Source organism: Pediculus humanus, genomic scaffold (genome assembly GCF_000006295.1).
Source record: "Pediculus humanus corporis 1103172107416 genomic scaffold, whole genome shotgun sequence".
Lineage (NCBI taxonomy): Eukaryota > Metazoa > Arthropoda > Insecta > Psocodea > Pediculidae > Pediculus > Pediculus humanus.
This window is the reverse complement of record NW_002987040.1, coordinates 12,406-123,560: the sequence shown is the minus strand read 5'-3', so window position 1 is coordinate 123,560 and position 111,155 is coordinate 12,406. Positions and strand designations below refer to the sequence as shown.

The following is a 111,155-nucleotide window of genomic DNA, read 5'->3' as shown; positions in this document are numbered from 1 at the left end:
CTTTTCAATTGATTTTTATTAATATCATCATCATCATCATCATCATCATCATCATCATCATCATCATCATCATCACGAGTATATTTTTATTAATGTTTGTTTGTTTGTTTGTTTGTCTTGTTACAGGAGCTCAATGCAGTCCGGAAGAATTCAGGTGTAGAAGTGGTAAATGCATTGAACATTTCAGAAGGTGCGATCATTACAGAGACTGTCCAGACGGTGAAGACGAATACGATTGCAGTAAGTTTCCGTCCGCCATTTTCTTTTTTTTCTTTTTTTTTTTATCGTAAAAACAAAAACAATCGTCGGGTTGGAAAAGTCGTTGTTTGTTCATATTTTTTGTGATTGTTATTGCAGTCTTTTTTTGAAGGTTCCCGAGCTCAAGATTTTTTTTTTTTTTTCGTCAAAATTTCTTTGTTTGTTTGTTTGTTTTAAAAATTTGTTCGTTTGTTTAAAAAAAAAAAAATTTTTTTAGCGTGTAGACCGGATGAATTTACTTGCGGAGACGGAAGTTGCATCGATATAAATAATAAATGCGACGGAAAACCCGATTGTTATGATTATTCGGATGAAAATGATTGTCATCAATCCCCGACGCCGTCGTCACCCGATTCAGGTAGTGTAATCGTTTTATGAGAGGAGGAGGAGGAGAAGGAGGAAAGGGACCTCGCGGGTTTGCGCGTGAAGATTATGATTGTTTGGGGAGTTTGATGATAAAAAAAATTACTAACGAAAAAAAAATGATTTTCTTTTCTTTTTATTGGAAAAAATTGTGGCGTGAACGTATGGGATCGTATACAGGTTGCAGACCTGATGAATTCACTTGCGAATACGGAGGGTGCATCGATCAAAGACTTCTTTGTGACGGTCAGGGAGATTGTCCGAATGATGATTCCGATGAGTGGAGTTGTCCACCATCGGAACCCACGGAATCAACAAGTACGTGTTGTGTCGATGGCATGATTAAGGGGTTGATGATATGAACGCATGTTGTGTTAAAACTAAAAAAAGGGGGGGAAGGAGGAGACGTGTGACGCCTCCATCGCGGCTGATGTTGATGATGCTGCTGTTGATGATGATGATACTCCTGCTGCTGCTGCGGCTGTCGAGATTTTGCTTTTTAATTGGGGGAAAATTTTCTGTTTTTTTTTTTTTTTAAATGAAATTTTCCGGCATGTTTTGTTTTGTTTTGTTTTGTTTTGTTTTCTCCCCCCCCCTTCTTCTTTCGGTTTCTCATCATTCGTAATAACGAAATTCATACCAAAGCATGAGTATGCTCTTGTTTTGTCTTTTATCATTAACAACCGGGAAGACAGAGTGGGAGGGAGGGGAGGGGAGAGTTTGATTTTTATTTTTCACGCGGGATTTTTTTTTTTTTTCTTCTTTAAATTAACAAATGTAATTTTTATATAACATTCATTATCATTATCATTTTTCTATTCTATTAATCACGTGACATTTTGTGTTTGTTTTTTTTTTTTTTTTTCCATAAAAACAGCATGTCGTCCGGATGAATTTACTTGTGATTATGGCGGTTGCATTGATCACCGTGAAAGATGTGATGGGAAAGTTGATTGTCCAAATGATGATTCGGACGAAAGAAATTGCGTCGGTAAGAATCGTGTGATAACATGGTGGCTTTTAATAACATCAAAATGCTGTTGCCGCTGTTGCTGCTGTTGCTATTCGAGTGAAAAATTGATTTTTTTTTCCTTTCATTCATTCATTTCGCCCCCCTCTTGCAAATTAATAAAATCATTATTATTATCGCGAATGCATTTAAATGTTAGAAACTAATATCGATAACAAAGTGTAAACAAACTATGTGTTGTAAACTTTCATTTTTTTTTTTTTTATCCGTTGTTTGTTTTGTTTGTTTGTTTGCGACAATAACTCTTTCGTGATTAATTAATTAACTTATGGGAGTGTGTGTGCGTGTGTGCGCGTGCGTTTTGTTTGTATAGATAAGCTTTATTACGTTAAAAATAATTCACGATGGATGATGATGATGATGACACGCGAAAATTTGAGTTTTTTTTATTAAATGATGATTGATAAATAACGCACGCGTTTTGTTTGTATTACGCCGCGTATTAACAATCGTAGTCCATCGATTCTTATTGGTTTGTTGGAAAAATTCCACGACGACGACAGGATTTGCGTGATAAAAAAAAAATAAGATGCGTAGATTAAAATCGTCTGCTGCTTTATTTATTTATATACGTAATAAAAACAACAACAACATAACTTCTTGATTTTCTTCTTCTTTTTTTTTTTTTACGCAAAGGCGCTTTTTTTGTCGTGTCACTAGGGTTTTTTTTATATACTTATGTGAAAACACGTTAAAATTATTTTTTTCACGTAGCGGTTACATGTGCTCGAGACGAATTCAAATGCCACGACGAATCGAGATGCGTTCCATCTTCGAGAGTATGCGACGGAGTACACGATTGTTCTGATAGATCGGACGAAGAAAATTGTCAACAACCGCCTCCTCAACCTCCCGTATTGCCATCTTGTTCGGGAGATCAATTCTCGTGCGGTGACGGAATGTGTTTGGAAAGAGATCAAAGATGTAACGGATATCCGGAATGTAGAGACGGAAGTGACGAAAGGGATTGTCCTCCGCCGCCACCACCTCGTACGTATGCACACACACATATATATATGTATAGTTTGTTAGGTTTCCACGCGTGAATGTACGCATATTATTTGTGTAAGACAACAACTTCGAGAACACAAGCTTACAACAAATTTTTATTAAATGTGCTTTTACACGTGTAAAAAAAAAAAATGGCCGTTAAAATTTTTCAGCGAGTTGTGGTTCTCATCAATTTCAATGCAGCAACGGTATGTGTATCGATTTATCGAGGAAATGCGATGGAGTACCCGATTGCAGTGATAGAAGCGACGAAGTTTCTTGTGGTAAGTGAATGCACACACACATACACACACACGTGCGCACACACGTGCGCACACACGTACGCACATACAAACACACACGCGCGCGAACGCACGTATATATATATACACGGTGGGAAAATTCTCTTTTTTTTTTTTCCTCAACTGGTTTTCCCGATTTCCTCTCCTCTCCTTCCGGTCCTCTTTACTTCCTTTTTCACGCGTTCGTGCGTTGACGCGTATCCCACGCACTCTATCCCTGATTTTTTATTTATTTTTTTTATTTTTTTTGAATGTGATTTTTTTTCAAATCGGCTTCGCATGTCACAAAAAAAAATGTGTATTCACATTTTTATTTTTTATTTTTTTTCATTTTTATTTTTTTCATTTTTTTGTTTTTTTTTTTTTTTTTCATTTTTTTGGTTTATTTTTTTCACTTTTTTTCACTTTTTTTTTTTTTATAATTATTTTTATTAAACACGCAACAAACAAACAACCAAACAAACAATCAATTGTACACCCAGACAATAAGAGAAGGGAAAAAAAAAGACTTCCGGTAGAAAAAATATGGCGACGGTGCAAGAAGGGATTTTTTTTTTTTGTATTTTTGTATTTTTTCTCTGCCTCTTCCCCTCTCCCCTTTTTCTAATTTTTCGGGGTCTTCGGTCGGTTTTTTTGGTTATACTCGCGCACGTATTTTTTTTATTTTTTAATTTTTCGATGGTTGGCAATGTGAATGCAGGTTTTCTACGGACACGTTTTGGTTTTTCTTCGAGTCGTTGGTATTTAAAAAAAAAAATTTTTTTCTCGTCGAATGGTTTCTTTTTTTTTTCTATTATTATTATTATTATTATTATCATTATCATTTTTTTCTTATTTTTTTTATTTTTAATTTTTTTTTCTTTTTTTGGCTGCGGGAAATTTTTATTTTTTTTTATTTTTCTTCCTCCACGTTCAATCATCACTTTTTGATTTTTTATTATTTCTCAACTTCCCCCCTCTCCCCCGCCCGTCTTACTATTATTACTACGGTGTCAATTTTTATTTTATTTATTATTATTATTATTATTACTATTTATTTATTATTTATTATTTTTATTTATTTTTTTTTTATATATTTTTTTTCTCTGGTATTGCTAAAAATTTGACTTACCGGCTAAATCTTGAACTGTGAAGGTGCAGGGGTTCGACTGTGTCCTACTAACTACTGGACATGCAAACATCCGTTTGATTGTATGCCGATATCGTCTAGATGTAACGGATATTTGGATTGCCTGGACGGAAGCGATGAGAGAGGATGTCCAGGTAAACAAACAAAACAAACAAACAAAAAAAAAAAGTTTTAAAGAAATACAATGCGTGCGAAAAATGAAGAAGAAGAAGAACAAGAGTTTAAACGAAAAACAAACGTTCGACAAACGAACAAACAAACAAACAAAAAGATAATAATAATAATAACGTTAAACGACGACGTGGAATCCGTAAAGACAGAAGAAGAAAGAAAAAAAAAATTTTCTTTTTTTTTTTTTTACTCCCCCCACGCTCCCACGCTCCCCACACCCCCCGTCGTTTGTAAGTTGTTTATCGAAACAAACAAACAATAAGAGAAAAGATAGAAAATGCGACACGCGATGACGGAATTATTTACCCGAGAGAGTAGTAATTTGATTTTGTCAGTAGTAGTGGTTTTGCTATATAATGCCTGGTGTTGTTGTAGTACTATTAGTAGTTGTAGTAGTAGAATTAGTAGTATTAGTAGTGCCATCCATTACAAGCCTGTATTGCCTTTAAGCATGCTTTTATTCAAGGTTTTAATATGATTAGTAGTTGTGTGCGGTTGTGTTTGTTTCCGATGCGCGACGATTCATTCATTTCTTATTAATGAGGAAAATCTTTTGCTGCCATTTGTAGTTGACTGGCTAAATCCTGGTTTTAATGGTTGTTAACAGCATATTGACAGCGATATACGCGCCCCCTTCCCCTCCCCTCCCGTAGTAGTAGTAATTTTTTTTGGTTGTTGTAGCAGTTGTAGTTTTAATATATATATATATATTATTTGCTTACCTGCTTATTATTATTATTATTATTATTATTATTATTATTATTATTATTAAAAATTTGGTGGATTGTAGTTATTCCTTTGTTTTGTTTTTTTTTTTGACATGGAAAGGCATCTTCGTTCCCCCTTCGTACCCGGAAATATTGTCCCTTTGTTGCCTCTCCCACCACCCAACCCCCCAAATATAAACAAATTGTGACGTCATTGAATTTTTTTTTTTGTTAATTCGAATGACGAGGGAGATGAAGAAGAAGATGAAGGGAATGATGATTTTTATTATGAGATTTAAATATTACGAGGTTACAAAACATTTTTTCCTCTCTCTCACACTCTCTCTCTCTCTGTCTCTTTTTTTTTATTTTACCCCCCACTTCCCCCCAGTCTCTCCCCTTTGTCGTTTGTTTTTGCGCACACGTATCACATACACACGACGTAATCGAAAAACAAAAATTATTTTGAATTTCTTTTACCTCTCTCTCTCTCTTTCTCTCTCTTTTTCTCTTCTCTTCTTTTCTTTTTTTTTTTGGGCTGCTTTTTGTTTACCGTTAAAAAGAAGGAGAAATGTCAGAGTGCAAGGATCACGACTTCAAGTGCCACGACGGATATTGCGTACCTTTGAAATTTCGTTGTGACGGGAAAACGCAATGCGATGATGCTTCCGATGAAATTAACTGTCCTGTTGTTGGTAACGCTTTCTTTTTTTTTTTTTAAATAAAAAAAAAATTTTTTTTTTTTTTTTTGGCTTTTAACTTTTTTATTATTATTTTTTTTTGTCTTATCGATAAGAAACAAACAGTTGTTTGGGTGTAACATTTGTTGTAAATAGTTTTTATGTCATTCACAGCTTTCGCTTATTATTATTATTCTTTTTATTATTATTATAAACATCATCATCATCGTTATTATTATTATAAACATCATCATCATCATCATCTATATTATTATTATTATCATCATCATCATCATTACGCTCATCTTATCGTTATCATTATTATTATTTTATTTTGCAGGTTTAATTTATGTTCACGAAAAAACAAAAAAAAAAAAAAATTTACGTCGGGTACGATGGACGGTTTCCGCCCCTTCCCGCCTCTCTCCTGTATTTTTAATTTAAAATTTAAAAACGCGCGTAATTTATACGTAGTTCTAGAAATCGGAAAGGGGAAAACCCGCCATTTTAAATTTATCGCGTTTTACCGCGTTTTGTGAATAAAAGTTTTTTTTTTTTAAAATTTTTTTCGCGCGTTTTTTAAAACTTTTACGAATTTTATTATTATCATCAAAACGCGCGTATTTTTAATTTTCATTACAAAACGATTCGTACCCGACGTAAATTTAAAAAAAAAAAAAAAAAAAAAAACCTTAATAGCTTTTGTGACTAATTTTTTTATTTAAACAAAAAAAAAAAAAAAGTAAAAACGCTTCTTTCATTTTTAATAATTCGCGCGTAATTTAAAATTTAAATTTAAATTTAATATATATATAAATAATAATTATAAATAAATAAATAAGTAAAAAAAAAGAAGCTTTTGTAGTCCGCCATTTTTAACCGGCTAACTTTTAAATAGATAAATAAATAAATGTGCGCCATAATTATTATTATTATTACCTGCATTTATTATTATTATCTCGATTTTAAAAAAAACGTCTCGGGTATATTATCATTATTATCATCGGCTTGATTTTGATAGGGGATTCCCAGACCATCAGGTTTTTTTTTTTTTTTTTTTTTTAATAGTAAAATCAAGCCGAAGTTGTAAAAGCTGTTAATTAGGTTTTTATTATCCAAATTAATTAATTTTTTCTTATAGAAAATGGATGATTGCGTTGTTTAACGTCGTAAGTTTAAATTATTATCACAAAAAAAAAAAAAATTTTTTTTATTAGTTTTAAGTATAATATTATAGAGAAAATCGGTTTGCCTGATGCCACGTGCTCGAGGTGGCGGACACGTGGTCGGTGAAATTTTTTAAAAACATCCGAGCATGGGGTTATCAGGGGAGCCGAATGGTGATAAAAAAAAATCACGATCGGTCACGTGTGTGTGGGGGGGTGTGTTGGTCGATGACAGCGCCGCACATCGTCACAAATGTGAAAAATTATATGCTATGACGTCACGCGGAGCATATCGACCACCACCACCACCATCATCGCGATCGTGGTATTTTAATTTCATATTGCTTCGTTGGCACGTTGGTACTTTTGACGAGGATGGTGACGGGAAAAAGATTAAAAAAAAATGTTTTATAAGACACACACGTCTCTTAACCGTCAACGATCGCCATCCGAATCAAACGCACACACACACGCGCACGCGAGCACTTTGCGCGCGTTTATCATATTAAACACGTACATATTATATAAGAAGGCTTGTTTAGCTTTATGTATAGTAACGCTTTTGGGTTTTTACCTTTTTGCTTTTGGTCAGACACGACAACGAGACCGCCTTGCAGCAATTCAGAATTTACATGTCAAGATGGAGCTTGCATACCTTCGACCTATGTTTGCGATTCGGTACCCGATTGTTCAGATAGATCCGATGAAATTAACTGTCCCGGTAAGTATACAATAAAAAAATCCTTTCAATCAAGTGTGTTAGTCTATTATTATTAATCCTTCTTCTTCTTCCGGTTTTAATCATCCGACCTGCATCTCCTCTCCCCCCTCGACTGACCTTATTAATAATAATAATAACCTCACCGTTTTCATTTCTTTTCTTTTTATACGCATCGCGTAATCGTGTTATAATTAAAAAAAAAAAACCGTTTACGGTGCATGACGATTGTTTAATTTTTGAAAGGTACGTTACGCTTATTTTAAAAAAAAACCGCCATATTGAAAAAATTGGTAAGTAGGATAAGGCGATGTGAATACAAAAAAAAAAACTTTTACGAAAAGACTAAAATTTCGATTCGAACGCGAATCGATTGATCGATCGATCGATCGATCGATAATCATAACAAATAAATTATTTTTTTTTTTAATAAATGCATGTTAGTGCTTTGAATCACGTGCACGTGCGTGTTTTGTGATCTTACGCACACGTGTAATAATTAATCTTTAAAAGTTTTTTTCTCTCTCTCTATCTCTCTATTTCCGGTTTTTCTCCCCCTTCTTCCTCCTCGGAAACATTTCCGTTTTTAATTTTTTTTTTGTTTTTTTTTTTTTTTTTTGCTTTTCGCAGGTCTTTGCGCCGATGAAGATTTCAAATGCGAAGATGGTTCGTGCGTGGCTTCGTCAAAAAGATGTGACGGTCACCAAGATTGTCGCGACGGAAGTGACGAAGTACACTGCGGTAAGTTTTCTTTTATTTCTTTTCTTTTTTTTCCTTTTGATTTTTTTTTTTTGGTTATGCGTTAAAATAATAATGATAATAACTCATAGAATGGATTTGAAGTGTGATATGTATACAAATAATAAAAAAAAAAAAATTTTCGACTCATCCAAAATCAATAAAAAAAAAAAAATTAATGATAATAATAATGATTTTTTTTGTTTTTGTTTTTTTTTATTATTTGCTGTCGCTGTTGTTGTTTTTACCGCCGATGATGCTGCTGTTGTTTTGTTGTTTTTTTGCGCGCGATAACTTTTTTCAATCGCTTTTTTTTTTTTTTTGTTTTTGTTTTTGTTTGTTTTCGTCTACTACGAACAAACGATCATCAAATCAGAGAGCAAAACAAGATGCGGAACAAAACAGTGGCAATGTCGATCAGGATTTTGTATCAGTCTCAAAAGTAAATGCGATCAACGAATCGATTGTCCCGATGGTAGCGACGAAAAAAATTGCACCGATTATAACGAATCAAGTACGAGATATAGAGAAACCGGATATCCGGTTTTAAAATTATTTATTTATTACAGATATGTTAACAACAAAAACATTTTTTTTTTTCCCCTCATGGTTCGCATCACGGATGGAAATTCATTATTATTATCAATACCATCGACATAATATTAATAATAATAATAATAATCATCATCATAATCATCATTCTTATGATCATTACGGAATGAAAGAATCGACCGACATTTTTTTTTTGACGAAAGGTGGCATTGTCTTCGAGCTTTACATCCTTTCGAGCTTTTCCAGAAAAAAAAATTTTTTTTTTCTACGAAAATTGACGAAAGATGGGATTGTCGTCGAGGTTTAAATCCTTTCGAGGTTTCGGAAAATTTTTTAATTAGTTTATACTAATCGACGAAAGATGGCATTGTGTCGAACTTTTAGAAAAACGTTTTCCTTATTCTTTTGGATTTAAAACTCGATTCAAAGATTTTCTTTTTCGTCAAAAAAAAAAAAAAAAATTTTTTTTTTTTTATTTTGCTTGACTAATTTAATATTTACATTGCAGAAACGGTGACAAAATCACGTGGGAAATCACGTGACATTTTCCCTCGTCAATCAAGACTCATTTTCATTTTAATTATATAATTTTTTTTTTTTTGCTTTAGTTCAAACAGAAAGAAAAATCATCACCATCATCATCATCATCATCATCATTTCAATAATAATATTAATTATTATTAACGGCGGAGAGGAGTCGAAATGATGGATGATGGATTTTATTAATTAACAATAATAATAATAATAAAATAAAATTGTACATAGAGTATACATATATATGAATGAAATTATTGCCGAGTAGATAGTAGATTTTTTTTTTTTTTTTTTTTTTTTTTTTGATTTTGGTTGAAGTAGTTATTCGGGGATTCCGGTCGGGATATTTTTTTGCATTTTTGATACCATCGTGTGTGTGTGTGTGTGTGTGCGTATGCCAAAAATTCCGAAACGTAAAAGAAAATTGGAAAAGAGTCACACACATTCACACACACACATACATTTAAAAAGCATACAAAATACGCCCCCCCGCCCCCACCCCACACACATTTTTTAGTAAAAAAACGTTTAATCTTTATCCACAACAAACACATTTCACACTCGTAATAGTAGAAACTAACTTTTTATTTATAAAAAAAAAAAAACACAAACCAATATTTTATCCGGAATGATGAGAAAATGATTTATTATGATGACGTCATCATCATCATCATCATCATCCGGAGGATTAAGATGAAAAACCCTATTATTAAGGGAAAAACGCTTTGATTGATTTTTCAGGCTGCAAAGCTGATCAATTCCAATGTAATAACGGTTTTTGCATACCGAATTATTATCTTTGTGACGATTATTCGGATTGCACTGATGGTTCGGACGAAGCTAACTGTAAGTCACTATCCTCACACACACACACACAAACACACCAACAAACACAAACAAACACCAACAAACACACCAACACAAACATCGCGCTAGCTCCTTGGTTTTTTTTATGTAAAAAGAGAAAGAAATTTCTCTCTCTCTCTCTCTTTTTATTTTCTTTTAGTCTTGTGCATAAACTTTCTTAAATTATTTTCACGTCACGCTCATTCATAATTAAAATGGTGGTGATGGATACGATAATAATAATAATAATAAAACACGTTAATCATAACTAACAAGATAAACCAGAAAAAACGGTTAAATTTCCGTTTCCGGTTATTATTATTACTTTTTTTTTTTTTTTTTAAATAGGATTTGGTTACGTGCGAATCATGCGTATGTACCCCCCTTACGCCCTGCTCCCCACTATCATCTATTCTAAATCGCTTTTGAGCTTTCTTACAGGTTATTATTAATATTGGATATGGTTCGAAATTGGGAATTGCACGAGCTTTTCTTTTTTTTTTTTTTTTTGCTTTTTTTTTTTTTTTTTGTTCGGTTGCATTCTTTTGGTCAGAAGTGTGTGAGTTTGTAATAATCATTTAAATATCATTTAAATTTCAGCGCGATTAAAACCACGACAAAAAAAGAAAAAACATTTCTTGCTGTGGAAATCATGAAACATTTTATGTTTTTCCCCCTTCTCCCCTTTCCCCCATTCTCCTTTTCAACAAATCATTATACGCAAATGTTATTAACAAATGCTAAAAATATAAAGCAAACGTTTCCCTTTTTTTTTTTTTCTCTTTTCTTTTCTTTCGTGAAAGAAGAAGAATTATGAAATGGTAAAGAAAAGAAAAGAAAAGAAAAATGGCGTCCTCCGTTTAATGCATTTTAACGAGCTTCGGGCTTTTTCATTTCTTTAAAATTTTTTTTTTTTTTTAAATCTAGACTCTATGCCTCGTCGCTTGTTAATTAAACTTTCTTTTTTTTTTTTTTTTTTATTCGGGTTTTTTTAAAAATTCTTTGACGGTTTTTAGGTGCCGGTGGTGGACCCGGAGGAGCCGGTGGACCCGGTGGAGCTGGCGGACCCGGTGGAGTCGGTTGTTCGGAACACGAATTCACTTGCGGTGATGGTATGTGCGTGCCATCATCTGCTAAATGTAACAGAGTGCACGATTGCAACGACGGATCCGACGAAGCCGATTGTTTCCCACCCGATTTGAGGCCATGCAGTCACAACGAATTCACTTGCGATGACGGTCAGTGCGTGGAAAGGAATAGAAAATGCGATGGAGCTTACGATTGCAGAGACGGTTCGGACGAAAAGAAATGCAGTGAGTATATGAATACACATAATACACATAACACAAACCGGAATGATTGCAAAAGGCTTTTAATGTTTACAAACAATCAATCAATCAATCACAGAATGCGATTTTTAAAAAACACTTTTAATTTTTTTTTTTTTTTGTTTGTTCCAAACAAAACAATTCCAAACCACAAACGGATTTTTATTTAGGTTATTGTTTGCCTAACGAATGGTTTTGTGACACTCAGGGTTGCATCAGCCTTAATCGCAGGTGTGACAACATATACGATTGTAGGGATTTCTCAGACGAACAAAATTGTATCGGTTAGATTTTAACACACAAACATACGTTTTACAAATTAGTTTTTTATTATTTCCCCCCCCCCTCTCCCTCACTCTCCCGCCAACTCGGAATGTTCTAGAATAATTAATTGATATGACCGAGTAGTAGTACTTTTGAAATTTTGCATGTTTCTTCTTCTTCTTCTCCTCCTCCATTTTATTTATTTATTTTTTCTTTCTGGAATTTCCCCTTACCCCTCTCTCCCCCCCCCGGGAAATTGCATGAAATTTCTTATATATATATATATTTTTTTTTTTTACTTAAAATTCGATATCAATTATTATGAAAATTCAATAAGATTTCCCCCCTTTCCCCTCCCTTCCTTCCCTTCAGTATCATTTGTTTCGTGATCGATGACGTCATGTAAAAATTTTCCACAGGTTGCGAACCGCACGAATTTAAATGTAACACGGGTGATTGCGTTTCCGGTTCTTCACGTTGCAACGGAGTACGAGATTGTTTGGACGGTTCAGACGAAGAAAATTGTTATCCAGGACCCGTGACGTGTAATTTTGGACAATTCGCATGTCATTCCGGTGATCAATGCATACCGCAAAGTTCGAGGTGTGACGGTCACTACCAGTGTCGCGATTATTCGGACGAACTCAATTGCGGTGAGTTTTTCTTTTTTTAAATTCATCATCATCATTATTATTATTATTATCAATTTCTGTGGAAATTTGTGTCGTATGAATATATAATGGGTAAAAAATTTATTTAAAAAAAAAAAAAAAAAAAATTGTATTAGGTGAAGGACCTTGTAAACCTGACGAATTCCGGTGCGAAAATGGACCGTGCATACCTTTATCTCTCAGGTGTAACGGTCAAAATGATTGTCCGTACGACATATCCGATGAATTAGATTGTCCTCGTAAGTTGTGTTAAATGGTATAGAAACAAACAAACAAACAAACAAACGTAACAAACAGTTAACAAAATTTTGATTTTTTTTTTTTTTGCTCGATTTATAAAACCGTTTTCGTCGACAACCGCACGATAAAAAACAGTGACGGTTGTTGTTTGTTGTTGTGGTTGTCGTCTGTTACCGTGTACCTGTTTTATATATATAACAAGACTCATTTTACTCATCCGAAAAACAAAAAAAAAAAAAAACGGTAAAAAATATAAAATTCATTCACTCATTCATTAACGATATTTAATTGATAACGGAAAAAATTTTCTTCTTCAAACTTTTTTTTTTTTTTTAAAAAAACGAAACTTAACAAAAGTTTAATATAGCAACGATTATTTTTCTAAAAAAAAAATTTTAAAAAATTTTCATCAAAAAAATGGAATATAAAAAAAATATATCGTTGATTGGTTTTTTAATGTTTTTTTAATTCAACTTATAATAATTTTATTTTTTTCCATGTGGTTTTTTCTTTTTTTTTTGTAATTAATTTTAACTTTTTTAATTAATTAATTAATTAAACAATTTTAGTTTGAATGAATTTTTTAACATGACGTCATACTCATCAATTATTCTAATAATATTATTATTATTATTTAGGTCCTCCGCCGAGAGAAGAACTTAAATTGGTCACATATCCGAACAGTCAAATAATAAGAGAAGGTAAGTTCGTTTAAAGTTTTTTTTAATTGATAAGAGGGGGCCGAGGGGAGGGGGAGGGTGAGGGGGCTCATCACAAAAAATTATTTATATTGTTTTCTTTCTATTTTTTATCACCGCTTTCAAAAGTGTTGAAGAGTAAGTAATGAATGGCGGAAAATGAAATTTAAAAAAAAAAAAAAAACAAATTCGATTTGAAAGAACACGAAAATAAAACGGTTTTTTTTTTTTGGTAAAAAGGTCGCGAAGTTGTCTTCCAATGCAGAGACGAAGGACCCATACGTGCCAAAGTCAAATGGATGAGAGAAGGAGGACCACTACCACCGGGTTCGATAGATTTCAACGGTCGTTTGGAAATACCAAACATACAAAGAACTCAAGCCGGTGTGTACACGTGCGAAGCACCGGATTATCCCCCATCACATCCCGGACAAAAAGTCAACGTCGTACTTAAAGTCGAAGCATGTAAGTGGTAGTAGATGAAAATAATAATTTCTTTCTATTGACACGATGTCGATTTTATATCGTTTGATAAAAATACTTTAATTACACGCAGCCGGTAATAATTCATTGGCAAAATTATTACTCGCACAAATCGGTGCGGGACGTATAGCCAAAATCGAATATTATAATCCAGGCAAGTGATAAAAACTAAAAAAAAAAAATTTTTTTCTAAAACCGGAAATCGAATAATAATAATAATAATTTTTTATGTTCGTTTTTAATTAAACGCGGACGACGTGTACGGTAAGATGGTTTTTTTCTAATTAACCGCCTTTAACGGGTAATAAATTTTTTTTTTTTTTAGAAGAGTAATAATTATTACTTTTTGTAATTTAGATAATGAACCTTCGACTCGTCAACCAGCTTGTAAAAATCATCAGGCAACTTGTTCCAACGGGGAATGCATAAACAAAGCACAAGTTTGCGATGGAAGACACGATTGCACGGATGGTTCGGACGAACTTCGATGCAGTGAGTTTTTTTTTTTTTTTTTTTTTATTAAAAGTTAATGATGAGGAGTTTTGCGCGGGGGGGGGGAGGAGGAGGATTAATTATCGCGTCACGTTTCGTTTGGTATTAGGTCTTCACGGATGCGAACCCAACGAATTCAGGTGTAACAATAAGAAGTGCGTGTCGAAAGCGTGGAGGTGCGATTTCGATGACGATTGCGGTGATGGTTCCGATGAAGAAAATTGTCACGTCGTGTCACCCGGAGGAGTTTGTCAACCCAACGAATACGCATGTCGCTCCGGTACTCAATGCATTCCAAAATCGTACGAATGTGACGGAGAATTCGATTGTCAAGATGGAAGCGATGAAAGTCAATGTTGTGAGTTTTCACACGCGATTTTTTGGGTTCGTTTGATTGGTTGGGGAACGGGTTGAACCATTATTATTATTATTCGTTTCAGCAAAACCGAAGGTTATCATTCCACCACCGGCAGAAGTGAAATTAGATTGCGGAGTCGGTATGACATTTACTATCAATTGCACGGCCATAGGTGGTCCCGTACCGGAAATTTCGTGGAGGCGAAACTGGGGTCACGTTCCGAGCAAATGTACTCAAACTTCAAAAGATGGTTTTGGTATCCTTACTTGCGTCGATATCAGAGTAAGTTTTTTGTTCTTTTCACTTTGGAAGTCGAACACGTGACGAAGAATTTACCACGGTAATTTTTTTTTTTTTTTTTTTTTTAATCGACAGGAAGAAGATCAAGGAGCTTACAGTTGCGAAGCCCTCAACACCCGTGGAGCCGATCTTGCCGTACCGGATACGAATTTAATGTGTACCGAAAAATCATCTCCCACGGTTTGCCCGTTGGGAACGTTCAATTCGGCCGCACAAAGAACCGAAGAATGTCTCAATTGTTTCGGTTTCGGTAGAGCATTATCGTGCAAGAGTGCCGAATTGTACATTTACGAAATTCCAGCTCCATTAACGCAATATAAATTGATCGGTGTGAAAACATCTCCAGATGGTTCGGTCGAAATAAGGCCTCACATAACATTTAGATCCATGGCACCGAGCATAAGACCGGTGACTAACGGTTTCCAAGTGAGTTTGCAATTTTAAAATTTTTAGAGATTTCGTTATGGCGGAAGAGAGAAAAAAAAAAAAATTTTTTTTCTTCTCTCTTTTAGTTATTCTCGAGAGCAACACCCGATGAATCCGAATTTGGAGAACACGTCATACCATATTTCGTAATGCCGGATGCCTTCAGAGGAAATCAATTAAAATCTTACGGTGGTCATTTTAAATACACGCTCATGTTTGACGGTAATGGTAGACCCATCATCGCACCTGACGTCATCATAACGGTATTTATTTGGTGTACGTTTTGAATTTTTCCAGAAAATTCTTTGGATAAAACTTAAATCGTTTTTTTGACAGGGTCGAAACGGCGAAGTTATGGTATATCATCCTCCCAGTCCTCATCATCCTGGTCATTCCAATGCCAAAGATGTTTCTATTCGATTCTGGCCGGGATCTTGGAAAAAGCAAACATCCAGAGGTGAATTGATAGCCATAAGAGAAGACATAATGAACATATTGGCCGACATCGATAGCATCCTCATACGGTGAGTGCCCCTGCCTTTGTACGAGAAGACAGTTACATTTTTGTAGAAAAATCTCACACACAAATTTTTCACCTCGTTTTTAGAGCTCAATACTTAGATGGGGATGTTTTGGATACGACAGTTTCAAATGTACGACTGGAATCTGCTGGACCGAGAGATTCCGGACTTGGAAAATCTAATTTTGTTGAAAAATGTCACTGTCCAGTCGGTTACGTCGGATTTTCTTGCGAGGTAGTTATTAAAAATTGTTTTTTTTTTGTCAAATGTAAAATGGATAGTTGTTAATGACGATAAAATTATTAGGACTGCGCACCTGGATACGAAAGAAGACCCGGTTCAGATAGATGGCGAGGAGAATGCGTTAGAGAAGTGATAACATGTCCTGCTGGAATGTACGGTGATCCTAGTAGAAACATTCCATGTCAAATATGTCCTTGCCCGTTGACGAATCCATCGAACCAGTAAGTTTGAAAATATGATAGCTACTACCACTAGGGTCGGTATCTCTCTCATTTAATTAAAATTTTTTTATATTTGTTATTCAGGTTCGGTCGCACCTGTCATTTAGATGCTGACGGTCAAGTCACGTGCGATTGTCCTCCTGGTTACGTTGGTAGAAGATGCGAAAGATGCGATGCTGGTTTTGCTGGTAATCCGAACATTCCCGGAGACTCTTGCAAGAGTGATATATGCGATCCGAGCGGAAGTCTTTCTCCATCTCCAAATCCTAGTACTGGACTTTGCGAATGCAAGGTACGTTGTTACCGGAAACGGTTACGCAAATAATTTTATTTATTATTATTATTATTATTACTATTTTATTTTTTTTTTACACGCTGCTTAAAAAATTGTTTTTGGTGAGTTTGCTTTTGGGGGGTAACGTCACGAAATTTTTTAGATTTTAAATAGTAAAAAAAATTTTTTTTTTTTTGTATTTTAGGATTTCGCGACCGGACCTACTTGTAATCAATGCAAGGCAAACACATTCTTTTTGAATTCTAAAAACGTACTCGGTTGCATTAGTTGTTTCTGTTCTGGAGTGACCGGTCAATGTGACAGTTCGAGATGGTACAGGCAACAAGTGATGGCTTCGTTTGCAAGAGATACTCAAGGTTTCAAACTTCAAGAATACTCTACGGGAGCTTTTCTCGATTCCGGCATTCATTTCGATGCCACGGAAAAAGAATTAGTTTATCAAGATTTTAACAGGCGTCCACCGGAAGTAAGACACGACAACATACTCTCGAGGATTCGTCATTTATGTTCATTCATTCACATTCTAAATTTTCTATTTTTTTTTCTGAAAGGTTTATTACTGGGTCCTACCACCGGCGTTTTTGGGTAACAAAGTGACATCTTACGGCGGATACCTTAACTACACAGTTAGATTTACAACGGTCGAAGGTGGCGCACTCTCGAAAAATAACGCGCCAGATGTAGAATTGATAAGTGTAAGTTTTTATTTGATTTTTTTTTTTTTTTTTTTTGTATATTTGAGAGAGTTGTTGATCGGAAAATCAGTACTTTATATAAAAAATGATTGATTGATTGTATTCATCCTGTAGGATAACGACATCAGACTCCTTTATTTCAATCCAAACGATCGATTGGTCGTTAACGAACCTCAAACCGTTGCTGTACCATTGATGGAACAATACTGGCAAAGACACGATGGCAAACCGGCAAACAGAGAACATTTGATAATGGCTTTGGCCGATTTGAAAAACATTCTTATAAAAGCAACTTATACAACCATAACGAAACAAGCATCCTTGGTCAGAGTCAGTTTGGATATCGCCGAAGAAAGGAATACAGGTATGTAGAGGTCTTTGAGTTTTGGATTTCTGTGGTAGGAACACTTATTAATGTTTTCCCTCTCTCTCTCTCTCTCTCTCTCTCTCTCTCTCTCTCTCTCACAAAAGGACAAGAAAGAGCGTTTGAAGTCGAACATTGTCAATGTCCAGTCGGTTACCGTGGTTTATCTTGCGAAGATTGTGACATAGGTTACACGAGAACCGAAGAAGGATTGTATTTGGGAACCTGCGAACCTTGTTCTTGCAACGGACACAGTAACGAATGCGATCCCGAAACCGGAACTTGCACCGTAAGAAAATTTAAAATGACGATAAAAAAGAAAAATTTTCACGATCGATTCATTGAAATCTTTTTCTTTTTTCCAAATAGAATTGCAGGCACGGTACGACCGGTGAAAATTGTGACGAATGTCAACCGGGATACGCAGGAGATCCCCTGTCAAGCGAAGGTTGTTATTTGGCTGGTGAAAGCATTTCTTGCAATTGCGATTCAAGAGGAAGTTTCAGAACTGATTGTCCAGGAGGACAATGCGTGTGCAAAGTAATGTTTATCGTTTTTCTAGTAAATTGACGTCATCATAGGATTTTTTTTCAGGTTTTTTTAATAAAAATTTTCAGGCAAACGTCGAAGGTTTCAAATGCGATCAATGTAAATTCGGTTCGTTTGGTTTATCCGAAGAAAATCCCGAAGGTTGTCACAAATGTTTTTGCTCGGGTGTTACCGAAGATTGTCAGTCTTCTAATCTTTACGTCACTCAAATCCCCATGCAGGTATTAGAAGGTATCGACAATCATTTCACTTTGTCCGACAGGTAAGAATTTCGTAAGAATTCACTCCGACTTTTTTCTTATTGATACCGATTATTATTATTATTATTATTATTATTAATGTTTTCAGTTCTCGCCGAAACGTGATAAAATCAGGTTTTAGTTTGAACAGTGCAGAAAACGAAATCGGATTTCAATTTCCACCGGGAAGAACTCAACATTTGTTCTGGACTCTTCCACCGGTCTTTACCGGAAACAAGGTTCGAGTAACGGTTTTTTTAAAATGTTTTTTAAAGGATTTTTTTGTAATTTTATTTCTTTTACTTAAAAAGGTTGCTTCTTACGGAGGACATCTTACTTTGACTCAAAGATTTGAAACGACTTACGCATCAAGGCCCAGCACGGACAAAGACGTTATTTTAATCGGTAACGGTGTTACATTGTTCTGGAACAATCCGGAACAACTTTCGTCCAATGCAACTCAGGTAGGGAGACTGGATGATTCGATCATTACCGCTGATGGTGATTTGTTTGTTTTCTACAAAGTCAATTTAAAAAATTTTACAGGTCATTTCGATTCCGCTGAGGGAAAGAGATTGGAAAAGACAAGAGAATTTCGGTTTCAGACCAGCATCCAGATCGGATTTGATGTCCGTTTTATCTAATCTCGAAGCCATTTTGGTTTTGGCAACCCCCTACAATCAACTTCATTCGACTTATTTGAGTGACATAGCCATGGATACGGCCGTGTCACATTTCAGCGGTGACGATAGAAAATCAACGGACGTCGAAATATGCAGGTGTCCACCCGGTTACGAAGGAATGTCTTGCGAGGTATCAAACGCTCGATAGTTTCGAAAATTAGTAGAAAAAAAAAATTTTAAAAAGTTTCACGCTCAAATTTTTTTTTTTTTTTTTCAAAGGTTTGCCAACCTGGATACTACCGAGACGTGTACGATAGATCATCGCCAACGGCTTTTGGAATGTGTAAGAAATGCCCGTGTCACAACCACGAAGAAAGTTGCGTTTTGGAGGGAGACGGAAGAGTTTTATGCAGTTGCAAACAAGGTTACACCGGAAGATACTGCGAGATGGCAGGTACAGCAAACGAAAAAATTTTTTCTTTTTTTTTTCTTTTTCGAACCTTGATTCGATCTTTGTGCATTCGGAAAATTCTCTTCGTTCACAATGTTAATCCACAAACAAATAAAAAAAGAGAGGAAACGGACGGTGCCTTATCATCATAATCATCGATTTACACACACACACACACGCGCGAATATATAAACACAAGCACACAAACAAACAAACGTATAGAAGAAGAAGTAGAAGAAGAAGACAATTTTTTTTGCGTTTGTTTTCTAGTCTTCCATAACGTACCTAGTTAAGGGAAAAAATTTAACAATGTAAATTTTTTTTTTTTTTTATCACACACGATCAGGTATGCTAAAAATAATGATCACGCCTACTAGAGTTTCAAAAAGACCGGTAGGCTATGAGCAAAGTTTTCTATGCGAATACGAGAGTAGCGAAGAAATGACGATTAAATTCAGCTTACCAAACATCTCTCATCCGGATACTTATTTTAAGAAAGCCAACTACGAAGAAGATCATTTCGAAATGTACGCATACGGGGGTCAAAGAGAAATGATCGTTCGTTTGTTTCCGGAAATTAAACTCGTCGATTGCATCCTTTTTAATCGAGATGGTGTCGAAGTAGGGAAAGTAACTGCGATGATCGCTGGCACAGGTTCGAAAAGACGCAAAAAAATAAAAAAAACCCTTTTCTTTTTGGGACTCTCTTGCTCCCGTTCTAAAAAAATTTTTAAGGGGTCCTCCTCCTCCTCCTACTCCTCTTTTTTTTTCTCATACTCTCTAACGTCACCCGAACACGCGCGACTATGTAATATCATATTGTGTTTTCATCCTGATGTGTGTAACAACCCCCCCCCCCAAAAAAAAAAAAGTATTATTATTATGTTTTATATATATTTTGTGTGTTTTATCTGTTGCGTAGGCGTACAAACCGGTGATGAGGGATTATTTTCGTTAATCTAAAACCACGATCGTTTTCGTAACTACGATTATTAACTACCTGAGCCACGACGCGTTAATTTTACTTCTTAAAGCACTTGAAAGGTTACGCGAGCACACGTTAGAATTTCATGTAGATGTGTATCACCCGAGCCCAAACATGCACACACATACTCACGTGACCGTCACGTGTTCGTGTCACAAAACGTGTAAATAGTGTTTCGTATATAAGTTCGTTATAAATATCGAGAAATTACCCGACCAAACTTTTTTTTTTTTTTTTTTATATATATACTTGTGTCTATTTATTTTATCTATAGATGATTTAAAAAAAAAAATGTGTTGTCAATACTCTTTCTGCTGCTTGGTATTCTGCCATTTCACTTTCTGGGATAATAATAATAATAATAATAATAATAATAATATTTATAAAACTTTTCTTCTGTACACTTTTAAATGACAGAGAGAATTTGGAAAAGCTTTTGATGGATGTCACACAACATTCGCACAATTTAAATGTGTTTAAATAATAACGATGACTGTTGTAAAAGACAAAAGAAAAGAAAAAAGAGTTTTAATAATTTTTTTTTTTTTTTTTGAATTATTTCGACAGGAACTCCGGAACGTCCAACGGAACCGTCCAAGCCTTTACAACCTGTCACACCATCGTTGAACGTTACAATTGCCGAACCTGCCATACAAGTTATTGAAGTTGGTGGCACTGCGAGATTTAGATGCGTTGGAGAATCATCCGAACCTGGAGTGAGTAGAAAATTTTTTTACGAAATTTTTTGTTAGTGTTTGACAAACGAATAATATAAACAAATTTGAAAAAAAATTTTCCAGCGTCCAGTCAACATTCGTTGGTATAAAGAAGATGGAGATTTGCCATACGGTAGATACATAGAAGATAGAGATGGTTTGTTGGTGATACACACGGCGGAAGTTTCAGATTCCGGTACCTACATATGTGACGCATCGGATGGATACACGACGGAAACGAGTCGTGCCACTTTAGTTGTTGGAGGTAAAAAAAAAAAAAAAAATTTCAAATGTTGTCGCTCTGAAATCTAACGATTGAAAATTTGCTTTTCTTTCTTTATTGTAATTTAATTTAGTTTGTTTCTTCTTTTATTTATTTATGCTTACGTAAGATATACCGGAAAATGTCGTTCTCGCACCGGGTACGGTCCTGAAAAACAAAAAGCTTTGCCAACATTTTTTTTTTTTGTTTGTATTGTTGGCAATATTTAAATCGATAAAATATCATTTTAAGGTTCTCCTCATTCGAGACCTCAAGTTACCATACATCCGAGAGTGACGGAAGTGAGAGAAGGCGAACCCGTTGAAATAAAATGTACCGCAACCGGAAATCCGGCACCAACGCTAAGATGGAATTCCGCTAGCAGAGAACCCCTCAGCCCCGATGTTACTTTCTACGATGGCGTCGTTTACATTCCAAGAGTCAGATTGGCAGATGCTGGAAATTATATTTGCACTGCGTCAAACGTTGCCGGACAAGATAGTCAAGAAGCCATGTTGGTCGTTAGAGGAAGAGGTTGGTTTTGGTTTTTATTTGTAGAACGGTTGTTTTCGAAGGGTTAAATTATTGTCATTGCGTTTTAACAGAACCCGGTCCACCGGAAACCAAAGTTAGAGTTAGCATCAGTCCGCAAGAATATAACGGACCCGGAAGGGAAACTGTCAACTTTTACTGTCAAGCACCGAGAGGTTACACTCTTAGATGGACACGAGACGGAAGAGAATTGCCACCGAATTCGTCTGTACGAGAAGGAATATTAACTTTATACGATGTCTCACCTTCCGATTCGGGAGTCTACATGTGCAGTGCATACGATCAATCCGGAAGACAAGCTGGTGAATCGGTTGCACGCATTTCCGTTTACTCCACTGGGTGAGCATCTTCAAATTTTTTTTTTCTTTTTTTTTTCCTTTTTTTTTTTTTGGAAATTTTTAACATATATTTTTTCCCTCCCCCAAAAAAAAAGTGCTCCTCCAATCGTACAAATTGATCCTGAGAGATTAACCGTCGCGCAAGGTACCACGGCAGAATTGCATTGTAACGCAAGAGGAGAACCACAGCCGAAAGTACGATGGACAAGAGTCGGACAAGATTTAGGAGACAATGCTCGAGATTACGGTGGATTGTTGAGAATAGAAAACGCTATGATGAAAGATAGAGGTACTTACTTGTGCATTGCTGATTCACCCACGGGTTCCGCACAGGCTTCTGCATTTGTTGACATCGAAAGAAGAGAACCTCCGGCTGTGGAATTGTATCCTGCCGCCAGTCAAACCGTACACGAAGGTGGAAGTTTGATACTGCAATGTAGGGTCACGCAAGGAGACCCCACACCTCAAATCAGATGGTCTAAATCTGATGGAAGGTCTCTCGGTTCGAATATCGAAGAATTACCAAACGGAGTTTTAAGGTACAATCCATTTTTTTATTTTGTGCTTCACATCCGCCATTTTGATTTTTAACATTTAACTTTCCCCCCCTCTCAGGTTTTCTGATATGAAATTGGAAGATGCAGGACAATTCATTTGCCGTGCTGAAAACAGTGCCGGAAGTGTAGACGCGATTGCCAGTATTGAAGTACAATCGAAACCGGTCATAACAATAACTCCATCCAACGATGTTTCCGTTGTGGAAGGACAAAGAGTTAAATTGGAATGTAGAGCTACTGGGTCTCCGACACCAAGCGTTTCATGGTCTAAGACTAGTTACAGAGAACATCCGTAAGTTTAAAAAAATTTTTTTTTATAATTTAACGAGTTTGTCCGGTTTTAAAAAGTGAATTTTTTGGTCTTAGATTCAGCGTAAGCATAACCGAAGGTCAACCTATGGCAGCCGTACACGAAATAACGAGAGTAAGCAAAGCAGACGAAGGATCTTATTCTTGTATAGCGATCAATTCGGCTGGAACGACGGAAGAAAGGCTCATGCTCAGAGTCGAATTGGACAATAACATCGGACCCACTAGAGGAGATATCGCGTCTGGAGGTGGCGACGCATACGGGGTAATTTGGAACTTTTGCCTTTTTTCTTCGTTCGAGATGAGGAATATTGTACTAAAAAAATTTTATGTGATTAGCAATCGAGACATCCGTACCAACCGGAAGACAGGAGAGGATCGTACCATCCTGATTACCGTAGACCGAATGACAGAAGAGGTTCTTACCGTCCCGATCATGAAAGGCCACAACCCGACGACAGACATAGAGGCTCTCACTATCCCGAACCCTTCAGACCGGACGAAAATAGAGGATCGCATTATCCGGAAGACAGAAGAGGTTCTCACTATCCCGAACATCAAAGGCCACCGTATCAACCGGAAGATTTCAGACGTCCGCGACCTCCTTATTCTCATCCTTCTTCTGACGATGCTTACTCTGTCCCTATCGGCGGAAGAGCGGAAATCAGATGCAGAGCTGAAAGTTCGTAGTTGTTTGTTACTTGAATCCAAAAAATTTCTTTTATTTCTCTTAACTGAACAATCGTTTCTTTCTTTTCCAGATCTAGGACCTGGAGAATTTTTAGATTGGATACGTGCCGGTAACGCTCCTCTACCAGCAGGATCGAGAGTCGAAAACGGAACATTATACATAGAAAACGTACAATCTGACTACGCTGGCGAATATCAATGCATCGGACTTAACAATCTCGGACAAGTACTTTTTACCGCGAAAGCTAATTTGGCCGTTGTAGGTGAGTAACCTCGAAAAGGAGGAAAGGAAAAACAAAAAAGGTACAAAAGAAGTTGAACGAGTAAAAAATTTACTTTCTTTCAGCTCCTCCGAGAATCACTTTGGTACCCATACGACAAGTTGTAAGACTCGGTGACAGTGCTTACACGACATGTTCGGCAACCGGAGACGAACCCATAACCATCGAATGGTCAGCCGTGAATCGTAGACTTCCGGATAGCGCTTACGTCAACGGTGGAGTCCTTAATTTCAGATCGATTTCCGTACAAGATGCTGGAAAATATTTATGCAGGGCCGTAAATTATGCCGGAGAGGCCGAAGCCATAGCCGAAGTAGAAGTTTTAGGTAAGAACCATCGATCCCGTTTTATTATTATTATTATTATTACAAACGAAGACGTAAAAAAAAATTTCTCCAGGAAAAGGAAAAAAAATCGTAATTCCTTTTTTGTTTTTTTTTTCTGTTCAATATAGAACCCGAAGATGACGTTAGGGGTAAGGCAAATTTATAATTTGCTGCATGATTCTTTTACGCTTTTTTTTTCTTCTTCTCCAGGTTTAGGACATGAACGATAAAACTTTTCCAGACTTTTTCTTATTCGATGATAATGATAACAACAACAAACGAAATTTCATTTAATTTATTATCTAACCCTAAGGTCCGATTTAATACGTTCCAGGCACGACTTAAAAAAAAATTTTCCAGTAACACCGTAATTTCACTCCGTAATGTTTAACTTACGAAACTCATTTTAATCGCATGACGTCAGAGAGATTTTTTTTTTTTAAATTTCCCGCCAAAAAGACGACGCTTCCTGTTTTACAAACTCATTTTTTTTTTTTTTTTTTTCAAATAAATTTTTTTACACAGCAGCATCGGAATCGGGTGCCTCGATAATGGCGGCCGAACCGGATGTTACGGCAAGAGTGGGTTCATCGGTAACATTAAATTGTTACGTACATCCTGACGGTTCCGGTCATACTCCTCACGTCGAATGGACCAAAGAAGGAGGATATCCTCTTCCGCAAAATGCTTTCCCAAGAGGAGAAATGCTTCAAATAGTCGACGTGAGTCCCTCGGACGAAGGACGTTACTCCTGCCAGATATCGACTCCTTCGGGAATACAAAGCGATTACGTTTACCTCCGAGTCGACAGTGAGTAAATTTTGATGACGTGTCACTACTTCTTGGAAGATTTTTAAAAAAAAAAAAATTTTTTTTCTCTCTCTCTCTCTCTCTATCTCTTTCTCTTTTTCTCTCTTCAACCCCCCCCCCCACTCTCTTCTGGAAAAGTCTTTTCTTCTTTTTTTTTACGTAAATAAATAAGTGAGGCATTTTATAGGCGCGTTAGATTAGAATTATTATTATCAATTTTTTTTTTTTCGCTCTAATATGGCTTCCCCTAATAATAATAATAATAATAATAATAATAATAATATTAGTGTTAGGTTTATCGTTAAATAATAAAAAAAACACGCGAAAGTGTTCAACTTAATAATAATAATGATAAGAGAGTTTTTTTAATTAATATATATATATTTATGTAGTTTTTAGCAGACGACATTAATATACGCGATTGTTGTTTTTATTTTATCTATTATCACGGTATTTATGTGTATATAGCAGAAGATTTTGTGCGGGAAAACAATAGTAGTTACCCTTATATATATATATTTAAAAACCGGATGTTGTTGTGTTTCACTTCCGGTTTCCACGCGCACATTTCAGGTAAAAAAAACGCTCAGGTAATTAATACGCGACAGGGTATTTTATGTCATTACGTCACACGTTCTCTTTTTTTTTTTTTTTTTTGCTGTCGGTTACAATGACGGTTTTTTTTTGCTGCGGTTAAAAGTGTTCACTATTATTATTATTATTTGATTGTTTGTTAATTATTCGTGTTGGTTTTGTTTACAAAAAAAAAGTGAAAATAAATTTGTACGAACAACAAATTGTAGTGAATCGTTTGTAAAAAAAAAAAAAAACCGTTTCCGGTTTTTCGATTATATTTCTCAAGTGATTTCCGGTTCTTGTTCTGTGACGTCATTATAGTGAATTAAAATTTTTTTTAAAAAAATGTCTCCCGTAAAATTCGCGTTTCCCGTTTGTTGGAAGAGCACACGCACACACTTTCATTTTATCAGGCACGACCTTTTATCAATGACCAAGCACTTCCGGTTATCGTAAGTACCTTAATTGTCGTTTCCCCCCCCCCGCCCCCAAAGCAAAATTGTTTTCACCGTTCGAACGTGACGCGATGAATCGAATTCATTAAGAGTCAAGGGGGGGACTCTCTTTCCCTTGATTACACGTGCGCCCGCGTGCGCACGTACATACCATACCTGTACAAATCTTTTGATTACGTCACGACGTGATACAAACGTGGCATTAGAATTTAAACTTAAAAATTGCTTATTTTAATTAATAATTTAATAATTTTTTTAAAACTTTAAATGCCTCACTTTTAAGTTTTTCTTTTTTTTTTTTTTTTGAAATTTTCTTTCTTTAGACACGAAAACGCTTTTCATATTATTATTATTATTATTATTATTTCATTTTATTTTTTTCTTATTGTTTTTTAAAAGAGAAATTGTATTTTATTTTTTTCTTTGTTGTGTATTATTATTATTATTTTCGTCTGCTGTAAAATTAATAAACAATCGTAATGGAACGAAAAGAAAAAAATTTTTTTTTTTTTTTTTTACTTGTTGACCGTTCGTGGATTCATTTCGAACGAACGGACGAACGGTTATTTTATTATTATTATTATTATCATCATCATTACGATTGGGTACGTAAGGTAAATATTAATTTTACAGGAGACTCGATATTGATTTTATTATCATTATTATTAATTTTTTCTTTTTTTTTTTTTTTGAACGTAAATAATAATAATTATAATTTTATACGAACGTTGTTTTTTTTTTTTTTTACGTTTTTTTTTTTATTTTATTTTTTATTTTATTTTATTTTTTTAAATGTTTTTACAGCAAATTTTTCGCAGCAAATTTAATTTTTGTTGTCGTTGTTGTTGAACGACAGCAAAAAAAATTTTTTAAACTACCCCCCCCCCCTTTTGTTTATTTATAATTTTTTTTTGTATTTTTTGAATTTTTTTGAATTTTTTGATTTTTTTTCGGGCATGAAAAATTTTTTTTGTTTTTTTTAAAAAAAAAAAAAAATAAATTTTTTTTTTGTTTTTTGCTCTCTCTCTCTCTCTCTCTCTCTCTCTCTCTATCTCTCTTTCTCTCTTCTCTCTCTTCTCTTTCTTACTTTCACTTTTTTTTTTTTTTGATTTTTTAATTTTTTTTTTAAAATGCATGCCACTGTAATAATTTTTGGGGCAGTGGTGTAAAAACTAATTTTTTTTAAAGAATTTTTTTTTTATAATTTTTTTTGTGACCGGGAAATTTTTTTTGCGCTTATTAAAATTTTTGCTTTTTGCTACGCGAACGCGAAAGTTTTTTTTTTTTTTTTTTTAAAAAAACAGTTTTTTTTTAAAAACATCTCTCCTCTCTCCTCTCTCTCTCTCTCTCTCTCTCTCTCTCTCTCTCTCTCCTTTCCCGATTCATTTTCCCTTTTTTTTTCTTCCCTCCTCTTTCCGAATCTTTTCCCTCTCGAACCTTCTCCCCCCAAGCTCTTTTCCCCAAGTCCCCCCATCCAAAAAAAAAAAAAAAAAAAAGAAAGAAAGAACTAATTGAATGACTGTGCATGGGCGGTGTTTATATATTAAAGGATCTGGTGAAAGATGTCAACCCTCAAGAGAATTTGAGTGCGTTGAAAGCAGAGAATGTATTCCGGTCCATTCGGTCTGCGACGGAGTAGTGGACTGTAGGGACCAATCTGATGAGAGATATTGTCGTCGCGGACGTGGTTTGTTTTTTTATTTTTTATTTTTATTTTATTTTATTTATTTAATTAAATTTCCTTTTTATTATCAATCAATTAAAACAAACAAGCAAACAAGCGAAACAAACAAAACAAACAAGCTTACATAAATTATGTTAACCATTTTATTCCTTTTTAACAACGCTTATCTTATTGCATTTTCCAATAATTTTTTTTCTCTTATTACCTTTACCCTTCTCTCTCTCTCTCTCTCTCTATCGCTTTCTCTCTCTTTTTCTCTCTCTCTCTCTCTTTCTCTCTTTCTCTCTCTGTCGCTTTCTATCTCTCTATCTCTTTCTCTTTCTCTTTCTCTCTTTCTTTCAATAACGACGTGGTATTTTTAAATTTTTCGATTTTATTTTGCGGTTGTGGTGATGATGATGATGGTGGTGGTGGTGGTGATTGTTTTTATAATGTCTGCCTGTCGGTTATGTTTTTGGAACGTGGAAGAAGAAGAGGATATTTGGAAACGAAAATACCGGAAATGACGTGTGATATCTCTACTATGAGAGAGATACCATGACGAAAAAAAAAATGTTTTTTTTTTTTTTTTTTTTTTTTTAAATGTGTTTTTTGCGAATGTAATAATAATAATATTTAAATAATTTGTCTTCTTACGGGTATCCTTTTTCTTTCACTCTATATACTACGGTTAGTAGTTGTAGTGTTTGTGTTTATGATTAACAAGGATTATCGGATTATCAAACGAGATAATCCGAAGATTATGTATGTATTTTTTTAATACACTTGATCGGTCTTTACACTTTTTTATTTTTGTGTGTTAAAAGGTGGAATGATGGAATTAACCCGGTTAGTGTTTTCATTTTCAAAAAAATGAATGTTTTATTATTATTATTATTATTATTATTACTACAATTATTATCATTATCATTATTGTTTTTTAAAATAAATTTTTAATGCGTTTATATATATATATATATATATATATATAGTTTTTGTTTACGCGATCGCGATCGTGAAATTGAAATTTTTCTTTGTTTGTTAATAATAATAATTTAACGAATTTATGCAGACACCCCAAATGCCTACTTGAAGATCGAACCGAGTTCACCGAATGTTAAAGAAGGTGAAGTTCTGGAATTGAGATGCATAGCAAGCGGTGGAGTACCATCATCGTCGTTGGTATGGACTAAAGTGGATGGAAATTTCGAAAGTAACGTTCAATCTTTCGGAAACGTTTTAAGGTGAGGTTGTTGTGGTTGTTGCTCTCACTGTCGTGATCATTATTATTATTATTGTGTAAATTTTATGATTGTAGAATCGTTGATGCCCGTTTAGAGAACGATGGAGTTTACAGATGCAAAACTCAAAGTCCGCAAAATATACGTCACGAAGATTATGTCGTAACCGTTTTAAATGGTGAGATTATCGTTTGTTTGTTTGTTTGTTTGTTTGTTTTTATAAAGATTTTTTTACGTAATTTTTTTTGGCTCTTGCAGATGTTAACGCACATGATAAACTCGGAGAAATACAAACGTCGCAATATGGTAAAACCGTTGAATTGGAATGTAAAACGGATTTGCCACCCCCGGTATCGTTTTCATGGCAAAAACAAAATGGAGCGTTACCGAAAGATTCGTACATAAAAGAAGTAAAGGATTTTTTGTTTGTTGTTTGATGTTTGTTGTTTGTTGTTGTCCTTTTAACTTTTATTATTAAATTCGTTGTTGTTGTTGTTTGTTCTTTAGCGCTCTTTGGTAATAACAGACGTTAAAGCTCACGATGCCGGAACTTATGTTTGCATGGCTCAAAATGCACAGACAAAAGTTGACATACCGGTAACGTTGATCGTCACGGGTGTTGTACCACATTTCCCACAGGCACCGAGTAGTTACATGGTTTTCCCAACTCTTCCCGATGCATATTTAAATTTCGATATCGAAGTTTCTTTTAAACCGGAAGATAGCAATGGTGAGAAATTATTGCTTTTGTTTAACCGCCGTTTCCGGTTGTTTTGCTCTTAGTGTTAACCTTAACCTTTTCTTCCCTTTTTTCTTAGGTTTGATTTTGTACAATGGACAACAGAAAGGAGGAAGCGGTGATTTCGTATCTTTGGGTCTCAATGACGGTTACGTAGAATTTAAATTTGACGTCGGTTCCGGTACAGCAACAATTAAAAACGACAGACCGGTTTCGTTGGGACGTTGGCACACTGTTAAATTGACAAGATCTAGAAAGGATGGTGAGTAAGATGAAGGGAAAAAGAAAATTGTTTGTTATGGGGGGGAAAAAAAAGGTTGATGAATGTTAAATTGGTTTTGTTGTGTACCTGTCAGGAATCATGTACGTCGATGACGAAGGTCCTTTCACAGGTTCGACAACTGGTACATTCCAAGGATTGGACTTGGTCGAACCATTATACGTCGGAGGAGTATCTAATTTTAATAACATTCACCGATCGGTTGGCTACACGAAAGGTTTAGTCGGTAAGTTCAATGCGGGAAATGTTTTCCGACGATGAAAAGGTTCGAATTTTAAAAATGAAAAAAAAATGTTTTGACAGGTTGCATAAGCAGAATGAAAATAGGAAGTGCAGAACTTGATTTGGTTAAAGATGCAACGTTTTCCGAGGGTATAACAACCTGCGAAACATGCGCCGAACACAAATGTAGAAACGGTGGAGTTTGTCAAGAGGCACCGACGAAAGAAGGATACGCATGTATATGCCCATCGGGATTCAACGGAGATAATTGCGACAAAGTAAAAAAAAAATTTTGTTTGTTTTTATTGTACGTATTTCCGTTTCCGGAAGTTCACGTTTCCACATCGTTAAACGTTTCAGGTTGGAGAAAATTGTTTTTACGGAGCTTGCGGCGAAGGGAAATGCATGGAAAAAGAAAATGGAATTCATTGTAAGTGCCCACTCGGAAAAGAAGGAAAACGTTGCGAAAATGATGTCGAAGTCATCGTACCATCTTTTGCCAACAACGCATACGTCGCGTATCCGACTCCAAAAGCTTTGAGAAAGTAAGTCGGGTTTTTAAATATAAATTTGAAATCGTTATTCGAATGTCAGTAATGCCAACTGTTGTCTTCTTCCTTTTTAAAGGTTTAAGGTTTCGATGAAAGCAAAACCTCAAGATTTAAGAGACGGTTTAATCATGTACTGCGGAAGTGACGAAGAAGGTTTAAGAGATTTTGTTGCTGTTGCAATGAAAGATGGAGGAGTTGAATTTTCATACAAAAACGAATCAGGTATTGTGTCGTACGAAGGTTGGAACCCGCAGGCACAGGGTATCGTCATTAATTACTTTTTCCTCATTAACAGGTCCCACCAAATTGAGAGTGGATAACTTTTTCGGTGAAAACGAATGGATAACGATAAACGCATTGAGAGATTTCAAAGAGGGTAGATTATCCGTTAAAGCCGGTGAAGATGAAAGAGAAGTGTCTGATACGAGATCGAGGAATCCAATGCTTAATCTTAAAACTTTGCTCTACGTCGGTGGTTACGACGAAGAAAAAATTAACGTTTCCCCATATGTGGGAGTTAAAAACGGTTTTAGCGGTTGCGTTTCGAATGTGAGTTTCGATTGGGTTTTATGTTTGAGGAAAATTCCGAAACGGAAATGAAAAAAATTATTTCTTTCCTATGTAGGTTCAAGTTTCCGGTTTAGATTTAGATTTTAAAAAATCTGCCGTGGATTCTGCAAACGTAGGAAATTGTCCAGGTCCGATACCGGAGGGTTTTCTTAATGGTTTCGGACGAACTCACAGCCACGGTCTGGGACATGGATTTATGAACGGTAATGGACATGGTAACGGTCATGGTAACGGTCATAGTAACGGTCATGGCAACGGACATGGTAACGATCACGGACATGGACACGGACACGGACACGGTCATATGTCCGAAAGTATGAACGGACACGGTAACGGTCACGGAAGCGGTCATCATCAAAGAGTTTCAGTTTGCGGAAGTCACAACCCTTGCATAAATGGCGGAATGTGTTATCCGGAAGTGAGTGAAAAATGATGACAAATTGATCTTTTTACGCTTTCCTCCTTTTTATGTTTCTAATTTACGGAAATGTAATCATCGTTACAGGGCGACAGTTATTCCTGTTCCTGTCCCGAAGGATACACGGGAAGACATTGTGAAACACAAATCGGATTATGTTTCACTTTGAAGCCCTGTAAGAACAACGGACTGTGCACGGGTACGGAAACAACATATCACTGTCAGTGTACCTTTGGATTCACGGGACCCACTTGCGAAGAACGTAAGAAATTTGATTGATTGGAAAATCAAAACCAGAATTCCCCCCCCCCACCTTCCTCCCCTCCCTAAATTCACGATTTCTACCGATTTTTTAGGTCTTGACGTATCGGCTTCCGTCGGTTTTCGCGGTGACGGTTACATAGAATTAAGACAAGATTTGGCGGGAGAAAAATCACAGGAAGCTAATAACATAGTCATTGAATTTTCCACAACGGAAGATGGTCTCCTTTACTGGCACGGACAAGAAGCTCGTCAAAACGGTTACGGACAAGATTATCTGGCCGTAGCAGGTAAAATAATTATCGAACTAAACTAAACGGAAACAAACCGGAAACGGTTCAATTAATCGATGAATTTACTGTCATCAGTTGTCGATGGATATTTGGAAATGAGTTACGAATTGGGTTCCGGTTCCGTACACATAAGAAGCGATAAAAAAGTGACGGACGGTAAAAGACACAGAGCAGTACTTACGAGAAATGCCAAAGAAGGAAGGTTGGAAGTGGACAACAATGGGGAAATTAAATACGTCGAATCGAGCGGACATTTAACGTCATTAAACACAGCCGGAAATATATACATAGGTAAAATCCTTTAAAGTGAAATAAAATAAAATATGGCGGATGACGTCATTATATATGTATTAAATCGTTATTATTATTTATAGGAGGATTACCAAATTTTGAACGTATGACGTCAGGTTTATACACTCGAGGACTCAATGGTTGTATTCATTCATTGAAAATCGGTGGTTCTCCGGTTAATTTCAATAATACAGTATTGTCTTCTAAAAACGTACACGAATGTTCAAAGTAAGTTCAAACTATTATCATACCTAAATATGACCTTTAACCTTTTGATTCGAAAACAAAAAAAACAATTAATATCAAAAATAATAAAATAAAATAATTTGTTTTTTTTTTTTCACGCATGCATTTGCGGATTATTTTAAAAAAAAAGTGAAAGGAATTTGTGGTTGTTGTATAATATGACGTCAAATACAAACAACAACAACAACGAAACAATCGGGAAAACAATAAAAGTTTTACCGACTTTTAACGGTTTTTACGTGACGACAGATGACGTAAACGATCGACACGATTTATTTTACACTACTTCGAATCATTACAGAAATAATTTTCATAACAATAATAATAATAATAATAATGACATATTTAAACACGAAATAATTAGGACGACGACGACGACGACGACGACGCGGACGACGTCGTCGTATCCGTCGTCAAATTTCAAATTTAAAATAATAAGCAAACCCTTCGATAAAAATAAATTATTTGTTAAAACGTCGATAAAAACGAGAAATTCGACGTCGTATAAAAAAAGGCTCATACCTACGTTGATGACGACGTCGATGACGACGCCGACGACGTCATCGACTCTCATCAAATCGGATTCGTGCAAAAGCGGGTTTTTATATATATTTTTTATTTATTTATTTTTTATGTATTCCATTTTGTGAAATATAATTTAAAATTAATCTTAATAATAATAATTATTATTATTATATACATAAATATATATGTATTTACGTTACGGGCGATGATGATACGAAGTGACAAACGTAATGGGGGGAGGGAGGTGAAGTGGGGGGAAGGTGACGCCCGCGTGACACATTTTTACTTGATCGTTTTACGAAAACTTTTACTTAGCTTATGAAATTATTATTATTTTATTAATATTGTACGGATTTCGGTTGTTGTTTGTTAAGGTTCTGATCCTAGCACTTCCGCCTCAACCGGCGGTTGTTAGTTAAATTGTTGATGACGTCACATCCGATTCATCGACGAGATGTATTAGAAATTAAAGCCGAACTTTAATTTCGGGGATTTTCGGGATTTAAAAACCGAACCAGATTTTTCGCACATTGCCTGTAACATATATATATATATATATATATATATATATATATATATATATATAATTACGGGGGACACGCATAAATAAATAAATTGAATTTTTATATTGTAAAATTATTATTATTATTATTATTATTATTAATTAATTTTTATTTATTTATTTATTTGCGATGGAAAAAAAATCGAGGCCGCCATTACATAAAATTTACGGACAAACAGGGTTAATAATTTATTTACGTTAACACGCGTTTACTTTTTTCTCCCCCATCCCATCCCCTCCCCTCCTCCCCCTTCCCCGTCACTTTTTCTCGACTTTGACAATAAACGTTAATTATTATTATCATTATCATTATCATTATTATTTTTTTTACGCAAGCCAATGAGAGTCGTTCGAAACAAGAGTTATTAATGGTAAAAAAAAAAATTATTTATTTATCTATTTATTCGACGATCCGTTGATTTAAATCGTTTATTATTATTATTATTATTATTATTATTATTATTATTATTATTATCATCATCATTTTTTTTTCCGTAGGTTTCCAGATTTGGGAAATGACGAAGATGAAGATGACGACGACGACGACGACGATGAAAGTTACGACGAGTTTGTTAATTAATTAATTTTAAATAGATATTTTAAATTTATACATAAATGCTTATACAAACAAACATACAAACATAAACAAACACAAACACAAACATGCATACAGAAAGTGCGTGCGTGCGTGCGTGCGTGCGGGTGCTCGTAATAAAAAATACGAGCCTTGTAAAAAAAAATCCGCGTGAATTATTATTATTATTATTATTATTATTATTATTATTATTATTATTGCTATTATAACTCCCACTGCGATTTAACAGTCACGTTCGTATCAATGGCGACTACGATGATGATAATGATAATTTGAACACGCAAAAACACGCGCGCACGCATATACATATGTTGTGTATATTATGTTAGTCCTGCCAAATTACTGCCGCATATATATATATATATATATATAAAATATAGTTTATAAAATAACTGCCATATTTAGTCAAATTATTATTATTATTATTATTATTATTATTATTTTTGTTGTTGTAATTAACAAAGTGAGGTAAAACATTTGTTGTAAAAGGTTAAAAATAATTTAGTTTATAGATATTTAATGAGTTTGTTGTTTATTATTATTATTATTATTATTAATTAACTGTAAATTTTCTTACTTTTTTTTACCTTATCAGTAATTCATTTGGCAAAAGGGTTTATTATTATCATTATTATTATTATTAATAACCTTTTAATAATGAAACCTTTTTTTATCTTATTTAAAATATTATTAAATACCAATAATGGATGAATCGTCCAAGATTTTTCATTTTTTTTTATTTTTTTCCTTTTTTTTTTAAAAAAACAAAATGGCGGTCGCCGGAAAAGTAAAATTTTAATTTTAAAAAAAAAATTTTTTTTATATGTATTGTTTAATTATTATTATTATTTGTTTTTTTTTTTTTTGTCAAATAGGATAATTATGTTATTTTGTAAATTTGGGATTTCCGTTTCCTTTTTTCCCCTTCCCACTACTACCACGAATCCGTACGAATCCGATTTCGATTCTCCTTCCTCCCCTTTTTATCTAGCGAACCAATCACCTTCGTTTCCTTCCTCCACTCTTTATTTAACGAACCAATCACCTTCACTTTTCCCCTCCCTTTTTTCTAGCGAACCAATCCGCTTTATTCCCTTTCCTTTCTCCTCCCCTCTTCCGTCTCGTCCGTTTTCTTCCCAATTACGTAACGATTTTTACTTTTTTTTTTTTTATTTTTAACATGTTTTTTTGTTTACAATTATGTGATTATAATTAAGTTAATAATATCTTCATCGTAATCGCCATTATCACCATCACCACCACCACCACCATCATCGTCGTCAAATTTTTTTTTTTTAGTTTTCTCTCCCCTCTCCCCCTCTCGTAATTTTGATTTTTTTTTTTATTTCGAGTGATTCATAGCAAATTAAAAAAAAAAATAAAGAGACGCGAATAGAGAGAGAAAACAATGTTTTTTGCTATCGTTTAACTTTTTGCTCTCGCATTTAATTTACTTTAATAAATAAATAAATAAACAGGTAATGATAATGACAGGTAAAACACAACAACAAGTACAATACAATTTTTTTTTTTTAATTATAACGAACGTTAATAGTCATCGTTATAAATAATAATAATAGAAAATGATTGATTAATTGATTGATTGATTGATTGATTGACTGATGAATCGATCTGTAAAATAACCGCATTGCTGATATAAAAACTCTTCAAATAATAATAATATTAAATTTAATTAACGCATCAAAATAACAACATTCATAATTAATAATAATAATAATAATCAAGACGTTGATGACGTAAATGATATTGATGATGATGTTGATGATGATGATGATGATGATGATAATTATGTAATATTTATTAATTTTAACATTTAAATTGTTAATTAAAAAAAAAAAATGCTTTTTAATTAAAAAAATTTTTGCTTTAATCTTTTTTCATTATTATTATTATTATTATTATTTAATTTTAATAATAAATATAATTATATATATTAAATTGTTATTGGTTTTATTATTATTATTATTATTATTCATTTATACATCAAACGATTATGTGATGACGTAATATAATATCATAAAAAGGAAAATATACAAAAAAATTGAATTATTAACATAATCGATTATTTATTTATTTGTTTTTTTTATCTTTTATCGATTATATATGTATATACAATTAATAATGATGATGATGATGATGATGATGACGACATGGCACGACGAGACATTATTATTATTAGCACATGGATAATAAATCTTTTTTATTTAAATATTTTATCTATCTTTGACTATCATTTACCATCTCTCTCTCTCTCTCTCTCTATCATTTATTATCCTAATTGATTATGATTTATGTCATTTTAATAACTATTTTTCTTTTCACTTTAATAATTATTGACACAATTTAAAAATACATACATATAAACATGCGTGCATAAAAAAAACAATTATTAAAAGGGAAAGGGGGGAAGATTGCGGGCGGGGGGTGTGGAACGGTAAAGGGATAAAAGGGGAAACGAGGGGGGGACATAATAGGGACAAGAAAAATTTTCGAAAAAAAAAAAAAAATTATTATTGGCAAGTATTTTTTTTCTCTCTTACTCCCTCACACACTCTCCCACTCTCTCTTTCTCTCTCACACGCACACACACTCCTTACTTTATTACGTGTAAATTATTTTTAAAAAGTAAATATAAATAAATTTTTTTTTCTTTTTTTTTTTTTTTCAACCGACCGAAAATTTGATCACTCGATAGCGGCGTTGATGATGATGATGATGATAATAATAATAATAATAATAATAATAAATATAACATAAATTCAGTTTTAAAACATTAAAAAAAAAAAAAAAAGAAAAGAAAAAAAATCATCATCACAGTTTTAAGGTACGAATAAAAACACAAAAAAAAAGAAATTTTAAATAATGATGATAATAATAATAATAATAATAATAATAATAATAATAATAATAATAATAAAAGGTTTTTTACAATTACTTTTTTTTATCAATTATAAGAAACAATTTTTTGTAACATCCAGAGAAAAAGAAAAAGAAAAAACAATTTTCCCGCCATTTTTTCCACCTCCTCCTCCTCCTTCTTTGTCTTTCTCTTTTATCTTCCGTCTTTGTCTCCTCTCATTCATTCATTCATTCATTCATTCCTCCATTTTTTAGTTTGTTCTTTTCTCATTTTTAACGAACTTCGAACGCGGAATGTGCGCGGATGATTGATTCATTTTTAGGTTGGTAGATGAGTTTTTCTCTTATTATTTCATCCCCCAGACAAGACTTGTTTGTGCGTTTGTTCGTTTTTCCGATCATCGATTACGCATTGCGTAAGATGACAACAATACGAAGATTTTCCGCGTTTTCTTTTTCGGATACGAGGATTTTTTCCGAGACGGAGTCAGTACGACGGATTATTTTCCAAAAACAACGCGGCCCAAGTTGTCAAATCCGGTTCCGTCGGTTCATCGAAACGATTCGTTTCCGGTTGTTTGTCTTGTTTGTTGCCATTTTCTTCATCATCGTTTTTTCCCGCGTTTTCTCTCGCCCATGGCACGTTGTTCAAAGGATTCGTTAGACAATATTTTGATTTGTAATAGTCATCCGAATTTTCCCTGGTTGTGAATTCCATTCGTATGTTTGGTAAACTTTTACATTTTTTATTATCACATTCATCATTACTATTACTATTATTATTATTATTATTATTATTATCGCGGACATCTACGACGCTATAGAAAAATCTCAATTTTGAAGAACACCTAGTCTTATTATTATTATTATTATTATTTTTACTGGAATGATTAAAAATATTTATTATTACGTTTGACTCGTCATTTTTTTTTCTTTTTTTTTTTTTTTCGGCGAACCATTTTTCCGGGGCTTTGTCGAACGAGGGCTTAGGACGATGGCTTGTTTCAATCAAACCTTTCCCCTCACCTGAAAAACCAAAAAAATTTTCTCGATCCTTACTTCCTCCTCTCTCTCTCTCTCTCCCCTCCTTCTCTTCCCCCTTCCCCCTCCCCCCATGCTCTTACCTTTATTCACTCAGCTGGGTACGAATTGATGATTTTGAATCGGTATCGGTTTTGTTCTTGACGGTTGTCTTTTCTTTCTTCTAAATGGGAAACAACCGGGAGATTCGGGTTCCGGTGGTGCGTCCAATATTAAATCGGGTGTGCGAGTATTGTTCGGTCCGAACTCGTTAAGTTCTTTAAAACATTCCGTTTCGATCATCTGTAAAAGAACATGATACGTCAAAAACCAACAAATCAATCGACGACTCCGCGACGACCGGAACACACAAAATCCAAAACATTTGTCAATTTCCGGTTTACCTCGTTTTGCCAGGGTATCGAAACGCTTCCCGTGTTGAATTTACTATAAAACGTATCGTCTGTCGCATCGAGATTGACTCCTTTGACGGTTGAAAATTGTTCAATGTCTAATACATCTTTGGCGTATACGGCGTGAGGATCTGGAACGAAGGGAGGTTCCCAAACTCCAGCTTCCAGCCTTTTCCATTGCAAACACTTAAACAATTCGTGTTGCTTTATTTCTTTGGCACCGTTTCTCCCACTCGAGCAACCGAGTCGAATTTTTGGATTTTTTTTCAACAATTGTTGACAAAGAGATTTGGCTTCCTCCGTAAATTTATGCGAATACTTTTCTTGGTCTTCTTTCACTCTCCTATCGACTTCCTCTCTTTTGACTTTTTCTTTTCTCGCTCTGGAGGGCAAAAAAAAAAAAAAACAATATAACCCTACATCTCCTTTTTTTTTTTTTTTTCACTTATTCCTCATGCCATCACAACAACAACCGACCTAAAAGGAGCTTGTCCTTCGATCATTTCATAAATTAAACATCCGAAACTAAACCAGTCTGGAGAAAATGTATATTTCTCGTTGTAAATAACTTCGGGTGCCATGTAACCGACGGTACCCACTCTACCTCTCACCATGTCTCCTTCCGGTATTTGTACGGCTAATCCTAAATCTGATATTCTAACGTGACCGTGATCGTCTAATAATATGTTTTCAGGTTTGCAGTCTCTGTAAACGATACCCTGAGCGTGTAAATGTTCGAGTCCGCACAAAACCTGTTTTTTTCACAAAAAAAAAATTATCATTAAAAAACAATGACGTCATTGATATCGGTTGAGATATAAAATATATATATATAGACTATACCTCGGCAGCATAAAATCTTGCACGATACAAATCGAAACCTGGTTCCCCACCCATATTGTATATGTGAAATTTCAAATCTCCACCGTTCATAATTGTTAAAACGAGGCAAAGAGCATCTTTTGTTTCGTATGCATATGCCAGACTAACAACGAAACGTGAATTTATTTTTTGCAATATTTGTTTCTCTATCAATACCATGGCTTCTCCCTTTCTTTTCTTTATCCTTTTCTTTTCCAATTTTTTACAAGCGTACATTTTACCCGTAGCTCGAACCTGTTCAAATAAAATGATTTTAAAATTGTTTTAAAAGAAACCTTTTTTTGTTTAAAAAAAAAAAAAAAAAAAACACATTATACCTTTTTAACTTGTTACGAATGATGGGATTGGTGGTGGTGGTGGTGATGGGAAAATAAAGGAATTCATAGGAAATGAAAAAAAAAAAAAAAAAATTTCGGGATGAAATTCCTGGAAAGAAAAAAAAAGACACACAAGGCAAAATAAAAATAAAAAAATAAAATAAAAAAATCAAGACATTTTTTTAAAAAACTAACGTTTTCGCACCTGACAAGCACAGACTTCTCCGAATCCTCCCTTTCCCAACACTCGATACATCCTAAATGTTTTGTACGTAACCGGCAAGCTAAAAATAATAAATTAAAAATAATTTTAAATAATAAGAATATATGTTTCAATTTGAAAAAATTGCGTTAGATAATTGACTTCTTTTATTTACCTTTCCAGCCATTTCCACTGTAAATATCTGTGGAAATACATTGATTCTAGGAACTCTGAAAATGGCTCATTTGCTAAATAATTTTTAACTATTGATAAACATTCTAAAAACAAATCCCTGTCAGCATTGTTCAATCTTTCTTTACACTTTTGTATCAAATCAATATTGATTATATCGACAGCATTTAAACTGTCTCTGTCTAAATATGTAGAGTATATTTTCTGTGCACTTTCATTACGATTTTCATCCGATTCAATTTCATATCTCTCCTGAAAACAAAACAAAACAAAACAAAAAAAAAAATTATAATTACATAAATAAATCAAACAGGTAGAAAAAATGATAGAAGTAGAAGGTAAAAATATAAATAGAAAAAGAATAATTACCAATAAATCGAGGAAATCATTGTACTGATGATATTTTTTATTATTTTCACTTTCGCAAAATTGACGAAATAACAATCTTCCAATAGGTTGTTGATCGATTATGTACGAGTATTTGACATCAATTTTGTTCTTTAATTCCAAACAGTGAGATATGTGAGGAAACTGTAGAATTTTTCTCCATTTTTTACTTTTCCCTTTATTATTATCTGAACCACCTCAATAAAAAAATTATTAGTTTAATTCGAATAATAATAAAAATATAAAAATTATTTCAAATGTGCGATTGATTATTTTAAAAAAAAAAAAAAAAAAAAATCTTTAAAAGTTTCATCTCAATAAATAAATTTCTAATAAATAAATTATTTATTTATTTTTTTTCTTTAATTATGTAAAGTTTTTGTTAAGTTTTTTAATGTGATTAAATAATGAAAACGATTACAGAAAAAAGCTCTGACAAATATTGTAAAAGTTTTTTTATCTAGTCACCTGATTACTTTGTGACTTTAAAAATTTTATTTGAATAATAATAAAAAAAAAATTATAAGAAAAACAATCAAATTTTTTTTTTTTAAACTAGAAAAATTAAAATGAAAAATTTAATATTTATATAATTTTACTTTGGATTAAGGAACGATTTTTTTTTTTTCTCTCTCTCGTACGAAAAACAACATTGACTGGGTAATGGATCATCTTTTTTTTTTTTTTTTTTTTTTTTCTTTTCAAAAACTTACCTTCTCTTGCCTTTAAATACACTGTATTCGCGACAATATTTTCTAGCTCCATCAATTCCAGCTTGGCGGTTATCCCGGTTTCCGGGTCGAAACCGACCCTTTCCCATTAAAACAAAAACAACAAATAGAAGGGGTGTGGTAAATGCACACACAAATTTTTGAAAATGGCGATATTTTCATGTACACCTTTCAAAATTCATTTTACATTTAAATAAAATAAAAATTAACTCATCCGTTTTACGATTAATTGAAAATATTAATTTTTTTTCTTTTGACCAAATTTTTCACTTATTCACTACGTTTATAAATAAATAAATAAATAAAAACGACTACAACTATATTAATAAAATAAAACTATTAATTAATTTGTTTAGATGATGAGTTGAGTTCCCACATCGATAATTTTATGAGATCTTGATTTCTAAGCAGCTTCTGCTATTAACTACGTGAATCAAATAAAATATTTTTAAAACTTTTATCATTATTATTATAAAATAATTTTAAAATATTATTCGTTATTTAAAAATAAATAATATTTAAATAATAAATTTTTAAAATGTTAACGAATCAAATAAAAATTAAAATTATTTTACACATTTTTTTTTCGCTCAAGTTTTGAAACAAAACAGAAAATGGCGAAAAGTCAGTTGGCATCACTGTCACTCATTTACTCATATACTACAGCTTTATGTAACGAACTTAATTTATATATTATTTTTTAATAAAATTAATTATTTTATATTATTATCAGTATTATTTATTTAAAAACCTTTTAAAATTTTAATTTAATTTACTATCCTTAATTATATAACATCAAATATATAAAATTTATCTTTGAAACACAAAAAAATTATTATAAATCTCATAAAATTTTCATTTCTCATTTCTCAATTCAATTAAACATTATTTGTCATTTCTTTTTAATTTATATCTTTCTAACAAAAAAAAGACATAATAAATTTAATAAAATTTGTAAGCAATACGAAGCCATAAAAACTAACTGAAATCCTTTTTTTTTTTTTTCCAAGAAAAACTTTTTAGTAATTAAAAAAAAAAAAAAGAAGAATATTAATGAAAAAAAATTGTTTGATAATTAACAAAAGAAAAAAATTAATAATGATTGATTTGTTTTAATAGTAATTTAAATTCTTTTTCAAAAAAAAAAAAAAATTTAAATATATCACAAGTAAATTTTTGTGTACTTGACCAAAAAAAAAAAAAAAAAAAAAGAAAAATTTTTTTGTTTGTTACAAAGGACAACAATATAAATCATAATTCATGACAGTTTAATGAAACAGTAGATTATAAACGTTGCCTTCTATGTGTTGTTTAAAAAAATAATAAAATCGCTTTATAAAATAAAATCAAAACTTTAATATTAATATTATGTAATCATCATTTTAAATGGATTAACAAATCATCAAATTCTTATAAACATTTTGATTAACTAAATGTTATGTAAACAATTATTTTACTTTTTTTTCCAATCAATAAATATTATTATTATTATTATTATTAATAATGACAACTTGCCTCTTTTATAAATAAACCAAAAACTATCACCAAAAACAGTCAAATAATATTTAATTGAAAAAAAAACCTTTTTTAATATTAAAATGAAATAAAACTTATATAAATTATTATTATTATTAATAATGACAGAAACAAACAAACAAACAAACAAACAAATTGAAATGTTTTAAGGGTGAGAAAACACTCACACATTTTCATTATTATTATTATTATCATCATAACATAAATTATTTAATTAAATTTCAATTATTATTATTTATTTACATTGATGAGAAAAATTTTACCCGCGTAAATGAAATTTAAAAAAAATTGACGTCATTCGTGACGTCATTTAAATAAATTTTATATATGAAATTAAACTCGCGCCCGCGCCTTTTTTTTTTTTTTTTAATTTTTTATACTGAGCGAATAATTATTAAGATGGGGGGGAAATTTTTTAAAAATGTTTTACGATTTGTTTAAACAATTTTATTTAAAGAGTAAAAAAACAATTTTAGAAAATAATTTATAAAGAAAAAAAAAAAAATGATTCGCCATTATTGACTATTGCAAAAAATGATTTGTGTGTGTGTGTGTGAGAAGATATGCGTGTACTCCACATATCTTTTATCAATTCCCATGTCATTACGATAATATATAACGAATCCATTATCTCTTGGTTAAAATATATATTTTTCTCATGTTATGATAAAACCAAAAAATAATAATAATAGTAATGATAATAATAAATCAATAATTGATTTTTTTTTCTGTAAAGGTTATATGAATTATTCAAAAGAGAAAAAGATTTTTTTTCTCATCTCACACACGAAACCTTCCCCCCTTCGTCTGCCCTCCCAATCCTCTTTTTTTCCCTTCCCCAACCCCCTCTCTTCACATTGAAAAAAAAAAAGAAGACAAAAATAAAAAAATTTGGGTTCGTTTTATAAACAATCAAAAAAATTAAAAATGGTGAAACAACTTTTCCTTTTCCTTTTTTTTAAAAAATTATTATTATCATCATCATCGTTTGTATTAATCCCACGATAATTATTGACACTGTGTCGTGGAAAAAAAAAGGGGATAAAAATATTTCGCGTCGAATTTTAAATTTATAACAATTTACAAAAAAAAAAAAAAAAAAAAATTCCTTAATTGGAACTCAACGACGCCCAAAACAAAAAAAAAATTTTAAATAATAATAATTCATAAGACGAGACGTGAGGCCAAAAACGATCAACAAACGACAACCAATGAATGCAACAACAACAAAAACAACAACAACAAAAAACCGACAAAGACAAATAAATAAATAAAGAGAGAGAGAGAGAAAAAAATTTTGAGTATAAAAATCACAAACGGACGACATTTATAATCATTTTATCCGTTCAGTCATGAACGTGGAGATAAGAACGCGTGCAAGGAGTCAAATCGATTGATTTCCGTTCGATTTATTATTATTATCATCATCATCATCGGATCCGTCACAACTATCGTAAAAATAATAATAATCAATAGACATTTTGATTTTTTTGTGTGGGGGAAATCGCGTTGTGAATTTTTTTTTTTTAGGGTTTTTTTTTTTAAAAGGAAAAAATGAATTTGGAAAATTTTTACTTAATTTTTTTTTTATTTATTAACGTTATCGATTTATATGGTGTCGATTCATCGAACGTTACGCAGAACTTTCGAGAAAAAAAAAAAACACTCATTAAAAAATATATGAAAAAATATAGAAAACAAGAAGGAATAATAAGAGTCGTCAATGGAAGAGGACCTTTCGAGGGTAAGTTTTTCTTTTATCATTTCCATCAATACTGATAACAATTATTATTATTATTATATTAATTTTTTCTTGGTTTCGGTCCTGCATTCGGAACACAACAACAACAATAACAAAAAGGCGCCATCAATTAAAAAGCAGACGAATTTTTTTTTTTTTTTCGAAATTAATTTCCAAAAATTATTTTTCTATCATAGAAATATTAATTTTTATTACGTAATGACGTATTCATTATTATTATTATTATTATTAGAAACGAGCGAAAAAAAAAAAATTTCATTTAAAAAAAGGGGGTCAAAGTTCGAACGTATGTTATGAGAGTCACGTATTACAATTAATAAAAAAAAACAAAAAATTTCAATAAATTGATCGATTGATCGATCGATCGATTCGCGCATATCACATATAAAAACATGATAATAATAATAATAAAATTTTTTATTATACCCGACGTGTTATTAAAAATTCAAAAGAATTTTTTTTTATTACCCTTCCCCCTCCCCCTATTACCCCCGACCCCGGGAAAATAACTCGCTCCGAACGAGTGAGAAAAAAATGAAAATTTGTGAAAACGTCCTCGAAAGCGACCTCCCCCTCCCCCCAAAAAAAAAAGAAAATGATGATGAATTCGTACGGTGGAAAACCCTCCCCCTTCCTCCCTTCCTCCCTTTCTCTGTAAAATTTCAAATCAGTGCCGTATCTCAAATAAATTCTAATCAATTTTTATTTTTTTTTTTAAATTAATAATTAATTAAATTAAACAATTAAAAATTTTTGCTGTTTTATTATTTTTTACTCGACCTAACCTTTGACCTTTTCCCAAACGTCAAAAAAAAAAAATTATTTTTTTTTAAATTGGGTTACCTCGCGTTAATTAAAAAAAAAAAAATTAACGTTCGCGCATGAAAATTCCCGTTAATAATAACAATAATAATAATAATAATAATAATAATAATAATAATAAACTTTCGATTCGTTTTTTTTTTTAAGATTAAATAGTATTATTATTATTATTGCCTTACGCATACGAGGAAGTTAAAGAAAAATGTCGAAATCTTAATTAATTAATTATTATTATTATTAATGAGAGTATTAATTAATTAATTAATTAATTAATTTTTTAGGAAACGTCGAAGTTCATCATTTAGGAAAATGGGGAAGCATATGCGACGACGAATGGGACATGTCGGAAGCAAATATCGTCTGCCGTTATTTGGGTTATGAAAAAGCAGTTAAACCGACTCACGATTCCTTTTTTGGTACAGCAAGACGTGAGTGTCCGTCTCCCCTCCCCCCCACGAAATTCTTTATTTTTATTCGTTCTAATGCCACGCGTGGATTTTTTTTAATTCATTAAAATATGAGAAGAAAAATAATTTTTTTTATCATATTATTAATATTATTACCCTTGACCTCATTTGATTGACGACAAACGTCACACACACACACACACACGCACGCACACGTTCTACATTTACTTTAATACGTCAACAAATGTATTACCTTCACCCATTGATACCAACATGACGAAAAATGGAAAAAAAAAAAAAAAATTTTTTTTTTTTTTGGTTTTTCGACAGGAAAATTTTGGATGGATAATTTATATTGCGATGGAAATGAGAAAACTCTCGCCGATTGTAGATTTGACGGTTGGGGTAAAAGCGATTGTACGGAAAATGAAGCTGCCGGAGTCGTTTGCGATTCACCGGAAGTTTACGTAAAAAAACCGGAAACTATAAAACCACCTAAAATAAAAATTAAGGTCTATATTATTATTTGTAAGTTAAATTTAAAAAAAAAAAAAAAAAAAAAAAAATTCAGGTACGCGAACGGACGATTAAAAATGTATTTAAAAATGGCGACGTTTTTTGATTTTTCGTTTTAGGATAAAGCTAAAGAAAATGATAAAATTGAAATAAGACTGAGGGGTGGAAGGATACCGCAAGAAGGAAGAGTCGAAATAAAAATAGGAGATTCAGGTTTGTAGTATAATTTATTACGTGGTTTTAGACAAAAAAAAAAAAAAAAAAAAAGAAAAAACGTTTCGAGAATATAAAAAAAAATTTTTTTTTTTCGTGTCACTTTTGTGCGAAAATTCTTTTCCCCTGCCCCCCTACCCCCCTTCTTTTTCCAACTTACTGGACGTGACGTGTTTTCATTTGATTTATTAAATATTGAAAAAAAAAAAAAACTTTTTTCTTTTAGATTGGGGAGTCATTTGCGGTGACGGTTGGAGTCTTTTAGAAGCCAACGTTATTTGTAAGGAATTAAATTTGGGTTATGCAAACGATGCCGTACAAACGGATTTTTTCGGGGGTGGTAATACATCGATGATATTAAGCGGAGTGCAATGTCGTGGTAACGAAACCGGATTATCCCACTGCTTCCACGACGAATGGGGACAAGTGGAATGCCCTGGGAAAAAAGGACACATTGCTGGAGTCGTTTGCGTACCGAGTAAGTTTTAATTTTTAATTTTTTATTTACAACGAACCTGAAACTTTTCATTTTTGTTTTGTTTTCAAGTGATGGCGGATTTGGTTATCGACTACGAAGAAATAATGAGAACAATACATTTAGAAGATCGACAATTATATTTTTTACAATGTGCAATGGAAGAAAATTGCGTGGCTTCTCAAGCATATCAAATACAAAAAGAAGACACGCACGGATGGCATTTGGAAACGAGAAGACTTCTTAGATTCACTGCGAGAATTCCAAACGTTGGCACTGCCGATTTTAGACCCTTCATACCTAAACATTTATGGGAATGGCATTCCTGTCACATGTGAGTTAAAATAATTTCTCTTCCATTTTCCCAAAACGCTTTTTTTTATGCGTTGTCTGTCTCCTCTCAGGCATTATCACAGCATGGAAGTATTTGCAACATTTGACGTCATGGATAAAAACGGTACGAAAGTTGCTGAAGGACACAAAGCATCTTTTTGTTTGGAAGATAATCAATGCATACCTGGAGTCCAACCGACATACGCATGCGCTAATTACGGCGATCAAGGGATTTCCGTTAATTGTTCCGATATATATCGTTATAACATCGATTGTCAATGGATCGATATAACCGATCTCGATCCTGGAATTTATCATTTTAAGGTTTGATATTCACTAATTTTCCTTATTAAAAAAAAAAAATTTCACGCATTTTACATCGTGACGTCATTTATTTTAAGGTTTCAATTAATCCGGAATTTAAAGTTGCCGAAATATCATTTGAAAACAACGCCGCCCTTTGTACCTTATACTACACGGAATCATATGCTTACGTCAATAATTGTTCGCTGGCCAGACCGTAGAAAAAATGGCGGCGTACACCGCCATTTATGTATTTTCTTCGATTTCATTATTAATTAATAAAATTTCATGTAACGATTAATAATAATAATAATAATAATAATAATAATAATAATAATAATAATAATTTTTCGTTGTTTTTTTTTTTTTTTATAAATAAAACACGGACACGTACGAATGAATTTCCTTTAGGGGTTTTATTAAAAAAAAAAGGGTTCGTATTATTTTTTTCCGTCATTTATTACGTGTAATTCACACGCACATGCCTCCCCCTCCCCTCCCCCAATTACACACACACACATGCACACACACACGTCACCTTTTAATGAATCATCCCCTACCTTATATTTTATAACCCCTCGTAGAAAATTTTTTGTGTGTTTGTGTCCCGTCGCGTTCAGTTGTTTGTCGTCACGAGTTGTTTGTTCTCTGGAAAAACAAAAAAAGGAAAAATGAAAAAATTATTATGGAACATAATTAAAATTAAATTATTATTAAATTTAATAATAATAATAAAGTGCGAAATATTAAAAAAAGAAGAAAATTTTGGAAAATTAATTTATAATAAAAATGGAAACGTGACACTTACGGGTAAGTAGAAGTTTTCCTTGTGACGTCATTTTCGGTTATTAACGATAATTTTTTTATAATCGTATTCCATAAATTGGAAAAACAGGAATTTTCGATAGGTATGCAGGAGAGGATTCGAATGAAATAAAATCGTTAAAATCACTGGAAGAAATGGCGTCGGCCATTTGGATAATCGAAAGATTAAACATGGAAAAATATTTAACGAATTTAACGATCGGTTTGTTATCATTCATTTTCCATTTTTCATTTTCCTGTCGTTTGTTTCGTATTAAAAAAAAAATTTGTTAAAATTATTTTTTAAGGTTTGTCAATTTATGAAATTTCATCAAAAAAAGATGAAAAAGAAAATTTTTTAAAATCCATAGAAGAAAATTTATCTAACGACACGATAAATTTAGGTGAGGAAAACAAAAAAAATTTTTTTTTTTTTTGAATTGAAAAAAATGGAGAAAATTTTTTGTTTAAAATGGATTTTAGGTATATTAACGAGTTCGAATGTTCTGGAAAAAAGAAATATGTCGTCGTCGTATAATTTTACAATTAAAACCATAGAAATACGACATGTTGTTGATGATGACGTATTAATCGATTTAATTTTCGAATTTTTAACGAATTTTCAATCGTTTTCCATACGATCGATTATTTCCGATTCGAATATTATACTCGATAAATTTATAGAAAAATCATCGAACGAAAATGGGGGGAAAATTTGCATACAGGAAAAATATTTTATTGATGAAAAGTAAGTGTCAGCAGAATAAACACGCACACGCAAAAAAAAAAAAAAATTTCGAGTGGAATAAAATAAACTAAAAAAAAAAAAAATTTTAATTTTTTTTTAGTTTTGTCGAGATTTTTAAAAAAAATTTCACGACGGATTTCGATTCTTCTTACACGGAATCACCTGACACGATGATGATGATAATAATAATAATAGCAAAATATTCAAAAATGTCGGATTTGATAAAAATATTAAACGATAATAAAAAAAATGGAGATTTTCTTAACGAAAAATTAATTTTAGTACCAACGGATTTGGATTTTGATCGTCGTCGCGTACTAGGTAAAAAAAAAAATTTAAATAATAATAATAATAATAATAATAATAATAATAATAATAATAATAGTAATAATAATAATAATGATAATAATAATGATAAATTTTACAGATGCGTATGATAAAAACGTCATCGTTTTGTTACCGTCTTACGGAGATGAAAAAATATTAAAAAATTTTTTAAGTGTAGGAGTAGGAGGAGGAGGAGTGGGAGGAGGAAATAATAATAATAATAACGGTCGCAATGATTATTATCAACATTCTGAACCCACGAAAAGTCCAATTTTTATAGGTACCGCATTAAAAATAATCGAAATCATCGATAATTTTAAAAATTTGAACGAACGGGTATGTAACTATAATTCCGATACCTGTTACGAAACGTTAAAAAAAATTAGTTTAACTCGAACGAATGATGACGATGACGTAACAAATATGACGACAAAAGGAAATGACGTAGATGAAATGTTAAAAATATTAAAATTAAAACCGAACCCGAACAACGAAATGTTTTTATACATCGCGTCATACGTTCACGTAAACGAAGATGCCGCCATTTTTCAAATTTATAATTTTAAAATAAAAAAATTTATTCCGCATTTATTAAAAATAAACGATAATTTATTCGTTGAACCTGAAACGTTAAACGCATCCGACGTTATCATTTATCAAAATGATAATAATAATAATGGAGAACGAATCGAAATATACGAAAAACAAAACGTCACGTATAAATCGTTAAATAATTTAACGTACGAAAAAAAAATTTTAAATTTAATCACACCGAATGATAATGATAATGATGATGATAAAAGGAGAGGAAAATTCACGATACCGGAAGTGAAAAAAAAAAATTGCATTCGTAAAAAAAATAAAAACGAAAATGATAATTCGAGTGAAATAATTATATCTGAAAACGTATATAAAATAACAATGATAAATTTAAAATGGAAAAAAATCACGTGGGTCATAGGTAACACGTGTTTAGGAATTTCCGGTTTATTGCTTACGTCATCGATATTAACGTTCGTTACGATTAGAATGTGGAAAGAGGATTTACGGGAAGGAGGTTCGTCGTCGGCGTCTTTTATGATTTTTCTCATGCTTTCCGTCATGTTAACGTTTATATCCTCGTTTCCCTATCACATCGAATCCGAAGTTAAAAATAATGACGTCACACGTTTGATTTCCATCGTTCGAATCGTCGTGCCAACCGTATCGTACGCCATATTGTTTTCATCAACCCTATCCAGGTGTTTGATGTTAGCAACAAGCGAAACTCGAGGCAACGGTTTTGTGAGTCACGTAAACGGTTATTTACAAATAATATTGTTTTTATCACTGTTCGGAATACAGGTATCTACGACCTTGAACTTTATCACAAATCGGAAAGGGATAGTAAACGAACGGGACGAAAACCGTTACGAATTCATAATTCATAATTCTTATAATATGATTTTATTATTATTATTAATATCTACGACGCCGTTCGTGATACGTTTGAAAAGAAATCACAGAGAAGGTTTTTTGCTGTCGTTTACGATTTATTGCGTCAGTTTAGTTTGGATAGCTTGGATAAGTTGTTATTGCATACTGTCGGATGCTTCGTACAGGGATGCTGCAGTTGCTATTGGGATAAATTCGACAGGAATCGTTTATTTGATATTTTTATTCGGTCCGAGAGTTTATTTTATGATGACGTCGTTTTTACGTAGTAATAATAATAATAATAATAGCATCAATATAAATTCATTACCTTGTTTAAATGATAATGTATTATCATCGGGTTTGTCTGAAACTCATTTGAAATCGTTTAGAAATGTTTTTCGTCGTGATAACATATGCGAAACATTAAATATCGGACTTTCGAATCCGAATTTTATAAATAACGACGCCATTTTAACAACACCATAATAATAATAATAAATTATTAATTTTTTTTTTTATTACCTTTTTGACCTTTTTTTTTTGCGAGGAGGTAGGGGAAATTTGTGATGGAAAATAAATAAATATAAATATCCTGTAAAAAAAAAAAAAACACGAGATTTTTTTTTTTTTGGGGTTGGTTGCCTGGTTGGTTGGTTGGTTGGTCAAAATTGATTTCCTAATAATGTTCTGGTTTCAACAGACTGGAAATTTAAAGCAGCATCTGTAAAGAGAAGATTGCATTAAATAAAAAAAAAAAAAAGAAAAATTTTTTTTTTCCTCTCTTTCTCGAGTTGGAAAAAAATGTTTTTAGTACGTAAGTTAAACATAAGTTTCAAGTGTGTTTTTATATAATTTTGTAAATTTAAATCATCTCATGTTTAAATTTAAAAAGACTTTATGTCCTTTTTTTTATATTTAATATAAAATTATTATTATTATTATTATTATTGTCAGTGACGTGTCTTGTGTTTTTGTAACTCCCGTTTTTTTTCCTGTATACTTTCCTGTTTCCTGTTTCCTTTTTTTTACAATTTTTGAAACGTTTGCTGTTGTTTTTAATTTTTTTGTAGAATGATGACGTATACGTCAACTGGACATAACTACAATTTGGTAGTACCAACTCTTAAGGTACCCTTTTCGGTTTTTTAAGGATTTCCTCGCAGGTATTTTAAAAGGTCTCTTGCCTTTTTGTGACAGTTACAGATCCTGTCAGTAACAATTATGGACGCTGCTTCAGTTTTTTTACATTTTCTACACTACATAAATGTATTCCAAATGTAGTCCATTTTTTTTCAGAACTTCCGTTTAATAACCTCCCCCCCTTTTTAAGATCGATGTACTCTTATCTCTTATCATTCGATATTTCAACGTGCAAAACTTTTTTTTTATTTTTAATTCCGTTACATTTCTATTAGCGTTTCTATTGACGTTTCGAATTCGGTTTAAAATTTCCCAACAGCATACATTAGAAAAATTTAATGATTATTTTTTTATAAGTATATTTATCATTATTATTACTATTTGTTTCCACCCCCACCCCTTCCCTCCCGGGTCCCTAACCGCCATTTAAAATAAAAGAGTAAAAATAAATAAATTAAAAAAAAAAAAAAAACGACAGGAAAAAAAAAAGAAAAAAAATTTTCTCTTTTCCTGTAGTAGTAGTAGTAATATATCAAAAAAAGGGATGTTAATCTGTTTTTTTCTAGAAAATGTTTCTTTTCGAATTTATATTAACGGGAAACGAACCGCAAAAAATTTTGTCGTAATTTGTCTCTTTAGTAACCATAGTGATATTCATCCAGAAAGTTAAACCTTGTCAGCAGACAATGATATGTTACACCTCGATATAAACAGTATTAAAAATATGTTCGGTCGTGAAAGTCGGTTTAAAACAACAACAACAACAACAACAGGAAATGATTTTATAAAATAAATAAATAAATAATAATAATAAAATGTTTTGTTTTAACGGTTTTTATAAAAATTTATTTAACGACAGTAGAAAAATAACAATCGGTGTCGTGTATCTTTCACTCCTGTTGGATAATGTACTTTTAACAATGGTTGGTAAGTGCGTGGGAAAAATTTTTTTTGTTAATCGCATAAGAAAAAAAACCGGAAATGAATTCACGAGTTCCTTTTTTTTTTTTTTTTCATCAGTTCCCATAATGCCAGATTTTTTAATAAAAAATTCCATAGATGGTAACAAACCGGAAAACAACCAAGAGTATCGAATGATATCATCATATCAAAATGAAAGTTATGATAACGTGACGTCATCATCATCCTATAAAACAATATTCGATGTCCCGAATATGGAAAATGGAAGGATGAGCATTTTGTTATCATCAAAAGCTTTGGTACAACTTATATTAAATCCTGTTGTTGGTGTTATCACAAACAGGGTCGGATACACGCTTCCGTTGTTTTTGGGAACGTGTACGCTTTTAATTTCGGCAACGGGTAATTTTCCTTTCTTTTACCTCCTTAACATTCTACTTTCGTTAAAATCTTATAATTTTTTTGGTAATTTTTAGTATTCGCCTTCAGCACCGGATACTTTGCTTTATTTTTAGCAAGAAGTTTTCAAGGTGTCGCATCATCATGCATAGGAATAACAGGTAGTAAGAAAATTTTCCGAGAAAAATATTTTTTCAAAAGTCAATAAATTTTATTTTTTTACGTACAGGTATGTGTTTGGTTGCGGAAAAATATCCGGAAGAACCGGAAAGAAGTAAAATGATGGGTTTTGTTTTGGGTAGCGTTGCTGTCGGCGTACTCATAGGATACCCATTCGGTGGTTTCATGTATGATTATTCTGGAAAAACTGGACCTTTTCTCATCATTGTTTTATTTATATGCATCGATGGAGGTATATATCACAAAGACATTTTTCTTTTCGTTAAATTTCTGTCGTTTTTAATTACTGTCGCGATTTGATTTTTTCAGCTTTGCAATTATGTCTGACGGATTTAAAACGATCAAACGACGTGAGTAAAAATTTACAATTTTGTTAAATATAACAAAAAGTAAAAGAATTTTTTTTCCGACAGAAACGATATATAAGTTCCGGTTGGTTACAATTGTTCAGCGACAGGAAAATACTTTTAACGGGTGGTGCTATTGGAATATCAACATCAACAATTGCTATATTAGAACCTTGTTTACCAATATGGCTACTACAAGAAATAAAACCAAAGGTTGTAAAAAATGAGGTTGGCGACATGATGATACGTCATATTTAAATGTTTTGTTTTTTGCTGTCGTAGAAATGGCAACTCGGTACGGCATTCATACCCGATAGTTTAGGTTATTTTATCGGTACAAATTCAATGGCCTTAATAGCTTATCAAAGCAGAAGATCAATGATTGCAATACCATCTATGATATTGGTCGGATTATCTGCATCATTGGTAAATTAAACAAACAAACAGTAAAAATTTTTTTTTTTTTAAATTCATGCTGTCGTTTGTTTATTGATTTACCAGTAGGAAAAGTTTTTATTTGTTTACAAATATGCAGGTGCCAGCAGCAAAAACGATGCTACAATTAGTTATCCCACATTTTTTTCTCGGTTTTGGTATCGGTGCTGTCGATGCTGCTCTCGTACCCCTTTTGGCAGCTTTAGTTGACACAAAATATTCAACTCATTACGGTGCCGTTTATGCAATGCAACAAATATCAGTCAGTCTCGCATATTCTTTAGGTAAACAATAAATAAAAATTTTGTTCCCTTTTTTTTCCCCCCCCCCAAAATGGAAATTCATTCGAAAAAATTTTTTTTTAATCATTCCAGGTCCAGTTTTTGGAAGTGGAATGACTGAAATCGTTGGATTTCCATGGATGATGAGAATTGTTGGCATCATAAACATTCTTTACAGTTTCCTGTTATTTAAATTAGATAAATTTCACAGCGAGGTATAATAAATAAAATACATAACTTCAATAGATCTTATTAATAATAATAATAATAATATGGAAAATTTTTTTTTCTTTTTCTTTTTTTTTGTAGAATTATTTAAACCGGAAACGTGATATCGTTGACTATCATTCAAGCGGTAAAATTAATTACGAAAAATTTTCAGAATCTGATAACACGAGCGAATAAATAAAAACCTGGGAAAATTCATTTCAAACGACAGGAAAATTTTTCTTTTTTTTTTTTTTTTGTATACATGAGTGACTCGGAGCAAATTAATAATATATAATTTAATTTATTATTTATTTATTTATTTTTTTTTTATGAAAAATTTTCCCCGTAGGTATATATTAATAAAAAATTTTGCTGTTGTTGCAAAAAAAAATATTTTTTTTGGCACGATTTACAGGAAAACGCGCGTTTTCCGAAAAAAAAAAGAGAGAGAGAGAATTGAAAGTGTCGTCCCCGTCGTCAATTTTTTTTTTTTTAATTTTTGATTGATTTATATACGACAGGAAAAAAAAGAGAAGAAGAAGAAGAAAATCGTGTGATGTTTTCAACGACAGGAATATTTGTGAGGAGTATACGTGCCAAATGAAAAAGAAAAAAAAAAAAATTTCCCGGATAAAGCAAAAAAAGCAAATTGAGCAAAGCTTTAAATGCGCATGTCTCCTTATATTTATTGTACAGAGAGCAAAAAAAAAAAAAGAAAATCTGGAATAGAATTTTGTAGAAAAGGGAAAGGAGAGGAAGTAGAGTAGAGGAGTGGTAGAGGATAAGATGAAGAGAGGAAAAGAGAATTTTTGGGAAATGCATCCAAGTACCGGGCAGCATCCCAGGAAGATTAGTTCGCTGCTGCTGATCAGCTAAATATCCCCGCGTGAAAAACACAAAAAAAAAAAAAAGAAAATTTCGAATTTTCTATTATTATTATTATATTTTTTTCTTTGTGCGTCGCGGCGTCGTAATGATAATAATAATAAAAAAAAATTTAACGTGCGTGGAGATTTTTTTGTTTTAAGTGATGATATAAAATGTGAAATGAAATTTAAATAGAAAAAAATTTTTTTTTTTAGTTTTTCTTTTTCGATTCTGAACAGAAAAAAAAAAAAATTAGTTCAGTTATTGTGTCCGCGACAGGTACATAATAAAAAGGTATTGTATTCGAAAACCTTTTTTTTTTTTTTACGTATGTTATAAAGTATCCCTGAAAAAATTCCAAGTTGAAAAAATTGTTTACCCTTTTGAAACATACAAATTATTATTTTTATTATTAATTAAATTTGTTTTCTTTTTTAAATGTAATCGATAAAAAGAAATAATAATGATAGCGTTTTGAGAAAAATTTTTTTTTTTATTTGGGGAAACCCCCCCCCAAATGATAATAATAATTACAGAGGAAAAAATTTTTATTACCGTTAATGAAATTAAAAATTACGGGGAGCCAATTGAAATTGATTGTTACAAAGCGCAGCGAATTTATTATTATTATTATTATTATTATTATTATTATTATTAAAATTCAGCCGGTTTTCCAGAGGAGAGGGATGAGAAATGAAAATCCTCTCTCTTCCCCTCCCTCCTCCTACATAATAATTTTCTCTGATTTAACGTTAAAAAAAAAAACCCGTGAAATTTTATTTTAATCCAAAAAAAAAAAAAAAATTCCTGTCAGTTTAATTTAAAAATAATGAGGGTCTTTTGCTCCCCCTTTTGGAAATCAAGTGGGAGGGGAGGGCGATAAAGTTTTTCAAAGGGGGGAGGGGAAAAACGAGGTAAAATAGAAAATAGTTTGGGTTTTTATTTTTATTACGAAGTCAATTGCATTCCGCCCTTTTTTTTTATTTTTTGGAAATTTCGATGGGGGGGCTAATAAAATATTCATACCTATACCTACTTTTATAGAAATGCCCTAAAAAATAAAATTATTTAAAACTAAAATGGGGGAAGGGGGGAACGAATAAAAAAAAAATTCTAATTCATCCATTAAGAAAATTGTTTTTTTTTTTTTTTTTCACTTCACCGTTTTTTCAATTAATGACCTTTTTGTGTGTGTGTGTGCCTTTTTCAAATCTCTCTCTCTCTCTCTATTTCCTTTTTCTTTTTTTTTTTACAACAGTCAATTTAAAAATAAAAGTGAAAAAAAAAAGAGAGAGAGGAACGAAAAAAAGCTTTTTCTTTTTTTATGTTTAATTCATTAAACAATCACCTGCAGTCTTATTTATTTTTATATATATAAAATTTTATTCTCGTTCTAAAAAAGAAAAAAAAAAGTTCCTGTTGTTGTTGCTGTTGTTGTTGCTGTTGTTGCTGCTGCTGCTGCTCTTGTTTCCTTTTTTTTTGTTTTTTAATATTCCTTTTCGATTTACAAAAAAAAAAAAAAAAAAACCCTGAAATAAATATTTTTTTTTTTGTAGCAAATGGAACTTTAATATTTGTGACAAAAAAAAAATTTAATTTATTATTATTATTATTATTATTATTCCCCAAATGAAATTTTAAATAAAATGAATGAATGAATGAATGAATTTGATTTTAATTATATTTATTATAGTCGTCAAAGAAACGACGACGTTTTCCGGCATAAATAAGAAAATTTATTCATCCGATCGTAATGAATAAAAATCATCGTTTTTAGCTCCGCCCCCAAATCCCTCCCCCACTAACTCTCACACCACAAACCTCTTTTTTCTCATTTTGCAACACCTCCGCGAAATGTAAAAAAAATTATAATTTCATTCATTTATTAACGTAATTAATATTTTTCTTAAAAAAAAAAATCTCCACCGTCAAATAAATAAATAAATAAATAAAAATCATTGAAATTGTTGTATCGATTATGTGAATTAATTTTGTGACGTAATATTATTTTACGTCAATGTCATTCGTTAGTCGGTCACCATTTGATGATGACAATGGTGGCGGTGGCAGTGGCGGTGGCGGTCATTTATTTGATTTTCTAATAATCAATCGAAAAACATTTTTTACACGTCATTAAGTAAATAATTTTTCGAATTCGTTCGTTTTAAAAAGGTACGTTTATTTATTATTATTATTACTATTAAATGAGAAAATTTGTAATATGTTTAAGATTTTACGAGTTTTTTTTTTAGTAAAACGATTAAATGATCAATTGATTGTGTGTGTGTGTGTGTGTGTGTGTGTATTACACCGTTGCCGATTTTATTGAATTAAGTGTGACAACAGAAATTTCTAGACGGGGAAAAAAAAAAAAAAATTTTTTTTTTTAAATCGAATTTGTCACGACCTACTAACTTTAACATAAAATTATATTGGATTTTATCCAAAGTACGTACGTTACGATCTAAATGAAAACCTTTTTTTTTTTCTTCTCATTAAATTAATTTTTAAAAAAATTATTTTTAATAGAAAATATTAAATAAATAAATAAATGGCGGAAAACTTCGAGTTAAAAAAAAATTATTATTATTATTTCGTACGCCATATTTTTTTTTCTTTTTACGGTTTGTTTTAAAACGGGATTTCTTTTCAAGAGGTCGGTGAGGAGGTGGGAAAGAAAAACACGAAATAACCAAAAGGGAATTATGAGTGAGTGTGTGGGAAGAAGGGGGGTTGAAATGGGTTAAGGGGGAGTGGAAAAGTCGGTGAAATAAAAATGAAAAACTTAAAAGGTTTTATTTAATAAAAAAAAAAAATTTTCAATTTCCCCCCGACTGACGTTTTATTTTAAACTTAATTCACTTTAAAAAAAAAAAAAAAAAAAAACATGATGAATTGTATATATACGTAGTCGGTTAAAAAAAAAAAGTTTTTATTTTTTTATATATATATATATATAAAAACTCCTCGTGTAATTTTATACTACCTCCCCCTCCCTCCCCGCTACCCTCTGGGAATCCTTTCCGACGTAAAAACCGACGATTTTTACAAAATTAATTTCAACCAAAGTTTTTTTTTTTTTATTTAAAGTTCTTTGCCCTTTAAAAAGTTAAAAATTTTTTTGAAGTAGGGAATGAATGTTTTAGAAAAAAAATATAAAAAAATCAGCAAAAATTTGGTTCAAGTAATTAAATCGATGAAGACATTCCAATAAAAAAAAAAAAAAAAACTCATCATCGACGCCAAAAAGAAAATTTTTTTTATTTTTTTTATTTTTCTTACATGAATCTTATAATATTTAACGACGACATATTTTTTTTCAACAAAATTTTGCTGACTATTAATTTTCTACGGGTTTGAAATTTTTTTTATTACTAAAAAAAAAAAAAAAATGTCAGTAGTGTTGTCTTCCAGTCAGTCATTTTTTTTTTTTTTAGAAAAGAAGAAGCAAATTATGAAATTCCATGACGTAGTTTTTTTTTTTTTAGTGCTGCTTTTACACACACGCACACGCAAAAAAATATGAAATTTTAGACATACAATAAAAACATAACGAATTCACATTGGAAAAACAAAAAATTTTCCTCTCACTCTCTCTCTCTTTCTCTCTCTCTCTCGTGTTTTCAGATTTTTTTTTTTATCATTTGAGTGAGGGTTGACATAAATTTTTCTATATCTTGTCTGGACAACAACGAAAATTCGAATCGACGAAGATGGGGGAGGTGGAGGGTGGAAAAAATAAAAATGGGCGTGGTTTAATAATAATTTCATTATGTTAATCATAAATTTGTTTTTTTTTTTTGCAATTTTTTGATTGGTCGATTTTTTTCCTGATAAAAAATTTTAAAGGAAAAAAATAAAAATTTATCCTTAAATAATATATCTATCGTATATTTTTCTTACAGGAAGTAACGTCTTTATATAATCCGAGTGATTTTAATTTAATAATTACGTGAAAAAAAGTTACGTTTTTTCTTTATAAAAACAAAAACTAAAACCGGAAATAGTTAATGAATAAATAAATAAAAATCGTCACGTGACGTTAAAGTTTCTTTTTTTTTTAAAAACAAAAACAGAATGATCACTGCCTATAAAAAAAAAATAGTTCATAGGAAAGCAAGAAGTAAAAGACCTATAATAAATGTTCTAAATAAAGGAATAAAATAGAATAAATTATTTTAAAAAAACGGACAAACACGCACGCACGCATAAACGCACAAACACGTTTAATAAATATATATACACACGGTTGTGAAAGTTAAGGAAAAAGGAAAAGTAAACAAACAAACAAACAAAATAACGGTAGAAATAGAAAAAAAAAAAATATGAAAAAACGGTTCCGAATGAAAATTTAAAATGGTGAATTATTGTTACAATAGAACAACCGTCATTGATATGAATGATATTAAAGTCAATCTAACCGAAATTTATTTGAATCATCCGGGCGCGTTCGAAGAATGGCTCGTGAGCGATGGTAATGACGACTTGATAAAAAGAATAACTGATATTAAATTAAAACAGAAAAAACAAGAAGGAAATGGAGGAGAAGGAGGTGGATCATCTCCTTCAATCGTCAACGACGACGACGACGACGATGATGATAATGATAATGATACAAAGAAGAATAATGATATTGAAAAAGACATAGGTGACGATGGAAGGACGAGACGGAAAAAAATTGAAAGAAATAATTCTGTGACGTCAGAACTTTTTCAAGTTTGGGTTTCGTCATCATCACCGAAAAAATTAAAATCTCAAAATGGGTAAGATTTATTATTATTATTATCATCACCTCTACTAAATTTACGTTCGTTCTTCATAATAATAATATTTATTTTCGTTGAAATTTATAAATACGAACGCATATCCCCCCGTATTTAATTCGATTATTCGTGTTTGAAATTTTTACAAATCGGTGAGAATAAGTTAATGAAATGACCCAGAAATTTCTAGAACAACAACAACAACAACCACACCCTACCTAAATAACATTTTCGCGTATTTAATAAATCAAAAAAAAAAAATTTAATTGAAAAGTTTTTTTTTTTTTTCATTAAAATTTTCATTTAGTTAATATATATATATTAAATTAAAATCTTTGAATTTTTTCTTTTCATCGTAATAATAATAATTATTATTATCATTATCATTATCATTTCATGCGACAGGTAACTTCCAGAATAATCTTCTACCTGGAATCTCTTTCGTACTACTACCGCCCCCTTTTTTTTTACTTTGAAAATTTCATAAAAATTTTTTTTTTTATTTAGATTTTGTTCGTTAATTGAATTCTTCAGTACTTTTATCTCGATCGGAAACCATTTCCGTTTCCGTTTTTAAAATTTTTAAAAATTTTATTCGTTAAATTTGCACCTTTTTAAAAAAAGTTTTCTTTCTTTTCTACTTTCTTTAACTTTAAAATTTTCAACGTTTTTTAAAAAATTTATTTTCAGAAATTTTTTAGAAGAAAGTCCGCCATATTGACCGGAAATTCTTTTTAACGAACAAAAAATGGGCCCGATAAATTTCTTCCGTTTAGAAAAAAAATGCGATTTAAAAAGAAAATTTAAACATATTTCGACTTCACTCATGTTTTTTTTTTTTTTTTTTTCATTTATTTATAAAAAAAAAAAATTCAACCGGAAATAGTTTCTCTTTTTTGATTTGTACAAACATTTCCTCTCTTGCAATTAACATTTTCCTTTGAGAATTTATTTTATCGATCAGTACCGTCGTCAGAAACAATTTCTCTCTCTTTCTCTTTTAAATTTTCTGCTTTTTTTTTCATCGGCGCGTGATTTAAAATCATTTTAACTTTAAAAAATTTTTTTATGAAACAATAAACTAAAAGATCTGGACCACTCACGCACACCATCTTGAATTTTACGCATCTCCTCTAAATTTTTCATAACCGTTTTTTTCCCTCGCATTGTTTGCACTTTTAAAACGATTATTTATCATCTTAATACCAGATGGAAAACTCTTGTATGAAATTTCCCTCCCCCCTCCCCTCCCCTGACACAATTTTATTAATCATCATCTTTATTATTTTTTTTCTAGAAATTTCCAACGGGAAAATTACGAGTATCGATTCCTCATTAACGATTTTCTAATTCGAGTCTTGTTAAAAATTATTCATAACAAAAAAGTTTTCCCTCTTAAAATCATTTAAATAAATAATTTTTTATGTAAATAAATTTTTTTAAAATTAAAATAAATTAATTAAAAAAAATTCTCATCTCGTATTTATCGCTACGATCGTGATAATAATGATAATGATAATAATGATAGAATTTTTTTTTCCCTTATTATCGTCGATGATAATAATTATAGAGCGGACACTCGAAAAAGAAATCATTCCATCGACGAAGGTGATTTTTTTATGGAATTAATAAGAGACGTGGCAACAGAATTAGATATCGACGTACTGTGTCATAAAATTCTAATAAACGTTTGCTTATTGACATATGCGGATAGAGGAAGTTTATTTTTGGCACGAGGACCCCCGGATAAACGTTATTTGGTCGCTAAATTATTTGACGTAACGGTAGACACAGGTAAATAAAAAAAAAAAAAATTTTCTTTTGAATGTTTCCAACCGTTGAAAATCCCTAATTATTATTATTATCATTATTATTGATTAGATTTTGATGAAGCCATTGAAAAAGTTAAAAATGAAGATTTGAAAATTCCATTCGGAGTCGGAATCGTCGGTTACGTTGCTCAAAGTAAAGAAATAATTAACATAAGCGATGCATATAACGTGAGTAAAAAATTTTTATTTTTCTTCTACCACGATCAATCGTGAAAAAATTCCCTTTTTTTTTCTTTCACTAACCGAATCGAACGATATCGAAACAACCGGAAATAAATGTTGGAGTAGGGAGGAAAAAAGGGAGGGGAAGGGGAAACACAAAAAAAAATTATTATTATTTTTTTTTTGTAAAATTCCATTTCTCTCTCCGTTTTTTTATTTATTTTATCGTGGCATTAGATTTTTTTTTTGTGTCGACATTTTTTTTTATTTTTGTTATATTTATAATTAAGTTATTATTTTAAAAAAAATAAATAAATAAATAAAATAAAAACCGGCCTTATTTAATTATATTTCTAATCGTAATGAATAAAAGAAAAAAAAGGCAAAGTTTTCTTTTTTTTTTTTTTTTTCGTCGAGGGAAATGGGAGAAAAAAAAAAGTTAAGAAAACGTTTTTTTCCCTCATTCCATTAAACTCTCCCCACCCCCTCTTTTTTTCTACCTCACGCTCCGCCCACTTTTTTCTTTTACTCTTCCCCACTTCCTTTACTTCTACCCCGAATCCTTTAAAAGCTCAAAAGCAAAAAGTTTTCGTTTTCGTTTTTTTTTCCCTCCCTCGCTCGCACAAGGGAAATTCGAATGCAGGGAAATTCAGGAGAAAAAAAAGAGGGAAATTTAAAATGTTGCAGGGAAAAAAAGCAGAGAGGAAGAAGAAAGGAGGGAAAGAAAGGGAAACGAAATTTTCTTTTATTTTTTTTTTATTATTATTTATTCCCTTCTTTTTTTTATACTCTCACGCACGTTCGCACGTTTTTTTTTTACGCGCGTTTTTTTTATTTTATTTTTTCTTTTACGACTTTATTTTAAAAATAAGTAAACGCATTTCTTTTTAAAAAATAAAAAATAAAATAAAAAAATAAGAAAAAATGGCGGAAAATTTTTTCTTATTTTTTTATTTTCACTCAATAAATCAATCGATCGATCGTTTTCGAAAAGAATTTTCATTTATTAATTGATTTCAATTAATTTTCTATTAAAATAATTAGAAAAGAAAGGAAAAAAAACAATTAAAACATTTTTAATGAGGGTATATTAATAAAAAAAAAATTAATTTAATTTAATAATGATGATGATGATGATGAGAAAAAAAAAATTAAAACGATTTAAAACGAGAATTTTATCGTAGAAAAAAAAGGAAAAAAGGGAAAAAAGGAAAAAAAAATTTTCTTTTTTGATGAAAAAGAAAAAAGAAAAACTCACTCATGAGAAAAGAAATGAATTGGAATAGAATAATAATAATAATAATATGAGAAAAAAAGGGGCAAAAAGGGTTTTATTAACGATAGAAGAAGAAGGAAAAAAATTTTTTTTTTGTTTTTGTTTGTTGTTGTTTTTTTTTATTTTAGGATCCCAGGTTCAACAGCGAAATAGACATGCGTACCGGATATAAAACAAATTTAATTTTATCAATGCCAATATGTAATTACGAAGGTGATGTTATTGGCGTAGCTCAAATAATAAATAAAACAAATGGATCTCAGGAATTTACACAGAGAGATGTCGAAGTAATTTTCCCCCCTCCCCCCTTTAATAAAAAATATTCTCACCCTTATATTTTACATACCGTTAATTATTATTATTATTATTTTTTAAAGGTATTTCAAAGGTATTTAACATTTGGTGGTATTGGTATACAAAATGCTCAATTATTTGAGCTTTCCGTACAGGAATACAAAAGAAATCAGGTAAGTTTTTATTTTTCCATTGTTTTTCCGACCGAATTTTGCACATTTTCCAAAAACCTTTTTAAAATAATAATAATAATAAAATGTTAAACAAAACAAACAAAAGGGCAAAAGACAAAAACAAAATTTTTTTTTTTTTTTTTTTTTCATTTTTAATTATAAATTTTTTGGTCGTTTTAATTATCGCGACAGATTAATGTCGTCGGCTCGGTCGACAAAAAAAAAAAATATAAAATAAAATTTAAAAAAAATCTGGATAGAGAGAGAAAGAGAGAGAGGGGGGGAGGGAGTGAAAGGGAGAAAAAACAATTTGTGGCCAGAAAAAGGTCAATAAAGTTTTGTATACTGGTTTATTTTGAAATTGCTTTACAAAAAAAAAAAAAAAAAAAAAAAAAAAACAATTTCACGGTTATGAAACGAAAAATGATGATGGGGAGGAAGAGGGGCGAGGGGGAAGGGTAGGAAAAATAAAGGGAAAATCGGAAAAAAAATTATTATTATTATTATTTTTAAAAAAATTCTTTTGTGTGCGTTTGTGTGTGTGTGTGTGATAATTTTTTAATTAAAGTCGATTAATAACCGGCGGTTAGAAAATTATTATTATTTTTTTTTTCCACATCCGGTTTATTTTTTCGAAATAGAAAAACGGAAATAATAAAAATAAATAAAACGTAACAAAGAATTAATATAAAATGTCCGTCACTCGGTTAATTAATTCAAATTCTTTTTTAAGAAAAAAATAAATTTTCTCTCTTTCTCTCTCTCTCTCTCTCATTTGAATATTAATAAAATAACTCATTATTATCATTATTAATTATTATGCGGTTGTAATAACTAATAATAATAATAATTTATTATTATTATTACAGTTATTAAAAAAAAAAAATTATTATTACAGTTGCTCGCTTGACTGAAAAAAAAGAAAAAAAATGGCGTTTGACTCGAAAAAAAAAAAGAAAAGCGCCTCAGGTTTTCTTTTTTATTTTCTTTTTTAAAAAGGAAACATTTATTTTCTTAAAATTTTAATCGATAACAATGTAAAAGAAAATTTTTAATTTTCCCACACGTTAGAAAATTAATTCGTTAATTAAACAAAACAAAAAAAAAAAGAAAAAAGTAAACACGTTTTTAAAAATAATAATAAAATTAATAAGAAGGAATAAATAAGATTTTTCGGGGGCGGGAGGAGAGAGGGGAGTGAGGGAGGGAGGGAAAAGGGAGGGCAAAAATGTCGACGACACGACAAAAATTTTAAATCTTCGAAACAAACAAAATCGATTTTTTTTTTTTAAACAAACGGAAATTAAAATACTTAAATCCTTTGTTTATCTTACGGTGAGTTTTCCGACAATTTTCCCCCCCCCTCTCTCTCTAAACGCGGTTTACATACGTACGTATAATCTCAGAATTTTCTTTGTGTAAAAAGGAACAAACAGGTATTAATTCTTTAATCCAATTTTAATCCTTAAATTAAGAAACATACGCGATTAGTATTTGGATTAAAGGGATTAAGATTAAGTATTCTTCTTTTTCTACCTGATTCCAGACATTCCAGAAGTTCAGGAATAGAATAGACTTATAGAATTGATGTGGTTCCAAACGAATATTATTCAGGAGATATTTAATCCTGAGGGGATCTGGGGGAAGAGGGGGTAGAAATCTAAACATAAAAAATCATCATCATCATCATCGCGTTAATAAATTATCACCTTTTTCAAATTTAATAAAAAAAAAAAAACAATTCATCGATAATTATTACGTTAATAATTTTTTTTTTTATTAACTTTATTTATGATAATAATAATAATAATAAAATCGTTTTAAAATCGCGCGAAAGGAAATAAATAAAAAACCGTTAAATAATTATAACCAACGATAAAAAATAATAAAATACATTTTATTAACATGTATACGGTACGGAAAATGATAATAATAATAAAATATTTTAAGAGTAATTAAAAAAATAAATAAATAAATAAATAAAAAAGAAAACAAAAATGGAGTCATAAAAAAAAAAAATTGCGTCAAACGAACGCTTTAAAATTATTACGACCGAACGCATTAACGGTTTTTTTATTTTTTTTTTTTTACACACTAGCGCTCCAAGTGATTAACTTATTAACTAAATTTTTAAATAAAAAAAATCCCTTTAAATTAACGTAGAGGAGGAAAATTTTTTTTTTTTTTTTTGGTTATCGACTTTAATTTTTATTAAAAATTAATCACGCGCCCATCAACACACGCACACACGCACTTTTTAACACCGATGAAGACGTAGTAATTATTTATTTGTTTTATTTAGATTCTTTTACATTTGGCGAGAAGCATTTTCGAAGAACAAAGCAATTTAGAATGTCTCGTAACGAAAATAATGAGAGAAGCTCGAGATTTGCTCAAATGCGAAAGATGTGCCGTTTATTTATTAGATTTAGAAAGCTGTTCGGAAGAGGTGAGTCGTAATTATTATTATTATTAATCTCCCCGTAAATTAATAATAATAATAAAAATCTTTTCTTCCACTCAAACGAGATGGAAAATAAATAAAATGGCCGTCGTCGTTTGATTACACTTTTCTCCCAACCGAAATTTAATAAAAAAAATAAATCAAAAATTTATTTATTTCTCACATGAAAAAAAAAATCATTCTAGAAATTTTAACGGTTCGATCGTAAAAAAAAAAAAAAAATCTTTTCAAAAATTCCAAAAAAAAAAAAAAAAAAATTTAATTCGATTTTTACGACTTTTTTTTCTCTATTATCATCCACCCGCCATTTTTACCTATTTATTCTCTTCCCCCCTTCCCCCTTCCCCCCACAATAAATTATCACGTCCGAAAATCTTTTAATCAAATAAAAAATTAATGGTTTTTAACGTTAAAAACGCGACAAATGAATTTTTCCTATCATTATCATTATTATTATTTATTTTAAACAGAAACAAAGTTATAATTTTTCTCTCTCTCTCTCTTTCTATTTTTTTTTTTATGCTTTCAAACATTCGATATAAATTTTTTAATAACGAATTTCTTTCTCTCTCTATCTCTTTCTTTCTCTTTCTCCGACGTGAAAGTAAACAGACAAATAAAAAAAAAAAAAAAAGAAAAAACTTCGATTCGTTTGCCCTTTTTTTTGTCAGCTGTCTCGCACTTTGGTTGTTGTTTACATTTCTTGTAATGAAACACTATCGAAATAGAAAAAAAAAAAGATTTTTTTCCTCCATTTTTTTTTTCTTTTCTCCCATTATTAAAATTTCATTGATCCTTTTTAATGGAAAAATTCATTTACACCAATTATCTTTATTATCCATTCACGGGGGGAGGAGAGGAAGTCAAAAAATTAACGAATCAATAATAATTATTAATTAATTAGCTCCGCCCACTTTTTTCTTATCATTTTAAATTAACATAAATTATCGACCAATCAGAAAAAAAATTAAAAAAAAAATTTGCATTTAACCCCGTAAAAAAAAAAAAAAATAAAAAATTCATAACGTGTTCCTATCTAACGCCCTCGCTTATAATAATAATAATAATATTTCGTACTTTTCGTCTTCTGCTTTTTACATTCGAATCGTCACGAAAATTTGAAATTATCCCTGTTGTTCAGTAAGGTACAACCAAACTATGACTAAAACGAACTGATATCGAAATTTTCCTCTTTCAGAATCATTTGGAACACATAATTCAACAACCGAAGAAAAAAAAAGAAGAACATCAACCATTGTCCAGACGACAGGTAAATCCATAATTCACTTTTTTTTCTACCTAAAAAGGTTCAGAATTCCCTAAAACCTTTACAAATTTTATTTTCAGAGCAATAATATTAACGTCGATGATATATTTAAAGCTAAGGAATCCGTACAGGTATGTGAATTTTTTTTGGTTCGAAAACCACAATTTGTAAAAACAATAACGATCATTTTTCAGAAAATAAGATTTTCAACAATATTCGAATTGAGAGCAGACGAAACGGATGCCATAGTTTTAAAATCAAAAGCAATAAATTCATCAAAATTGGTTAAAATTGCTAAATACGTCGCAGCTAACGGACAAGTAAGTTTTTATAAAAACAAAATGGCTGAACTCGATTCTAATCGGTTACTCATTTTTTTTCACATTCGCAGATTCTAAACATCAGTGACGTAACAACATGGATGAATCAAGATGTCCGAGAAGAAGAAGATAATTTTTTAACAAAAAGTATACTTTGCATGCCGATATCGAACGGTCAAAAAACTTTAATCGGTGTCGCGCAATTGATAAACAAGGTACGATAACAATTTTAACGTCGCGCATGCGCAAACCTTCCCTTCCTCCTCGACAAATTTAATTTTTCTTCTTCTTCTACTTCTCCATAGACCAATCAGCAACCTTTCACGGATTCTGACGTATCAATATTTGAAGCTTTTGCAATTTTTTGCGGTTTGGGAATCCATAATACTCAAATGTACGAAAATGCATGTAAATTAATGGCGAAACAAAAAGTCGCTTTGGAATGTTTATCTTATCACGCATCAGCATCCGTCGAAGATACGGAACGTTTATATAACGATTTCATACCCTCGGTCGAGTCTTATAATCTTTTAAGGTATTTCACCCCCCCCCTCTTAACAAAAACATCATCATCATCATTTTTCTCTTTTCTTCCAGTTTTAAATTCATTGATTTTAAACTTCCGGATGAAGATACTTGCAGAGCGACCATAAGAATGTTTATGGAATGTAATTTGATAAAACATTTTCAAATTCCCTACAACGTGAGTACGACTTCCGGTCTTCTCTACCTTTCCACATCTTTTTTTTTGTTTAAATAAGTAAAATTTTTCCAGGTACTCTGTCGGTGGGTTTTGAGCGTGAAAAAAAATTACAGACCCGTTAAATATCACAATTGGAGACACGCATTAAACGTTGCTCAAACAATGTTCGCCATGTTGAAAACTGGAAAAATGGAAAGATTTATGACGGATTTAGAAGTACTGCTGGATGAACACTTATCATGATAAGAACGACAAGGATGATGATATCATTGATAAAAAACCTTTTTTTTTTAGATTTTAGGCTTATTAGTCGCTTGCCTTTGTCACGATTTGGATCACAGAGGGACCAACAACGCATTTCAAACAAAAACGGAATCGCCATTGGCAATCCTATACACGACAAGCACGATGGAACATCATCATTTCGATCAATGCGTTATGATATTAAACAGTGAAGGGAATAACATATTCCAGGTGCGGATTAAGGTACCCTCCAAACAGAAACGAGAGTCACGCGTTTTCATCGCAAATTCTTTTTCCTTTCAGGCTTTATCTCCGGACGATTACAGACAAGTCATGAAGATCGTTGAAAACGCCATTTTGTCCACGGATCTTGCCATGTATTTCAAAAAGAAAAATCGTTTTAGAGAATTGGTAGACGATGGAGAATTCGATTGGCAAAGCGAAGAAAAAAAAGAAAGTTAGTATTTAAGTATGAGTTGCGATTAGTATTCTTTTACATTCCATCAATATTTGTTTTAGTTTTATGCGGAATGATGATGACGGCATGTGACGTAAGCGCTATATCGAAACCTTGGGAAGTACAACACAAAATGGCTAAATTGGTAGCAGATGAATTTTTCGATCAGGGTGATTTAGAAAAACTACAATTGAATCAACAACCCGTGGTAAGTAGAATGGAACAACGACAACAACAACAACAACCGTCGACGCAGTCACGTTTCCGGTTTTAATAATGATGATGATGACGTTTGAATAGGCGATGATGGATCGAGAGAGAAAAGACGAACTACCACAAATGCAAGTCGGTTTCATTGACGTCATTTGCCTTCCTTTATATAAAGTCATGTCGGACACGTTTCCATGGATCCGTCCTCTCTACGAAGGTTGTTTGGCTAATAGAAATCATTGGCAAGATTTGGCAGAAAAAGTCGAAATGGGTTTGACTTGGATAGATCACGATACCATCGATAAACCCGTCGAAGAATTTGCAGGTAACGAATTTTCCTTTTCCCCTCCCCGTCTCTTGTCTTCCACAAGAATCCTTTAAATGAATTTTTTTTGTTCAGTTAATTCAGATGAACAACCTCAAGACATTGAATTCACCGTGACGACTTTAAATTGTTCTCATTCTTTGGAAAGACAATCGACCGTGGAATCAGATAACGGTTTGCAAATATCAGAAGCAGCACAAAGAAAAGTCAGTACCGTCGGTATAGCATTAGGAAAGTTCGCAAGTTTGAGAAAGACAAAAGGTGATGACCACACGCACTCACGCACTCACGCACCCACACGAGCACAACCGAAAGTAATTTTTTTGAGTTTTCCCAACAGGTAAATCCATGCAAAATCGTCAGAGTCGTTCCCTGTATTACAAAACTAAAAATTCGAGGGAAAACAGTCCGAAAAGAAGTGACGTGCCAACGTCAGAAGATGACAGCAGCACGAACGATCATCCACCGATATCAAAATCTAAAATTGACACGACAAAAAATAACAAGCGTAAAAAATTTTGTACGTTAATTTGAAATTAAAAAACCAAAAAAAAAAAAACGTAAAAAAAAACTTTTCTAGTACCACTTCAAAAAAAAAAAACAAATTTTCACTCGTGACGGAAGACATTTTGTTTTGAAAGAGTGCCTTTAAATTTTAAATAATTAAGATTAAAAAAAAAAAAAGAAAATTTCTAATGACACGACGACGTCGACGTATTTCACTCACTCTTGATTAAGTATTAATAATAATAATAAAAGTTACGATTCGTTAACCCACCCCCTCCCCCCAATTTTTTTTCACGTCATAAAATTTAATTGATTTTTCGTTAGGTTTAATAATAATAATAATAATATTACGAGTGAATCATAGCAAAAAAAAATATTTTTTAAAAAGCGCAAAAAAAAAATTTGCTCAAATTAATTTTTTTTTTAGATAGATTGATATAAAAACAAAATTAGAAAATTTTCGAAAATACTTTTAAAAAAAAAAAAAAAAAAAAATTTAATTATTATTAATTTAAATAGAATAATGAGTTCTCCCCATCCCCCTACCCCGCCCCAAACCCCTCCTCCCGATCGATCGATAATCACTTTTCCCCTTTCATCTCCTCCTACTCTTCCCCTCCCCTTCCTCCCTCCCACTATCGCACCTACCTCTAATTATTTACAGGTAAAATAATTTTATATTACCGACCGAAGACAATCGAACATTTCCGAATATTTCCGACACAATTTATCAATCTTACGTCACTTAACCCTCTACACCACCGTTTGTGATTACGTCACACCCATTCGTTTTCCCCATCCTGTTCATATATTGCATAATCAGCATTTTTAAGGCGAAAAAAAAAATTTTTCTCACAAATTGTAAATAATGATGATGATGATATAAATTATAAATTCCCCAATAATTATTGACAATTGTTATTATTATTATTATTATTATTATTATTATTATTATTACAATTCGTGTGTATTTTCCATAATAGAATAAATTAGATATAATAATAATAATTATAATAAATAAATAAATAAATAAATAAAACAAAATTAAATGATTTGTCGTCGACTCTTTTATTTTTTAATGCCTTTTTTTCTTTCTATTTCTTTTCTGACACGATAAAAAAAGTATAATGGATTTAAAATTAAACCTAACGATTACGATCATGATAATGATGATAATAATAATAATAATAATAGTGATAAAAAAAAAAAACAAATAAACACTCTTAAACAAACAAACACAAATAAATAAATCGTCGGAAAATCATTTTTCTTACTTTTTCCCACTTTTTATTACTTTTTATTATTTTATCACTCACTGTCACTTTTTTTTTTTTACAATTAACAAGAAAGAAAACAAAAAAAACTTTAGATTTTTCGAAAAAAAAAAGAAAAACGATACAAAAACGATTCACAATACAAAATACTTTCTTTTGATATCACGAGACTTCCAATAAGCAAAAACAAAATTAATAATAATAATAATAATAATAATAATAGAAAATAACCGTTAATTACAAAAAATATATATATATGTATATGTATATATCACAATGGGCAAGAAAATTTTATTTTTTTTCTTCCATCAGCGAAAGCAAAAAAAAAGCAAAAAAAAAAAAAAAAAAAAGAAAAATTAATTGGAAAATTTGTACAGTCGACAAAATTCTTTCTTTTTCTCGCGTTTCTGTCATCATCCAATTCTTTCTTTCTTTCTTTCTTTCTTTCTCATTTCGAAAATTGATTTTGTTACTAAACGAACAATTTACACAGACGAAAGAGATATAAAGAGAAAGAGACGAAAACAAAAAAAAACAAAAAAAAATTATTTTGCTGTCGTTTGCTTCGAAACACTTTTCTCGAACCTTTTTTAGAAAACAATTATATTGCAAACGTTCAAATTATCATTATTATTATTATTATTATTATTATTATCTGTCAAATTCATCATCACAAAACGAGAGAAGAAACAAACGACAGAAAATATTTTTTAACGCGACAGCTTGCGACAGCAAAAGACAAAATTCTAAAAATGAATCCAATCAATTCTGTCGGAAAATGTTCTCGCATCTCACATTTATCATTTTCTTTTTCCACATCTTTTTATTTTCTCTCTCTCTCTTTCTCTCTGTCTCTCTTGTTCTCTCTCTTTAACGATTTCCTTCTCTTTTCTTTCCTTTTCTTCGTTTAGATTTTTTTTTTTTTTTTTTTCCAATTCCCGAACGAAAAGAAGAAAAAAAAAATTACAATAATAATAATAATAATAATAATAAATTGACTGTTGATAACATGTAAATCACGTGAGTAACGCACACGCGGTAGGAGGGAGTGGGGGGAGTGTGGGGAGGGGAGAGTGAGGGAGAAAAAGGAAGGAAGACGAGGAGAATGATGGAACGTCACATGAAAAATTCTTCTGTCGAATGCGATAGAGAAAGTCACGTTTTTGGCACTGTGGGTTGATCTAAGATGGCTATTTCGATCTGATATTTGTAAATAAATAAAAAAAAATTTCAATTAAAGAAAATTCACGTCACGACTTTTTTTTAGTTAAACGACACAACATAAACGCACACCAAAACACAAAAAAAAAAAATTAAAAGGATACAACTCTAAGTCCTCTTTCGACTGGATCTGTTATGTGAAGATTATGTGGTTCGTAAATTGTTTGATTTTGTTCAGCAATAAATTTTGCTACCTTTCGAAGACACTGAAACAAATTTTTAAATCGACAATCAATCAATAATTTTAACTCGTCACATAATCTTCCAAAGCAAATAATTCTTTTTTGACAGCAAATTCTATCATAAATTTTGCTACAAATTTTCAAGTCAATTATTAAAATTGCAATTACATTTTAGACGATTAACATAATTTATCGATTTGTAAATTCGATTTATTCCATGTTACCTTTTCGTAATGAGTTTGAGAACACATATAAACTAAATATGCAGTCAAACAAGCTAGACAACCCTCACAATATGTTGTACATGATGCTTTTTCAGCTTCTTCAAAATAAGTATTTAATTGATGAATTGTATTTTCAAATGTTTCTCTGTCAATCTACCCCAAAAAAAAAATAAATAAATAAATAAAATATAAACTTTATCGTTTCATTATTCGAATTAACTTATTATCAATAGCAATACCTTATCTTCTAATTCTGGAGGCCTTCTAGTTTGAAATTTAACCATTGTTCCTTCACTGTAATCTCTTTGAATAAATACTTTTAAACACTGATTATTTCTATTTCCACTTAAATCCTCTAAAGGAGTCGTGTGATTTGCCTGTTAATAAATATTTTCAAGAAAAAAAACTCCATAATTGTTTTAATCTAAATCTTTTTAAAAAGATTACGTAATGCAAACGATGAGCTTTGGATGCAATAACTTAACGGTTTTAACAAAATAATTAATTTTTCCAATAATTAATCTCCGTAAATGATATGGCCACGAAAAATTATATTTATATCAATCAACCTAGAGGCTATGCAAACGTTGCTTTGATGATTTCAAAAAAAAAAAAAATATTAAAAAAATTTTCTTACCTGTCCGACGGGCATAATTAATTAATATTTAATATTTTTATTTAAAATAAATGTCACATAACTCTCAAAAACTTTTAACTAACGAAATTTAACTCTTTTCTTATATTTAATTTAATAAAAACTAGGTGTAAACTGATTGATACACAATCTAAAACAAAGATTTCTGCCATTGAAACATTTAACAGTTGTGCCAACTTAATTCATAATGATTACCGCAATCTATTGCCACGACAAACAAACACTCATTACGCACTCCATTTTGATAAAAAAAAAAACAATAAAAACAAACTGAAATATTACATTGTTTTATTTTATTTTAATATAAAGTAATAAAAACAATATTTTTTTTTTTTAAACAAAGTTCTTATAAAAAAAATTATTATAATTATTATTAATATCTTTTACACTACTGTGTATCCCCAAGGATCTTTACCTTGGTTCATTAATTCAAGAGACGATTCCAATGCTTTCGATAAGAAATCTTGAAGTTTTTGCTTACTGAAAACCTATTTACGAAAACATTATTATTATTATTATTATTATTATCATTTTTGACTGGCTGTGCTAAACCGGATGCAACGATCCAAGACTCACCTTATACAATTTATATTGTTCGGCTGCAATGAGATCCGACAGAGCCACGCAACCCGAATAATCTTCCATTCCGTGCATGACAGTATGAAGGAGAAACGTCACTTTAGGTATGACAATCGATCTCAATCCTGACAATTGTACCGTTCTGTCGTTATCTTCGACGTTTTCATCGTCCACCAACCAACCCATGGGAAACAAAAGCACGTTGTACAAAAGAGTTTTCGTGGTCTGGAATAAAAAAAAAAAAAACTTTTTAAAATTATGTTAAGTCCATCGACTCTAACCATTTTTATTTGTTTTCAATACTCGCCGCCGTCTTGCTATCCATCGATATTTTCCACCTATCGTAATTTATTTTATATTGACTGTATTTATGTTGAAATGCGACTTTTTCGCTGAAATTCGCACCCTCCTTTAGTACGGGTTCGATGGGTTTACCATGATTGAAATATTGAAACCAATCGGAAAAACTTTCGTCCGCTTCCTGAAAGGGAAAAAAACCTTTAATTCGCGAATTCCAAAAACAAACAAACAAACAAACAAACGCGAGTATCGTCGAATTCTCACCAAATAAGCTTTGTAACAAAGATATTCTTTCGTCGCGCACGAAACTTGTTTAGGCATGTTGTTCAAAACTAAATTTATGTAAGTATCGTCCGTTAAGGAATCGTTCACGTTTGAACTAACAATTAAATCAATCGTACTATCTGGAATCTGAAAGCGAAACCGAAAATAATAATAATAATAATAATATTTTGTATCAGGTGTGCGGAAAATCTCACGACTCACTTTATTAAATGCCAAACGTGCGGCTTGTATGTTTCCAGCGGATAAAAAATTAGCAATCAAAGCATTCGTTTGTATCAACAATTCCGTTCTTTGTCCCGGATAATACAACAACCAATCGAGCGCTGAGATTTTTATCAAATCTTCGGGACTTACGTCGGGTTGTACTTCCATAGTCGCAACATCGTTCGACGGAGATTGTTGCCTGTAAATCAAAATCAAATAATTAATTTTGTAAACTTTAATGGCCGCACAAAAAAAAACCGTTAAAAAAAAAAAAAAAAACGAAAAACTACCGAATATTTTCAACGACCGTTTTTGTTATTACATCAACGTTTAATCCGGCTTCTTGAGCTGCTTTCAAACATGCGTTTCTCTCTTCCGAATCCGTTATTTCTTCTAAAAATGCCGCGTAATAATATATTTGATCTTCTTGACTTAGTTGACTCACGTACCAAGCGACCAATTTGCTTTCTCTCATTTCTATCAATAACTATAAAAATATATTTAAACGATTAAAATTAAATTTAAAGAGAGAAAAAAAAAAAATCATTCTTCGTTCGTTTCGCGTTTACTTTAACGTAAGCTTCGATGACGGCATCTCCAACGCTGTCGCATTCGCTCCTTCCTATCCTTCGTAAAAACAAAACGAGATGAGTTAAAAATCTTAGAAAATGAGGAGACACGGATTCGTAATCACTTCCGACGCTCATGTCCGAACCTAAAAAATATCAAAAAAAATGATGTCGGTACAAAAAAAAAAAAAAAAAAAAAAAGGAAATTTAAAAAAAAAAAAAAAAAAAAAAACCTTGGATCCATTTTGAAACTTCTTCCATGAGTTGAGGGATTTGATCTAAAACTAAATATTTTTGTACAATGTGTTCGGGTGACATCGCATCTCTTCGTACCAAAGGATTTTTACTCGCTTGTAATTCGTTGAATATTTCTTCCAGAGTCACTCTATAAAAAAAAAAAATTAATTTTAATTTAACATGAAAAGAGAGAGAAAAGAAAAAAATGTTTATGAGGTTATGCAAAACTTACATGTTATTCCAATACAATTGTGGCATTTCGACGTAACTTTTCAAACTAATTTCACGGATTTCTTTTTCAACTTTTGCATCGATGGAAACTTTTAAATAACTCCATAATTGATCTTCCCAAGACACTGATGCGTCGAGAAGGGTTTGTAAATGACCGCAATATGCCGCCAATGATGCTCGAGCTTTTAATGGCATTGTTACATCTTCGCACATTTTCCAAGCAGATAATTTCCAGATGTCTCTGATTTGCCAAAAAAAAAAAAAAAAAAAAATCAATTAAAAAAAAAAAATGACGACCGTTGAAGTATTTCTTTAACTTACCTGTACGGATTTCCTTCTACCGGCAACGGTTCCCTTTGAACTTGATTATTTTTAGCAGAGTAATTTGGATCGTGATACAGCCTCCAACCTTCCAGCAAGGCAGCTCTCCACGATTGACCAGCGTGTGCGCAAGCCGATTGCGCTGCATCTAAATGTCCTCGACGAATTTCTTGATAAACTTCTTGTATTAACCTATCATCATCTTCCTGTAAAATTTTACCAAAAATAATTATCACAATTCAATAAAAAATCTCTCTTTTTTTTTTTAAAAATTAAATATGGGTGACCTTATCTAAATCATGGAGTGCTTTTTTTTCTCTGTGTGGTGCATCTGGATCCAATTGAGTTATTAATTCTCTACTACTTTTATACGGAATCGGTTTTTTACTTTGAAGTTCATGTAAAGTATTTTCCCAAGCAATCGTTTTGTCTGTATACTGTTCGAGGCCATATCCATCAGCTAAATCAGATGCATTTTGTTCAAGCCAATCGACGACAAGTTGGCTCTGAAAATTTTTATCGTAAAATAAATATTTTTTGTCAAACAAAAAGTGTACAATTTTGAATCTCATACCTCTCTGATAACTCTATCATTTTTGTACAAGCTTAACATAATTTCTTTTTCGCTGACGCTTTGAAGAAAGTAATCATTTTCTTCATCTTCTTCTTCATTTTCTTCTTCTTGTTGCATTAAAAGTGCAAGCCTGTTCTAAAAAAATTAAAAACAGTGAACGACCATATTAATACTCTAATTTATTCGATTAAAATTTTAAAACAATTAACAAATAAATAATTTCTAACCTGATATAATGCATAAATTAATCTCCATGTATTTCTCTCAGATTCAATCTCTGTTAGGATTTTTTCATCGAAAAATCCAGGTTTTGTTAAATTTTGATTCCACACATTTTTTATAGAGGTTACAGTATGCGAACAACATTGAACAAAATCTAATATCGATTCAAAAACTTCTCGAATTGAACCATGAGTTTGCCATATTTCCAAAAAATCAAAAAATAACCTATCCTTGGCTAAATAAAAAAAAACAAAAAATAATAATAATAATAATAAATTTAGGTTATTGCACATACATAAGTGTTTAACTTGCTTACCTGCTTTGGCAGTATTTTGATTTTGTGTTAAACCTACTGAAGAAGTTTCTGATAATAATTTTTTTATTTCATTCGCACCAAATGTTATAGAATTGTCATAAACGTTTTCAACGCTCAAACTCGATCTTTTACTAATTTTAGGTTTAAATGACAGAGGAGATGAAAATGATCCATCTTTGGAAATATCCAAATCATCCACTGTAAAAAAAAAATTCATACTTTTTAATGTGCTTCGCTTATAGCGAATATAATTAAGGTTACTTTTAACTAACCTTTTCTGCTCTGTTTTCTAGAGATTTTCAATAATGATTTTCTCGGTGTGCTTAACGCACTATCAAGTAAACGTATTGATCTATCGACATCTTGAGATGTTAACATTTCATAATCATCTCTTTCCATACTTTATTAAATATCAAAAAGTAAAAATGACTCGATTAAAAAAAAAAACGAAACGGCGGGTTTTTATGCTTATAATAATATCATTACTTAGTGAAAGGCAAAACTTTAATTAAAAATATTTACATTGAGAAATCTGTTTCATAATAAAGAAATATTTACTAATTAATTATTATATTTTATATGTTACAATACATGAAAATTTTTAACAAAATTAAAATTTAACCGGTAAAACACTTCCATTATTGAACACACGCCAAGTTTGAAACGTTTCACCACCTGGGAAAAAAAAAAAAACGTGGAAGCAATCATTAGTTAAATTTTATTACGCCAGGTTGGCCAACAAAAAAAAACTAATTTAAGAACTCAAATATTGTTTGTCACTGTTAATTTCAATTCGCCGTAATGTCTTTATTCGGATTAAATGATTTTTCACAATTTGGATTCGGTGTTAATCCTTTTGGAATATTAACAAACAATCCGGGAAACTTTACGATGCAGCCACAACAAAGTTACGGATCGAATAACGGATTTCAAAGATCTAAGGAACCCATTACAACAGGTTCGTCTGTTTTGGGTATAAAATTTAATAACGGTGTAGTTATTGCCGCAGATACCTTAGGTTCTTACGGTACATTAGCAAGATTTCGTGATTGTTCGAGAGTTTATAAAGTCAATAAAAATATAATCATCGGAGCCGGAGGTGATTATGCTGATTTTCAATATTTAAAAGAGGTTATTAACCAAAAAATAATCGATGAAGAATGTGTCGATGATGGATTTTACATGAAGCCGAAAGCTTTATACCATTGGCTAACGAGAGTTTTATACACGAGACGTACACAATTAGATCCACTTTGGAGTAATTACGTTATAGGAGGAATACAAGATGGTGAACCATTTTTAGGAACTGTTGATAAACTCGGTACAGCTTTTCTCGACGATCACGTTGCAACCGGTTTGTTTAAATGATACATTTATAAGTACACACGCAATTACCAACCTTTTGCTTAAAAAATATTAATACCATCAACATCTCTTTACTTTTTAGGTTTTGGTTCATATTTAGCCATACCAATTATGAGAGACGAATTAGAAAAACGTAAACAAGATGGCGGTTTGACAGAAGAAGAAGCTGTTAATTTAATATATAAATGCGTCGAAGTATTATATTACAGGGATGCTAAATCATGGCCTAAATTTCAAATAGGAATCATAACACCTAATAATGTAAGTGTTGAAGGACCATTTGCAATCGAAGGTTCATGGGATGTTGCCGCATTGATTCACGGATAAAATCAAAAAAATATTTTATTTAAACAATTTCATTTTTTTTTTTTTTTTTTTCACTCTGTATTGTAATAATAATATAATTTTTTAATTAATTAAATGCAATTAAAATTTTATTTATTAACTACTCTCTCAACATTTCCAGTCATGCCAACTTGCGGAAAAAAAAAATTTCTCGAAGGAAGACTTATTCAGATTCATTATTATAAAAAAATATTAAATTTACACTGATAAGGCTTATCAACACACACACAACCATCATCTTTTAACAAATCAAAACATTCAAACCCATATCATTTCCATTATTATTATTATTATTATTATTAATTTTTTTAATTACCTTTCGTTAACTTTTTCTGGAATGTAATTCAAATTGATTTCACCCTCCTTATTTAATTTCACCCTTCTTCCTCCCTTATCATTATTAACTAATTTTTCTAATTTGATGTTCCCATCGTCATCATCATCATCATCATCATAATGATTTTTTAAATTAATTTTTTTCTTAGAATTTGATTTATCCCCGGGATTTGTGACGTCATATTTTTTAAATTTTCCAGTAAAAAAATTATTTATTTTACGAGCGATCGGATGTATGAGTTTTTCGTCGTAATCCTCGGCATAGTTCGAACCTCCTGTAATTATAATTAAATAAATCCATGTTTACGAACCTTAAAAACGTTTTTTTTTTTTTTGATACCTGTCAACGCGCTGATGACGACTCCGAATAGAACGCATGTCAGAGTCCCAATCACCGAGTAATACATGTAAGTTATCCCGAACAAATGATCCAAAAATCCCCTGAAAGTGAAACGCAAACAATGATATCCTTAAAAAATCGTGGAAAAAGAAAAAAAGGAAAAAAAGTCACAAAACTAACTTATCCTCGACTATCGTATCTCGTTCGAAATACGTGTAAGCAGACGAATTTTTTTTCCCTAATATTAATTCGTATTCTTCCGGTGTGAACGTTATCGCGTCAAATGTTGTGTTCGTACATCCTTCGATTGATAAAGGTAAAAAATTAACCTTTTTTCCTCTCGTGTACAATCTACCCAACATTAGGAATAACGTGATGACGAGACTCGATATCATTCCGGAAACGGCTCCCTACGTAACAATTTCAAAAATTGGTAAATACTCGACATTACTCCCCACCAACCTTTAACTAACCTTCCAGTTACAATATGGAAAAAAGGATGCGAGTACGAAAACGCCAAGTAGTGGACCGCTCGAAGCGGAAGTCATGAGCATGGAACTTTCTATGAGTCCCGGAAGTGTCGCGACTCCGAAAGCCACGCCGATGATTAGTATTCCAAAAAAAGTCGTTAATATTTTTATCGTTATCAATTCTTGACGATCGTTAAAATTTTTAAACAGTGGAATTCTTTTTAAAAAATCTTCCCACGCTACCGTTCCCATTGAATTCAGGCTTGCCAACGCCAAACTGCCAAAAAAAAAAAAAAAAATTACTCTTTTTTCGTTACAAATAATAATAATAATAATAATAATAATTACCTTATTGAACCGTTAAATAAAGCACTCAATACGATTCCAATCATGCCGGGAAATTTATGAAATGCATTATTTACGTAAAACAAAACGATTTCGTCCATTTTTTTTATTTCTCCCAATGTTAGCGGGTCGCAATATGCGTAATTTGCGTAAATCACAGCTCCCGCGACCCAATACAAAGTAAAAAAAAAAAATGTCAGAGGTAAAACAATCCAAAACGATCTGGAAAAAATTAATAATAATAATAATAATAATAATAATTGTATTTTTTTCAACGAAATTGTTCTTCCGATACGCGTACCTACGAACGGCCTCCAAAGATTTCATGCTCGCGTATCTTTGAACGAAATGCTGTTGACATCCGAATGTAAAAGTTGATATGAAAAATTGACCCAAAAGAGCTGACACGGTCGTCACGCGGATTTCCGGATCGAAATTAAAACTGAAAAAATTCAAATTTCTTTCTTTTTTTTAAACTTTTCCTTTGAGTAAGAGAGAGAGATAGAGAGAGAGAGAGAGAGAGAGAGAGAGAGAGAGAGAAACTCACTCGAAAAATATAAAACGACCGTTATCCTTATTCGTTTGATAAACGTTCATAAATCCTCCGACGTCTATGGTTCCTTTTATTATTATTATTATTACGCAAACGATTGATATCGAGACTTGCATTACATCCGTTAACATGATCGATTTTAATCCTCCCTTTAAAAGAAAAAATTTTTTATTCGTTGTTTTATAACGTATTATCATCATTATCATTTTAATTCTTAATTTAAATTGTCCGTTCTTCGGTACGGGTTCCCTTTCAGGTACTCTTTCATTTTTCACGTTTTTTCTTAAATTTCTTATGACGACTTCCGGTTTTTACACGTGTGTAATCAATTTATTAGTCTCCTGAACGACGATTGTACCATTTTTTTTTATCGTAACCTTTTCCGGTTTCAACAGCGGAAATATTACCTACTTAACCAATCATTCGAAATCCGGAAACGGAATCATCATTATTATTATTATTATTACTACTGCTTCCGTTCGTACTTCAATATTACCCGATTCCTCGGAATGAAAAAAAATAGATTATTATTATCATTATTATAGAATGAACAAAGTAAAAAGATTACAATTAAATTTAATTCGTTAATTTTTTAATAAAAATCAATAACTCGTAGGAGAGAAGGGGGAGCGGGGAGGGGAGGGAGGGGGGGAAATTTATTATTTAAAATTGGAATAACCTAGACCTTAAAAAACAATAAATTTTACTTACATAATTTTTTTTTTTTTTATTACTCTATGAGACCAAAGTTTCATTGCGAATTTAAAATTTATTAAAATAATAATAATAATAATAATAATAATAATGATGATGATGATGATGATGATAATATTATCGAAGGAAACCATTAAAAAAATAACAAAAAAAAAAGAAAAAAATTACTCAACAATTTTCGTTTCAATTTAACGTGGTAATAATTTTTTTTGAAACGTAATGATAATAATAATAATAATAATAATACCGTAATTATAATAATTGTCGTTATTATTCGCATTGTTATTATCTTCACTTTTAATACACGACAAGTTCCATGTAATCGTCGGTAGGGGTTTTTCCGGGTTTCCCCTCTCGATTCTTTAAGTTTTTTTTTTAAAATGACGTCCTTAAACTTCTCGAATTGTTTTTTAGCGTTTATCAGGCGTATAGATTCTGGTACCACGATCGCGTTACTCCCACGTACTCAAACTTTTTATTTTTCGCATTTTTCCTACCGAGTACAATTATCTAATTGCATTTTTTTTTTTTTAAATTATAACCTATGACGATTACGTCTGGGTTTTTGTCTCATTGTCGTGTTAAACTGTTTCCGGTCGTGTCCGGCCTCATTTCCGAGTAAATTTACCCGAATTTATATACGCGCGATGTGCTTTTTTTTCACATAAATAATATTTTGTCTTTTGTTCTTAGGAACAGAATCCCAATTAAAGAAAACCAAAACTAATAATAATAATAATAATGACGTTTTTAAACTTACCAAAAAGGCACAAAACGTACTGATTGCCGTTAGGGTGATTATCGAAACCGAATATGAAAATCCCATGAAAAATTTCAATGCGACGCAAGGGGTAAATATAATCACGCTAGTGTTTAATATGTTTCGGAAAATGTAAAATCCAGATGCTAAACATCTCACGCATTGAGATTTAAATCTCATGTCCAAATACTTTAAAAAAATAAAATAATAATAATAAGTAAATAAATAAAAATAATAATAATGTGTAAACCGTCATCCTACTCACCTGATAAACAGAAGTTATTCCCAAATTATAATAAACTGGTATGAAACAGTATGAAGCTAGGAGGTACGTCAACATGATCGAATAAACGACTTCGTACATTCTCGTGCCGTTGTAAAACATTTCCGAGGGATTCCCTGACAAAATAAATATAAAGGAAAAAGAGGTTTTCATTTTTTCCCTGCTGGAAAATTAATACAAAGTTCGACATCTTACCTAAAAACATTCGGACTCCTAAAATCCCTCTCAACATTGATAATATCATCATTCCCATTGATATTTTACCCCCCGTTGCGAAAACAAAATTTTTTTTTGTATCATCCCTTCGGGGTTTGTATCCACTGTATATGGGTACCGCCAACGTCACGAACAGCGCCGCGACGAACGTGACGTAATCAATTATTGTTAAATTTGTCGTCCTCATATTTGTTTCTTATCGATAAATACATTTAATTCTTCAGAGAGAGAGAGAGAGAGAGAGAATCACTTAAAAAATGTCATAAAATGATTTAAAAAAAAAAAGAAAAGTTTTTAACAACGCGCACGTTAATAAAATCACGATAAATACCGTTTGTTTTCTTTCTTTTTCGACACACACACACACTACGTACCTGTACAACGACAACAAACAACAATCAAATAACAAAATCCCCTTTTTTTTTTTTTTTTTTTTTTTTTTTTTCAAATGAATGAAATCAAATTGAACTTTAAACATTAATATTTACTTATTGTTTGTCTTTGTCTCTTCGTCTCTCTCTCTCTTTCCCTCTTCTTCTTTTTCTTCTTCTTGCGAAAATCGTTTTGATATCGTACCATGAGTAAATAAACGATGACGTAGGACGCAGGCACAGGTACCGCGAAAAAAAAAAATTTTTGTCTTACTCTCTTGTTACTCTTCGACCATTTCCTTATCAATCCGTTAATTAACGTTCGCGAAAAATTTAAATACGAAAATTTATTTAAATCGCGACGGTGACGTCGATGATGACGTCGACGACGACGGCGGCCATGACGATGATTACGATCGCGGTTTTTCTTTTATTTTGTTCTTTCAATCAAATTCCGAGACGTCAGCGACGGTTTAAAACGATACATTCATTATTCAAACCTGTACCTGTAATGCAATAACAACAACAACGATATATCAGTATTATTATTATTATTATTATTACAATCTAATTAAATCGTTTTTTTTTTTTCCACTGTCGTCGTCTGCTTGTCTGCCATGTTTGTGATAACGTCATTAACTTTTTTAAACATCAAATGCCTTAAAACATCGGATAAAAAAATTATTTGTAATAATAATAATGATAATGATGATGATAATAACGATATAGAAAATTTTTCGTAGAAAAAATAAATAAACGACCACGTGATTAATTAAATTTTTTTTGTTTAATGAAAAACATTGTGCATGCAAAGACAGGGGGCGGTTGTAAGTAAAAGAAAAAATATTAGATGTGGAAAAAAAAAAAGAAAAGTTACCACGAAAAGGCGGGGGGTGAAGGAGTCAGTTAATAAAGATGCTAAAACGGGCCAAAAAAAAAAAAAAAAAGAAAAAAGTAGGACAACGAAGAAAAAAGAAAAAGAAAATAGAAAATTCAAAACAAAAAAAAAAGGAAAAAAAAGAGGACAAGTAAGTACGAAGAAGAAGAAAAAAAAAAGAGAGAAAAAAAAAATTAGATCATCCGGTTTTTTTTTTTTTCAACTTGAAACATTTTAACAAATTTTTGATTTTTTTTTTTTCGTAAGGTTGGCAAACCTTGAAAAATAATTTGTTTGTTTACGAAATCAATCGAAACGTTTTAACCGATTTCAAAAATAAAAATAAAGATAAAAGAAATTATTTTTTATTTTTCTCGTGTAAAAAAAAAAAAAAACGTGGTTACAGACGTGCGAAAATAAACGTGTCGTTAGACTTCTCAAAACGTTCGATAATAATTATAATAATCGTTCGATTAATTTTTCCTAAAATAAAAAAACAAAATATTCGCGTAAAATCAAGTAAAACAAGCATAGAGTAAGAAAACGGGGGGGGGGGGGGAATTTTTTTATTAATTGTCACGCGCAGATACCGGAAATGCTACAGACGGAATAATACTCAACCGGAAATTAACGATTAAACGAATTTTTTCTTTTTTTTTTTTTCCAACGTTTACCTTGAAAATTTATTTATTTATTTATTTTTTTTTTGAAAAAATTCCATCCTAACGTCCATTTTTTTTTTTTTTTCGTTAACAACATCCCGGATGTTCTTTCCCTCTCTCTCTCTCTCTCTCTCTCTCTCTCTTTCTCTCACAGTTTAAACATCTTCTTAATAATAAATTTGCATTCGAAGGAATTTTTTTTTTCCCTCCCCCGTTCGAACGCTACCGTTATAACCTATTTTAAGACTTTACAACTTTTTTTTAAAACTTTTAAACGCGGATTATTATTATTATTATTATTATTACTTTAATCCTTTTTTCTCTCCCGTTTAATTTTAATCCTTCGGTTTTACTTTTCCTTTTTCACGCACAGCACCATGAACGTCTTTTTCCAATGTCCTGATTTATTTTCTCTCATCCCGGATTTCTTTTTACGCGTTTTGTTTAACTTATGCATTTAAAAAATTTGACCTAAATTTTTTTTTTTTTTTCTGTAACGTTAACTTTATGAATTTTTTTTCTTTTCCATCATGGCGTCAAATAAATTAATTATTTATATTAATTAAACGAATAATAATTCTGGGGCTCTGATAAATTCTTATATCCGTATCCGGTTTATATTTTATTATGTGCAAAAACAAATAAAATTCTAGAAATTTTGTTTTTTTTTTTTTTTTTCGGTCAGGATTTAAACGATCGTTAAAAAATTCAATATGGTGGAACCGCGTAACACAATTTGTTTAAATTTTTTTTTTCTGGATCATTCCATGATTGTTCCATAAAAATTTTACGATTGAATCCGTTTTTTTTTTTTTAATTGGACGAATCATATTTATCCTATTTTTTTCCGTTATCGATACATCGTATTTTTTAGATCGATGATCCATCTATGATTTCTAGAATTTTCTGCTCTTTTTTTTTTTTTATTAATTTTTTTCTATGAAAACCTTTTCGAGTATCATCTTGTCTTTAAAAAGGAGGTGGATTACGGGTCTTCTTATAATTTAACATGATTGTTAAAATCAAAACGGCGGGAAATCAATAAATTGAAATTACCGGCGGCGGCGACGACGACGACGACGACCACGACGAAGACGACGATGTCGACGACGATGACGACGATGACGACGACGACATTTAATTTTCTTTTTTTAATTATTTCGTTTGTTTTTAAATAAAATAAAAAAAAACCGGATGTCGGATGAGATGAACAAACGGAAGAAAATATTAATATTAAAGGAAAATGTGAAAAATCAACGTTTTTCCTCCGCTTCCGTACGACAAACACCGACCGGAAAATTCTTATTTTTTTTTTTTTTTTTATAAAGAGAAAGGGAAAATTGTCGCCATTTTTTTTTGTTTTCAAAACAAAAATTTCTTCTGTTCGATTCGATAGAAAAAAAAATAAGAAAATAAGAAAATGATAACGCAATACCAAACGTAAACTCATAAATTTCTTCTGCTACGTTTTTTTTTTTTTTTTTTTGGGTAAACCAATTTCGATTGAACGATATGATTATGAGAGAAATAGAAAGAAAGAAAGAAAAAAATAATAATAAAAAAAATAAAAAAACAAATCAGACGCCGACATTTTGTTTTTTATTATTATTATTATTATTTTTTTTTTAAATAAAAAACTGACCCCATTTTTATTTTTTTTTCGCACCGAAAACCGACAGCAAAAAATAAAAATTTTAAATCTTAAATTAATTATTACCTAATACATCTCCTTTTCAAACGTCTCTCTCTCTCTCCCCCTCTTTCTTTCTCTCTCTCTCTCCCTCTCTCTCTGTCAGTGTCTCTTACTCTCCTTTAGTGCCTTTTACTCTCTCTTAGTATCTCTCCCTCTTTTCTCAACATCTCTTTCATTTTCTCTCTCTATCTTTCTCTGTCAATCACTCTTACTCTCTCTCCTCCTCTCTCTTTCTCTCTCTTACTCTCTCTCACTCTCCTTTAGTGTCTTTTACTCTCTTAATATCTCTTACTCTCTAGCTCCCTCTTTTCTTAGCATCTCTTTCATTCTCTCTCTCTCTCTCTCTTAGTGTCTCTTATTCTTTCTGTTTCTTTCTCAGCTTCCCTCTTACTTTCTCTCTCTCTGTCATTCACTCTTACTCTCACTCTCTCTCTCTCTTTCTTTCTTTCTTTAAAATAATTAACACGTTTTCCCACAAAAACAAACGCAAAACACGAAATTTCAAAAACTTGCGTTTTCACGTTTGTTTTTCTCTTAACCCATAAGTTACCGGTAGGTAAAAAATATCAAAATGTAACCGCGTGCGTGTTAAAGGTAAAGGGTCAACAACCCCTTTTAAAAAAAAAAATCCCTTCCAATCCATTTATTTATTTATTTTTATAATAAAAACTCCTCACGAAAAAAATAAAATATATATTTACGAAAATTTACGATTAATTCGATTGGGTAGGAGAGAGTGAGAGAGAGAGAGAGAGAGAAGATTTAAATCAAAAAAAAATAATATCGGAAAAACACTGAAAGATAACGAAAAAAAAAAATTATTTTTCCAGACGAATTTATTTCTGGAATTCAGAATATTAACCTTCACACAAATTTAAAAAAAAAAAAAAAATTTAAGGGATTTTTAACCCCGATTCCCGCCCCCCATTTAATTACTTATAATTTTTTTTTTATCTCGCGTGCATTTTAAATTTATTATCGATGCAATTAATTTTTATCTATTATTTGACCTTGTTCATCATTCGAAAAATCCCCCCCAAAAAAAAGAAAAACGATGCCGTGAGAAAAGAAAAAAGGAAAAAACAGAGACGAGTATCGGTACCTACGACTTCTACGCCTTTATTTAATCCTTTTCCGCTCGTATGTAATTTACGATTTAAAAAAAAAAAACCTTTGACGACAAAGGATAATTAAAACGAGCGACTTTTTCCCGGAAAAAAAAAATCTCCTTCCGTTTCCTTTTTAAAAAAAAAATTATTATTATTATTATCATCATTTTTTTTTTTTCCCCGTGAGGTATTTATAAAATAATTACTTTTTCCAGACAAAGTATACCGTTCGGGGTATTTTCACGGTTTGTCCGAGACATTTAAAAAAAAAATCAACAAACGATGAGATGATAATAATAATAATTTATACGTAAAAAAAGAAAACGACAAACAAAACAAGGGAATTGTAGCAGCAGCAGAAACAGCAGCAACATTAACCCGAGATTTTTTAAATACCGGAAATGCTAACAAGAAAAATTCACATTTTTTTTTTCCAGGAGTTTTTCGAAAGGAAGGATTCCGGGGGAAACAACAACGTACGTATTTAAGGCGCAGGATTTATTTTCGCGTTCATCCCCCCTCCCATCCACTCGTACAATTTTACCTCTACCAATAGGAATAACAACTACTTGTTGAATGCCTTATGTTTGTTTCTTTTGGCAGTTTTACCCGAATTTCGGCGGCGATCGTCGTCGTCGTCGTCGTCGTTAAAAGAAAAATAAACGAAAATAATTTTTTCCGTTTTCCGATTTTCACCAAGTGCGAATGTTTGTTTAATTTTCACTAGTGTCGAAAATTTAATTTTTCCAGAGGAAAATTTTAAAATGGCGACAACACGAAATTTAACGAGTCGTAATCTCGTACTCAATACGATGGACGGTATGAAAAATTCGACAACGACACAATCCGACGTGTTTTTCAACATAAGCCTAAAACTCGCTTACGACGTCCTTATGAAATCCCGACAATCGACGGATTTTTTATTTCCCGAAATCGAAATCACTTTAATTTTTATTTATATTGTTTTAATGACTTCCGGTGTCGTATCGAACGTTTTGGTTTGTTTTGTCGTCATGAAACAGTGCGGTAGAAAAAAAATGGATTTTCAAAAATCTCGAAATTTATACATAGTTAATCTCGCTGTCGCTGATTTGACACTTTGTTGCGTTTGCACGCCATTCACCCTCATTACTCTCGTACAACGAAAATGGATTTTTGGAAATTTACTTTGTAAAATCATTTCGATCGTTCAAGGTAAATTAATAATAATAATAATAATAATAATTAATCAAACTTACCCCATCGTTTTCTTTTTTCCACCGCCACCTCCCCCTCCACCACCACCACCAACGTTTTTCAATCACTTTCACTTTCTTTTTTAATAAATAACCCGATCGAAAGGGGTTGAAAAAGAAAATCTGAAAAAAGTAAAAACAAAAACTTTATTTATTTGCTGTTGTAAACAATCTCTGCAACAACAAAAAAAAATTAAACAAAGTTTAAGATGTGCAAAAAAAACCCACGAGAAAATTTTTTTCTTAATTTTCTTTAATTAAAATGACACTGAACTTCTGTGTAGATAGATTGTGGGGGAAGGGAGGGAGGGGAAATGAATTTTCTTAAAAGAATAAAAAAATAAGAAACAAACAAACGATTAAAAAGAATGTTTTTTATTTAAAAAAATTTTCTTTTTGTTGACAGATACCAACATAACAGTTTCAGCGGGAACAATCACCGCCATTGCATTGGATCGTTATTTCACGATCGTCAAATCGAGGAGCTCAAATAATTTAAATAATAGAAAATGTACGAGCGTCATATTAATAATCGTTTTAATATGGATATTTAGCTTCGCGTTGAGTTTCCCCCTTTATTTTTACACGGCCACGGAATCCTTTCCGCGGAATCCTCTCAACAAATTAATATTTTACGATAAGTGCGTGGAAAAATGGCCGTCGAAAATATTTCATACGGCATTTACAATAACATTAGCACTCGTTCAATTCGTCATACCCGTAACCGTACTCACGATCATACATTTGAAAATATCATCTTATTTAAAAGTACACATAAAACCTTTGAGAAAATTAAAACCGGAAATACACATACAATCACCCGTCGAACCCGTGATCCAAGATAAAAACTCGATGGGTGACGATGGGGTAATGGATAAATCGAAAGAAGACGACGTGAATTCATCGAAAAAAGAATTGCTGTTGATAAAAAGAAGAGAATCCGTCGGATCTGAAAATTCCAACAGGAGTTGCGAAAGTTCATTAAAATTATCCGATTGTTCTAGAAAAAATTCGGATTCTTCGAGAAACAGTTGCGATTTGAGCCCAAGGAAAAAATCTGATTTTTTTCTATCGTTTCGAGAAAATTCGGATTTCTACGGTTTTTCATTTTCGAGATTCAGTTACAAATCAAAATCTACGAAAAGCAATAAGAGAAGAGAAATACGTAGAAATCGCAGAACAACTTTCATACTTTCATGCATAGCTTTGGTCTATGCCGTTAGTTGGCTTCCCATGACTACGTTTCAATTGGCTTCAGCCATTTTACCACTAACCAACAATAAAAATGGCAACAGCAGCAGCAACAACAACAACAACAACAACAGCAGCTCGATAGCAACGTATCTTTTTTTCGCTTTTTGTCACATTGTCGCGATGTCTTCCGCCATAACTAATCCTTTACTATACGGTTGGCTCAACACAAATTTTCGAAGGGAATTTTCATCGATATTTTCCCGGATATCAAATTGTTATTCGAAATTGATCAAAACCGAATATGATTCGAATGAAAAATCTAAAGCTCAAAACGAGGATAATAACAAATCGAAATTCGATAGAAATACATCTTTTCTCGTACCTCCTACGGATTCATTTTGCAGAGAACAACACCAGTCTCCGGAACACAAAATGACTTCAAATTATTCAAATGGTAAATTGAATTCATCTCTTCTTCGTTTGTCTCCACCGGTAAACAATCCTAGAATTTTCAGAGTTTGAAATCGCGTATCGCTCACCAACCCCCCCCCACCACCACCGCCATCAACTGTAGTCACGAGAAAAATCAATCACGTTAATAAATATTTTTTTTTTTTTTCGCCACAAAATAAAAAAAATTTTTATCCACGCCCAAATTTCACTATCATCATCATCATCATCATCGTTATTCGGTTTTTAATCAACATTTGAGTTATCAAAAAAAAAAAAAAATGCGTGTGTCTGCGTATTTATATATACGCAATCACGCAAATGACAACCCAAATACGATAAGTTTTACCATCATCAATCAATCAATAAATAAATAAATAACTTATCGATTACATCGAGTGACATTCGCAGTGCGGACAACATAACGAAAAAAAAAACAGAAAAACAACAACATTAGATTAAATTAATTAAATTTATGTACGAATTAAAAAATTTACTCCGCTTTCTCTAAATAAAATCACACGTTTCGGCCATTTGTTTTAATTTTTTGTTTTTTTTTTTTCGTGGTAGGGGGGGAGGAGGAAAATTTTGTTAGTGACCCAGTTGATTTTCACACCCCTTTGTACTAATAATAATAATAATAATAATCGAAGCAAAGTTATTTAATTTGTTTAGTCGACGACGACTACGTACAGGTGAAAATTAATTTTTTTTTTTTTTAATCGGATACGATGCGTTATCGTCAGGTACCTGTACGAGTACCTTATTTACAAAAAAGTTTAAAAACGGATAAATGAAAATTTTCTCCTTTCGGAAAATTTTTTCCTTTTCGAAAAAAAAAAAAAAAATTTTTTTCCCCTTACGCATTAGAATTATTAATTAAACTTTTCACACGTTTGTTATTAAATTAAAATTTTTAATAAATTTATTTATTTATTTATTAATCGGTCGAGCACGTGTTAAAAATTTTCCCATTATTAATAATAATAATAATAATAATAATAAACACTTATTATTAACATATTTTGAAAATTTTGACGATAACTCCCTTTTTTTTCTCTCTCTCTCTCTCTCTCTCTTTTTTTTTTTTTAATATAACGTTTTGACGACGTCACGATTTCATTAATAATAATAATAATAATAATTAGTTTTTGCTCACGATAACGTATATATATTTATTTATTTACACGATATAAAATTATTATTATTAATTAATAATCGATTTATTTTTAGAAAAGATTTAGCGTTTGTCTTTTTTTTTAGAAAAAAAAAATTTAAATTTATTTATTTATTTATTATTAATTATTTTTTTAAAAAAAAATTTTAGAGATATCGATTAATAAATAAATAAATAAATAAATAAATTTTTATGTTTAAAAATAAAAATGCTCAAAACTTTTACGATAACGGCAAATATTATACTACTACTACTCTTACGCGAACGCACCTTTTATTAATTCATTATTATTATTAAGTATTATTATTATTAATAATAATTTATTTAATATTTTATTATTATTATAATTAAAACAAATAAATATTTAAAAAAAAAAAAAAAAACGGTCGTCGAAACGTTACGAAAAAAAAAAAACAAAAAAAAATTGGTAGCACTGTTTTCTTTTTCCGTTTTGTTTTAGAAAAAAATTATAACTCATTTTGTTTGTTATATATATAAATAAAATTGTATTATTATTATTATTATATTGTAAATAAAATTTTAAAATTATTAATTTTTGGAATTCGTGTTTTATTTTTTATTTCCTCCCCGCTCCCCCTCCCCATCTCCAACGGGGAAAAAACCAAACATCATCAATACATAATAACACCAACAGAAATAATATTAATAATAATAATAGTATTAAACACAAAAGAATTTTTCCCGCCCACGCTTATGCAAACCGTATATGAAAAAATCATCATCATCATTATTATTATTATTATTATTCGCGTGTAATTAAACAATTTATATAAATATATATAAATAAAAAATAATTCCAAAATTTTTGACCACTTAAAAGTGTTCATATCAATGATAAGAAAATAATTATTACCGTGTGTGTCATTGACCCCGAATTAAATATAATAAAATAAATAAATAAATCGATATCGAACACTAAAAAAAAAAAAAAAAATTTTTCAATAGGATAAATTGTATCGGTACTAATAATAATAATAATTAAATATGGCGACCGACGATTGATTGATCAAAAGAAGAAGAAGAAGAAGAATAAATTTAAATAAAGGGGTTCGAACGATGGATACGTTCGTTGACTTGGTGGGATTTGTTTGTTAAGAAGACACGTCCGGGGGCGTCGTTGGGGGGGGAGGGGGGGCGTTTATTCGTTTTGATTTTTTTTTTAGTCTTTAGTCTTTAGTAAATAAATTTAGTGTTAAAGTGAATTAAGTAAAGTATGCACGAACTACGATGGATACTAGAAGATGGATGAGATTTTATTTGTTTTTATCACTTCGATGTGATAACACGAATTGAAAAGTTTTTTGTTTTGTTTTAGAAATTTTCAAAAGTTTACGATCGTTTGAACCGAGAGTAAGTAATAATAATAATAATAAACTTTTAATTTTTCCCGTCAAATTTTCCAAAGACAAAAACGATAAAATGGAGGAACGGAAAACAAAAAATTTAAAAGGACGTTAAACTCGAAAATTTTCTCTTGTATAAAATGTCGCGTAAACACGATTTTTGTTTTCCAACTCGATATTTGTCGTGAAATAAAATTTGTTTTTTTTTGGGGGGGTCAAAAAGGGAAGGGAGGTCGGTAAACTTATTATTATACGTGAGGTTAATCAAAGGTCGATTGACAATCACAACAACTTCTTCCTAGTTTCTATAAAATTTTTTTTTTTTTATATCTCGAATTTTTCGCGCCATATTTAATTTCGATTGTAATAAATAAACTCGTTCGATTAATCGTATCGTTAAACATAAATTATATGGACGAATAAAAAAAAACGCGGCATGCATAATTTTTTAAAATTGACCTAAAATTACACCGTTTTTCCTCCCCCCCCACCCCACCCTCCAAACCCAAAAATTTTTTCGTGTCCGACAAATACTCTATGCGTTCACATATATAACGTCGCCGACTGATTTTATTTATTTATTTATTTATTTTATTTTGTTATTAAATAAACTTATCGAGTGGAAAAAGTATAAATTTGTTGTTCACTAAAAAAAAAAAAAATAAACGCCATTTTGTTTTTGTTTACGGTAAACACTTTTTGCGACAATGAAAATCGATCTCTTCGAGGGGGTATAGGAAGAAAACAAATTTTTCTTTTTGATACCGACAAAAGTACCTGCCACTCGATCGTTTATCGTGGAATTAGGTAATCGGTTATAAAAAAATCCTACCACGACTTTTTTTTTTTTTTGAAAATTTAAAAAAAAACTTACATTTTGTGTTGATTTTGCCCTTCCATTTCTGCTTCCGTTTAATAAAATTCTTTAATTTGATATTAAAATAATAATAATAATAATAATAATAATCTTTCTCATTATGAATCCATCAAGAGAGGATTTGTAGAGATGATCTACGGCCACGACCAAATTTTATTCCCTCTCTCTCTCTCTCTCTCTCTCTCTCTCTCTCTCCCCATCTCTCTCTAATCTAAAACAAAAAAAAAAAAAAACGAAATCGGTTATGATTATTTATTAGGAAAAAAATTTTTTTTTTTGTTTCTCCTCCCCTCCTCTTGTTCAATAATAATCTTGTAAAAATTGTCGTGGAAGAAGAAAAAAAAAAAAAAAAACGAAAAAAACTACAACCACGATTACTACAAATATCGGATTTTGAAAGAATTTTTATCATTATTGAAATATTTCTAAAAAGAGGAGAAAGAAAAAAAAAATATATTCATATATATATATAAGATATTGCTGAGGGAAAATACACTACTAGCATTTTGAAAAAAAACAAAAATTGGGTCAGGCATTGATGACGTCATTTATAAATGTACACGTGGAGAATCAGGGATGTTGACACAGTTACTTAGGAAAATACAACAGGAGGTCGAGTTTTGACCGAAAAAAAAAAAATTATTATTATTATTATTATTTTTTTTTTAATCGAAACGAATTTTTTTTACCCCCTCCTCTCCCCTCTTTTTGTTTGTTTTGTTTTTTGTTTTTAATCAATAATAAATATCATTATTAAGAATAAAAAATCGTTAGACGCGATCGTTAATTGATTTATCGAAAATTAATTTATAAGAAATTGATAAAAAAAATGATAAGGTAAAATAATATTGGTATGAACAAAGCGCGAAAGGGAAGGGTGGGAGGTAAGGAAATTTGTATCTCATATCTATTAGGCACGATCAAGGACTTTCCTCCCCCCCCAAAAAAAAAAAAAAAAAAAACGCGACTATCCGAGGAAAATGGGAAGCCATTAATAATTTTTTTTTTTTTTAAATTTCCCTTTGACGACAACACGAGATTTTCCATTTAATAAATCTAAAGAAATTTCTCGAAAGTGTATATACAAAACGTGTAAATAATAATAATAATAATAATAATAATGATTTTTTGTTTTTTACCGACACGTGTAAATTTTTTTTTTTTTTTTATCGCGATGAACGAACCTTTTTGAAAACGGGTAAAAAAGGATTTCTTGGTCTTTGAAGGTGATGAATGGAAAATTGAGTCAATGAACTTGTGACCGAATCTTTTTCGCGCAAGATCACCAACCGACTAAAATAGGAACATGAATGGAATTTCTGGAGAGAATAAAAAAAAAAAAAAATTAAATTTTTTTAAATATGCTTAAATTGGGATTTACCCTCCCACCCCACCTCCACCCCTTCTCCTCTCACCTTTTTCCAGTTAAAAAAAAAAAAAAAAAAGTGGAAAATCTCACCAAAATCTTTTCATAACTTTACAAAAAAAAAAAATTTTCCTAACCAACCATATGCTTAACATAATCGAAATAATAATGATGATTAAGTGTATCATCATTATTGTTAACAAAAAAAAAAGTAATATTTCTTAAGGTTTTCCACCAAAACAAGAAAAAAAAAAAAAGAAAAATATATTAAAACGTCAAACTTTGACGCTCTAATAATTTTTCCATACGAACGAGTAAAAATAGTAATAATAATAATAATGATAATAATTTCGTCACGTTAAAATAGTGTTTTGAAAAATAAAAAAAAAATTGACGCAGTATTTAAACAATTATTATTATTAATACCCGATATTAAAAAGTAATAAAATTTAAAAAAATTCATGATTGAATTTAAAAAGGGAAAATTTTTTTTCAACAACCAACAACCGACAACAACATAAAATTTAATTTTTTTTTTTTTTTTTAAACAAACAAAAAACTCATTAACGATTTGTTGTTGTTGTTGTTGCTGTTGTTGTTGTTGTTGTTGTTGTTGCTGTTGTTGTTGTTGTTGTTGTTGCGTTTGTAAATTTCGATCAGAAAAAAAAGAAAATAATGAAAACGATAAAAGTTTTTTTTAAATATTTAATCGCACGTGTATGCATGTTTACCCTCGTAATTTTCTTTTTTTTTTATTTTTCGATCCTATTCCCGAGGAGACAAATTTTTTTTTTTGTAAATATGTCGGATAAATCGAAAAATTATGATTTTTTTTTTTTTAGTAATTAAAAAAAAAAAAAATGACAAAATCTAATTTTAGAAGGGGAAAAAAAAAAAAAAAAAAAAAAAAAAACACTTACTATAAATAAATTTAAGCTTGCCCTATTTTTAGGGCAATGGCGTTAAGGGGGATAAATATGACGTCATTTGAGGTCACGACCTAGAATCAACGTATCTGCACGTGCAATAAAAACAAGAATGAATATGAATATAAAAAAAAAAAAATCGATTTCTTACTTGTTTGTTTTGCGCATTGCTCCCATCATCATCATTTTATTTTCCATTTGTTTAATAAATTATTTTTTTACTACCTTCCTTATTATTATTCCCATTTTATTAATTATCATTATTATTATCGTTTAACCTGAAATATTAAAAATTTATCGTTAATAAATATTTTTAACGATTACTTTAATAATTTTAATATTTTCCGCCATTTTTTTTTCTTAAACTAAACACTCAAAATTACCATCGATCGATCGATCGATCGATTTTTTTTTCTCAATAATTATCGATCATTATTATTATTATTTTCAATTTTAAACGCGGCAAACTTTTAAAAGTACTTATCGAAGTTTTTAAACAATATTATTATTATTATTAATAAAAATTAAAAAATTTTCTTTTTAATAAACATTGAATGGTTTATTGATTTAATGTTTACCTTACGATATAATTAAAATTGTTTGTTTGTTTTTTCTTCGATAATAAATATTTTTGTTTACAACAAAATTAATAATAATAATAATAATAATAATAATAAAAATCATTGCCCTCGTGAGAATATTAAATGAATTGACACCTGGTGACCTTTGGTTGGTGAAAAAAACCCTGCAAATTTTTTTTCTAATTAAAATAATTATTTTTACCCTTTCATAAAGAAAACAAAATAAAAAAAAAGGAAAAACTTGATTGATTTATATGAAAATTCATTATTATTATTATTAAAACTTAAATTATTAATAATAATGATAATAATAAGAAAAGAAATTAATTTTAAAAAAAATTTACTTAGAAGAAGAAAAAAAAACTTAAAATGATGATTTAAAAAAGAAACAAACAAAATTATAAATCCGCCATTTTTTTTTTTGGTTTTTTTTTCCGTCTTTTGTTTGCAAATCAGTCATTTATATGCTGAATAATGTTTTTGAAAAAAAAAAAAAAATCTTTTCTTTTTTCTTTTGACGCATTCGTTTCATATTTACAATAATAATAATTTTTTAAAAAAATGATTTTTCTTTCTTCCTTTCTTTGCATTTCTTTTCTTTTCTTTTCTTTCTTATATTTCGTGAAAATTTTCAATTAAATCTTGTGTGATAACACATTAACATAGTACGATAAGAAATACTATTTGAAAATTTTTTTTATTAAGAACGTTACGTTAGAATTTTTAAAAACAATTTTTGTACAAAAAAAAAAAACGTTACAACCTAAATATTTTCAAATGAATTGAATTCAGACTCTGAATCCCAACATTTTTTTTTATTTATTTTATTCATTTTAACTTTAAAGTATTAAAAACAAAAGAAAAAAAACTTACTGAACTGTTTCTAATTTAATTGATCCAATTGAAAGAAGTAAAAAATTTATTAAACTATTAGGTTTTTTTTTTCTCTTATATAATAAATTCTTTTGGTTTGTGTTTGTGGTTGTTCTCTACTGTTTGCTCTCCTGTAATAAAACAAATTTTTTCTTTTGATTGATATTATTCTGTTAATGAATTATTGTTAAAACTTGTTTATTAAATTAAATAGATATTTGTGCTTACTTACTTGTCAGCTAAGGCAGATGTGATAACTGGCTTCTACAACAGGTGTAACATCAGCTAACTTCTACAACAGGTATAACATCAACTAACTTCTACAGCAGGCCTCTACAACAGGTGTAACATCAGCTAACTTCTACAGCAGGCCTCTACAACAAGTGTAACATCAACTAACTTCTACAACAGGCTTTACAACAAGTATAACATCAACTAACTTCTACAACAGGTGTAACATCAGCTAACTTCTACAACAGGTATAACATCAACTAACTTCTACAACAGGCTTTACAACAAGTATAACATCAACTAACTTCTACAACAGGTGTAACATCAGCTAACTTCTACAACAGGTATAACATCAACTAACTTCTACAGCAGGCCTCTACAACAGGTGTAACATCAGCTAACTTCTACAGCAGGCCTCTACAACAAGTGTAACATCAACTAACTTCTACAACAGGCTTTACAACAAGTATAACATCAACTAACTTCTACAACAGGTGTAACATCAGCTAACTTCTACAACAGGTATAACATCAACTACCTTCTACAACAGGTTCTATCAACATCAAGCTTCTACAACAGGCTTCAGTATGACATTAACTGGCTTCTACTAGAGATATGACATCAACTAGCTTCCACTACAGGTATGGCACTAACTGGCTTCTACTACAGGTATTGCATTAACTGGCTTCTACTAGAGATATGACATCAACTAGCTTCCACTACAGGTATGGCACTAACTGGCTTCTACTACAGGTATTGCATTAACTGGCTTCCACTACAGGTATGACATTAACTGGTTTCTACTGGAGATATGACATCAAGTGGCTTCTTCTACAGGTATGACATTAACTGCCTTCTACTAGAGATATGACAGCAACTGATGTCTTCTACAGGTATGGCGTCAACAGACTGGGCGTCTATCTTCTACCAATAATTATATCTACAGTGATATTAAAATTAAGGAAAATCTCAGAATCAAAAATGGATTCCCTACCTTTCATTAGTTCTTTTTCGTATAATTGATTATGACTAATGTAGCAAAGAAATTGACGTGTGTGTGTGCGTGCGCGGATTACAAAAAGTAATATCTTCTTTATATTAATAATAAATCGTACACCAAATCTTTTTTTTTATAAAATAAAACAAAACAGAAATTTAACGTAAAAAAAGAATTTTTTTAAAAAAGTAACTGCCAAAGGTAAAAGAAGGAACAGCTCTGCCATCTATGATTTATTAAAAGTAATAACTTTTATTAAAAAAGTAATTTTTTCATAAGTTGGTAGTATCGGAATTAAAATGAATGATTATGAATGTAAACAAATAGTTTTATTTAAGTCGATATCAGAAACAGAAAATGTTGAAAATGATGTTTATTACGAAACTTTTTTGTCAAAAGGATTTAACACAATCCTAATACCTGTTTTAGATTTTGATTTTATTAATATTGAAGAATTGACAATAAAATTAAATAATCACAAAAATTATTCAGGTTTTTTTTTAATTAAATAAAATTACTTTTTTTTTTTTTGTATTTACTTAAAATTTTTTTTCCCCCCTTTTAAGGAATCATATTTACGAGTCCAAGGAGTGTTTTGGGATTGAAATTATCACTTGATAATAACGATAATAAAGAAATAATTAACCAGTGGAAAAATCATACAAATTATGTAATAGGAGAAAAAACAGAAAAATTAGCTAAAGATTTAGGTTTTATAACTCGAGGAAAAGAAACTGGGAATGGTGATGCATTAGCAGAATTAATATGCAAAAGTAATTTTATTTTTTATCGGAAACATTCAAAAATTTATAGCCTGCTTACCTAATTATATATATTTGTTTCTACTACTTCTTCCAGAATCATTTGAAAAACCATTTTTATATTTGATCGGATCACTGACACAAAAAAATTTTAAAATCAAACTAGAAAAAAATAATATTAAAGTAGATGATTTAGTAATTTACAAAACCAAACCACATTCAGATCTTGAAGAAAACATATTAAAATTAAAATTAGAAATTAATGATAAGCCTGCATATTTCATATATTTTAGCCCATCTGGTGTTAATTATACAATTCCAATATTAAAAAAATTAAACTATAATTTTGAATTCATTAAGGTTTGTATGTGACACTTGTTAAAAATTACAAATATATATTTTTTAAAAATTTCTTATGCAATTAAACTGTACATTTTCAGTTTGTCGCAATCGGTCCGACAACAGAAAAACAATTAATCGAATTTGGATTTAAAGTTTTTAAAACGTCTCTCGAACCGAATCCTAAATATTTACTCGATTCAATTTTAGAAAATTAAAACAAAAATATCAATTTTTAATCACTTATTAACTTATGTACTTGTTATTATTATTATTATTATTTTAAATTTTAATATTTTCTCGTGTGCGATAAAAATTAATTTATCACTCATTCGTTTTCGAAAAATAAATTTTCAATGTTTCTAAAAACATGTTATCGATTATTATTATCATTTTTTTTTTTTTAAATAAATATTTATTATAATTAATTATTAAGAAATAAAAATTTTTATATATTTAATAAGTAATCGATTAAAACATTTACCTAATTTAATATATATATATTATATTTTTTTTATTTATTTATTAAAATTGAGCGTGTACACATTTTAAATTGACATGTTTACATTCAACAATAATAAAACATTTAAAATCATTCATTCATTCAATCAATCAATCATTCATTCATTCTAAACTAATTTAATTTGTTTTTTTTTTTTTTTTTTTTTTTTTTATTTCAACGAAACAAAATTCCTTTTCACAATTTTAAAATTTTTTTATTTATTTATTTATTTATTTATTTAAACGAATAAAATAATTTTTATTTATTAATTAGATCCTCTATGCCACGTGATTATCCATTATTATTATTATTATTGTTATTATTTAATTCAATTATCTAATTTATTATAAATAATATTTATATATCATATCACTGGCTTAAATTATTTTGAGCAATGGAGGATCGATATTTTGTGAACTCTCATATATATATATATATATATTTATCACAACCTTATTTTACAAAAAAAAGTACATAATTATAATTAATTATTAAAATTATTATTTTATCGATACGACATTTAAAAATATCAATCAATCAATCAATCAATCATAGATCGTTTATTAAATTTTTTAACTTAACGAAAATAATTCTAATCTAATTTATTTTCCTTATATTTTTTCTTTTTATTATTAAAAGAAAAAATTTTTAATCGGCTATGATTGTACATTTTAATGAGAGAGAGAGATAGAGAGAGAGAATAATAAATTCTAATTAATCTAAATTAATTTTTAATTTTTTCAGACTGAATATATCAATTAAAATAATTGCGAAATATAAAAAAAGTCTTTTACAACGAAAAAAAAATAGATTTATGTCGGTTTTTTCCATAAATATAAAAAAAAAAATGGAAAGAATATGGCCGATCGTAACCTTTAACCTTTTTCTTTTCTTTCGTTACAAAAAAAAACGTCGACGAATTAATAATAATAAATAACGTTTTTTTCTTTTTTTTTAATAAAAAAAAAAAACAACAACAACAAATTGATTATTATTATTATTACTATTTTTTTAATTACGATTCTTATCGTTAAATACACAAAAAAAAATAGTAATGATGATGATGATGATAATGGTCATGTAATATGTATGTATGTTAAATTTATCCTCTTTTAAGTTTCAATACCAATAAACTTATGGTGAGGAAAATAACAATCCATATTATTGTGGCAATGAAACCGTTGTAAACATCCGGTTCGATTATATCCCAACCTCTTGTCAACATTGACCTTAAGGCTGACGTTGCTAATGTCAATGGTAAACCTAAACTAACGTATCGTAGTACAATGGGCATACCTTCAACCGGCCAAATCACACCTGTCAATAAAAATGATAAAAAAATTTTATAAGTAGAGATTTGAAACTCCCCCTCCCCCCCCCCGAAAAAACAAGAAGAAGAAGAAGAATCGTGATTACCGCTGAGCAAAAGTGTCGGATAAAAACTTCCCAATGCCAATTGTATGGCATTTCTTTCGAGTTCGCAAATGGCGGATATGACGAATCCGAAACACATTCCGCACAACCCCTGTAAAATGGTCAATATGACTATCCAGTGAAGAGGACCGTGGCATTCGACTTGAAAAACGCAAATCATGAATATGAGTACTAGAGCCGTTTGACCGCACATGACGACAAATTGCGTGACGACGTGTGAGAATAATATTTCGACGGGAGTGACGCCTGTAAAAGACAAGGGAATCGTTTAAAAATAATCCTATTGTGTGTGTGCGTGTGCGTCACGTGTAGGTCACGTACCAGCAACCCAACTCCTATCGAGCAATCCTTCCGTTCTTTCGATAATCAATGCGGACGATGTTAAAGCGACAGCCAAAAAGAAAACTATCGTCAATATGACACCGGGAGCAACGAAATCCGTAAAACTCGGATCCGAACTACCGTAAATGGGATCTTTGAACTGGAAAAAAAATCAAATTAAAATGGCTATGGAACCTTTTGTTAAAAAAAAAAAAATGAACGAACCAAAACGTACCTGAATTGGAATGTCTGCGAGTTTCGGATTGTGTTCGCACTCTGTCAACACATCTTGAGCAAACGTACGATATGTTAATTGTAAATCTCTATTTAACATCAATCCGATTTGTTGATCTTGAAAAAAAAAGCAGAATGATGTAAAAATAATAATAATAATAATAATAATAATAATAATAATAAGGTAAAACTCATGAAAATCGAATCCATTTCCACTCACTCGACATATCGAGCCAAACTCGAATTTCACTTTGATCCAAAGTTTCTTCGTCAGCATCTCTACCCAATGCCATACGAGCAACGAGAGCATCCGTGAAATTTTCCGTAAAATACAAAGCTCCCCATGCATCACCCGATTTAACAGCGTCCAGCGCGTCTTCCGGAGTCTCGAAATATTCCTTTTACAAAAAAAAAAAAAAAAAAAGGGGGGGGAATATAAATAAAAACAAAATGGCGACCGATTCGGAAAATAATAAAGAAAAGTTAACAAACTTTTATTATTGTATTGTTGAGATGACTTAGATATCGACAACTCAAATTAGCAAAACTACAATTTTTAGAAAATGGACATTCCATTGTCGAATAATCCATTTCGTGATTAACGATGGCTAATTTTAATCCCGTTGGATCTCTACCGATGGCAAGGCAAAATAAAATAACTTGCATGACTGGCAATGCAAATATAAATAACATGACTCTGAAATTAATAATAATAATAATAATAATTAATGTTTTTTTTTTTTTTATTTCCGCCATCTTTTTTTCCGTTTCTTTCTCTTTCGCGTCGTTAGCTTACCCGACGTTTCTCCACATTCTTAAAAAGTTCTTTTGCAACAGTGCTCTTATTTTTCCTTTGGTTGTTATTTTACAACAATCTGCCACGTTTCCACAATCGTCGCAATCTATATCCATTGCTCTACTTGCTTTAGATCCGATCGTTTTAATCTAAAATTTATAAATTTACAGGAGATAAACCTTTTTTTTTTTTTGGTCACGGAAAACCTTAAATAATATAAAACTCACATCCAAATGTACATTTCCCATTCCGTTTGAATGTTCGTAATTATTGTGTAAGGCTTCTTTAGATTGATGAAAATTTAATCCGACGACTCCGCTTTCTTCCGTTACGTAAATTGCATTCTTTTTAGACCAATGAAGTGAAGCCTGAATGGGGGGGGGGGGGCAGGAGCGGGAGCGGGGGGAAAACAATCGAATTATTAAAATGTCTCGAAAATAAAATTAATTTTAAAAAAAATGAAATTCGTACTAACTAGTGATATGTTATTTGATATGTTTAAATCTCCCTGTTGATTATTATCATTGTTCGAACCTTGTTTTCTTGATAATTTAAGAAAAACTTCTTCCAACGATTGACAACCGTACATTGTCAACAAAACTTGGGGAGATTCTTCTGCTAACAATCGTCCACTTCTCATAAGTCCTATCTATAAAAATATATGATCTCATAATGAAATGACGTCGTTTCGACGATATATGACGTCATGCTGTCGTCATAATTAATATTACCGTGTGCGCTTGACGAGCTTCTTCTATGTAATGCGTTGTTATTATGACGGTTTTGTTACCATCTTTTGTTATTTGAACTAAATGAGTCCATATGCTTTGACGGAGAAGAGGATCGACTCCGACAGTCGGTTCATCCAGAATTAAAAGCTCCGGATCGTGCATCAAAGCAACAGCAAATGAAACCCTTCTTTGTTGTCCGCCACTTTAAGGAAAAAAACGATAAAAAATTTAAAAAAAAAAAAAAAAAGATGGCCGAATGATCATCGCGTGGTTTTTTACGTTTATATCTCACCTAAGATTTTTAACAAGTCTGTTTTCACTCGGAAGGTCGAGAAAATTGAGCAAAAATTGAAGTCTATCGTTTATTTCATCGGTTTCCATGCCGAAAATCCAACCGAAATACATCATGGTTTCTTTTATCGAAAATTCTCCATACAGAGCAATTTCCTATTCAAAATTCCAAAATTTTCCCATCGTTAAAACAAAACAAAACGGACGTAACGCATAATAATAATAATAATAATAATAATAATAATTATATCATTTTCTCACCTGAGGCATGTAACCCACTCTTTTGCCAGGTACTCCGCTACCTTTCGTTCCGGGTTTACCACCTAAAACCCAAATTTCTCCAGTATTTAACCTACGCCTTCCCACGATACAACTTAATAGAGTCGTTTTACCACAGCCAGAAGCTCCCAACAAACCGTATCTGTAAATATTATTATTATTATTATTTTTTTTTTTTAAATAAATAACACGAGACGCGAATCGTTCCAACCCCCGCCCCCCCCCCGTAATAAAAAAATTAACGATTTACTTACATTGTACCTTTGGCAACGGTCATGTTTAAGTTACTAAGTACATGATTTGGTTTTTTGTTCGACCCGTAATGCTTAAAAGCATGCCTCACGCAAACGGCTTGTTGTCTCCTCGTGTGTACCGTGCTTAATTGCGTTTGTAACGGAGGAGGATGTGCTCTGGCTGTCACATCCGGTCCGGAAAGATTTTCACGACTTCCGTCGTATGCTGGATTGTCGTGCATGTTGTGAATTTCGCTATCTCTGCAAACAAAATAAATATTATTATTATTAATTTGTGTTGTTTTCTAATTTAACCTTTTTCTGACAAAGACAACTTATGCTAACAAAAACCTTGAACCCCCCACCACACATATATTTAAATGCTAATTAAAATTTTACAAATAATAATAATAATAATAATAATAAGGAGTAATAATCATCTTATTGACAAACTCCACGTAAAAAATTGACACCTTTAAATGCATAAAAAAAAAAAAAAAAAATTAATTATAAAGAATTGCAAACAGACAGGCACAGGTACGCTTCCTTCCTTTCTTCCTTCTTTCAATTGAGTCAAAGTCTAAATCACAAGCGTTACAACAAACAGGTAGGTAGGTAGGTAGTCAGGTAAGTAGTCATAAAATTATTAACCATTACAAAAAGGTTCTTTCTTTTTTTTCATAAACATTACAAACGTCAAAAAAATTATTATTATTATTATTACTCAAGGTACAAGTAAGTAGAAAAGTACAAAAATAAATAATAATAATAATAATAATAATAATAATAAAAGTCGTCGTTACGCATGTTAATTCCACACGACGGTTATTCATTACTTGGAAATTGATGACACCCAACGTTTAATTACATGAATTTTGTAAGAAAAAAAAAAAAAAAATTTCACGCGAAAGTTCTTAATTATTATTATTATTATTACTTCGCACGAAATAATTTTTTCATAGAGTATCAAACCAACCGGAGGATGGAAAAAAAAAAAAAAGACACGCATCATCGAGCAAAAAGAAGGTATTTGCGAGACGACAAACCTTCGGTCTAATATTCTTTTACGCACTCACGCACTTTTACACTCATCGCACTCATTATTTTAGGAAAATTTGTCGTAATGATTCAAATTAAAATGTCGTAACCCGAAGAGAAATTTTTTCTTTTTTTTTTTTTTTTTTTTTTTTGGCGACAAAATCAAACATAATAAAATAATCACACCATTTAACCTTCAATTAATGAGAACGCTTTCATGTTAGAAATTTTCCAGAGACGTTGTTTCATTTTTTTCATTTTCTTTTGAAAAATATATATATAATAATAATAATAATAATAAAAATGGAAAACTCTGATGTAATTTTATTATACGACTAGAAAAATGCCATTTTTTTTTTTTTTTAAATTAAATTAAATTTTTTTTTTTTGAACTGCTTCGAAGCCTATCTTTTTCTTTACTTTTTAAAACTTAATGTAACACTAACGTTACGTAATATCAATAATAATAATAATAATAATAATAATAATAATAATAATAATAATAATAATAATAAAACTATGGTAAATAAGTATAAAAAATTTTTTTTTTTAGGAAACAGGAACTGAATAAATTTATCGGTGGAAAATTTATATAAATAAATAAATAAATAATTAATGACCGTAGGGTGAATGAATGAAAATTCAAATCGAGATTTAAATCGTACGATACTATTATTATTATTATTATTATTATTATTATTATTTAGAAACATCGGTGCGAATAATTAAATACTAAATTTAACGTATATAATTTTGTCAATTTGTTGTTGCGGTCAATTAGTTACTATTAAAATTTTAATATGAAAAAAAAAAATTTACTGACATTATTCTTATTATTATTATTATCGGTTCAATCGAAATAGAGTTTTTAAAAAATGACGTCATGGGTTTTACCTCCCCGCGTATTTTTTTTTTTTTTAATACGTAATACAACATCATTACGCGCCCTTTTTTTTTTTTTTCTTACAAAAACGGACAAAACCAAAAAAAAAAAAAAAAGAAAAAACAAGATAAAAAGCAATAAAAAAAAATAAAAACAATGCACTCTCTCTCTCTCTCTCTCAGTCTTTCTCTCTCTACATAATATATTATTTAATTACGACGACGTAATTATCCATTAATTAAAAAACAAAAAAAAAAAAAACTCGTATTACAAAAACAAAAACAAAATAATTTAAAAGATTAATAGGGGGGGGGGGGGGAAAGAGAGCGTTTGAATTTTATTATTATTATTATTATTATTATTATTATTATTATTATTATTATTTCTAAAAATACGACGAGTAATCCAAATGCGGCATTCTAAACATTTCTAGAAAGGTGAGATTACATAAAAATAAAATAACAAAATAAATAATGTAACGAGAAAAAGATAGAAAAAGAAAAAAAAAATGAAAGAAAGAAATAATTTAAAAAATTTTTAAGTTAATAAAAACAAATAAAGCGTTACGTTTTTGTGCACGTGCATACGTGCGCGCACACGTGTGAGGTACAATTCAAAAAAAAACTTTAAATTTATGCATCTTGTTGTTGCAAAATTTTTTTTTTTTATAAATTAATTGAGAGAAAAAAAAAAATCTATTAAACGTAAAACAAATTAATTAATTTTTTTTCCACCCTTTTTTGAACTTTGACCTAATTAAACATGAATAAATTTATATTGACTGAATGATTGATTGATTGATAATAATAATAATAATATTAATAATATTGCAAAATATTGATATTTTACACCTTTTGTGTTTGTGTGTTTGTCGTCAATCGTTTAACTAGGTCAAGTTCCACCATCTCAACAGGTGGGTGTACATCGTCATCATCAACGCATACGGTTGGTTAATTTTTACAAATCGATATATTCTCATTACTGACCATATATACCTACGACACATATATTGACACACGTGCACACACGTGATGGCGGAAGTGTGACAACAACGATTGATATAAATTAAAAAAAATAAAAACCAATCGTCGGCCATCGAAGATATAAAAATTACGTAACAAAGAGCAGAAGTGAAAAAAAAATTAATTAAAATCACACCTGACGTCACGAAAAATTAATAAATAAATAAATAAAAGATGGCGAACGTAAAATTAAAATAATAATAATAAATCAAAGTGTGCGTGTGCGCGCGCAGGCAAAAGGTTAATAGAAATAATAAAAATAAAAATAAAAATAAATAATTCAAAAACCTTAGAAAAAAATAGTCGCCATTTTGAAATCGTCGCCATTTTGTTTTTTAATTGAAAGTAATTAAAAGGCGTCGAGTTTTTTTTTTTTTTTTAAAGAATCTCGTCGTGTAAAAAAAAGTAAAAAAAAAAATTTAAGACTTTCGATTGAAAGATAATAATAAAAAAATTATTTAATAGTGTTGTCGTCGTCGTGAAGAAATGGTAGTAGCAGGTACTCAGGTACTCCATTAAAAAAAAATAACGTCGTTATGTAGTGCTCGAGGTATGGGCATTACATAAGGTACAATTCTTATCAGCGAGATGAGAATTTTTTTTTTTATCTTTATACTTCCCGTTAGTGATAAAAATTATTATTATCCGATCGTGACCCGATGTGCCATTTTCCAGTGGTACCAATTTTTGCACGTACATACCCACGTACATTCACACGCGTAACGCCATCACCCTAATTGATCAAAAAAATCGTTTTTTCCATTTGATGACGTAATCGATCAACCCCGAGTTCGAAAAAAAAAAATTCCACGTTTTTCCTTCTTTCTTTCTTTCTTTTCCTTTACGTAAAATAATTTTTTCCATCGTATTTACGTATGAGTGATGATAATAGTAATGATAATGATAATGACAATTACAATAATAATAATAATAATGCTAATTATAAAAAACGATAAAACTTTGTTCGTTCCAAACCCGTTTCTTCGTTAAGCTTAAATCAATCAATATGTGGAGGATGTCGGGGGGGCGGGGGGGTCAAAGGCTACGAAAATTATTTGTAAAAAAAACCTTTTACGTAAAAATACAATAAAGTATAAAATAAATAAACCTTTACGATAATAATTTCTATTATTATTATTAATAAATAAATATTTACACAAATAATTTTTTTTATTAACATTTGAGCTTTTACGTGTAAAATAATAATAATAATAATAATAATAAATTAACTGAAGTACAAAAAAAAAAAAAAAAACCCGAATGGTAATTTTTTGTACAATGTTAACGACAAAAAAAAAAAAAATATATGAAACCTTGGAGAGCGAGAGAGAGAGAGCGAGAGAGAGAGAGAAAGAGAGAGAGGGAAACACAAACAAACGTTTCCGTCTCTTTTTATATTTTTATTCTTAAAATGAAGTACACAAAGCAAATTCAATGTGACAAAAGAAAAAAGAAAAACAAATAATTTTATTTTTCTTCTTCTTCCACTACTTCTTCTCCTTCCACTTCTACTTCTTCTCCATATAATTATCATAATATCGTATCTTTATTATTATTATTTTTTTTTTGTTTTAACTTCTCAAACGGATTGAAGGTTATATAGCAATTATGAATTTTAAACGTAGCCTTAACGTGTCACGAGCCTTGGCTTTTACTTATTTTTTATTATCATTATCGTGTTTAACCCTTAATTGGAATCGTGTATCGAGGTAAAAATGCAAAAATTTACTCCTGTGAAGGCGGCGGCGGCGGCGGCAACACCACCA

The 111,155-nt window shown here is 30.8% G+C and overlaps 14 protein-coding genes across 14 annotated transcripts in view; 8 read left to right on the top strand and 6 right to left on the bottom strand.

Annotated features, from left to right (window-relative positions):
* Positions 1-33,263, top strand: part of Phum_PHUM066670 (uncharacterized protein) — a gene marked incomplete at both ends in the record, with an annotated part of 62,021 nt that extends 28,758 nt beyond the window's left edge. The window contains 62 exons of the mRNA XM_002423507.1: positions 127-244; positions 483-621; positions 663-939; positions 1,499-1,612; positions 2,366-2,645; positions 2,819-2,922; positions 7,389-7,517; positions 8,145-8,255; positions 8,629-8,766; positions 10,080-10,184; positions 11,201-11,497; positions 11,683-11,796; positions 12,196-12,429; positions 12,564-12,686; positions 13,326-13,388; positions 13,626-13,850; positions 14,226-14,360; positions 14,470-14,718; positions 14,801-15,000; positions 15,094-15,444; positions 15,531-15,707; positions 15,781-15,968; positions 16,052-16,199; positions 16,272-16,429; positions 16,514-16,721; positions 16,909-17,190; positions 17,276-17,419; positions 17,534-17,783; positions 17,891-18,072; positions 18,153-18,323; positions 18,401-18,594; positions 18,681-18,810; positions 18,883-19,035; positions 19,118-19,384; positions 19,474-19,648; positions 19,992-20,300; positions 21,198-21,346; positions 21,431-21,611; positions 21,861-22,142; positions 22,214-22,499; positions 22,594-23,037; positions 23,114-23,347; positions 23,422-23,629; positions 23,704-24,046; positions 24,126-24,317; positions 24,401-24,661; positions 25,190-25,471; positions 29,238-29,409; positions 29,484-29,584; positions 29,665-29,816; positions 29,914-30,136; positions 30,225-30,407; positions 30,502-30,651; positions 30,729-30,925; positions 31,008-31,192; positions 31,275-31,420; positions 31,494-31,747; positions 31,824-32,186; positions 32,274-32,448; positions 32,543-32,737; positions 32,816-33,031; positions 33,115-33,263. Of these exons, the coding sequence (XP_002423552.1) occupies positions 127-244; positions 483-621; positions 663-939; positions 1,499-1,612; positions 2,366-2,645; positions 2,819-2,922; positions 7,389-7,517; positions 8,145-8,255; positions 8,629-8,766; positions 10,080-10,184; positions 11,201-11,497; positions 11,683-11,796; positions 12,196-12,429; positions 12,564-12,686; positions 13,326-13,388; positions 13,626-13,850; positions 14,226-14,360; positions 14,470-14,718; positions 14,801-15,000; positions 15,094-15,444; positions 15,531-15,707; positions 15,781-15,968; positions 16,052-16,199; positions 16,272-16,429; positions 16,514-16,721; positions 16,909-17,190; positions 17,276-17,419; positions 17,534-17,783; positions 17,891-18,072; positions 18,153-18,323; positions 18,401-18,594; positions 18,681-18,810; positions 18,883-19,035; positions 19,118-19,384; positions 19,474-19,648; positions 19,992-20,300; positions 21,198-21,346; positions 21,431-21,611; positions 21,861-22,142; positions 22,214-22,499; positions 22,594-23,037; positions 23,114-23,347; positions 23,422-23,629; positions 23,704-24,046; positions 24,126-24,317; positions 24,401-24,661; positions 25,190-25,471; positions 29,238-29,409; positions 29,484-29,584; positions 29,665-29,816; positions 29,914-30,136; positions 30,225-30,407; positions 30,502-30,651; positions 30,729-30,925; positions 31,008-31,192; positions 31,275-31,420; positions 31,494-31,747; positions 31,824-32,186; positions 32,274-32,448; positions 32,543-32,737; positions 32,816-33,031; positions 33,115-33,263 (12,365 nt within the window). The remainder of the gene's footprint in view (positions 1-126; positions 245-482; positions 622-662; positions 940-1,498; positions 1,613-2,365; positions 2,646-2,818; positions 2,923-7,388; positions 7,518-8,144; positions 8,256-8,628; positions 8,767-10,079; positions 10,185-11,200; positions 11,498-11,682; positions 11,797-12,195; positions 12,430-12,563; positions 12,687-13,325; positions 13,389-13,625; positions 13,851-14,225; positions 14,361-14,469; positions 14,719-14,800; positions 15,001-15,093; positions 15,445-15,530; positions 15,708-15,780; positions 15,969-16,051; positions 16,200-16,271; positions 16,430-16,513; positions 16,722-16,908; positions 17,191-17,275; positions 17,420-17,533; positions 17,784-17,890; positions 18,073-18,152; positions 18,324-18,400; positions 18,595-18,680; positions 18,811-18,882; positions 19,036-19,117; positions 19,385-19,473; positions 19,649-19,991; positions 20,301-21,197; positions 21,347-21,430; positions 21,612-21,860; positions 22,143-22,213; positions 22,500-22,593; positions 23,038-23,113; positions 23,348-23,421; positions 23,630-23,703; positions 24,047-24,125; positions 24,318-24,400; positions 24,662-25,189; positions 25,472-29,237; positions 29,410-29,483; positions 29,585-29,664; positions 29,817-29,913; positions 30,137-30,224; positions 30,408-30,501; positions 30,652-30,728; positions 30,926-31,007; positions 31,193-31,274; positions 31,421-31,493; positions 31,748-31,823; positions 32,187-32,273; positions 32,449-32,542; positions 32,738-32,815; positions 33,032-33,114) is intronic.
* A 4,849-nt stretch (positions 33,264-38,112) lies between these two features.
* Positions 38,113-38,557, bottom strand: Phum_PHUM066660 (uncharacterized protein; the record flags this gene model as incomplete). Its single annotated transcript, XM_002423506.1, has 2 exons — positions 38,113-38,182; positions 38,334-38,557. The coding sequence occupies 2 exons, from the start codon at positions 38,555-38,557 to the stop codon at positions 38,113-38,115; spliced, it is 294 nt and encodes a 97-aa protein (XP_002423551.1).
* Positions 38,558-38,973: 416 nt separating this feature from the next.
* On the bottom strand, positions 38,974-42,165 carry Phum_PHUM066650 (cAMP-dependent protein kinase catalytic subunit, putative; the record flags this gene model as incomplete). Its single annotated transcript, XM_002423505.1, has 9 exons — positions 38,974-39,162; positions 39,264-39,654; positions 39,750-40,024; positions 40,116-40,388; positions 40,677-40,755; positions 40,849-41,117; positions 41,235-41,449; positions 41,966-42,063; positions 42,152-42,165. The coding sequence occupies 9 exons, from the start codon at positions 42,163-42,165 to the stop codon at positions 38,974-38,976; spliced, it is 1,803 nt and encodes a 600-aa protein (XP_002423550.1).
* Positions 42,166-45,199: 3,034 nt separating this feature from the next.
* Phum_PHUM066640 (uncharacterized protein) lies at positions 45,200-48,571 on the top strand (the record flags this gene model as incomplete). The annotated part of the gene is made up of 8 exons (XM_002423504.1): positions 45,200-45,263; positions 46,385-46,531; positions 46,841-47,022; positions 47,146-47,239; positions 47,466-47,717; positions 47,787-48,048; positions 48,119-48,371; positions 48,449-48,571. The coding sequence occupies 8 exons, from the start codon at positions 45,200-45,202 to the stop codon at positions 48,569-48,571; spliced, it is 1,377 nt and encodes a 458-aa protein (XP_002423549.1).
* A 1,540-nt stretch (positions 48,572-50,111) lies between these two features.
* Phum_PHUM066630 (class D atypical G-protein coupled receptor GPRbos1, putative) lies at positions 50,112-51,659 on the top strand (the record flags this gene model as incomplete). The annotated part of the gene is made up of 3 exons (XM_002423503.1): positions 50,112-50,223; positions 50,330-51,529; positions 51,574-51,659. 3 exons carry the CDS (start codon positions 50,112-50,114, stop codon positions 51,657-51,659), a joined length of 1,398 nt encoding a protein of 465 aa, XP_002423548.1.
* Positions 51,660-53,600: 1,941 nt separating this feature from the next.
* On the top strand, positions 53,601-55,753 carry Phum_PHUM066620 (synaptic vesicular amine transporter, putative; the record flags this gene model as incomplete). The annotated part of the gene is made up of 9 exons (XM_002423502.1): positions 53,601-53,712; positions 53,806-54,108; positions 54,183-54,266; positions 54,335-54,517; positions 54,676-54,845; positions 54,915-55,058; positions 55,168-55,351; positions 55,442-55,563; positions 55,658-55,753. 9 exons carry the CDS (start codon positions 53,601-53,603, stop codon positions 55,751-55,753), a joined length of 1,398 nt encoding a protein of 465 aa, XP_002423547.1.
* A 5,028-nt stretch (positions 55,754-60,781) lies between these two features.
* On the top strand, positions 60,782-71,448 carry Phum_PHUM066610 (cAMP/cGMP cyclic nucleotide phosphodiesterase, putative; the record flags this gene model as incomplete). Its single annotated transcript, XM_002423501.1, has 19 exons — positions 60,782-60,977; positions 61,074-61,188; positions 62,759-62,982; positions 63,070-63,188; positions 64,587-64,745; positions 64,836-64,925; positions 67,228-67,374; positions 68,588-68,659; positions 68,737-68,976; positions 69,048-69,191; positions 69,282-69,511; positions 69,574-69,679; positions 69,752-69,895; positions 69,974-70,153; positions 70,226-70,379; positions 70,442-70,587; positions 70,680-70,914; positions 70,990-71,175; positions 71,255-71,448. The coding sequence occupies 19 exons, from the start codon at positions 60,782-60,784 to the stop codon at positions 71,446-71,448; spliced, it is 3,081 nt and encodes a 1,026-aa protein (XP_002423546.1).
* Positions 71,449-73,850: 2,402 nt separating this feature from the next.
* Phum_PHUM066600 (uncharacterized protein) lies at positions 73,851-74,606 on the bottom strand (the record flags this gene model as incomplete). Its single annotated transcript, XM_002423500.1, has 4 exons — positions 73,851-73,895; positions 74,021-74,122; positions 74,323-74,475; positions 74,562-74,606. 4 exons carry the CDS (start codon positions 74,604-74,606, stop codon positions 73,851-73,853), a joined length of 345 nt encoding a protein of 114 aa, XP_002423545.1.
* A 754-nt stretch (positions 74,607-75,360) lies between these two features.
* Positions 75,361-79,214, bottom strand: Phum_PHUM066590 (Nuclear pore complex protein Nup107, putative; the record flags this gene model as incomplete). The annotated part of the gene is made up of 15 exons (XM_002423499.1): positions 75,361-75,465; positions 75,554-75,781; positions 75,864-76,037; positions 76,121-76,267; positions 76,343-76,544; positions 76,636-76,832; positions 76,915-77,060; positions 77,148-77,299; positions 77,384-77,623; positions 77,704-77,909; positions 77,991-78,209; positions 78,278-78,412; positions 78,505-78,734; positions 78,816-79,013; positions 79,088-79,214. 15 exons carry the CDS (start codon positions 79,212-79,214, stop codon positions 75,361-75,363), a joined length of 2,706 nt encoding a protein of 901 aa, XP_002423544.1.
* A 402-nt stretch (positions 79,215-79,616) lies between these two features.
* Positions 79,617-80,507, top strand: Phum_PHUM066580 (proteasome subunit beta type 4 precursor, putative; the record flags this gene model as incomplete). Its single annotated transcript, XM_002423498.1, has 2 exons — positions 79,617-80,169; positions 80,263-80,507. The coding sequence occupies 2 exons, from the start codon at positions 79,617-79,619 to the stop codon at positions 80,505-80,507; spliced, it is 798 nt and encodes a 265-aa protein (XP_002423543.1).
* Positions 80,508-80,837: 330 nt separating this feature from the next.
* Phum_PHUM066570 (sodium/iodide cotransporter, putative) lies at positions 80,838-84,729 on the bottom strand (the record flags this gene model as incomplete). Its single annotated transcript, XM_002423497.1, has 10 exons — positions 80,838-81,136; positions 81,202-81,302; positions 81,382-81,611; positions 81,675-81,948; positions 82,020-82,238; positions 82,318-82,458; positions 82,564-82,718; positions 84,044-84,232; positions 84,309-84,442; positions 84,522-84,729. 10 exons carry the CDS (start codon positions 84,727-84,729, stop codon positions 80,838-80,840), a joined length of 1,950 nt encoding a protein of 649 aa, XP_002423542.1.
* Positions 84,730-90,018: 5,289 nt separating this feature from the next.
* Positions 90,019-92,205, top strand: Phum_PHUM066560 (G-protein coupled receptor, putative; the record flags this gene model as incomplete). Its single annotated transcript, XM_002423496.1, has 2 exons — positions 90,019-90,448; positions 90,896-92,205. The coding sequence occupies 2 exons, from the start codon at positions 90,019-90,021 to the stop codon at positions 92,203-92,205; spliced, it is 1,740 nt and encodes a 579-aa protein (XP_002423541.1).
* Positions 92,206-100,395: 8,190 nt separating this feature from the next.
* Phum_PHUM066550 (Uroporphyrinogen-III synthase, putative) lies at positions 100,396-101,843 on the top strand (the record flags this gene model as incomplete). Its single annotated transcript, XM_002423495.1, has 5 exons — positions 100,396-100,531; positions 100,805-101,017; positions 101,092-101,298; positions 101,384-101,646; positions 101,727-101,843. The coding sequence occupies 5 exons, from the start codon at positions 100,396-100,398 to the stop codon at positions 101,841-101,843; spliced, it is 936 nt and encodes a 311-aa protein (XP_002423540.1).
* A 1,386-nt stretch (positions 101,844-103,229) lies between these two features.
* On the bottom strand, positions 103,230-106,688 carry Phum_PHUM066540 (ABC transporter, putative; the record flags this gene model as incomplete). The annotated part of the gene is made up of 13 exons (XM_002423494.1): positions 103,230-103,444; positions 103,544-103,807; positions 103,883-104,042; positions 104,118-104,233; positions 104,337-104,514; positions 104,609-104,813; positions 104,913-105,061; positions 105,140-105,280; positions 105,388-105,561; positions 105,644-105,845; positions 105,936-106,090; positions 106,196-106,355; positions 106,468-106,688. 13 exons carry the CDS (start codon positions 106,686-106,688, stop codon positions 103,230-103,232), a joined length of 2,340 nt encoding a protein of 779 aa, XP_002423539.1.
* Between the last annotated feature and the right edge of the window lie 4,467 nt (positions 106,689-111,155).